Below are 144,179 nucleotides of genomic sequence, written 5' to 3'. Positions count from 1 at the left end.
AGGTTGAATTTTTGAAAACTCTAACAATGTGCATTGTTTTACAAGATACCCTGAACAGGAAAAGAAAAAAATAAAACTTTTAAAAGTAGTGTATCAGTTAAGACAGGCCAGGTTTGACTGGAGAAGTAAACACCAAAATTTCAGAGACTGAAAACATTTATTATTCTCCTAAAAAATGGTTGTAATGATAATTTTGTTATATTTTTATCACAAATCTTTTAAATTATTTTTAAAAGAATGTTTATTTATGCTATATATTCAACTTGGGGTGGCAAGAAGGCTCTGCACATTAAAATAAAGGACAACAATTAGAACCTTGTTTCTTTTTTTTATTGGTTGCTCAAAACATTACAATGATCTTGACATATCACATATCATACATTTGATTCAAATGGGGTATGAATTATTATTTTTACCATGTGTACAGATTGCAGGATCACATTGGTCATACATCCACATTTATACATACTGCCATACTAGTGTCTGTTGTATTTTGCTGCCTTTCCTATTCCCTTCCTATCCCCCCTCCCCTCCCCTCCCCTCCCCTCCCATCATCTCTCTCTACCCCATCCACTGTAACTCATTTCTCTCTTTTTCCCCCTTTCCCCTCACATCCTCTTATATGTAATTTTGTATAACAATGAGAGTCTCCTCCCATCTTCTGTGCAATTCCTTCTCTTTCCTATTCCCTCCCACCTCTTGTCCCTGCTTAATGGTAATCTTCTTCTCATGCTCTTCCTTCCTGCTTTGTTTTGAGTCACCATCCTTATATCATAGAAGACATTTGGCATTTGTTTTTTAGGGATTGGATAATTCACTTAGCATAATCTGCTCTAATGCCATCCGTTTCCCTGCAAATGCCATGATTTTGTTATTTTTTAGTGCTGAGTAATATTCCATTGTGTAAAAATGCCACATTTTTTTTTTATCCATTCATCTATTGATGGGCATCTAGGTTGGTTCCACAGTTTAGCTATTGTGAATTGTGCTGCTATGAACATTGATGTACCTGTATTCCTGTAGTATGCTCTTTTTAGATCTTTGGGGAATAGTCAGAGAAGGGGAATAGCTGGGTCGAATGATGGTTCTATTCCCAGCTTTCCAAGGAATCTCCATACTGCTTTCCAAATTGGCCGCACCAATTTGCAGTCCCACCAGCAATGTACAAGTGTACCCTTTTCCCCACATCCCCGCCAGCACTTTTTGTTGTTTGACTTCATAATGGCTGCCATCCTTACTGGAGTGAGATGGTATCTTAGAGTGGATTTAATTTGCATTTCTCTGATTGCTAGAGATGATGAGCATTTTTTTGTGTGTGTATTTGTTTATTGATTGTATATCCTTCTCTGAGAAGTGTCTGTTCAGGTCCTTGGCCCATTTGTTGATGGGTTATTTGTTTTCTTATTGTTTAATTTTTTGAGTTCTTTGTATACTCTGGAGATTAGATCTCTATCTGAAGTAGTGAGGGGTAAAAACTTGTTCCCAGGACGTAGGCTCCCTATTTACCTCTCTTATTTTTCCTCTTGCTGAGAAAAAACTTTTTCCATATAGTTTGAGTACATCCCATTTGTTGATTCTTGATTTTAACTCTTGTGCTATAGGTGTCCTATTAAGGAATTTGGAGCCCAACCCCACGAGATGGAGATTAGAGCCAACTTTTTCTTCTATCAGATGCAGAGTTTCTGGTTTGATCTCTAGCTCCTTAATCCATTTTGAGTTAACTTTTGTGCATGGCGAAAGAAAGGGATTCAGTTTCATTTTGTTGCATATGGATTTCCAGTTCTCCCAGCACCATTTGTTGAAGATGCTATCCTTTCTCCATTGCATGCTTTTAGCACCTTTTCTAATATAAGTTAGTTGTAATTTTGTGGATTGGTCTCTGTGTCCTCTATTCTGTACCTTTGGTCTACCCGTATGTTTTGGTACCATTGCCATGCTGTTTTTGTTATTATTGCTCTGTAGTATAGTTTAAAATCTGGTATCACTATACCGCCTGTTTCACTCTTCCTGCTTAGAATTGCTTTTGCTATTGTGGGTCTTTTATTTTTCCAGATGAATTTCATGATTGCTTTTTCTATTTCTGCAAGAAATGCCATTGGGATTTTGATTGGCATTGCATTAAACCTATAGAGTACTTTTGGTAATATCATCATTTTAATGATGTTAGTTCTGCCTTCCATGAACAGGGTGTATCTTTCCATCTTCTAAGATCTTCTTCTATTTCTCTCTTTAAGGTTCTGTAGTTTTCATTGTATAGGTCTTTCACCTCTTTTGTTAGGTTGATTCCCAAGTATTTTTTTTTGAGGATATTGTGAATGGGGTAGTTGTCTTCATTTCCATTTCAAAGGATTTGTCACTGATATACAGGAATGCCTCTGATTTATGCGTGTTGATTTTACATCCTGCCACTTTGCTGAATTCATTTACTAGCTCTAGAAGTTTCTTGGTAGAACCTTTTGAGTCTTCTAGGTATAGGATCATGTCATTTGCAAATAGTGCTAATTTAAGTTCTTCTTTTCCTATCTTTATGCCTTTGCCTTTAATTTCTTTCATCTGTCTAATTGCTCTGGCCAGTGTTTTGAGAACTATGTTGAATAGAAGTGGTGAGAGAGGGCATCCCTGTCTTGTTCCAGATTTTAGAGGGAATGACTTCAATTTTTCTCCATTTAGAATGATACTAGCCTGAGGCATAGCATAGATAGCTTTTACAATTTTGAAGTAAGTTCCTATCATCCCTAGTTTTTCTAGTGTTTTGAACATAAAGGGATGCTGTACTTTGTTGAATGCTTTTTCTGCATCTATTGAGATGATCATACAGTACTTATCTTAAGTCTATGGATGTGGTGAATAACATTTATTGATTTCCATATATTGAACCAGCCTTGCATCCCAGGGATGAATCCTACTTGATCATGGTGCACGATCTTTTTGATATGTTTTTGTATCCAATTTGCCAGAATTTTATTGAGGATTTTTGCATCTAAGTTCATTAGAGATATTGGTCTGTAATTTTCTTTCTTTGAAGTGTCTTTGTCTGGTTTCGGAATCAGGGTGATGTTGGCCTCGTGGAATGAATTTGGAAGAGCTCTCTCTTTTTCTATTTCCTGAAATAGCTTGAAAAATATTGGTATTAGTTCTTCTTTAAAGGTTTTGTAAAACTCTGCTGTATACCCATCCAGTCCTGGGCTTTTCTTGGTTGGTAGCCTTTTGATGGATTCTTCTATTTCCTCCATTGATATTGGTCTGTTTAAGTTGTTTGTATCCTCCTGACTCAATCTGGGCAAATCATATGACTTAAGAAATTTATCGATGTCTTCACTATTTTCTATTATATTGGAATATAAGGTTTCAAAATAATTTCTAATTATCTTCTGTATTTCTGTAGTGTTGGTTGTCATATTGCCTTTTTCATTAGGTATGCTAGTAATTTGAGTTCTCTCTCTTCTCTTTGTTAGCATGGCTAAGGGTCTGTTGATCTTATTTATTTTTTCAAAGAACCAACTTTTAGTTTTGTAATTTTTTCAATTGTTTCTTTTGTTTCAATTTCATTGATTTCAGCTCTGATTTTAATTATTTCTTGCCTTCTACTACATTTGCTGTTGTTTTGCTCTTCTTTTTCTAGGGTTTTGAGATGGAGTGTGAGATCATTTATTTGTTGGTTTTTTCTTTTTTGAGGAATGAACTTCAAGCAATGAATTTTCCTCTTAGAACTGCTTTCATTGTGTCCCATAGATTCTGATATGTTGTGTCTGTGTTTCATTTATCTCTAAGAATTTTTTGATTTCCTCCTTTATGTCTTCTGTAACCCAATGATCATTCAGTAATATATTGTTCATTCTCCAAGTGATGTAGGATTTTTCCTTCCTTCTTTTATCATTGATTTACAGTTTCCTTCCATTATAATCAGATAAGATGCATGGTATAATCTCCACTCCTTTATAATTTCTAAGAGTTGCCTTGTGGCATAATATATGGTCTATTTTTGAGAAGGATCCATGTGCTGCTGAGAAAAAAGTATATCCGCTTGATGATGGTTGATATAGTCTATATATGTCGGTTAAGTCTACTTTATTAATTGTGTTATTGAGTTCTATAGTTTCTTTATTCAACTTTTATTTGGAAGATCTGTCCAATGGTGAGAACGGTGTGTTGAAGTCACCCCACCCATAATTATTGTGTTGTGGTCTATTTGACTCTTGAACTTTAGGAGAGTTTGTTTTATGAACATAGCTGCATCATTGTTTGGTATTGATAATTGTTATGTCTTGTTGGTGAATGGTTCCCTTTAATAGTATATAGTGTCCTTCTTTATCCCTTTTGATTAACTTAGGCTTGAAGTCGATTTTATTCGATATGAGGATGGCCACCCCTGCTTGTTTCCGAGGACCATGTGAGTGGTATGATTTTTCCCAACCTTTCACCTTCAGCCTGTGTATGTCTTTTCCTATCAGATGATTCTCCTGAAGGCAGCATATTGTTGGATCTGTTTTTTTAATCCAGGTTACCAGCCTATGTCACTTTATTAGTGAGTTTAAGCCATTAACTTTAGGGTTACTGTTGATATATAGTTTGTACTTCAGTCTTGTTTATTTATTTATTTTTAATTTTGTTTGTTTTTCCCTCTTTGATTAGTTCCCCCCCCTTTACTGAGGTACTTACCACTGTTGGTTTTGGTTGTTGTTTTGCATTTTCTCTTCGTGTATTGTTTTGCCCTAAATGCTTTCCAGTGCTGGTTTTCTGGCTGCAAATCTTTTAACTTTTGTTTATCATGAAAGATTTTTATTTTGTTGTCAAATTTGAAGCTTAATTTTGCTGGATGCAATATTTTTGGTTGGCACCCATGATCTTTCAGCGTTTGAAATACATTGTTCCAGGATCTTCTCGATTTCAGAGTCTGTGATGAAAAATCAGCCGTTAACCTAATTGGTTTACCCCTGAATGTAATCTGCCTCCTTTATTTTGTAGCTTTTAATATTCTCTCTTTGTTCTGTATGTTGGATATCTTCATAATAATGTGTCTTGGAGTTGGTCTCTTGTGGTTCTGTATGTTCGGTGTCCTGTAGGCTTCTAGGATTTGGACATCCATTTCATTTTTCATGTCTGGAAAGTTTTCTAAAATTATTTCATTCAACAGATTGCTGATTCCTTTGGTTTAGACCTCTATACCTTCCTCTATCCCAATGACTCTTAAGATTTGTTTTTTTTATGATATCCTATATCTCTTGGATGTTTTGCTCATGGTTTCTTACCAGCCTTTCTGAGTTGACTAGACTCTTTTCGAGATGATATATTTTGTCTTCATTGTCTGATGTTCTGACTTCTACTTGATCTACTCTACTAGTAATACTCTCATTTGAGTTTTTCATTTGGTTTATAGTTTCCTTCATTTCTAGGATTATTGTTTAATTTTTTTATAACCTCTATCTCCCAGTAGAGTAGTTCTTTTGCTTCTTGAATATGTTTATGTAATTCATTTTCAATGTGTTCTTTCATTGTTTGCATTTGCTGTCTAATAACCTCTTTAAGATTCCATTCCATCTGAGTCAGGTATGCCTTGAGTTCTTTATCTGACCATTTTTCTGATGCCTCTAGGTTCTCCTGTAGATTTAGGCTGTCCTGCATTGTTTGTAATCCTTTTTTTCCTTGTTTTTTCATGATGCTCATGTTACTTTCCAGCTCTGTTTGACTGCTGTGTTACTATTTACTCCTATAAATTTGTTTTGGGTTTGTATATCTCCAGGATCTCTCTTTTGTGATGGGAGACTATGTCTGGAGATGTTGGGTTTTATTGTACTTTAAAGCAAATTCATTCGCTTCATAAAAGGCATACGGATTCTGATGGCATATAGCGATCAGCAGTTTGGTCTTAGGACTTTACGTTTAGGTTGGATGTGATGGTATGGGGGTTGGTATATATTAGCAACCTTGGAAGATTGCTCTAATGTAGGGGGATATTAACAGGAGAACGGACCGGAGTATTTGGGGGTAGCTAGGGACTTGGGAGCATTATAGACCACCTCGGAACATTCACCTATATGCATTTAATAAATTACACATAATAGAAGTCGTAATTCTTGGGAGGTAAGGTAGGAGAAGGAGAAGGAAGAAGTCATTAAAGAGAAAGAGAGAAAGAAAAATAGGTAGAATAAAAGAAAATGGAAAAAATTGGAAAGAAAAGAAAAAAAAGATAAATGCAGTCTTAGAGTTCGATTATCTTCTCTTCTAGTAGGTGAAGCTGTGCCCTCTGGGCCAAGCTTCTGCCCTCAATATGCAGGAAACAATTCCTGTGAGGCGGCTCCTCCTCCCCAGCTGGGCGGTTCACCAATCCTGGTCACCCAGGGCCACTCCTGGTCTCCAATCCCCTGCTTCTTCGGCCCGCCAGGCCCCACTCACCAGTGGCATTCTCCACAGAACTAGCTACACTCCGAGCCTGCAGTCCCCTGGGTGCCCTGTTCTCCCCAACGACTGGGCACTCTCTCTGTTTGCCATTCACCCAGACCCCAAGGTTGTGGAGCTCGGGGGCTGGGGGCTGTCAGCTTGTTTTGCCTGATTCCCTCCGGTAGCCAGGCCCTGGGAGCTGGCGGAAGAAGGCCTCCATTGTCAGCACTGGTGGGAGGGGGAGTTGGAGGTCAGGTGTCCCTCCTGATTCCCTCGGCTCCTACAATCACGCTCACGGAGAGCTGGGGAGAGATTTTTGAGATTTACCTGATGTATGGGGAGGGAGAGCTGAGGGTCACACACCTGTGGTCACTGATTTCACTGCAGAGCCATCCATCCACCGAATTCTGATGCCGTCAGTTCTCTGCCATGGTGGACGCTGGTCTCCTTGCCGGCGTGTCCGATGAGAAGGGTGGGTCTGGTCTGTCTCTCCCAAGTCCCACTTCAGCCCTCGGTCCGTTGGCCCATGGAGGCTCGGTTGGCACCACCTCAAAAGATCCGAAGTTTTGTTTCTCTACTCCGCTTGAGGGTCTCTGTAGCACTGAGTCGTGGCGGGTTGGCGGCGGGTCATCAATCAACCAGCCAGTATCTCCGTGCTCAGGGTGGTCTGGATTCACCCACGCCTGAGCACGCTGGGGCCTCTGAGAAGCTCAAACTGCTCACTTATGTTCCACCTCAGCCCAACATTGCTGGACGTTCCTGAGCAGGCATCATCCCTTATTCTGAAGTCTCTCTCTGCCAGCTTAGCTGAGGAGGTCACAGGAGTGTTCCCTCCGCACCCTCTCAGAACCTTGTTTCTTAAAGTCATAACTGCTGATTTCAAATTACTGAGGTGTGGCACATTCCACTCGCTGTTAAGCAACTGTCCTTCCAGGATTCCACTGGCTGCTAATTCATAAGGCTCAGCAATGCTGGGTGGTGCACACCTGCAATCCCAGCAGTTTATGAGACTAAGGCAGGAGGATCGAAAGTTCAAAACCAGCCTCAGCAACTTAGCAAAACACTAAGCAACTCAGCAAGACCCCATCTTTAAATAAACTACTTAAAAAGTGGCGGGGGAGGGCTGGGGATGTGGAAAAGTGGTAAAGTGCCCCTGTGTTCAATATCTGCTATGAATGAATAGATAGATAGATAGATAGATAAAATAAGGCTCAGCTGCACCTCTTTAAGAGTTAAGTTCCTTGGGCTGGGGCTGTAGCTCAATGGCAGACTCTGGAGGCTCTGGATTTAACCCCTACTTCTTCCCGAAAAAATGTTAAGTCCCGTGCTCCTGGCACAATCCTTGTCTCCTTCCCCCACTGCAATATTATATATTTCTGTGTTTAAACAGGAGATTCAAACCACAAATGAAAGTATAATGGTTGGAACTGTTGATTCTTGGAATCATAAAGGCTAAAATGCAAGACAAAGGAAGGTGGATGAATGTGTGAGGAGGACGGAGGATGGTGTTCATGTGACAGATGCATGAGGAGTATTTGTGTTTATGTTAAAGCAGAGAATCCACTTAGCTGCCCACACCTGTTCTCACTGGTTGGCACAAGGGGCATGTAAAATATGAGAGGATAGGTAAATACCATAAGGTGGGGTCTGGAAGACTTGGAAGCCTATGGGTGACAAGGATTTGTCAGGAATTCGGACGAAGGGGGAAGTTTCTCCTGGCTCCCAGGCCAAGAAGAGAATGCCACAACACAGTGGCCTCCATGGAGAGTGCTCTCTCATCCTGGGCCAGATCATGCTTCAGGAATAGAGGGGAAATTGGAGAGCACAGGAGGATGGGCTGTGTTTCTGGAAGGTCTCAAGGGAGGATCACGGGAACAAAAACAAACTGGAAAAGGCTCCTGACTCCTTCCGAGAAAATTCAGAGATGACAGGGACCAAAGGACAGAAAACGAGTTGGCGGCATATCTGAGGTGACCTCAGCTCTCCTCACTCTGAGTGTGCATATTTGAGCGAGTGTGTCAGGCATGCACCGTGTGGATCTGCATGCACCACTGAGGCACAAAGAGCTTGTTTCTCTCATAGATTTTGTCCCAGGTTCACAACTGCCCTGGGATCTCCCAGATCCCCTCCCTGCCCTGTTTCACCACCACCATCTCTTCCTTCCCAATACCCCATGGTTGAGCGTCCCTTGTCTACCCACCAGCCCCCGCTGTCCTGCCTCCAGGCCTTCTATCTGGCACATTCCTCTACCTGGTGTACCTGCTTCCCCCAGCCAAGAGCCAGTCATCCTTCATGGGTGGACACAAATATCACCTGCCATTATCTCTTCCTCATCCTCCCAGGATAAATAAATAATTCTCTCCTGTGTTCTCTAGTCCTTGAGGTCACAGTAAGAGAACCTCACATTGTGACGATTGTTTATACATTTCAAGGAATGAGGTATTTGAGAATATACATATCCCTTTATAGCTTTTGTTTAATCAATTTTTTTAAAGGACCTACTGGGAAAGTATGGCCCTCTGGTTATGTGATAAATAATATTTCCAAGGGAAGCAGGAGCTAAGAGAGTGTTCTTCTTGTGTTTGAGGGTCCCTTTCCCATACAATGATCTGGGACAACAATACCTCAATCCACAGCTGCATCTGCATCTCCCCTGAGTTCATCACCATGGTCACTACAGTCGTCTTCAAAGGCGTACCCTGACAGCATTCCTGTCTCAGTTATCATAAGGCCAGCAGGTCATGGGCAGAAGTGAGAGGGAAGAGCCAGTGGCTTGTGGCAGCTGTGGAGAGCAACCTGGGCTGAGACCGGGGAGAGAACTTGAATCCCACTCTGACCCCACCCACTGAGCCTTCTCCCCATTAAATGGACACATGAACAAGATGTCCTACCCTCCACAGCCACCAGTGGGGAGGATAAGCCCCTATTGACCATAAATCACATGATCCTCAGGCTGTGGTAAAGTAGAGGACTGCTGAACCAAGCACAGAGCCTGACGCTGCTGCTTCAGGGCAGGGGCACAGGATGACTGCAAACAGATTTCCTTAGGTACAAAGAAGCAGAGAAGATTCTGCCCTGATTCACTAACATCTCTACCCAAGAGGACCATGTGGAAGGTGGGCTACAGGACAACAGAAACACAAGGGGTGGGCAGTACACAGACTTGGGAGGAACAGTACTTGGTGGCTCCCATGCATACATCTGGGGACAGGAGCCTTGGGTAATCCCTGGGAGGAGGCAGCTGGGAAGGGCTTGGCACTCCTAACTCATGAGTCTGGGTGAACCAGGCAGGTAACCTGGAGAACAGAAGGAATAGAAGGCTGCAGTAGAGACATAGGAAGGATGGCCAGGTGAGAAGGAGATGGAGAGCATATCTGGGCACTCCTGCCCCTTGCCTGGTGCAGATTCCTGGCTGCCAAGCTCAAACCAGATCCCACATGGGGATGAATGAGCTCCAGAGTTGACTGAAAGAGTATGGGTTGTAGATTGTACTTTCAGAAATAGAAGTCATGACATTTTGACTGATGAGTGTTGTACTCTTTTCTTTTCTTTTTTTTTTTTTAACGTTTTCCTGCATCAATTCCACTTCTGTCAGTTAATGCTCTCTGGTGGAATAAAAGGGGCAAATGACAAGATTATGTAAGTGCCCTGCCCTTAGCCAAACTTATGACTCAACAGGGCCCTCTCTTCCTTCTTGTGTTTGAGGGTCCTTTTCCCATACAATCATTTGGGACAAAACAATACCTCAATCCACAGCTGCATCTACATCTCCCCTCAGTTCTTCACTATGGTCTCTGCAGTTGTCCTCAAAGGCATACCCTGGCAGCATCCCTGTCTCAGTCATCATGATTCTACAGGCTCCTGAGGTCCAGGCCATGAGATGGGGCCCTGTGTGTAGTTCCTGTGTCTGAACCTCTGAATGGCAGTGTGAGAGATCTCACACCAGGACCCACTCATCAAGAAGCGGGAGTCTTCTCAGACTCAGGTGATCGCTTCATTCATGCCTACACTGGCCTGAAATGTGTATTTGAAGCTATTTAAATGGTGTTTAAATGGTGGTTGCCTGATTGGATCTCGAGATAACAATGAAATTGACCAAAGGAAATTTTGAAAGGTTAATTATAGCCAGGCGCTGCTGCACATGCCTGTGATTCCAGCTTCTTGGAGGCTGAGGTAGGAGTATTGCAAGTTGGAGGATGGCCTGGATGATTTAGCAACATCCTGTCTCAAAATAACAATTTTTAAATGAGCAGGGGACGTGGCTCAGTAGCAGAGCGCCCCTGCTGGATTCAATCCTCAGTACCTCAAAAGAAAAAGAAAAAGATTGTTTCTGCAAGCCTCCAGGTGGCAGCAGAGCTAGGCATTTTCTTCCTGACTGTCCGAACTTTTCCCAAAGGAGAAGTTGCTTTTGCTTTTAGAGAGTCTTTCCTGAAAGTTTTCGGGCCAGGGGCACAGAATCTACTGAAAACTATCGCTGATGGCAGGCTAGCTAACAATTGCCTTCAACCACGTTGATTTCAGACGGGACTTTATTAGGAGCCCGAAATTTGTTGGTATTTTAATAATAAAAAGGATGAGTCGGAAGGTGGGGATGCAAATGGTTAAACACTCGGGCCCAAGAAGTCCGGAGAGGAGACAGGAAAAGACGAGGTGAGGAAGGCGACATATCAGAATGGTTAAGCAGCGCAGGGATTTGGGGCAGTCAGTGGAAAGCGGCCAGTCCCGGGGGCCAGTCAGCCGGGCGGCTGCTGATGTTTTGTAAAAGGCAGATTTTTCTGCTGCTCCGACTTGGGTCGCCACCTGCCCTGGCCGGAGGCCCCAACTTTATCCTTGGCTTTGGGTTCGTCTTCTCCGGGAACAGCCAGGGCGGCGGGACGAGTGCGAAAGAAGGGCGGAAGCCGGCGGCGAGGAGGCAGCGGGAGGCGCTGGGGACGCGTCCGGGTCCCGCGCCGTCGCAGGAAGGGGACCCAGGCGGGGTCCTGCACCGGGCGGTGATCCAGCCGACGCCTCTGTAAGGGCACGGTGGCCAGGGGCACCCGAGGGAAAACGCGGGTGCGGGGATGCCAAGGCAACTTAGTGGGGTGGCTTAGAAAGTCGGGGCGGGGCAACAGCCGGAACCAATCAGCAGGAGGAAGGACGCGGCGGAGCGGAGTCCCCGGGGGGCGGGGCGGGGGGTTCCGGCTTTAAAGCCTCTGAGCCCCGCCACTGGTCTCCCAGTTCTCCTGAGCGCCGGACCCACGGCCGGATCTGTCCGCGCGGCGCTCTTTCTTGGTGTCCTGGCTCAGCTCCCGCCCCACTTTCTTTGGGCGTCGCCGGCCGGTGAGTTGCGGGATCGAACTTACGGGACACCTCCGTCCCCTTCTCAGTCCCCAGACTTCCCCTGCACGTTCCGTCCCACCGGTCCACGTCCCCGCAGCAGGTTATGCACCCTGCGCCTGGGAAGGAGCCGCGGGAGCTGAAAAGAGACGAAAAAATAAGGGTAGGAGGATGCGAGGGAGCGAGATGACAGGGGAGAGCTAGATGGCTTGGTAATGGTCCCTAGTGCCACCCCCGTCTTCAGAAAGCGGGAATCAGAGCCTCTTTCTCCGAGAGCCCAGGAGCAAGAATGAGTCACTGTGAAAGGGTGTGCGTTTTCCCGCTGCGGGTGGCATTTACTGGCTGTGTTGTGCGTTTCCAGTGAGGAATTGCTGTGAACTCCTCCTGGCCCCTTTGCCTAGCACAGATGTCTCTATCACAAGTCGTCCTAAGTCGTAATGACAGGTCCAGTCCCTTCCAAGTTCATGTGATATCTACTTTTTAGAATTTTCTTTTAAAGGTAAAGAAAGGTGGGGGAGGTGCCTCATGAAAATCAAAGGGAGATCAGTAGAGGAAAGAGACCAGGGGGAGGGAGGGGAGGAGAGAAAGGAAATACTGGGGAATTATATTGGTCAAATTCCGTTGCTATATTGTGCGTGTACGAATGTGACAACAAATGTCACCCGTGATGACAACTATAATACACCAATAAAACTATGAAATGAAATTGAAATTTAAAATATCATCAGTGGGCACTCTCTCACTCTCTTTGGTATTTGGAGACCATATGCTGCAGGCACAGGTTTCTTTGAGCCTAGTTCAGTCACTCTAGTCCAAGCACACTCTGGAGATCATGATGGGCACCTTCTGGGTTCACTTCGCCTTCCTTTCTGAGTTCCTGATCTCCAGTCTGCTCACTGCTGCACAGCACCTAGCAGTGGCTCCTATGCTGGCAATCCAGTTCCCACCGAACTATCAGCCTGTGGGCTGAGATATTTTCATTGCTTTGCAATCAATTGCTTCCCTACCAACTCTGGGTCCATTGAGTTCAGCCTCCCTCTCTGTTCCACAGGTTCTCACAGACATGTATATTTTAATCTGCCGCTGTGCCCCCCTCCTCCCCTCAGCAACCACAGTTGCTGCTGCCAGCCAAACTGGCACAATTCTAAACATATTATTTCTTTTATTATATTCAAAGTTTCTGACTTTCTATGTCTCTGCAGTTTCTTTTACAGTTTCCCTAGTTACCTACCCATCTCTCTAAGGAGCACTCTTCCCGTGTTTTAAGTCTGCTGCTAAGGAACTATGGGAAATTGTGCCCTTCCTCTATTCTGCCATCCTCTCTCTCAAAATTCTTTCTTCCAGCTTCTTGAGATAAACAGAATGTTACAGTTTTCTATAGTCTCTCTACTGTGCCAGAACACACTGTTATCTGTTAGTTCCCTTCTATCAACATTTTCTCATCCCTCCATCCCTCTTACTGTCCACACCATCTAATTTCAACTTCTGAGATCAACTTTTGTGGATTTCACATGCAAGTGAGATCATTTGGTGCTTGTCTTTCTGTGCCTGGCTTACTTCCCTTAACATGATGATCTCCATTTCCATCAATTGTGTTGGAGAGAAATGATTTTGTTCTTTTTATGGATAAATAGTATTCCAGTGTGTGTCTTTATCTGTTCATCACTTGATAAAGTGTTCACATTGTCTTTATCTGTTCATCACTTGATGGACACCTAGGTTGTTTCTGTTTCTTTGCCTTTGTGAACAGTGCTAAAATGAACATGGGAGTGCAGATGTCTTTGACAGACTGTATTTATATACTTTGGCTATTACCCAGTAGAGGAATTCCTGGATCATATGCAAGTTCAATTTTTCAATTTTTGAGGACCTCAATACTGTTTTTCCTAGTATCCCTATTATTACCACCTAGAGGTACTAGAATCATTGACTCCATTCAGCAAAGAATCTAAGAACAAGACACCAAGATAGAAAGTAAGAAGTAGGTTTATTGCAAATGTGAAAAAGATAGAGAAAAGACTTCTCTGAGAAAAAGGGCCTCAGACCCGGGAATCTGGTGGGGGAGTTTGGGCCTGTTCTTTTGATGGTCTCTGGAATTCCTCCTTTCCTTATCTGCTCCCCTGTTCATGCTCTCCTCACTATTATTGAATGGTGCCCCCTCTGTCCATGCATTTGTTATAGTTTTCCTATTGGATCTCTTGCTTGGGAGCACTAGTATGGAAGTGTCTGTCTGACTGGGTCTCCTGTTTGTGTCCACAAGCACTTAGGTCAAGCAGGAAGTTGACCTCATCAGAAGACCCTCCCCATGCTCCTTTGTTCTGACCCTGCCCAACCTCCTCACTTGCCATCTTGCCCTGGTTGCCTAAGCCACCCCTACCTCTCCCCCACTATGAATCTACATCCAGCTAACAATATGCAGGATTCTCTTGCAGGCACTTATTTCCTTTTGTATTACTGTTAACAACCATTCTTACTGGAGTGAGATAATGTCTTCTTGTGGTTGTGATTTGCATTTCAGTGATGACTGGTGATACTGAGTACTTTTTTGTATGCCTATTGGCCATTTTACTTGTCTCTTTTGAGAAATGTCTTTTCAGATTTTTCTCCATTTTCTAATCAGCCTATTTGTTTTCTAAGTATTAAGTTCTTTGAGTTCCATATGCATTCTGGATATCAACCTATTATCTGATGTACAATATGCAAATATTTTCTGACATTCTGTAGATTCTCTCCACTCCCCAAATTGTTGCCTTTGATGTGCAGAGGATTTTTTAATTTTACTCTTCTATTTGTCTGTTTTTGATTTTGTGTTCTGTGCTTTTAGAGACTTGTCCAAAATATCTTTTCCCATTCCAATGTCCTGAAACATTTTCACTACATATTCTTGTAGTACCTTCATAGCTTCAAAACTTACATTTAAGTCTTCAGTTTTTTGGTTTATTTGTTTGTTTTTTCAAGTACTGGGGGTTGATTCCATGGTCTCCTGCATGGTAAACAAGCATTTTACCCCTGAGCTTCACCCCCAGCCCATTTAATACACTTTAAGTTGATTTTTCTAAGTGAAGAGCTACAGGGGTCTAGTTTTATTCTTTTTCTTGTGGATTCCCTCCCCTGTTTTTCCAACACCATATATAGAAAATACTGTCAATTTTCTACTGCACATTCTTATCACCTTTTTCAATAATAGGCTGCTGTAGGTGTGTGGGTCAAATTCTATGCTCTCTGTTCTGTTCCATTGCTCCATGCTTCTGTTTGTAACCCAGCACCATGCTGTTTGATTACTCCAGCTTGGTTGTGTATTTTGAAGTCAGTTCATGTAACTCCTCTTGCTTTGTTCTTTTCCTGCAAGATAGCTTTGACTCTTCAGCAATTTTGTGGTTCCCTGGAAATTATAGAACTGTCTTTTCTATTTCTGTGAAGAACGCCCTTGATGTTTTGATAGGGATTACATTGAATCTGCGGATCTTGTTGGGTGGAATAGACATTTGAACAATGTTGGATCTTCCAAAACATAAACATGGTGATCTTCTCCTATGATTTGTGTGTGTGTGTGTGTGTGTGTGTGTAGTTTTTAATTTCTTTCCTCAGTACTTTATAGCTTTCACTGTAGAGATATTTTACCTCTTTGTTTAAATTCATTCCAAGCTATTGTATATTTTGCAGTTACTGTAAATAGTATTGTTTGCTTGATTTCTATTTCAGATTATTTGCTATTGGTATATAACAACTCTAATAATTTTATTTTTTTGTATTCTGCAACTTTGCTAAATTCATCTATCACCACTAATAGTATTTGGTGAAGTCTTTGGAGTTTTCTATATGTAAGGTCAGCTCATCTGCAAACAGTGAGTATTTCATTTCTTTTCTTTTTTTTTTTTTTTGAGTTTAGATACTCTATTCTTTCACTTGCCTGATTGCTGTACCTAGCACTTCCAGAAGTTCATTAATTAAAAGTGGTAAAAGTGAGCATCCTTCTCTTGTTTCAGATTGGAGAGAGAAAACGTTCAGTGCTTACCCACTTGTTATGATTTTAGGTGATGGCTTATTTCATATGTCCTTTATTCTGATGAGATATATTCCTTTTGCCTAGGTGGTTTGGCATTTTTATTATGAAGAGATATAGATTTTATCAAATGCCTTTTCTTCATCTTCATTCTATTAATGTGGGGTATTACATTTATTGAAGCTAGTGTTGAACCATGGTTGCATCCCTGAGATGAATACTCTTTTCAGTAGGCAGTTGAATTCAGTGTGCTAATACTTTGTTCAGGATTTTTTCATCTTTGTTCAACAAGAATATTGGCTGTGTTCTTGTCAGGTTTGGGTATCATGGTAATTCTGGCTTTATCAAATGTATTTGGAAGAATTTCTTTCTCTTCTATTATTTGGAATAACTTAAGGAGAACTAGAAACTGTTCTTATTTAAATGCTTGGTATAGCTCAGCAGTACAGCTCTATGATCAGGGGATTTTCTTGATGGGAGGCTTTTACAACTGATTCAATCTTGTTACTTCTTATTGGTCTGCTCAGCTTTTTTATTTCTTTTGATTCAATCTTGGTAAGGTATGTATAAGTGTTCAGGAATTTGTCCACTTCTTTTAGGTTGCCAGATTTTTACAAATAATAACAAACATGGATATCTTTGTTCCTAATAATCTGTAATGAACCTTTGTGTTTCTGTGATATCAGTTGCAAAGTCTTCCTTTTCTTGTGTGAATTTATTTGAGTCTTCTCTCTCCTTTACCTAGTTAGGCTAGCTAAGGGTTTATCACTTCTGTTTATCTCTTGAAGGACCAGCTCCTTATTTCATTCATCTTTTTTGCTGTTTTTTAGCCACTAATTTATTTATTTATGCTATGCTCTGATATTATTTCTCCCTTTTCTCTAATTTTGGTTCTGTTTTGGGGTACTTGATATTTTTTATTAATTTTTTCAAGTTGTAGTTGGACACAACATATTTAATTTTATGTGGTGCTAAGGATCGAACCCAGTACCTCCCACATATGAGGCAAGCACTTTACCACTGAGCCCCAGCCCCAGCCTAGTACCGGATATTTTCTAATACACTTGATAAACAAAAGTCTGCCAGGCTTTCTTACAAAGCACAGCAGACTAGGCATATTTCTGCCTTTCCTATTACATCTAACCTGGCATAAACACTTTCGGATCCTCTAAAGCAGATAGTTTTGATCCCTCCTCTACTACCGTTCTTTGAACTTATGGATTTTTCCATTTCATTCATGGTAGGATATCACCTTCTATCCTAAAAGAAGGCAAGTCCCTGGCACACAAGTGCTGTCTCTGAACAGTCAAGCTACAAGCTATGAACCATAATTATAAACTCTCCCTCATGCAGCTGTGATCCCATGATCACTGGGCGCTCCATGACTCAGCATACACACTGCCCCCTCCCTGCAGTCCAGGGCACTGCTTCTCCACATCCTCTGCCAGGCAGGCCCTTCCCTCACAGCAGGCCTGGCACTGCCCTTGCAAGGTCCTGTGCTGCTGGGTGTACGCATTGTTCAGTGGGAGAGGGGAAGTGGGCCATGTCCTGGGAATGAGGTTGCTTGCCAAGTAGTGTCCCCATCTGCCTGAAACAAGGAAACATGCCCACCATAAACAGGTGGAGCACACAGCTTGGGAAGGGTCATTCTTGCTCTGCCAGCTCAGCCCTTCAGAGGGATGGGGAGAGGGTGCCTAAAGGATCCTTGCTCACCAGCCCAACCCTTACTCGCCCTTTTCCCTCACAGGCACTCACTCTCTCTGCTATGACTTCACCATCAATCCTAAGGCAGCACCTGGACAGCAATGGTGTACAGTCCAAGGCCAGGTGGACCACAAGAATTTTCTCTCCTATGACTGTGGCCTGGACAAGGTCAAATCCTTGAGTGCCCTGGGAGGGAAAGTGAGTGCCACAGTCACCTGGGAAGAGCAAAAAGCCACACTGAGAGAAATGGTGGATATGCTCAAACAGAAACTGGCTGACACTAAAGCAGAAAATGACTTGGCCAAAGGTAAGTAAGGATGTTCCAGGGACATGAGAGAGCTGATACTGGGTTTAGAGATATCATTGTGTCCATGAAAAAAAAATGTGTGTTGGTTGTTCCAAAAAGCCCAGACAGGGCTGGTTTGGAGAGAGAACACAGCCAGATTAGAAGGAGACCAGGGAAGGTGTGACTGGGTGGGACAAAGGATTTGTTAAGCAAGGAGGCTGATCTCTTTCTGATGGGGGCAGTTCTCCACACTCTGGAGGGCAGGATGTGTTGTAGGCTTAAATCCAGTGGATGCACCGGTGGCTCTTGGCAGTTTGGCTTCAATGGCCGGATGTGGCTTCGCTTTGACTCAGACAACAAAAGTGGACAGTGCTTCATCCTGGGTCCAACTGGATGAAAGAAAAGTGGGAAAATGACAGAGAAATGACCAAGTTCTTACACAAGACCTCAATGGGTGACTGTAGAACCTGGCTTCAGAACTTGAAGGAATGGGAGGCAGAGCTGGAGCCAACAGGTAACTGGCAGGAGGGGGAGGAAGTGGGAGCTGCTTTCACATGAGATGCTGCTACGTGTGTGTGTGTGTGTGTGTGTGTGTATGTGAGACCCATCATCCACCTTGACTCAGACCTGGGTTAACAGCCAAAGGTATAGTCTTCCCATCTTTTCCCTTCTCACCTCCTAATGCCTCTTCCTCAATGCACATGCTTTGGTCTGGCATTTGCTCGTCTCTTTTTGGAAATTCTTGTGAATCACTTCACATGTCAGCTCCTGAGACCCTTCTCCACCACCATCCTCATGGGTCACCTCATATTCTGCCACCAGGAAGGATGATTTTTATTGTCACCCAGGCTTCTCCCTTTATCTATATGAGATTCTTAAGGTCAGGACCCTTCTCCGGTCTCCCTTAGTCTTCATGACCTGTCACAGCAGCTGCCACATAGCAGAGGTCTAGGAACTATGTGCCTGCCTCAATGATGTGGGGCAGCAGGAGCTGAGCAGGCATCTCCACAGATTTTGCTCTGAACAAGGGCTAACTGTCTTGTGTTTCCACTTCAGGACCTTCAATCGCCAACCCAGACAGAGTCTTCCAGGAGTCTGCAGCCAGCGCGCTGATTCCCTGGGCCCTGCTCTGGATCCTCACCTGCTTCATCCACCTAGGCCTCCAGATCTTCCTGACAGGTGCTGTGGGCAGAATGGACAGAGAAACATGGGGCAGCTGTGTGAGCAATGAGGACAGGAAAGTAAATTCCAAGGCCCCAGTCTGCACTTTGACTGGTCCTTCTCATTCTGAGACAGAAGAATCAGGCCTCCTGTCACTGGTAGAAATAGCTTGGCCATTCTGAGCCCTGAGTCCTGAGAAATCCTCTCTGTCAGGGTCCATGGGAAAGAGGAGGGGCCATACCAAGGCAGCCTGTGGATTCTAAAGGGTTTTAGCTTATTCAGGTCTGACTCAGACTAGATTTCTACAAAAAAAAAAAGGGGGCCCAGTGGTGCATGGTGAAGAGATAACAGAAACACAGGAAGGCAAATATCCCATCCTGGGTGATGGCAGCATAGTAGCTCCATTCATTATGTACAGAAGAAGGAACTCCATACCCACAGTCAAAAAGAGAGGTCGTACGGCTAATGCCAGGATAGGGAGCAGAGAAGGCCTTTCCGAAGGCTGGAGTTTAGGGCTGCCTTCCCACAGGAGGCTCACTTCTAGCAGCTGAAGGGAAAACTGGGAATAGAGTCTGTCCAGGATGAAGGCAGAGGATGCCAGCTCTCTGGGGACTCTTAGGACTCCAGGATTGATCCTTGGGCAGTGGCCCTGGAACCCAGCCTCCTGCAGACTCCAGATCCTGAGCCAGCTCAGCAGCCTCTGCCTTGAGCAGAGCCTCTGCAGAGACTGGTGGGGCTGAGCAGCTGCTGGAGTCTGATGCTCCAGCTGACTTAACCAGAGTGGAGGGAGTAGGCAGGGCCAGTCACTTTTAGAGCTGTGCTGCTCCCAGGTAAGGAGAGGTTGAGGGGGAAGGGGGAAGAAAGATATGTGTCTGTAACCCCACCCAAGTTCTGGGAACCAGGTTCCAAGAACCCCTCTTTCCACAGGGTTCTCCCCATCCCCAGGTCCTATGGCCCCTCCTATCTGGAGGAGGAGCAGGCGCCCAGTCAGGGAGCAGATCCAGTCATTACAACTGCAGTCCTGAGACACCAAGGCCTACTGCAGGGCTGGGGCTGATTCTGGCCTGTAAGAAAGAAGGGAGGAGGGTGGTAGAGGCTGCAGGACCCTTGGGTTATGGGTGGAGGAGAACACATGACCCAAGGTAAGCACCCAGGAGAACTGAGGTAGGATTTCTTCAGAGAGTTGAAGTAACATGTTTCTTGTCTAAAGGTTGAAGATGCTCCCAAGAAGCTTCTGAAAATGTGATTCAGTTAAATAACTGTCCTTACTGGTCTTCTGCCAGTCTACTACCTGCTCTTCCTCCATAGAGCAGATGAAGATTGAAGTACAAACCCACAGGCCTCAAACATGTCAGACTTTCCTATGTAGCCTAGAGCTCCTCTGCTTATTCAGATCTAGTGAGATTTAGAAGAAAGTTGTGAATGTCCCTTCTAGGAACACCACGAGCCATAATCAACTTCTTCAAGAGTTGGACTGTTCTGATTGCTGCTTTCACTTTCCCATCCATTATAGCAGCCACACATACCTTTCCTTTGCCACCAACTGGCCCCTGCTACCCCAGGATCTGATGACCCCCATGAAGATACAGTGACTTCAGCTTCAACTTTGAGCCCCTTATTCTGTTTTGTGATAGTCCAATTCTGCACTCTTTGTTAACATGTTAGGCCAAGTCCTTTGCTAACCTATGGAATTGTACACTTAGCCTCTGGCTGCTGGAACAGGAAATCTCAACAAGGTGTTTCCATCCTGGTCCTGTGTAATCAAATACTTCTCTGCACCTTGAGTTGACCTTTGTATAGACTGGATCTAGAATGTCCCCCAAAGATCTATATGATCTATGTGTTGACTCTGGTTCTATTGAGAGGTGAAGAAAACTTTAGGAGGTGAAGAGTTGGGTCACTCTTTGAAGGGCTCTTTATGTCCCAGGCCCCTTCCTCCCTCTCTCCCTCTCTTTTAAAAAAGAATAAATTACTTATCATTGCTACCACAATGTGAGCGGTATCTTCTGCCACTGCTCCTACTGCCAGGATATTCTGCCTTATCTCAGGCCAAAAAGCAATGCGGTCAGCCAAACTTGGACTAAAACTTCTGAAACAGTGAACCGAGAACTGATATTTCCTCCTCTAGGTGGCTGTTTTGTCAGATGTTTTGTCACAATGATGAAAATCTGAATAACACTGCCTTGAGATGGTGCAATATGTCTCTAAAATACCATGGCAGCCTTCACTATTAACTTCAGGGACTCTGCCTGTTTTGTTATATTTAAATAAACATCTCTGTTTTTAAAAAATCTTATTGGTTTGGAGTTTTTTTATGCAATCAATCAATGTGGTGGTTAATTTTATGTGACAACATAAAATTATGTGACAACCCACTGCCTCAGGGATACCCAGATAGCTGGTAAAAAACAAAAAACATTATTTCTGAAGGTGTATTTGGCAAAGATTTGCTCTGAAAGCAGTAGCCTGAGAAAACAAATCTCCTTCCCTAGTGTGAGCAGGGATCATCCAATCCTTTCAGGGCCCCCAGCAAAACCCAAAGCAAGATTCTTTGTGAGATTCCTCTGCGTGATCTGAGGTGTCCGTCTTCCCTGGTTCTGGGATATGACAAGCCATCACTGATTCTCAACTTCATGACTCAGATCAGGACTTACACCATCAGCCCTCAGTCCCATGTCTTTGGTTCAATCTGAATTATACCCCTTACTTTCCTGATTCCCTAGCCTGCACACAAATACTGTAATTTCTTGGTTCCATAATCCATAGACCAATTTCTACAGTAAGTCTCTTGGTTCTGTTTCCCTGGAGAACCCTGACCAATAAAACTTACTAGAGAATGAGTGACATTTTGTGCTTCCTTCACATTGTAGAGTAAATAAAACCAGTGACTCTGCTACATTAGTTTATGTAAGTAGAATTTAAAGATCATTCCTAAACTAACAGGTAGTCTAGATGGCAATCTCAAATATTTTGCTGGCTCAAAACAAATGTGCTTAAGGGATGAAATTTTTCCTGGTTTTACCCCGGCACACTTGATAGTGATTTTGTTGTTGTTACTGTTATTCCTCAACCTGACCTCACCTTCAATTAGAAGTAAGTTGTATGCATGTGGGAATGGGTGTACATGGTGGAGAGAAAATTAAAAAACGGTTCTATTTATTCTCTTCCTTCCCCCAGTAGAAATAAATCAAATCTTTACATTCAAACAGCAGAACACTCTCTACTTTGAAAAGTTGTTACTTATTCAAGGATAGGATTAATATCCAAAATATATGAAGAATATGTACCAAAAGTTACTTCTTTCAACATATGGGCATATGCTATGAGCAATTCACAGCATATAATCCTGCACCAAGATTCTACAATATGACATAATCAGGAGCAAGATTAAAAGCACAATGGGCAATTATTACAACCATCAAATTGACAACTTCTTGAATATAACTGTATCAAGTGGGGAATAGGAAAAGGATCAACATAGCTATCATACTTGTTGGTCAGAGCACAAATTGAATCAATCCTTTGATATGTAACTGGATAATATTCTGTATGGTAGGGTTGGGGTTGTGGCTCAACAGTAGAGTGCTCACCTAGCACATGCAAGGCCCTGGGTTCGATCCTCAACACCACATAGAAATAAATAAAACAAAGGTTAAAAAAAAAGATTAAAAAAAATAACCTGTACGGTTAACAATGTGCTCATGCAACTTCACAACAATCCCAGCATTATTTTTGGGCTTCCAAATGTGTTCATATAGCATTTAGATATATAGTTGTTTATTGCAGTGTGGTATGTAACCAGAAAGAGTTCTGGTTATTTCATTTTTCATAGGGTGTGCTTACCAAGATAGTAAGCCTTACATCTCTGTAGAGGATGTTGGGACTAAGATATAATTTTGCACTTGTGTTCCAAGTTTTTATTCATTGCAACACACCTCTTCTTCATTCAGATCATTCTGGGTTTCTAATCTGGCTTAGGTCTTGGAATTGATTGAGGTAATATAGCTGTTTTTATTATTCCAGTTAGACCTTCCCCCTTGGTCTTAAACTCTTCTGTTTACTCGGATCCAATGAGGATTTAGCAAACCTCTCGTATCTTTCACTTCCAGGAACACCATGAACTCACATCCTCGGGCTGCAGGGGTCAGACTATTCTGTTTGCTGTTTTGACTCTCCTGCCCATTACAGTAGCCCCTTTGCTCTGCAGCTTGAGTGCCATCAAATGACTCCCATTGCCTTTTGGTGTCCCAATTTAGGGACTGCAGTTCCCTCTCTGAGGTCTGGTCTCAGGATTAGAGTAATGTCAGAGCCCTTCAAGGATTCCAGAGTTTCCCTTGGAAATTGTGTTGCACAGTAGTGGTGACAGTGGTAAGAATCAGTGGGGACTCTCAGGGTGCCACTGCCGCCACTGTCGCCCAGAGGTCCATTGCCAAGTTGCCTGCAGGGTTGGTTGTACACAGCCATCTCCATCTTGGGACAGTGGCCAGGGCCTTGTGGGCCAGGGTGCTTGCAGGTTTGCTGCTACCACCATCTCACAGTGCAGCCAGTTCTGCCTGAGAACACCACCCAGGGCCTGAGGTCCAGTGTCAGGGTGCCTAGGTTTTGGCTGCCCTATGGTTCTCCTTCTGGGAGTGCTGGTGGCCACCACTTCTTTGCAAGGTCACTCATTTGTGCACATGTCTCATGGTCTCTCTGCAAGGTGGAATGGCATTGAGATCCTGGGACTGCAACAAAGCTGAGCCTGGGGTATCTTACATCCTTATCTGGCAGATAGTGAGTGGGTCTGCATGGGTTGTTCATGGCCAGGCAATCCTGTGAACATTCAGACTGGGGGCATTTTGCCTGGGGGAAGCATTCATTGTAGATGCTAGAGAGTGCCGGGCTCCCCAGCTCCACTAGTTCTGAAATATGCGGGTGCAGGGAGCCACCTGCGAATTACTTCAGGGTCTTCATTTGGTGTCAAGCCATGGAGATTTAGGTTTTTCCTTGGAAACTATACCAACTCCCCCCACCATATCCCCCAGTGCATTAGATTGCCCAAGGCACATGACCTCTATCTCCTCTCAAGTAGGGAGACCCCTTTCATAGCTCTGGAGTTGGGCATAACCCGTTGGGAACTGGACAACCACCTCCTACCTTATTTGGCAAAGAACATTCCATGGAAAACCTTTGATGTTCCCTGATCTAAATAAAGCAAGCACAGGCTTCATCTTGCTCATGTTAGTGTGGAAGATTGATCCCTAAGATCAGCTAGCACACCCACCCCTGCTTTTCAAAATTACTTTCTCTGTCCTGTGGTTTTATCACTGCTTTCTCTTTCTTAGCTTTTATTCTGCATCCAGTCATTCCACCAAGAGCAACTGATTTCAATCAACTGGCCAGGATGTGGGCAGGACATGGGGACAGATGGGGCTGGCTACATGGGGTCAGAAGGTTGGAAGAGGGTGCGAGGGCACCTTGCTAGCAACTTGCCCAGCCAACCAGTCCAGGACCCACCGGACTGAAGCTATCATCAAACTCCAGACAACCCCACCTATCATAACCCTAAATGAGCTCAAGTCTAGCCTATTTTGGAGTCATTCTAACATGTAGTAAGGTGGGAGGCAGAGTTTGATCTCAGGTAAGGTGGAGGTCCTGACAAATGCCACAATACAACATTACATCTGAAACATGAATCAAACAAAGGCTAAGAGAGCTTTTAACATTTTTTGTGTGTGTGTGTGTGTGTGTGTAAAAAGTGGCAAAATGCTTCCATGTTTTATAATTTCACCTTTAAACAAATCAGGCTCTCCTATAACCTTCCAAAATGCATTTAAATTCCAAATCCAGTGGGAAGATTAACAGCAAATTGTAATTTACTGACAACAGGTTACTTGAAACAGCTATAAAACCACAAATGACACAAATAAGTACCAAGTAAATTTGTTATTTTTATACAAATCAGAGATTTGGCTACACATAATTTTAGTTTGGAGAACATCAACTTGGCAAAGCTTTGCATTTAACTAAGTTTAGCTTTTAAAGTGCAATTTAGAATTCAGAGTGTATGGTGGCAGTAATCACAGTAATCTGCATGGATTAACAAAATTAATAGCCTTAAATATCTTATACATTTAGGAAACAGGGTTAATGATAAGAAATTGACTTACTCAAAGCACACATATATAGCACATGTCTTCAGTTGAGAGCATGGCCCTTCAATGTCAGATACAATGTATAAAAGAGAGCATTTAGTGGTTATCTTGTCAGTAAACTTACACGCACTTTCATTTTATAAACTTTTTTTTAAAAAAATATTTATTTTTCAGTTGTATTTAGACACAATACTTTTATTATTTATTTATTTATTTATTTATTTATTTATTTATTTATATGTGGTGCTCAGGATCGAACCCAGGGCCTCACACATGCTAGGCAAGTGCTCTACTGCTAAGCCACAACCCCAGCCACTCATTTTATAAACTTTCACATAATACTTAGACAAGGCTTAGACAGCTATAGTTCTCAGATGCATACATTTACCTAGTCACATATATTTAGGGTGTCATCTATATTGCTAGGTTTAAATAACAGTTGTTTCACATAAATCAAAGGCATTCCTGTATATCAGTGACAAATCCTCTGAAATGGAAATGAGGACAACCACTCCATTCACAATATCTTCAAAAAAAATAAAATACTTGGGAATCAACTTAACAAAAGAGGTGAAAGACTTATATAATGAAAACTACAGAACCCTAAAGAGAGAAATAGAAGAAGATCTTAGAAGATGGAAAAATATACCCTGTTCATGGATAGGCAGAACTAACATCATCAACATGGCGATATTACCAAAAGTTCTCTATAGGTTTAATGCAATGCCAATTGAAATCCCAACGGCATTTCTTGTAGAAATAGAGAAAGCAATCATGAAATTCATATGGAAACATAAAAGACCCAGAATAGCAAAAACAATGCTAAGCAGGAAGTGTGAATCAGGCGGTATAGCGATACCAGACTTCAAACTATACTACAGAGCAATAGTAACAAAAACAGCATGGTACTGGTACCAAAACAGGCGGGTGGACCAATGGTACAGAATAGAGGACACAGAAACCAATCCACAAAACTACAACTATCTTATATTTGATAAAGGGGCTAAAAGCATACAATGGAGGAAGGATAGCATCTTCAACAAATGGTGCTGGGAAAACTGGAAATCCATATGCAACAAAATGAAACTGAATCCCTTTCTCTCGCCATGCACAAAAGTTAATTCAAAATGGATCAAGGAGCTTGATATCAAATCAGAGACACGCCGTCTGATAGAAGAAAAAGTTGGCTATGATCTACAGTCGGTGGGGTCGGGCTCCAAATTCCTCAATAGGACACCCATAGCACAAAAGTTAATAACTAGAATCAACAAATGGGACTTACTCAAACTAAAAAGTTTTTTCTCAGCAAAAGAAACAATAAGAGAGGTAAATAGGGAGCCTACATCCTGGGAACAAATCTTTACTCCTCACACTTCAGATAGAGCCCTAATATCCAGAGTATACAAAGAACTCCAAAAATTAGACAATAAGAGAACAAACAACCCAATCAACAAATGGGCCAAGGACCTGAACAGACACTTCTCAGAGGAGGACATACAGTCAATCAACAAGTACATGAAAAAATGCTCACCATCTCTAGCAGTCAGAGAAATGCAAATCAAAACCACCCTAAGATACCATCTCACTCCAGTAAGATTGGCAGCCATTATGAAGTCAAACAACAACAAGTGCTGGCGAGGATGTGGGGAAAAGGGTACACTTGTACATTGCTGGTGGGACTGCAAATTGGTGCAGCCAATTTGGAAAGCAGTATGGAGATTTCTTGGAAAGCTGGGAATGGAGCCACCATTTGACCCAGCTATTCCCCTTCTCAGTCTATTCCCTAAAGACCTAAAAAGAGCATGCTACAGGGACAGTGCTACATCGATGTTCATAGCAGCTCAATTCACAATAGCAAGACTGTGGAACCAACCTAGATGCCCTTCAATAGACGAATGGATAAAAAAAATGTGGCATTTATACACAATGGAGTATTACTCTGCATTAAAAAATGACAAAATCATAGAATTTACAGGGAAATGGATGGCATTAGAGCAGATTATGCTAAGTGAAGCTAGCCAATCCCTAAAAAACAAATGCCAAATGTCTTCTTTGATATAAGGAGAGTAACTAAGAACAGAGTAGGGACGAAGAGCAGGAGAAGAAGATTAACATTAAACAGGGATGAGAGGTGGGAGGGAAAGGGAGAGAGAAGGGAAATTGCATGGAAATGGAAGGAGACCCTCAGGGTTATACAAAAGTACATACAAGAGGAAGTGAGGGGAAAGGGAAAAATAATACAAGGGGGAGAAATGAATGACAGTAGAGGGGGTAGAGAGAGAAGAGGGGAGGGGAGGGGAGGGGAGGGGAGGGGGGATAGTAGAGGATAGGAAAGGCAGCAGAACACAACAGACACTAGTATGGCAATATGTAAATCAATGGATGTGTAACTGATGTGATTCTGCAATCTGTATATGGGGTAAAAATGGGAGTTCATAACCCACTTGAATCAAAGTGTGAAATATGATATGTCAAGAACTATGTAATGTTTTGAACAACCAACAATAAATTTTTTTTAAAATAAATAAGTAAATAACAGTTGTTTGTTTAATCAGTTACAAAGTAATCTTTTCAGACTTTCAAACAGATGCAAACGCTAAAACTTTAAGACTTATTTTCCACAAGTAATAAAGCCCAACAAATGAAGAAAATTATCTTGGTAGATAAATTATATCCAATTTAATCACACACAAAAAATATTTGAGATTTACCTTCCCCAACTTTTGTGCAACTTACTTAGACATTCACAACTTTACCTCCTGAGTTTTGTCCTCATTCATCTTGGACATTGGCACAATAATATTGCTTTACCAGACAAAACACTTTCTCATTCAGAAACATTTCTTTTACCTTCTAATTTTCCATATTAAAATATATTTCTATACCTGTAAAGTTCTTTTATCTTTTCTAGTTTTGAAACCTTTTTTAAATTCATATTCTGAAACAATCCCTATGAATGTTATCTGTGCATTTAATTTACACAATGAATTTCATCCCAGGAGAGGGTTGGACAATCCAGCATATACAAAAACTGTGATTTAATCTTTTTTCTCCTGTGTTGCTTTCAATGGCATTTTTGAGCCTCACCTGTCTCCATGAACACTATCACAATGCCATCAACTTTAAGTGAGTTCCCCACTGTCACTTGTACCCAGAGGCTCATTTTGGGCCTTTTCTTATACTAGCAGACTGGTATGCAATGCAAGAAGCCCTTTCCATTTTTCTCTTTAGGAGTTCTTGAAGATCCCTTTGCAGAGGCTGCCTATGAAACACGGGTTGTCCTTAGTTTCTTTTTCTTTTCTGGATGCAGTTATTTGTCCTGTCAGTCTTCCCAGGCTTTTAGTTTATGGGATAGTGTTGTAGCAAGAACCACTTGTCCCAGTGATGAATATCCCCTGGCCAAATGGAGTGTCCTGTCAGATCTTAACAGTGGAGACTATTTCTGTCCCCAGGTCATAAACTGACAGTTCTGGGACCTACTATCACATCCTTTGTAGCCAGCCACCTCCACCCCCCACACACACACCAGAACAAAGGGGCAGAAAGGCAGGACAGAGGCCAGGCTCTCTTAGGCTATTGTTCTAGAGCCCAGGCAGTTTTCTGTGATTTTCCCCCAGGTTTAGGGCTGGTGTCCTTGACTCACAGTGAGATGACCTGCAGCTGACAGGGGCCAGGACGAGGAACAGTGCTAGGAGTGCCAGCTCTGGGTTTAAAGACTGAAATCTTTTGACCCTTTCCTCTGGTGTCTCCTTGCACACCAGCAGCAACGCCTTTGGCACCTTCCGCTTACTTCCTGATGGTTGAGAATCCTGATCTTGCAACTTCCTAAGTGCCCGTCCATACAGGATCCTTCATATACTTTACCCTGACAGGCCTACTTCAACTTCCAAATTGTATAATAATCCAGAAAAACCATTCAAAGGTAAGATTGCGTTACAGTAAACTGTCCTTCTCTTAGACAGGTTTATACCTATGCATGGCACATTCAGCCAAGCTCTCTGGGCTCCAAAGACTACTAGTAAGATCAATGCATGAAGGCCCACGTCTTAAAGGGCCAATAACAAATACAAAAAAAAAAAAAAAAATGAAGACAGGATCACCAAAACCAGGGATGAGAGACAGGAACCTTTAAAACAGACAAACATGCATGTACAAATTTCTTCAATATGTTTCCCTAGAGATACCTATAGGATAGATGCAGTATTGGCTGAAGAACCCAGCATAATTCCATCTTAAGATTGGGAGCCATCTCGTCACAAGGTCATCAAAACACCATTTCTGTTTTAATGTAAAGTCCTAAGATTTCTATTTGGCCTGACCACACTTTGATGTTTTAAACTTGCTTGGAACTCCTGCCCATACTTTGAACTTACCTGTGCCTGACTTTCCCTGACCAGTTAACAACCCTCCCTGAAATCTCAGCTTCTCCTCATTAACTTTGATATTGGAATCTCAGTTTACTTCCTACCTTGAGCTATTAAGCCATGTAGATCATTAACCTGCTTTCTGCCCTTGTATCATGCTTGCCAGAACCCTGTCAACTGTAAGCTTCCAAGACACCCACTTTTCTAAATTTTTGTATTATAAAAACCTTCCTGCTCTTAGACCAGTCACTGTCCTCTGGCCCTGCATTTGGATGAGGTGGTCGCTGATCAGCTCTCTTGTGTACACAATATAAACTTGCTTTGATGATTTGATTTAAAATTGGAGTCAAGGGTCTTTTCTTTGTATCATAGGTTCAATATGGCCCTGTCTTAAGAGGAACAGTAACAGATACAAACAAAACAGATGACCATAGGGAATTCCCAAGCCCACAGCCAACAAGCAGATCAGACCCTAGAACAGATCAGAAGACAGTAAATATCCCGAGGTTCCAGAGTTCCACTTATCGGTGACTTCTACACCAATAGTGCCATAGATGTCCATACCAAAAGGGACCAGTAGTTCCCATGAAGAGGACTCCAATATCTGTAATAAAGGGTCTCAGCCTGCCCACTGGGGACTTACCAAACAATCACGGTGTTGCAACTTCACTTAGTTCTGTTTCCTTTTTCTTGAAATGGACCAAGATGGAGCAACCTGCACCATTCAGGTTCAGGGAGAGAAGGTGGGAGTTCCCTGAAACAAAAGGAGCTTCAGCAGCTGCTGAGATGGTCCCTCAGTCTCCTCCTATACTCACAGAAGAGCTCCTCTGGTTTGATTCGAGGCAAACGCACTTGACTCCTATCTCTCCTGCAGTTGGTTTTCAGCAAGTTCGCCAGCAACCTTGCATCCTCAGCATGGAAGTGGGGTTCCTTGCAGAGCCAGGCCTGCCCAAGGAAGCTATAGCAGGGGCTGTTCTTGGGTCCCATCTGGGAAGCCAAATTTGTTGCTGAAATCTCAGTCCTTTTCCCCCAATGCCAATCCAATAATAAGAACATGATTTGAGAAAAAAAGGAAAAAGGTTTATTGCTTTGCTCGAAAAGGAGAAACACTGGGGACTCCAGCTTCAGAGTTTGTGATTCTGCCCATCCACAGGAACAGGGGGCTTTTAAAGAGGCGAGTCAAAGGTGTTCTCTGTTGGAGTTGCAATTCACTTATTAATTTGGAAGATAGTCGTTTCTGAGATCTGCTGTGACCATCCCCAAATCTGGGGCCTATGGTGGGTGTATACTCAGGGACAGACAACTCTGCCTAGAATGGGGAAGTAAGGCAATCCTATTTTCTCTGAAATTAGGCAGGGGGAGATTAAGGAGAAGGAGGGAGAGAGGAAGAGAAAGAAATATGTCCCATTTTAAAAATCATTTGCAGTGGCAGAGCAGCAAGGGCTGTGTTCAAAGCACAAAGTGGGCCCCTGATACATCAGGACTAGAGGCCATTCCTGTTATGTTCTGGCTGAGAAGTTGTCTGCATTATGCCCATGTCCTGAGACTCTCTGTGAGGCTAATTTAAAAGGGATGGACTTCTTATTCTGGTGGAAGAAATGTCTAGGCAACATACCATTCAGGTGATGGCATGGATATTACTGGTGGCTTTTAGCCAAATTGATTGTGATAATTAGGAGTAGAAAGCAGAGCAGAAAGATTTTAGGAACTTGGACTTAAAAGTTGGGAGCAAAACTGGGGCTAAGGAAGTTGCAAACATTAAAGACAAAGCCGGCACTGCCACTAAAGAAATGCTAAAGACCTTGCCTGAGACAATGAGAAAGATGGCTTGAGGGCATCTCAAGAGCTGGCAAGACCACACCCATCTCAGGCTCCAGGGAATAAAAGTCAAAATTCTCTTGAATAGAGACCAGTGGGGCATCCTTCTTGGATAAGGGGGTTTTTTCAAGTTGCTCAGCCACCCAGATGCTCAGAAGATGCTTCAGCCAGGGTACTTGGAAGCTTGGCTCCTTCTTGAGATGGCTGCAGACCTTGGCATCAACCACTTGGTGCTGGTTCGGCAGGGATGCAGGATGCTGGGGCTCAGGGGACAGGAGGTTTCCACCAAGATTTCAAAGGAAGGCCTGAGAGGCCAGGAAAAGTGCAGCATAGTCAGTCTCTGCGGGCAGCCCCTGAGAGGGCTTGGAGACTTGAGTGGAAGCCAAAGCTGCCGTGGAGAACCCTGGGATTAAGAAATGACAGTAACAGGGGACATTTTCTAGGAAAGTTGCAGGAATTAAGCAGAGACGAGCCAACAGAAAGGCCACTTGGGCTGCGATCAACAAGGCCACAGCGTTGGAGCTACACAAGCCCTTTGGAGGGGACATCATGCCATGTGCCCCAGATGCTGGATACTGAATTACAGAACATATTTGCCCAGAATTTTGGTCTTGCTTTGGTCCCATTCCTTCTTTCTATGCCTGACTTTTGTAAATGAAAAATGTTTACTCAGTGCCTTTATATACTGAATATTTGTAAATCGCTTTTAATTTTATAGGCGCTCACAAAGTGAGATCACCTTGAGTCTCAGAGAAGACTTTGGACATGAATTTTGACCAAATATCAGAACTCTTGAGATTATGGGGACTCTTGGGAGTGGATTAAATGTATTTTGCATTACCGGATGAGTGTAAGCTTTTGGGGTCCAGGGATAGAATGTTATGGTGTAGATATGAGGTGTCCCCCAGAATCTCACAGATAAGACAATGCAAGAAAGTTCAGAGAAGAAATGATCTGGTTGTGAGAGCCTTAACCTAATCAGTGAATTAATCGCCTGAAGGAATTAAATGATTGGTAAATGGAGGAGGTGGGGCATTGGAGGCATAGCTTTGGGGTATATATTTGTATCTGGTGAGTGGAGTCTCTTTCTGCTTCCTGGTCATTATGTGAGCTGCTTCCTTCTGTCACATTCTTCTGCCATGATGTTTAGCCTCATCTCCAGGCTTGAACAATGGAGCCAGCCTTGTATGAGCCATCCTGAAACTATGAGCCCCCAAATAAAATTTTCCTCCTCTACAATTGTTCTGATTCGGTCTTTTAGTCAGAGCAATGAGAAAGCTGATTAAAACAATCCATAAATGGATTAATCCATTAAGGAGGTCAGAGTCCTTATGAACCAATCATCTCCCAAAGGCCCTGCTTCTGAACACTGCTGTTTGGGGAACAAGCCATTAACACATGACCTTTGGGGGAACATTCAGGATCCAAACCATAACAAACCACCTTCGCTATATCACATTTAGATGCAGAAACCACTGCTCTGCCTTTAGAAAAGATCCCTGCCATGTGCTCAGATGTCCATCAGGATTCCATTACAACCACCAGCACCTTCACCATCTCCACCACACAAGTGCACAGGAGTGGAACCCTCCCACGGAATTGCATCCATTCATTTTGGGTCCAGAGCAGAGAGTAGAAGAGACTAGAAATTGAACACCTTACAAAACAAAGTTAAGGACCCCAACTCACTACTCTATTCAAATTGTGGAGATAAGGACATGAATAACTTTGAGTGACTTGGACTGCAGAGGGAGCCTGCTCTTAGCTGAGGACTATGATCAGAGTGTGCCACTGGAGCTGAGGATTCTTCCACTGGCAAGGTAGTGACCTTCACATACCTGCAGCTTCCTTAGGTGCACAGAAGCAGCATGAAGGATTCAAATCACAGAGCATGAGTCGGGTTGGTTCTGAGTATCACTTTTAACCTGTGGGTTTTTTGTTTGTTTGTTTTATATATTTTATAGCTGTAGATGTACAGAATATCTTTATGTTTCTTTTTATGTGGTGCTGAGGATCGAACCCAGTATCTCAAACTTTCGAGGCAAGTGCTCTAACACTGAGTCACAATCTCAGCCCTAACCTGTAGTTTAAAAGTCTTCTCAAGGTGTCCACAAACTTTACAATAACCAGGTTACCCGATAGCATGAATGTTAACAATTAAGTGTCACTCATCCATCATACACATTGAGTCCAAATTTGTGGAGCTCTTTCTTTTTTAATAGTCACAGTGTTTCTACATGGGCAGTAACCCCTGAGACCAGCATCCCTGACTGTGCAAGAGTATTTGTGGGGAAGGGGACTGGTGCCTGTGCTTCTGCTCAGAGGAGACAGAGGGCAACAGGGAGGACAGCCCAATGCCACACCTGCTATTATTCTCAGGCCATTGGGTGCAGTTTACTCACACTTGTATGGAAATGATGTAGTAGCTACTTCTGGGGTATAAATTGGGTGTGGAAAGGGGGGATTTAATCTTTTATTCTATTCAACTTTATAAACACTGAACAAATTTTAATTATATATTAAAATACATATAATAAAATATATATTTGATAGATTGAACCCTGGTGATAAAACCTCATCCAGGACCTGAGAAGGATAGTCTACATGGGGAGGGATGGAGTTAAACATGTCCCAGGATTTTGGAGTTTGGACATGGGAGAGCAGACTTTAGCCCCAACCCCCAACCCCCTGATTGTGACAATGCCTTTCCCCTGCTGGCCTAACCTATAGCCACCTGGTTTTAGACTGGGTGTAGGAATTCATCTTCTGACTCTCATCACTGCTACCCTGACCACCTGCATTGCCCCAGCCTTCCCAGTGCACCCCCTACTCTAGATCTTCACTGAAAATCCTGTGGCTGTGCATGAAGGACTGGATTTGTAAGGCTGTCAGCAGGAGAAGGTGTCCTGTTGGGGACCATCATCCTGCCCACACTGTGAGCCAGACCTGACTTCACAGAGCTGGTCCCTGAGCACCTGCTGCTCCCAGGGCCCCAGAAACATGCTGGCTGTCCTAGCTCTCACCTGCTGCAGTGTCCAGCTGGTGAAGGAGGAAGACTGGTCCCTGGTGCTGGAGAAGCAGGAGCAGGACAAGGAGAAGCTGCAGGAGGAGGGGAGAGGAAGGGCTCTGCTCAGCTGGTCCTGCGCCCTGAGGCCTGACTGGCAGAGGGCAAGACTCTCCAACCCACACACTCTCCCAGCCTTGCTAATGTGGGTGTGAGGAGAGAAGTGCATTGATCATGTCTCCTGTTCAAGGATAACAAATTTCTAACCTTCACATTCTAACCTTTTCCATCTTCCATAAAATCTGGAAAAATAAAATCTGTATTTTTAAAGCTGAGAACCATAGTTCTAATCAACAGGTAGGAGAGCTTCCCTCTGAGAATAAGAAGATCAGGATACTCACCTGGCAGGATGGGATCATTTGGGTTTATTTGATATTGCTGGATAGGGTAGAGAGGTATATGGGACTAAACAATGTGTAGAAAGTTAGCAATGGAGATCACCTTGGTGATAAATACTGTGAGTTACCTAATTTAATGTGCGGAAGTGCTGAGACATATGCCTTGCTTACAGCAAATGCTCAGTAATTGTTTATCATCTTCATCATCACCATCATCATACCAGCAGGATTTTATTTCTATTCCAGGCTTCCCATTTTGCAGGTGAAAAGACTAAGACCTAGAGATAAAGGATGGGCTATCCCAAGGTCAAAAATCAGTTGAGGAACACTACTCAGAGTCTACAGGACCCTAATCCATGACTCCTTCTGAAACAAAAATCCCAGTGAGAAAAGCTTGGACCGAGTCCTATGCGGCCACCAGCTGAAGTTGAATCTCTCTCTCCAGTGTCCCCAGCCATGTGGTCAGTACTCCAAGGACTTCACCATGTCCGTGGCTCTATCCAGGACATGTCTCCCTCCCCACTACCCTGAGGTCTCAGGTGACACTCCCTACCTCCTCGCAGCCACTACTAAAGTGACAAGGGGTAAACGTATTGCCAGTGTGGACCTAGTGAGATGGATGACTTCCTAGGGTCTTGGAAAATGGAAAAGTGCACAGAGAAGTCTGGTGCAAAAGGGACAGAGTTACCTTTAAGGGCATGCTTTATGATGAAAGGCCAGGCACATGATGGAGCAGAGAAGTGGGCCACAGAAAGGAAAAAAACAACAGCTGTCAGAGATAATGACACCAGAGAGGGGGCAGGAGTCTAGAGCGAAGGAGACAGGGAGAGCAGAGCCACAAGACGACTCTCCAGCTTCACAAGGCCCAACTGTTCTTCCCCCAAATGCTCCTTTGAATGACCCCAGTGTCCTGACAAGAATCCCCCAGTCTCAGGTTTCTCTGTGGGGCTTTTCCATTTCTTCCCTGCCCCTGCATCCTCCCCATTCATCTCACTCATCTTTCTTTGGCTTGAAGACAAAGAAACACCTCCATATGTTTAAAGATGTTTTGATGCAGGTGAGAGGCTGTTTGCTAATGATACAAGGTGTGTCCGGGCAGCAAAGGATATAAAGGCCATTGAGCACATGCAGGAATCTCATTGGCTTGTCAGCCAGTGTCTCTACTCCTCCCCTTACCTACCTACCTCTCACCTCAGCCCTTGACTTCACTCTGCCCTGTAGAGATGGCATTCTCCCTTCTCCATACCCAACACCTTCCCACAGAAACTAAGCTTATATATAATGTCAGTTCCAGGCACTTACAGAGTGGCATCAGCAATTCCATCCCAGTCAAAGGTTCCCTGGGCAGAGGCTCTAGTGAATGTAGTGTGGATGCCAAACCCAATGGCTGAGGTCAAAGCTGCAGGATCTGGAAGTGATGGGCGGTGGGGGATAATGTGAAGTATTTTCAGTACACCATGCATTTCAGAGCACAGGCTGAGGAGTTCAACCACATAGGTTCATATCCCAGAGTCCACCACTGCCAAGTCATTTAAGCTTATTACATCCTTGTTTCCTCCTCATCAAAAGGGGAACGCTAATGGTACTTTACCATCTGTTGTTCTGCAGGTTGAGTTATTAACACCAGGACAGCCAGAATAGTATAAGCACACATCAGTGCACTATAGTTATGACCTATCACCAATTATCCTTGATGGCAACCTAATGCTGGGTTCACAATATCTGACTACTCCAATAATTCAAGAAAATGACAAAGAAAGCACACAACCACACAGAACTACATTTTCAATAATCCAGGAGACAGCTCTGTGACCTTAAGTGTCCTTGGAAAGAGAGAGAGCCACAGGAATTCTTCATTCTTATGTAGGGGACACACAAGGGGAGGTTCCATGGAACATTCTATCCCCAAAAGGACAAAAGGGTAAGATTACAAAGGAACAGGTGGTGTGGCTCAACCCTTCTGGGTGCAGCCTACTCCTAGGGCTAGGCCTTGTTATCCCAGTGAAGGAAAAGCCCAAGTCAGGAGTCATGGCATTGCTGCACCAGACTACAGTGATCAGTCACATCCCCATGGTACATCAGGACTTAAAGATGCCTGCATTTGGACTGGCTCCCCACAATGACCCTTAACCCTTGTTATACTCTCAGCATGAATAATTCACCCCACAACAAACCTTGGCTCTCTGCCATCTGATTGCCCCCACAAGCTGAGGAAAACCAGCAGTACATGTGCCTTTCTCAGAAAGCCCTGTCATTGCCTCCTTCTGCTTTTAGCCTTTGTTCCAGATTCTCCCTGATCTATCTCCTGGGGTGGGATTTCCTGGGTGCTGAAGAGAGTTGCCCCGGTGAGTTCAGCAGATGTGGCACCTTAGTGATCTTCCAGAAGGACAAGGCATATTCTCTCCAAGGAGGAATGGATCTCAATCCCTGGAGGGGGCAGGAACTTTTCTAGACTTACTCCTTCCTTAAGCGCTCTGCCTCAGCATTAGAGATAAGGGCTGTTCCCCAGACACTCCACCTATTAATTTTTAGTGCTCTTTTCCCCCCAACAGATTATCACCGTTAGTGTTAATAATTCCTCTTCTGAAACATTGATTGCCTCTACTTCCTCATATTAAACATTGCCATTCCTCTGTGGTTTGAGTCTCCTGATTGGACATAGGCTGACACCACTGCTCTCCAAACCATTATTCTGTATTATTTTGGCACAACCAGTGAGTAATCCACCACATAGGTACCCCTTCCCAATGCATACTTCTCAGTCTTCCCTAAAACTGTCAGTAAGGCAAGCATAGTTGTGCACACTTGTAAGCTCAGTGATTTGGGAGGGTGAGGTAGGAGGATCACAAGTTCAAGACCAGCCTCAGCAACTTAGTGAGTTAAGGCAGTTAGCATGACCCTGTCTCAAAAATAAATAAATATTTTTATAGGACTAGCAGTGTAGCTCAGTGATAAAGTGCCCATGGGTTCAGTTCCCAGTATCAAAAAAGAAATTAATAAAAAGTAAAACCATGGAGTTGTAGCTCAGTGGTAGAGCACTTGCCTGGGATGCTGAAGGCAATTGGTTTGGTACTTAGCACCACATAAAAATAAATAAAATAAAGGTATTATGTCCATATACAACTCAAAAATCATATTAAAAAAAAAGTAAAATCGTGGACTGGGGCTGAAGCTTGGTGGCAAAGAGCTTGCCTAACATGTGCAAAGCCCTGTGTTTGATTATTAGCATCACATAAAAATGCAATAAAATAATTTTTAAAAGTAAAACCATGTAATTAGACATTAGCCAATATTTTTTATAAGATTAGTACACCACACATGAGATCACCTGAACAGATAAATGTTATTGCCCCAGGATGCTGATTCAGGAGCCTGAGGATCACTCTTCTTTTCTCTTGGAGTTTTCTAAATTGGTCTTGAAAAACTGATGCAAGATTCTTTGTTAAAAAAAAAAAAGAATTTTTTCTGTGTCTCATATCAAGAAGACTTGGTTAGTCCTTCTATAACTCTCCTCTAAACCAGCACTTCTCAACTACAGAGGATTTTGTCCATCAGTGGAACATTTGGCACTTTCTGAAGGCTAATTTGGCTATCACAACTGGTAGAGGATGATATTCATCCAGTGAACCAGGTTTGAAGCTCCAACCAATCTACATAGCACAGGGCAACTGACCATGGCTAAGAACTATCTGGCCAAAATGACAGTCATGATCAGATTAAGAATCTTCACAGAATTTGGTCTGGCCAGTGCCCATTTCCATTTGGTGAACACATTTCCATTACCCACACTCATAACACAATTTCAACAGTGGTCTGTCTTATTGTGTACTTGTTCATCATAGCCCAGGAATGGAACTTATTTGCACAGAAAATGGGAACTCACTAAGAACAGTGAGGACTCTCATTATCCTGGCTCTCCCCCCTGACCCAGAACTCCCATTTTCCTCTTACCAGATCTATTCTCTTCCTCTAACTCCAAGATTCACTCCTCTTGGCTGAAAACCATTATTCTTATCCAAAGTAAAGTTAATAAAAGCATTCAGTGCTTTAAGCTGTCAAACGTGAATGGCAATACAAGAGTGACCTAGTGGGAAGCAATGGATATTCAGAAAAAAAAATAGAAAGGACCAGACGCTAAATGGATGGTTTATAAGCAATTATTGTAATTTCTGACAATAAAATTAATTCATACTGATCACACACCATTTGAAAAGTAAGAAAATATAAATAACAAAATTAACTTACATGTACATTAACAATTTAAAGATAATTATTGTGGATGACATCAGGAAGGTAGCCAAGTAGGAGCACTTCAGCTTCATCCAGCCTCTCCCATACAAATTCACCCTGCAAATATCCACAGACAAGAACACTACCCTGGATATTTCCAAAACTTAGAAGTGAGCCAAGACAAATATTTGAATCAACAAAAGCAGGATTCACCTCTGAAAGAGAAACGAAGAAAACCACCCCATTCATAATAGCCTCAAAAACAAAACAAAACAAAAAACCTTGGGAATCAATTTAACAAAAGAAATGAAAGACTTCTACAGGGAAAACTACAGAACACTAAAGAAAGAAATTGAAGAAGACCTTAGAAGACGGAAAGATCAACCATGCTCTTAGATAGGCAGAATTAATAGCCATATTACCAAAAGCACTACACAGATTCAATATGATATAAATTAAAATCTCAATGTCTTGGGCTAGGGTTGAGGCTCAGTGGTAGAGCACAAGTCTAGCATGCATGAGGCACTGTGTTCAATCCTCAGCACCACATAAAAATAAATAAGTAATGTAAAGGTATTGTGTCCATCTACAAAAAAAATAATCCCATGTCATACCTCATAGGAATTTAAAAAAGGAATCATGAAATAAATTTGGAAAAATAAGAGACCCAGAATAACCAAACGAATTCTTAGCAAGAAGAGTGAAGCAGGAGGCATCACAACACCAGACCTTAAACTATACTACAAGCCACAGTACCAAAAACAGCATGGTATGGACACCAAAACAGACATGTTGACTGATGGTACAGAATACAGGACACAGAGACTAACCCACATAAATACAATTGACTAAGGTGCCCAAAACACACATTGAAGAAAAGATGGCCTTTTCAACAAATGGTGCTGGGGAAACTGGATATTCATATGCAGCAAAATGAAATTGAGCCCTTATCTCTCTCTATGCACAAAATTCAACTCAGAGTGATTAAGAACCTAGGAATTAGATCAGAGACCCTATGCCTATGAGAAGAAAGGTAGGTCCAAATCTTTATCATGTCAGATTAGGCCCCGACTTCCTTAATAAGACTCCCAAGCACAAGAAACAAAACTAAGAATCAATTAATGGGATGGATTCACTTAAAAGCTCCTTCTCAGCAAAAGAAAAAATCAATGAAGTAAGGTGGGAGTTCACAACCCACTTGAATCAAAGTGTGGAATATGATATGTCAAGAATTTTGTAATGTTTTGAACAACCCACAATAAAAAATTTAAAAAAAAAAAATCAATGAAGTAAAGAGAAAGCCTAGCATATGGGAGCAAATTTTTACCACACACACATCAGATAGAGCACTAATCTCCAGGATATATAAAGAACTCAAAAAACTTAACACACACACACAAAAAAGAACCCAATCAATAAATGGGTTAGGAGACTGAATGGACACTACTCAGAAGAAGATATACAACTGATTAACAAATATATGAAAAATGCTTAACATCGCTAGTAATTAGAGAAATGTAAATCAAAACTACAATCGCATCTCACTCCAATCACAATAGCAGTTATCAAGAATACAAACAACAATACATGTTGGTGAGGTTGTGGGGGAAAGGCACACTCATACATCGCTAGTCAGACTCCAAATTGGTGCAACCAATCTGGAAAATAGCATGAAGAGTCCTTTAAAAACTTGGAATGGAACCACCATTTGACTCAGCTATCCCACCCTTGGTCTATACCCAAAGGACTTAAAAATAGCATATTACAGTGATACAGCCACATCAATGTTTATAGCAGCACAATTCACAATAGTCAAACTGTGGAACCAATCTAGACTCCCTTCAATAGACAAATGGATAAAGAAACTGTGGTATATATACACAATGGAATATTGCTCATCAATAAAAGAGAATAAAATTATGGTATTGGGAGTAAATGGATTGATTTAGAGAATATCATGCTAAGCAAAGTAAGCCAATCCCCAAAAAACTAAAGGCCAAATGTTTTCTTTGATAAGTGGAAAAGAATCCACAATGGGGGACGGGGGGGCATGGGATGAGTGGAGGAATATAGGGCAGGGCATGGGAATAGGAAAGATGCTGGAATGAGACAGACATCACTACCCTAGGTACATGTAGGATGCACAAATGGTGGGACCCTACTTTGTGTACAATAAGAGGATAAAAAATTGTGATCCATTTGATTACAATGAATCAAAGAGCATTCTATTGATATCTATAACTGATTAGAAAAAATAAATAAAATAAACTATTGAATCCAAAACCTTAAAAACAGAAAGAAAAGAAAAGCAGGAATCAAACAGTAAGAGAAATAGTTTGCTTTTCCCATGTTGTCCTTTCCCCCAATAGACACGAAACCACACACAGCCCATATCCCTATATACAAGGGTTTCTACAGTAGAAAGTGTGAGGCGGAGGTGGACATTCAGCTTCACCACCATTCTGGAGCCCTTCACAAGAGGCAGACCTCTGTCTTGCCCTACAAAAAAAACAGAGGGCACTTGCACAAGTGGATCAACTGGAGCAACTATAAAGAAACCAAGAGAAGCTCACAGCAAAAGATGTGCAGATCTTGGTGGTTGCCCTATGCTGTGGCTCATGGAACACTATAAAATTCTGACCTGTGTAGGGCAGCTGTGGCAATCCTGGGCATGGAACTAATGGTCCAACAGCTGTAGCAGAGAGACCAATGCAGATAGTCTGATGGGACTTTATGAACAGGATAACTTGGAAAACTTCACAGGATAAAGTTAACTAGGAAGACTAGAATAAATATACATATTTCAAGCATTATAGTGTCCGTGACAAATGCACACAATATTATCTGTCGACTTTGTAAAAATTAAAGCCTCAATTAGAAATAAGAGAGAGCCAGGTCTGATAGCACATGCCTGTAATCCCAGCAGGCCTGGAGGCTGAAGCAGGAGGATTGCAAGTTCAAAGCCAGCTTCAGCAATTTAGTGAGGCCCTAAGTAAGCAACTTAGTGAGACTCTGTGGCTACATAAAATATAAAAAGGGCTGGGTATGTGGCTCAGTGGTTAAGCACCCCTGAGTTCAATCCCTGCTACCATCCACCTACCAATCCCCCTAAATTTATATATATATATATATATATATATATATTTTTTTTTTTTTTTTCCCCACAACACATGATTAAACCAGTCAGGATCACTCCAGGTGTATTGACCTGGCATGAAATAATCACACAAAGACAGAGAAAATACCTTTTTCTTAGGGTTCTGTGATGACTCCTCTGTCCCAGCTCCCACAAACGGAGCAAGGCAGGCAAGAAAGAGAAGGAGCACACCTCATACCTGGGTTTTATGGGGGAAGATTAGATCATAATGTCTGCAAAAGAACATTCCACCCACATAAGGCAGAGGGGTAATGTTACAAGGGGCAGCCCAATCCCAAAGCTGTGCTCCTCTGCTGAGTGGAAATGGGGATCCACCTGCCTCCTGGTCAGGGAAGCCAGTCTCCACATTTCCATCTCTCAGAGCTAGGGGGTGCTCAGCTCCTATGTGGCAGCTCCCAACATATATTCACATTTAACAATCAAACAATTAAAAATATAGCCTATAGACTGCATAAATTATCTCCCCCATGCAAGCCTGCATCCTCTGGTATTAGCCACACACTCAAGATAAAACATTTTATGGGATTATTTGTTATCCTCCCAGGAGTCTTAACACAATTTCAACACATGTATTGGGAATGTATTGTCCACTGGAAATTCTCTTACTTTTACATTCACAATGAATACTGTCACATTCTTGTTGAGAAAAGTTGTACCAGTTTGCACTACTTCTATAGTTGTTGTAGAGACAAACGAGGCAAAGCACCAAAGACAGCAGGAAACAGTTTTATTTGGCTGCATCCAGGTTCAGAGGGCACCGCTTTTGCTATAATCAATCAATCCCCTGAAACCTGAGTCCAGGCTGCCTCAGAATTTTACACCCAGCATGTAAGGGGAGGGGCTCAGAAGTTCACATAAAAGCAGCCTTCCCTTTGACTGCCTTGGGCAAACCAACCCCCAAGGACAACACCAGAGAAAGGGAGAGCTTCTTCTCCCCTTTCTTTCCTCCCCCTGCCAGCTTCCACCATGGAGCCCAATTGCAACTTATCTGAAAAATGTAGACATCTCTGTGAAGCCCAGCTCAAGGCCAGAGGCCTTGTTTGCACATTTCCACAAAGCACCACACTGGATATATTTGTGAAAAATTAGTAATGGGGTGTCCAACACCTGGAGTGCTTGTACCCTGCCCCCCCCTCCCCTGTGCTGCCAGTGGCCAAGCAAAACAGGGCAACAGGAAAATGGGAAGTCCACCCACACTGAACTCCCCTGCAGAGACTCTTTTGCTGACAGTCCTAAAATCAGCCACTGGGAAGATTTCTGAAGAAGCTCAGCCAAGATCCCTCTGTGGAGAAAGGGGGATGCCACCACATAGTAACTTCTCTTGTCAATGCTCCACTTACACAATTACAAGTTTTTACAAAATGTTGCCCTTGATGAAATGATACACTTTTAAACTGTATCAATTTGCACAGCAATTCATTCTAGGAAATTGTATAGAGGTTTATACATGTATGGTTATTGCAACTTTCTCATTTGTTAAAGTAACTAACGGGAGACCATCTTTATACACAGCTGGTTGCATATAAATCTGACAGTCATTCCATAGATTGCTATGCAGAGCTAAAAAGAAAATCACCTGTATAATGCGCTAGTCTAGGAGGACCTTCAAGAAGATTTTAAGATGTAAACTGAACACTTTATTTCATTTATATTTTCTATTTGTTAGAATTTGTATTAAATTTAAGGCAGCTGCGAGAGATTAGATCATAATGTCTGCAAGAAATGGAAGTGAAGAAAACAACTAAGATAATGAATAATATGATCAGATATGTTGATCGAGGTATCCATCACAGACACACGACATTGAAAACCATGATGGCATTTGCATTGGGAATGGAAAGATAATGCACTTGCCCTTAAAGTAACAAGTGTAGATATAAATAATTGCATTTTATGAAGCATGGTGAACTGATATCCAGCCTGCTACAATGAGGTAATAAAATTACTCTTCCCAAGAACTGTTCCTTATATTCTCCACCTTTCTTTAATGAAGCTGTACATCCTTGTCCTTGGAGCAATGTGGAAATCACAGTACAGTGTACATGCCTCTTGCATGTGTGCTGTCCTAAACCATCAGTTGAGTCTTCAGACCAACAAGGGCTGTGGCTCAGAGCTAAGAAACAAAGCCACAAGACAGCACCAGCATACAGATCAAAAGCCCTGTTCCTACTGAAGCAGGTTTAATCACAGGTAACATCTCTACCTGAATGTCCCTTCTTAAAGAATCATTTGTCTGCAAGAGGGGAGGCAATGAGACCTAACAGGAAGTGTCAGTGTGTGTATCATGATAAATCCCCCACACACACTCAGCCCGTCACAGCTATATCATGAAAATGCAGGTCAGGAGCCAACACCCTCACTGGCCACTGGAGAGGCCAGCTCAGGTCCAACAGGTATAAAGACACGGGAGAAGACACCAAAGCCAAAGATCAGGAGAGTGAGGACTATGCAGTGCCAATGCAGAGCAACATCCAGTAAAGGAGAGAAGGCCTGAAGGGATGAGACTGAGCAGGAAAAAGGAACCTGCTAGTAGAGGTCAAGCACAGAAGAATGGAGGAAAAGGCTCAAGAGGAGAAGCCCAGAGACTGCCACCTCAATTCTGGAGACCTTGACCTCTGGTCAATGTTCCAGACCCTTCTCTGCCTCAGGGCAGGCTGCCTCCTTCAGGGAATATTTTTTAGTCTCTCTTACTCAACCTTATAGAGACTATGTGCTGACATATCCAGAAACAAAAATTAATCCTACAAGGCTCACGAGAAACAAATCAGCAGGCCACAAGTAAACACCATAAAAAGTACTCTGCATTGCATTATTGTTCTAAGCCTTTTCAGGGGACTTTGTCTTTATGAGAACAGTATTTGTGTATCAATACAAAAATACAAATTTCTGTAGTTTATTTTTCATGAAAAAGAAAAGTCATAAACTGAGAGAGCAGGTTACATGGGTTCATATTTGCTTTGAAGATAATCATTAATACATCGAAACAGGTCTCCTTTTCCTAGTGAGGACAGTGTTTCCATAACCTAGTCCAAGTTTGCCTGTCTGTTTGTGGGAAAAAGAAATATATTTGAAGGCCACAAGTATTAATCATCAACTTCGGTGATGATGCAGTGTCAATCAACCAAATGTATAGTCAGAACAAGAACACAGTCCCAGCATGCACGGTGGGGCGAGGGAGCTCATAACGATGCCCTCCTCCTTGTCCACCACTTCTGCTCCCTTCCATAGCTCCTGGAGGTGCTCCTTAGGTGCAGACATGGTACCTAATTTGTGAAGAGGCAGCTGAGGAGACTCTGGCAGTCACCATGGCGGTTGAAAAGCCCAAGGAAGGAGTCAAGACTGAGAACAACCATCATACTAACTTAGAGGTGGCAGGGCAGGATGGTTTTGTGGTGCAGTTTAAGACTAAGAGACTCTTAATAACCTAATGAAAGCCTATTGTGAATGGCAGGGTGTGTCAATGAGGCAGATCAGATTCCAATTTGATGGGCAGCCAATTAAAGTAGCACACACACCTGCACAGCTGGAAAGGGAGGATGAAGATGCAATTGATGTGTTCCAGCAGCAGGCAGGAGGTGTCTACTAAAAAGGGAACCTGCTACTTTACTCCAGAGCTCTGTTCTTACAGACCAAGAACACATTCTCAATTGCAAAACTGCAAATTAGTTCCAGCTCATCCTGACTACTACAGTACAGTCGTCTCTATTCTTTCATTTTCTGCTTCTCCATTCCTTTATTGTACATAATGTAACTAGTGTATGTGCACAAGCAAATTGCATTTTTAAGAAACTAAATGGCCAATGAAATGTTTTGATTGGCATCCAATGGAGATGGATGGGGAAATACTGGTTCTGTGAAAATATCCTCTTTCTCTGTTAATGGCGTGCTCATTCAACTCTTATCTTTATACTCCAATAAGTTATTTTGCTCTCACTGTTTTAACAAAAAGCAAATAAACAAAAGTCCCAGAGAACATAAAAACATGTGCATACCTTGTTCAATTGGAGAATTTTAATGTTTTTCATTTATCATTATAAAACCAAAGACAATTCTTAACTTTTTGGTACATAGCTGTTACATGTAAGGCAATCTGTCTTTAAGAAGGAGTAAATTACTCTTTAAAAAAAATTACCGGAACCGCCACCCGTGCCCGCAGGGTGAGCAGACCAGTGATCAACCTGCAGATCAGGCCCAGGGGTCCGCAGGCGTGGTAGGAGGGGCAGGGCAGATCCGCCGCCAGCGCCTTCAAGGTAGGCAGACCTACAACAGACCGGCGGATCAGGCCCAGGAGCCTGCCGGCGGGGTACAAACACCACCCTAATTGGAGTAGGGACAGAGCAGAGTCGCCTCCCTTGCCAGGAACAGACCCAGCATCCTGCAGGCGGGGTAGTCACGACACCCCAATTGGAGTAGGGGCAAAGCAGAGCCTCCACTCGTGCCCGAAAGGTGGGCAGATCTGCGACCGACCAGCAGGACAGGCCCAGTGGCCTGCTGGTACGACAGACACGACACCCCAATTGGAGTAGGGGCAGAACAGAGCCGCCACCAGCTCCCAGAACAGGCCCAGTGACCTGCCGGCGTGGTAGCCACGACACCCCAATTGGAATAAGGAGAGAGCAGAGCCGCCGCCCGCACCTGCAGGAAAGATACGCAAGCAGTATGAAAAGACAAGGAAAGAAAGGACCACAAGCAATGCAGGTCAACGCAACTTTAGAAGAGGTAACAGCTGCAGCAGATGGAATGTCAGATAAAGAATTCAGGATATACATGCTTCAGATGATCTGGAGTATCAAGGAAGACATTAAACAGCAAAATCAGACAATGAAAGATCACTTCGACAACGAATTACGCAAACAAATCCAGGAAGCAAAGGATCAACTATACAGGGAGATAGAGGTTATAAAAAACAAGCAATCAGAAATCCTAGAAATGCAGGAAGCAATAAACCAACTTAAAAACTCAATGGAGAATACTACCAACAGAGTAGAACACTTAGAAGATAGAACATCAGACAATGAAGACAAAGTATTTCAACTGGAAAAGAACATAGACAGCTCAGCAAGACTGTTAAGAAACCATGAGCAGAACATCCAAGAAATATGGGATAACATTAAGAGACCAAACTTAAGAGTCATTGGGATACAGGAAGGTACAGAGCTCCAAACCAAAGGAATGAGCAGTCTATTCCATGAAATAATACAAGAAAACTTCCCAGACTTGAAGAATGAGACAGAATCCCAAATCCTAGAAGCCTACAGGACGCCGAATGTGCAAAATCATAAGAGATCCACACCTAGACACATTATAATGAAGATGCCCAACATACAGAATAAGGAGAGAATTTTAAAAGCTACAAGAGAAAGGAAGCAGATTACATTTAGGGGCAAGCCAATCAGGATAACAGCTGATCTTTCAACACAGACTCTGAAAGCTAGAAGATCCTGGAATAACATATTTCAAACACTGAAAGATAATGGGTTCCAACCAAGAATTGTGTATCCAGCGAAATTAAGCTTCAGGATGGAGAATGAAATTAAAACCTTCCACGATAAACAAAAGTTTAAAGAATTCGCAGCTAGAAAACCATCTCTTCAAAACATCCTAGCCAAAGTATTACAGGAAGAGGAAATGGAAAATAACAATGAAAACCAACAGTGGGAGGTAGGACAGTAAAGGGGGGGGGAAACAATCAAAGAGGAAAACAAACAATGTTTAGTAACAGAAATAAACAAATATGGCTGGAAGAACAACCCATATCTCAATAATAACCCTAAATGTTAATGGCTTAAACTCACCAATTAAGAGACACAGGCTAGTAGAATGGATCACAAAACAAGACCCAACAATATGCTGCCTACAGGAGACGCATTTGATAGGAAAAGACATACATAGGCTGAAGGTGAAAGGTTGGGAAAAATCATATCACTCATATGGACTTCGGAAACAAGCAGGCGTGTCCATACTCATATCAAATAAAATAGATTTCAAGCCAAAGTTAATCAAAAGAGATAAAGAGGGACACTACATACTGCTTAAGGGAACCATACACCAACAAGACATAACAATCATAAATATTTATGCCCCAAACAATGGTGCAGCTATGTTCGTCAAACAAACTCTTCTCAAGTTCAAGAGTCTAATAGACCACCACACCATAATCATGGGAGACTTCAACACACCTCTCTCGCCACTGGACAGATCTTCCAAACAAAAGTTGAATAAGGAAACTATAGAACTCAATAACACTATTAATAACCTAGACCTAATTGACATATATAGAGTATACCACCCAACATCAAGCAGTTACACTTTTTTCTCAGCAGCACATGGATCCTTCTCAAAAATAGATCATATATTATGTCACAGGGCAACTCTTAGACAATATAAAGGAGTAGAGATATTACCATGCATCTTATCTGATCATAATGGAATGAAACTGAAAATCAACGATAAAAGAAGGAAGGAAAAAGCATACATCAATTGGAGAATGAACAATAGGTTACTGAATGATCAATGGGTTATAGAAGACATCAAGGAGGAAATTAAAAAATTCTTACAGATAAATGAAAACACAGACACAACATATCGGAATCTATGGGACACATTGAAAGCAGTTCTAAGAGGAAAATTCATTGCTTGGAGTTCATTCCTTAAAAAAAGAAAAAACCAACAAATAAATGATCTCATACTTCATCTCAAAATCCTTGAAAAAGAAGAGCAAAACAACAGCAAAAGAAGTAGAAGGCAAGAAATAATTAAAATCAGAGCTGAAATTAATGAAATCGAAACAAAAGAAACAATTGAAAAAATTGACAAAACTAAAAGTTGGTTCTTTGAAAAAATAAACAAAATCGACAGACCCTTAGCGATGCTAGTGAAGAGAAGAAGAGAGAGAACTCAAATTACTAGCATACGGGATGAAAAAGGCAATATCACAACAGACACTTCAGAAATACAGAAGATAATCAAAAACTATTTTGAATCCTTATACTCCAATAAATTAGAAGATAGTGAAGGCATAGATAAATTTCTTAAGTCATATGATCTGCCCAGATTGAGTCAGGAGGATATAGAAAACCTAAACAGACCAATATCAATTGAGGAGATAGAAGAAACCATCAAAAGACTACCAACTAAGAAAAGCCCAGGTCCCGATGGGTATACAGCAGAATTTTACAAAACCTTTAAAGAAGAACTAATACCAATACTTTTCAAGCTACTTCAGGAAATAGAAAAGGAGGGAGAACTTCCAAATTCATTCTATGAGGCCAACATCACCCTGATACCTAAACCAGACAAAGACACTTCAAAGAAAGAAAACTACAGACCAATATCTCTAATGAACCTAGATGCAAAAATCCTCAATAAAATTCTGGCGAATCGGATACAAAAACATATAAAAAAAATTGTACACCATGATCAAGTAGGATTCATCCCTGGGATGCAAGGCTGGTTCAATATACGGAAATCAATAAATGTTATTCACCACATCAATAGACTTAAAAATAAGAACCATATGATCATCTCGATAGATGCGGAAAAAGCATTTGACAAAGTACAGCATCCCTTTATGTTCAAAACTCTAGAAAAACTAGGGATAACAGGAACATACCTCAATACTGTAAAAGCAATCTATGCTAAGCCTCAGGCTAGCATTATTCTGAATGGAGAAAAACTGAAGGCATTCCCTCTAAAATCTGGAACAAGACAGGGATGCCCTCTCTCTCCACTTCTCTTCAACATAGTTCTCGAAACACTGGCCAGAGCAATTAGACAGACGAAAGAAATTAAAGGCATAAAAATAGGAAAAGAAGAAATTAAATTATCACTATTTGCAGATGATATGATTCTATATCTAGCAGACCCAAAAGGCTCTACAAAGAAACTATTAGAGCTAATAAATGAATTCAGCAAAGTGGCAGGATTTAAAATCAACACGCATAAATCAAAGGCATTCCTGTATATCAGCGACAAATCCTCTGAAATGGAAATGAGGACAACCACTCCATTCAAAATATCTTCAAAAAAAATAAAATACTTGGGAATCAACCTAACAAAAGAGGTGAAAGACTTATACAATGAAAACTACAGAACCCTAAAGAGAGAAATAGAAGAAGATCTTAGAAGATGGAAAAATATACCCTGTTCATGGATAGGCAGAACTAACATCATCAAAATGGCGATATTACCAAAAGTTCTCTATAGGTTTAATGCAATGCCAATCAAAATCCCAATGGCATTTCTTGTAGAAATAGAGAAAGCAATCATGAAATTCATATGGAAAAATAAAAGACCCAGAATAGCAAAAACAATGCTAAGCAAGAAGTGTGAATCAGGCGGTATAGCGATACCAGACTTCAAACTATACTACAGAGCAATAGTAACAAAAACAGCATGGTACTGGTACCAAAACAGGCGTGTGGACCAATGGTACAGAATAGAGGACACAGAAACCAATCCACAAAACTACAACTATCTTATATTTGATAAAGGGGCTAAAAGCATGCAATGGAGGAAGGATAGCATCTTCAACAAATGGTGCTGGGAAAACTGGAAATCCATATGCAACAAAATGAAACTGAATCCCTTTCTCTCGCCATGCACAAAAGTGAATTCAAAATGGATCAAGGAACTTGATATCAAATCAGAGACGCGCCGTCTGATAGAAGAAAAAGTTGGCTACGATCTACAGTCGGTGGGGTCGGGCTCCAAATTCCTCAATAGGACACCCATAGCACAAAAGTTAATAACTAGAATCAACAAATGGGACTTACTCAAACTAAGAAGTTTTTTCTCAGCAAAAGAAACAATAAGAGAGGTAAATAGGGAGCCTACATCCTGGGAACAAATCTTTACTCCTCACACTTCAGATAGAGCCCTAATATCCAGAGTATACAAAGAACTCAAAAAATTAGACAATAAGAGAACAAACAACCCAATCAACAAATGGGCCAAGGACCTGAACAGACACTTCACAGAGGAGGACATACAGTCAATCAACAAGTACATGAAAAAATGCTCAACATCTCTAGCTGTCAGAGAAATGCAAATCAAAACCACCCTAAGATACCATCTCACTCCAGTAAGATTGGCAGCCATTAGGAAGTCAAACAACAACAAGTGCTGGCGAGGATGTGGGGAAAAGGGTACACTTGTACATTGCTGGTGGGACTGCAGATTGGTGCAGCCAATTTGGAAAGCAGTATGGAGATTTCTTGGAAAGCTGGGAATGGAGCCACCATTTGACCCAGCTATTCCCCTTCTTGGTCTATTCCCTAAAGACCTAAAAAGAGCATGCTACAGGGACACTGCTACATCGATGTTCATAGCAGCACAGTTCACAATAGCAAGACTGTGGAACCAACCTAGATGCCCTTCAATAGACGAATGGATAAAAAAAATGTGGCATTTATACACAATGGAGTATTACTCTGCATTAAAAATTGACAAAATCATAGAATTTACAGGGAAATGGATGGCATTAGAGCAGATTATGCTAAGTGAAGCTAGCCAATCCCTAAAAAACAAATGCCAAATGTCTTCTTTGATATAAGGAAAGTAACTAAGAACAGAGTAGGGACGAAGAACAGGAGAAGAAGATTAACATTTAACAGGGATGAGAGGTGGGAGGGAAAGGGAGAGAGAAGGTAAATTGCACGGTAATGGAAGGAGACCCTCAGGGTTATACAGTGGAGGGGGTAGAGAGAGAGGAGGGGAGGGGAGGGGAGAGGTGGGGAGGGGGGAGGGTGGATGATGGGAAAGGCAGCGGAGCACAACAGACACTAGTATGGCAATTTGTAAATCAATGGATGTGTAACTGATGTGAATCTGCAATCTGTGTATGGGGTGAAGGTGGGAGTTCATAACCCACTAGAATCAAAGTGTGGAATATGATATGTCAAGAAATTTGTAATGTTTTGAACAACCCACAATAAAAAATTAAAAAAAAAAAAAAAAAAAAAAAAAAAATTACCATCCAGACAGTGGCACAAGTCTGTATGTAATCCCAGCGGCAATGGAGGATGAGACAGGAGGATAGCTAGTTCAAAGCCAGCTTCAGCAATGGCGAGATGGCGAGATGCTAAGCAACCCTGTCTCTAAATAAAATACAAAACAGGGCTGGGGCTGTGACTCAGTGGTGGAGCGCCCCTGAGTTCACTCCCTGGTACCCACATCCCTTCCCCCCTAAAAAATTTCTAGTTTTCCCTTCAAGTCAAGCATCTTGTTTAAATAAACCTCTTGTTGCAAGCACACACACACACACACACACACACACACACACTGTGCCAGCCCGGAATCTTGAAGGAGTCGCTGACTGCTATACCAAACAGCATGGAGGGCGCAGGACCTGGCTAAGTGCACTTCTCTGCCTCAGCTCCTGGTCCAGGTTCCGGGCTCCTTGAGGGAGCCTGCTCCTCGCCCACCTCCCCACCGAGAACAGTGACAGTTGCCTGGCAGGACGTTACCACTAGACACAAAACTGCCATGCTTTTTTTGAACACACATTTAAGAAGAAGAGAAAAAACAGCAAAACCCGACTGGGAAAAAAGACTTGCAAAACATGTTTTAGATAAAACCAATTTTTATGAAAAAGAAAAGGGTGGAGGCTAGAAACTTGGGTGGAGGAGAAGCCAAGGGAAAGCAGCCTCAGCTGGGTAAATGAAAAGTTAACATCAAAACGCTGGGACTATGCGCTGGCAAGCTCAGGCCCTGCCAGGTGCCCAGGGCAGCACCCTGCTGCCTTCTTCCACGGTGCGACCCCCATCCTGTCCCATCATTTACTAATCACTAAGCAAGTCTATGTCCACTGCTCTGGGAAAGCATATCCTTTGATAGCTATTGGCAACCAACTGAATTGTTACAGTTGGGCTAAAGTCCTTCCTTCTATGGAACTACCTGGTGTACTATATAGGTATCTGCTCCATTTTTGGAGTTTTCATATGTCCAAGTTGGGATGTCCATTTCTCTTACTGCTCATGTCAGTTACAGTTATAGCTAATAAGAATTTCTAATTTTATTTTGTTCCCCCCACCGACACCCTGCATCTGGGCTGAGAATCAAACCCAAGGATAAGCAGGCAGTGTGGCATTCTGTTCTTGAGCTCCCCACCCCCAAGCCCAGAAGTTCTAATTTTCTAAACCTGCAGTGCTGAGATCAAGTTGGAGAGCAGCAGTTAATGAAAACTGCTATCTGGGAGGCTTTATTTGCCTAGAAGTCCATTATTTTTAAACCTCAGGCAGTTTATTATATTATAAAACGTCATTTATTTATTCCATTAGAATATGCTAACTGGGAAAAAAGAGTATATAACAGAATATAATCCCTTATCATATAAACAAATATTGAGAGATAATTTAAGAACCATACAGAATTTGATGTGCATGAGTGTCTCTTCTGTGAAGTTGCTTATCTTTGAGAATTACAACTTGTTCAATTGAAGAACAAGTATGTAATATAACAGCAACTAATATTGACTGCAGTCACTGTGTACATACTGCCACAAGCTTAATTCATTTCCAGGGGGTCTCTCCACTAAGGTCTGCGAGAGCCTAGAATCTTGGCAGGCTGGAAACATGGAATTTTGTCATTCATGCAACTTTAGAATGCTGGACACACTTCCCATTGCATAAGAAGCCACAGCAAAAGTAAAGATGTTTACTTTTGTTATGTGTTTTTGTTTTATTCTTGTGACCCATTAAGCACAACAAAACTACAAAATTGCTCTCCCAAGATGTGCGCATCCAGGAAGCTGAAGATAGAATCAATCAACATTTTTTCTACTGATTTTTCATGGAAGATAAACGTCCTACCACTTTCACCTCCAAGCCTAAGCAGTCAGACTTTTCTCACCCTAGCAAAAAAACAGGCTAGTCAATCTTCCTTCCTCCACCTCATTCTTTGACTGGAGCTCCTTCTGTTGTTCCATCTTGATTTTAGCAATCAAAGTCATTGGCCATTTTTGATTTCAAATGCTTCAATAAGGAAATTTTAACATGTTTCACTCAGGCAACCATCTAAAGATAAATTAAAATTATAGAATTTCACAAAAAAAAGATAATAATACAGCTTCACAAAAAAATGGTAATAATAGAGCTTAATATTCCTCATCTTAAAGGATGGTGCCTGAAGCATTTCAGATTTGGGGTTTGTTTAGACTTCTTATAGAAAATGGGAGCTTGGGGCTGGGACCCAAGTCTAAACACCAAGTGCATGTGTTTCATATTCACCTTATATGCATGGCCTAAGCATGGCTTTATAAAATATTTTAAGGAGTCGTCGTTTTGGCTGCAACCCATCACAGGAGGCCCGGTGTGAAATTTTCCACTTGTGGCATCAGGTCAGTGCTCAAGCACTCCCCCCTGCTGACCAGAAAATGCCGAGTAAGTAACTTCTTCCAGTCCTCACTTCATCCAGAAAGGACATTGAGACTGTCAGCTCAGGCATTCACCTTACAGATTATTGAGGCAAACTACCTCATTTGAAAGACCAAGAAATCAAGACCCAAAGAGGTCAAGGCACTAAGACATGGGCCAGATCCGGCCAGGCTGCGTGGCTGGCAGTCGGGCAGTGCTCACTCGCCTCCCTTCGCAGGCCAGTGGCAGAAGGAGAAGGCTACAGAGGCAGTGGCTGGGGATCAGACAGGGCAGCGGATCTGAACTGGAGTGCATCTGCTCCCTGTCCAGGTCACTAGGGGCGGCCTAGTCATCTTCATCAATGAGGAGGCCCAGAGCACCACTGGCTGCACCTGGTCACTGGTGAGGCCATGGTCACTGGACACCAGTGGTAGAGCACAGATTGCCTACTGGCTGGGAGGGAGCATAGACTTTTTTTCCTGGGGTGGGGGGAGGTCAGTCCCGGAATTGAACTCAGGAGCACTAGACACAGCCACATCCCCAGCCCTAGTTTGTATTTTATTAGAGATAGGGTCTCATTGAGTTGCTTAGGGCCTCACTTTAGCTGAGGCTGGCTTTGAACTCCTCATCCTCCTATCTCCCCCTCCCCAGCCCCTGGGATTATAGGCTGCACCACTGTGCCTGGCTGAGGAAGCATATACTTTCAAAGGTGCAAGAACCTATCTAATGAGAGCTAACCCAGACTTGCTCTCTGAAGGAGAAAGAAATGCAAGCAAATGAGCAGAAGCCCTCAAGGTCTCTTGAGGTCTAGGCTCCCAACTGGGGCACTGTCACTTCTACCACTTTCCCTTGGCCGAAGGTAGTCATGAGGCCAGCTCAGATTCACAGACTGGAGACATAGATTGCTTTTTTTGATGGAAGAGGTTGCAAAATCACATTGGAAAAAGTTGTAGATTCAAGGAGGAAATAAAAACTGGGGCATTATTTTTGGAATCCATATAGCATATGTTGAAAAGATTAGTGAACCCAGCTGAAGTGTGATTCCTCTATCTCAGATACCAGGATTACACTTGGTCACAGGCACAGCATTGATCATATACTCCTTTGATTATATAAAAAATTAAGTGGACACGTGTAAAGATTCTTTTATTAAAAACTAAAATAATTTAAAAAAAAACAAAACCAGGGTTTGAATCCAGGGGCCCAAAACCACGGAGCTGCATCTGCAGCCATTTTTTTAAATTACTCATTTTGAGACAGGGTCTCTCTGTGTTGCTTGGGGCCTCAAGAGGTTATTGAGGCTGACATTGAACTCACAATCCTCCTACCTCAGCCTCCCGAAGCATCTGCCACTATGCCTAACTGAAACATAATTCTTACTCCTGTAAAATAAGGTGATTGGTGATTGACTGAATGATTTTTAGGCACGTGTAGTCTTTTTGGTAGTTTTTGTTTGTTTGGTTTTGGTGTTGGGGATTGAACCCAGAGGCACTTTACCACTGAGCTACATCTCTTATTTTATTTATTTGTGCATTTTAAGACAGATTCTCACAAGTTGCTTAGGGTCTTGCTTAAGTTCCTGAGGCTGAACTTGTGATCCTCCTGACTCAGCCTTCCCAGTCACTGGGATTATAGGCGAGTACCACTGCAACCCAGCTATTTATTGATTTTTGATTCTCTATTCAGCTGGTCTGAGATTCTGTCAGGTAGTCAAGGCCCACAATGGGCCTGAGGGCTTCTATTTGGGGGGTGGAGAAGCTGAGTTTCAGTTTGTTACTGAAGCTTTTAAGATGACCTCCCTGTTCTGGTGTTAAGAAAAAAAAATATCTACATGTTCAGGACAGAACCATTAAAGGCCTAACTGAATAGCACATGAACAAGGCTCAAGGTGCTGGAGAGACCAAGGATCTCTGAAATGGCAGAAGGACTACAAGTCACCTCATTCACATAGATTCACTTACTGCTCAGTGTGAGGCAAATTAATGTTGGGAATTTAAGAACTTCCTGGGAACCCCTCACCCTATACTTCCTATCTACAGGTGAGTGAATCTGTGGATGCTGAACCCACAGATATGCAGGACTGACTATATGCTCATCTAACAGCTTTGTGTTTGAACTGGAGTTTTCTTTTTCAGAATATTTTAAATATTTTTTTCATTAGAAATGACATTTGTAAACTATTTAAAGATATAAAACATTAATGATCTATGCAAATACTAAAGGATAATGATTTAATTAATGTATGTAATGCTATTTGTTAAGTACTAAGTCAAATCTAAAATGCCAAGATCAAGATTAGGCTGGGCCCAGTGAGGCACAGCCATAATCCCAGCAGCTCAGGAGGCTGAGATAGGAGAATCAGGAGTTCAAAGCCAGCCTCAGCAACAGCAAGATGCTAAGCAACTCAGTGAGACCCTATTTCTAAATAAATACAAAATAGGACTGGGGATATGACTCAGTGGTCAAGTGCCCCTAAGATCAATCCCTAGTAGCACCCCCACCAAAAAAAAAAGAAAGATTTTTAGATTAATATTTTGGTTTTTGCTCATAAAATTTTTGCATTGGTACCAACAATAGGTATTTTCATGTAAATATTTAATTTCTTACTTGTTGCTGTTAGTCATTTTGAAAGCTTAAAATGTGTGAGGAACCAGAGCAAAATTTCATCATCATTAAACCACAAACTTGACTAAAAGGCAAAAAAAGTAGGAAAAACTGTACTGGAAGATCTACAAATTCCCACAACCACCTAGAAATAATTTTAGGAAAAGCATTTTACTATAAGCTCACAGAGAGAGACTCTTGAAAAAGAAGAATTAGTATTACTTTCTTGCCTTTCACCTTTTGGTCAGACTTGGTCAGTGAGAGGAGCAAGACAAGTCAATCTACATAATTTAAACTGTCTGCTTGTGCCATACAGGTCAGGTTTTTTGCTTGTTTTTGGTTTTGTGTACATCAAACCTCTGCCCTTACTCTCTTAGTCAGCTTTCTATCTTTCTATCACTGAGACAAAATATTAAGAGAATTAATATATAAGGCTCCCAGTTTAGGAGGTTTCATTGATTTTGGGGCCTGTGGGCAAGGCAGCGTACCATGGTAGGAGTACAGAACGCTCAGTAGCTTCCCCGAGGCATCCCCCCATCTTAAAGTTTCCCCCAAGTCCTAACAGTGCCACACTAGGGCCAAGTCTTTAACCCAGGGGCTTTGGGGTACATTCTACATTTAAACTATAGTACTGGTGCATGCTAGGCCAGTGCTGTGCCACTGAACTTTATCTCCAGTCCCCATGTCAACTGGAAATAGTCTCACTTCTGAATCAAACAATATTTTTTATTATACTGCTTAAATACGATGGTAAGAATTCTTTTTGAAAACTTTTGGGTATGTGTCTTATTTCATTATAAAAATTTAATTGTGTACCAAATGAATATAACATTTTTCAGAATAACATTAATCAGAAATAAAAACATAAGATGAATAACTACAGCACATAACTTAAAAATATAGAATATTTTTCTTCATAGAAATTTCTCGTACATAGGTAACTAGAAGTGTAACTGAAGTTGTGAGATATGTGCATTTCAGTTTATTGAAAAAAAATCTAAATTGTCTTTCAAGGTACATTTATTAATGGCATTTGCTTCTGTATTATATGAGTTTGTGTTCTTCCAGCACAGACTTTGCCAGCACTTAATAGGGCCCAATTTCGGCATATTTTGCCAATCTAGTGATTCTTAATGTTTTCTCCTTGTGGTCCTAATTTGTCTTGCCCAGATTAATGAAATAAATTGTCTTTTAATAGAACAAAAAATGACCCAAAGAAAATTAAGTGACCTGTCAAGATGATATGCATTGGTTTTACCAATAGATCTTCTGCTGCAGTTTACTTCTTGGTATGATGAGCCAGGCACTACACTTAGACTACTGTATGCACTATTTTAATTGAAATGTGCAACAGTATTTCAAGGTAGACTCTCCTTACACCTATTTTATAAATAGGGAAATAAAATATCTGGGAGAGAGATTGAGGAAACATGGGCACCCACATCACTCACAGACACAGGTCTTGAAATCCAGGCTGAGTCTGGAACCCATGTTTCAAATCACTACTGATCTTACTGTATTTTTGGGAACTGTGTATGGAGATATACAGGTAAAGCTGTATGGATATACTGTACCTAGGTATATATTATGAATCAATAAGCAAGATATAACATTATTTTTGTAGATTTTCAAACAATAACTAAAATGGCATTTCAGCTGCAGAGTACACAGGGGGAACAGAAGCAGGACACTCATTGTTTCTTCTTTCTACTGTACCTTCTCTACCACAGGAACCATAAGAGCTAGATGCTACATTTCCCAGACTCCTTTGCAACCTAACTCCTGGAGGTGCCTTTAGATTCTGTCAATCAAATGTGGCAGAACTGGAGCAGAGGCCAGACATCTGTTGTTCCTGCTGCCACAATGGTTTCTTTGCTGTCCGATTAACAGAGGTCCTGGGCTGTGGTCACTGGCTTGAAAGGATTGAGAGCAGGGCCTGTGGCATCCATTCTGAGGGTACAGATACTTACAGGCTCAGTGTGATTCCAGAGCCAGCAATAGAGCTGTGGCTATTGTGGTGAGATACTGATTATGGTGGTTTCCTAGCCTAACATGATGGCTTCCTAGTTGTGATAGATTGCTATGGTTATGATGTCAGCGGTCTTTTGATCAGCAAACGGGCACCTCCCTTAGTGACTCATGCAGGTTTGGATAGCTTTCTGGGGCAAAGCAAGAAGATATTGAAGTTCACGACTTGCCAAAAGCAGGGACCAAAATAAATTCCTTGCTGAAGAACTGGATCCTCAGAGGAAGGGTGAACTGGAGGAAAACCAGTCTTCAGACAGACTGCAGTCCAGCTGCAAGGTTTCTGCATGGCCCCAAATATCTTAACTCCTGAAATGGAAATAAGTAATTCTGGACTTATGGTCATGAAGCAAATTAGAGTGGTTCTGGAGGAAGGAAATACATAAACTTCAAATTCTTTCAATGGCAACTTTTAATACAGCATATACCTCACTGAGACCATGATAATCAAGCATATATAACAATATGAACGAGAACCAGCAGAAACTTACAATAGCAATAGAAAATATACAGAAACTATAGATCAGAATTCTAACAAAAGTCTAGTGCATGTCACAAATGTAATTTAAAACTTTCTAGTAACAACATTAAAATGGTAAAAATAATTTGTAAATATTTTTCTTTAACTCAAAATATTTTAACTGATATTTTTATTTAATCCTGATGATTTCAACACATACTCACCACAGGCCACATCATCATGTCCTCTCACAGCCCAAGCCACCTTCTTCCCATCAAAGTGCTACCAAACAAATGATGAATCCAGGATCTGTGAAAAAAATAGGCATTGCTTGCAGTGCACTTGGACTCAACCATAGAACACTAATGACAGGGACACTGCATGTTATAACCAGGAAGATGCATCTTTTGACCAAGAGTGGAGACCAAAACTATTGTAAGAAAGAATTCCTGCAAAATAAGAGCAGAGAAAGGTAGAGTTCAAATAGTACTTGGTAAGGAAGTTCTACAAGCTGAAATCATACAGAAGGCAAGCATATTCCTTTGAGATAAGGATTACTGATATAAAGAGATACGAAATATTCTGACCGTAACAAAAATGGATAGCATCCTTTGAAAGGAGCAAACTTTTAATATCGTGGGAAAATAAAGAAAAAATATCTTCTGCATAAAAAAATTAGAAAAAGGAAAATAAAAGTAATTATCTGCTTATGTCAAGCTCAAATTCAATATTTCTCACGTGCCTAACAAAGCAAAATATTCTCATGAGAAATGCATGTTGTTGGCTTCTCGTTTTATGTTCACACACCCTTTTTTAGATAAATAAATATTAATTCACTCTATTTTTAATTTGCATCCAGTAGTGCAAGCATCAGAGGCTTCAATGTTATTCATCTTTGTTGCTTGTTTGTTTGTTAATTTGTTGGGGAGGAGGGACCTTAGACAAAATGATTTGCAAAAGGAGATCTGAAATACACCACAGAGAATCTCTACATCTGTACAACTACATGCTGGGATCCTAATTAGAATATGATGTACTCCATGTTTGTATAAATATGTCAAACCACACTCTACTGACATGTATAACTAAAAAGAACAAACAAAGAAAATAAATAAATAAGAAGAAGATTGGAAATAAGTTTGCTTCTAGTGGGAACATTTCCTGTCCAGTGTTGCTAGGTCACATTGTGTCTGTCAACCAGAGCTAAACAGTTGCCTATGTTGTTTCTAGGCAGAAAAATACTCCCATGGTGGTAAATATTGAGGCATCCCATGAGGTGGCTCAAGTAATAAGTATTTCCTTGCTCATTTGCACTCTTTTATTTATTTATTTATTTTTTTCTGGTACTGGGGATTGAACTCAGGGTCACTTGATCACTGAGCTACATCCCTAGCCCTATTTTGTATTTATTTAGAGACAGTTTCTCACTGAGTTGCTTAGTGACTCTGTTTATGAGGCTGGCTTTGGACTCTAGATCCCCCTGTCTCAGCCTCCCTTATTCCTGGGAACACCAACCTGCCCAGTCCATTTGTACTCTGAAAAGTATAATTCTCCTGACTTTTTACATGTTTTCTTTGGTGCTATTCTGTATGTAAAATCCAGAATTGATGATTTCTTTTCAAAGAAAATATGTTACTATAATTCACACAAATCTAAGTCTAATCTTAAAAATATTTACATACATTTATGATTTATGCCTTAAACTTTTGTTAGGGGGATCCAAGATGGCAGGCTGGAGAGAGGCTGCATTCTGTATTGCTCCATGATCAGGGATTCTAGTAGTGGGAATACTGTTTCTCTGTGAGTTACTAGAGGACCCCGACAGCTGCTCCCATACAGGAACCCTGGCCACTGTGCCCATGCAGGTCTCCAGTCCTCAGCACCCACACAGGAACCGTGGCCACCCACCTGCACAGGAATCCTGACCTCCTATCCATGCAGGATACCAGGGAGCTGCCCACACGCAGAACCTCTGGCCACCATTCTCATGTGCACCCTCATCTGCCAACGTAGAGCTCCCCGATTGCCTCCATCTTGGGACACTGTAACCACTGCCATAGTTCCCTACACGTGGTAGCCACCACCTGATGACACAGGACAGGTTCTGGAGACAGCCACCAGCCACAGCACTGCATGCGACTCAGCTGCATCTCTGAACACTCCACCCAGTGCCACCACCCAGCCCAACTTGACCTGACACCCCATCTCTAAAAGCAACCACCTCTATCTTTGAACACCTTTGTAGCCATCTTTAGTTGCGGCAATTCCCAGCTTGGGACACTGGCTGGGGCCCTGAAGCAACAACAAGGACCTATACTTCCCAACACCCACCTCTCCCCCGCAGCCACTAAAGCGGCACAGTGCTTGTGGCAATGCAGCTGGTTCATACCTCGCAAAGCCTGACCCCGGACTGCCCAATAGAAAATAGCTCTCCATAACAGGTGCATATCCCCCAGAGCACAGCCTACAAGACCTCCAGAGAAAGAGGTTCCTAATTGGGAAGTAGAAAGGGAGAGGGTGAATGAGATACAGTTGTGTCCGCCGAAAACTAAAAAATAAATATTAAAATTCTCTCTAAAAAACTATACAGATTTAATGCAATTTCAATCAAAATCCCAATGGCATTCCTCATAGAAATAGAAAAAGCAATCATGAAAATCATCTGAAAACATAAGACACCCAGAATAGCTAAAGTGATGTTTAGCAGGAAAAGTGAAGCAAGTGGCATCACTATACCAGATCTTAAAATATACTACAGAGCATAGTAAAAACAGCATGGTATTGGCACCAAAACAGACTGGTAGACCAACAGTACAGAATACAGGACACAGAGACTAACCCACAAAATTACAATTATCTTATATTAGACAAAAGTGCCAAAAACATACATTGGAGAAAAGATAGACTCTTCAACAAATGGTGCTGGGAAAACTGGAAATCCATATGCTGCAAAATTAAATTAAACCTCTATATCTCACTATGCACAAAACTCAATTCAAAGTGGATCAAGGACCTAGGAATTAAACCGGAAACCCTGTGTCTAATAGAAGAAAAAATAGGCCCTAATATCCACCATGTGGGATTAGGCCCCAACTTTCTTAATAAAACTTCTTTGGTGCAAGAATTAAAATCAAAAATCAATAAATGGGATGGACTCAAATTAAAAAGTTTCTTCTTGGCAAAAGAAACAATCCATCAGGTCAATACAGAGCCTACATTCTGGGAATAAATATTTACCCTTCACACATCAGATGGAGCACTAATCTCTAGGGTATATAAAGAACTCAAAAAGCTAAACACCAAAAAACAAAAAACACAATAAATGGGCCAAGAACCTGAACAGACACTTCTCAGAAGATGATATACATCAATCAACAAATATATGAAAAAATGTTCATCATCGCTAGCAATTAGAGAAATGCAAATCAAAACTATTCTAAGATTTTATCTCACTCCTGTCAGAATGGCAGTTATTATGAATACAAACAATAATAGGTGTTGGTGAGGATGTGGAGGGGAAAGGTATACTCATACACTGCTTGGTGGGGCTGCAAATTGGTGCAGCCAATATGGAAAACAGTGTAGAGATTTCTTGACAAATTGGGAATGGAACCACCATTTGACCCAGCTATTCCTCTCCTCGGTCTATATCCAAAGGGCTTAAAAACAACATACTACAGGAACACAGCCACATCAAATTCACAATAGCTACATTGTGGAACTAAGATGCCTTCAACAGATGAATGAATAAAGAAACTGTGGTATATATACAGAATGGAATATTACTCAGCATTAAAAGAGAATTAAATCATGGCATTTGAAAGTAAATGGATGGAGATGGAGAATATCATGCTAAGTGAAGTAAGACAATCCCAAAAAACCAAAGGCTGAATGTTTTCTCTGATACGTGGATGCTGATCCACAATGGTGATGGGTGGGGAAAGAAAGGGAGGAATGGAGGAACTTTAAATAGGGCAAAGGGAAGGGAGGGGAAGGAAAGGGTATGGGATAGGAAAGGTGGTGGAATGAGATGGACATCAGTACGCTAAGTACATGTATGAAGTCCAAATGGTGTGTACAGAGACAAAAAAATTATGCTCTATAAGTGTACTATGTATAACACATTATAATAATAAAAATTTTGAAAAAAAACTCAGCCATAAAATATCTCATAATATCTGATTATGAAGCTGAAAGTATGACTAGTGTTAAAGGCTATGATTAACATGTGCTTCCAGTGACTGAAAAGGAGTGTATGTTTTATTAAAATAACTATCATAATTACAGTAAATGTTTTTTTTGAAATCTATAAAATCCTGAAGGTCAAAGTGTACTTAATGTAGTTCGAGAATTCACTTTGTCTAAAAGCTAAATTGTTTTTACTGAAAAAAAAGAATTATTTTTCCCCATGCAAACCTGAAGATGGTGCTGCATGGAAATATGATTTTCAGAATTGACAGGTTGGTACGATGACTCATGCAGAAGTAATACCATGCATCTCTTTTTACTTCTGTAGCCTGGGAATATGCCTCATAAATTGAAAAATGCCTACATATTTCTAACATACTTCCAAAGATAAGGAGGAGTGTTAGATCAATGAATTTGGTTTTTATAAAAGGGAGGTGAAGGCAAGATTAGTAGTAGCTGAATAAAAGTGAAACATTAAATTTGTCGTATCTATGACTGCAACCATGAAAAGAAGAGAAACAAATTAAACCTCCCCATATCCATGAGACCATGATTGGCAACGAAGTAGACTGTAGAACTCAGCAGAGGCAACAAACCAGCATAGCCTTCTGGCTCCCTTCCCGGATGGCCCTGAGAAACAAGTAAGAAGCAAGCACAGTAACAGATTCCTGGACAGCCACCCTGGTCACATGGGGACAAAGGAATATTATTTCTAAAGCATTGAAGGAAAGAACTTTATATCCAGTCAAATTCTCATTTAAATGGGAAGGAGTTGGTATTCATTTTTTATTGCAGTCATGACAAATTATCCCAAACCTAGCTGCTTTTCAACACATTTATTATCTTACAATTCATTAGGTCAGAAATCTGAGTTGGCTCAACTGATGTCTCCACTTTGGATTTCAGAAGGTCAAAATCAAGATGCTGAAGAGCTAAACTGTGATGCGGAAGCTTTGAAAAAGCTGTGCTTCCAAGGGCATTCCGATTGTTGGCAGAATCCACTTCCTTGCTGGCTGTGAGCAGGGCACTCCTTCACTTTAAGAGGCCTCTCTCTGGTCCACACACCTCAGATCCAGCAACAGCACATCTAATCCTTCTCTTGCTTACAGTCAAACTTCTCCTTCTGCTTCCTCCTTCTTGCCTCCAGCCTGAGAAAGTCCTCTGATTTTAAAGGCTCATCTGATGGCCCTGGGCCCACTCAGGTAACCTGGAAAGGTTTTTCTATTGGAGGGCAACTGCTTTATAATTTCAGCTACAAAACCTTCTCAGAGCTGGGTCTAGATTAGTGTTTGAATAACCAAGGACAGAAACTTAAGAAGAAAACTTTAGAATTTCTCTGCTAAGTATGTTAAAAATATATTGAAGATAGAAAGCCTACAGGATATTTGTCCCTTAAAGACTAAAGTTGACAATAGAGAAAGGGGAATCAAGAGAATGGGACAAGGGAAGGCTATAAGGTATGAAATTGTGTTATGTCCATGTATAAATGGACCACACTGAATCCCACTTATATAGAGAATTATAATATTCTAATTAAAATAATAACAATAACAGAAGGGAGATAAATCAAGTAGAGCAAGTGAGTCAGGAGGAAGTTCCTGGCCTCCAAACTCAAACCAGATCCCAAATGGAGATGGAATCAGCTCCAGAGTTGGCTAAAAGAGTGTGAGTTGTAGATTGTATTTTCAGAAATAGAAATCATGACATTTTGACTGATGAGTGTTGCACTCCTTTTTTAAATGTTTTCCTGCATCAATTTCCACTTCTGTCAGTTAGTGCTCTCTGGTGGAATGAAGGTCAAGGAAGAGATTATGCAAGTGCCCTGCACTTAGACAAGCTGATCCCTCACCAGGGCTTTCCTAACTCAGTAGTTACTTTCCCCCTCTTTGATGCCACAGGCCTGAGGCCCAGGCCATGAGATGGGGCCCTGTGTCTGAACCTCTGGATGGCAGAATAAGAGATCTCAGGCCAGGGGCCACTCATCAAGAAGCCAGAGTGGTCTTAGAGTCAGGTGATCATTTCACTCATCCCCCCACTGGCCTGAAATGTGTATTTGAAGTTATTTAAATGGTGCTTACCTAGTACTTGAATGGATGTTTAAATGATTGGATCTCCAGATAACAATAAAAGTGACCAAAGGAAACCTTAAGAGGTTAATCATAGCCAGGGGCTACTGCACATGCCTGTGATCCCAGCTTCTTGGAGGTGAAGCAGAAGCATTGCAAGTTCGAGGCCGGCCTAGGCGATTTAGGGACATTTATGCTGTCCAAAATTTAAAATTTTTAGAGGAGCAGAGGATTTAGCTCCATGGTGGAGTGTGCCTGGATTCAATCCTCACTACCTCTAAAGAAAAAGGGGGAAAAATGATTCTTTCTGCCTCAAGAATGGCAGCAGAGCTGCGCATTTCCTGTTTGGCTGTCAGAACTTTTCATAAAGGAGAAGTTGCTTTTTACTTCTGCTTTCAGAGTTTTTCCTGAAGGTTTAGGTTCCAGGGCACAGAATCTACCCAGAACTCTCCTTGATGACAGTCTAGCTGACTTGGACCACGTTGATTTTAGATGGGAGTTTACTGGGTGACCGAAATTCTTTGGTCTTTTCAGAGTCCAAAGGTGGGAAAGAGGATGAAACTGGAGGCCCCAACTTTATCCTTTGATTTGGGTTCACCTTCTCTGGGTCTCAGCCAGGGTGGCGCAGGGAGTGAGGCTGGGAGGGCAGATGCCAGTGGCTAGGCCTCCAGAGTCGCTGGGGAGTGTCTGGCCCGCGTGCTCCCAGGAACTGGGACCCAGGCGAGGGCAGCAGAGGGGAAGTAGGGCACTGGGCACCAGGGTGGAGGGGCCTTGGGCTTTAAAGGCCTGGCACCGGGAGGCAGGTCTCCAGGGCTCCGGAGCTGGGACCCCTGGCAGGTGGGGTCTACCCCATGCTCATGCCTGGCTCTGCTCTTGCCTTCAGTCCCCAAGCTTCCCCTGCGGGTTCCGCCCCACTGGTCTGCGTCCCTGCGGAGGGTTCAGCACCTTGCTCCAGTGGTGGGAGCCTCAGGACCCAGGTAGCTCAGGGAGCAGGAAAGAGAGGGAAAAGTTAGGGCAGGGGCTGGGATTATAGCGCAGGGGTAGAGCCATTGCCTCGCACTGGGTGGAGCCTCAGCAGCACATAAAACTCAATAAAGATATTGTGTCCATCTTTTAAAAGTAAAATAAAATGAAAATAAGGGCAGGAGGATTCGAAGAAGCAAGAAGGCTTGGTAAGGGTCCCCAGTGCCACTTTCGTTTTCAGAAGTGGGGGAAGAGCCTCTCTCTCCAGAGACCCAAGAGCATGACAGAAAATGCTTTAAGTTTTCCCGCTGCGGTGGCATTTAATTCTGCACTCCAGTGGCGGTGTTGTGCCTTTCCAGGGAGGAATTGCCATGAACTCCACGTGGCCCCTTTGCCCAGCACGGATGTCTCTATCAAAGGTTGTTCTGAGTCATGGTGGCAGGTCCAGTTGCTTCCAAGTTCATGTGATATCAACTTTTTAGAATTTTCTTTTCAAGGAAAAGAAAGGCGGGTGTCTCATGAAAAATCAAAGGGAGATCAGTAGAGTAGAGGAAAAAGACCCACCAGGGGGAGGGAGGAGAGGAGAGAAAGGAAATACAGGGGAATTATATTGGCCAAATTCTGTTGCTATATTGTGCTTGAACGACTATGTAACAACAAATACGAACATTACCACAACTATAATGCACCAAGAATAAGACGGAATTAAATTAAAATTTAAAATATCAAAACGAAATTTCTTACATTTGAAATATCCCTTTTTCAATCACTAGGAAATTGTTAACTAAATTTTGGTAAATCCTTCTACTAGAAAACTATTCAATTGTTACAAAGAAAGTATTCTGAGATGCATCTGTATTTTTGAAAAATAAAAATAGTTAAATGCAAAAAAAAAGAATTTTTAAAAAATATTTTTGGGGATTTTAAAAATTAGTGCGTTATAATTATACACAATAGGACTCAGTGATAGGGCTGCACTCACCAGACCCTGGGTTAAAGGAATACCTTAGAAGATGAGTAGGCAGAATTAATATTGTCAAAATAACCATTTTGTCAAAAATGGTTTACAGATTTGATGTGATCACCATTAAAATGAGAATGACAACCTTCACAAAACTAGCAGCGGGGAAAAAGTCATTAAATTCATCTGGAAGAATACAAGAACCAGAGTAGCCAAAGCAATCATGAGTAAGAACAGCAATGCGGGAGGCATGTGACCTGATCTCAAATTATACTACAGAGGTATAGGGGGGGAAAAAACACATGGTATTGGGGGGAGGGAATATGAAGATCAATAGAATAGAATAGAAACCACAAAGACAAACCCACTTAGATTCAGTTATCTAATCTTTGACAAAGGTGCAAGAAAGATATGTTGGAGAAAAGTCAGCCTTTTTATTGGTGCTGGGAAAACTGGATATCCATATGTAGGAAATGAAACTAGCCTGTCTGTCAACCTGCACAAAAGACATATCAAAATGGTTGAAAGTCTAAGGATTTAGATCAGAACCCTTGAAAGTGCTAGAAGAAAGCATAGGTCAACACTCAGAGCATATAGATACAGGAACCAACATCCTTCACAAGATGCCCAAAGTACAAGAAATAAAACCAAGATTAAATAAGTGGGATGCCATCCAAATAAAAAGCTTCTACACAGCAAGGGAAATAATTAAGAACATGAAGAGAGAGCATACATTAAGGGGGAAAAATCTGTCAGCTTTCCTCTGACAAGGGATTAATATCCAGAATACATAAAGAACTCAAAAAAATTCTCACCAAAAGGGCGAAAAAAAAAAAAAAACACCCAAATAAAACAATCAACAAGTGGACAAAAGAACTAAACAAACATTTTTCAAGAGAAGAAACACAAATGGCCAAGAAACATATGAAAACATGTTTACATCCTTAGCATGAGATTTCATCTCAACCCAGTTAGAATGACAATCATGAAAACTACAAATACCAAAAATTTCTGATGAGCAAGAGAAGGAAAGGAACAATCAAGCATTGTTCATGGGGCTGCAAATTGCTATAACCACTTTTGAGAGCAGTATGGAGATTCCTCAGAAGACTTGGAATCAAACCACCATATGACCCAGCTATTACACTCCTTGGTATTTATCCAAAAGAACTAAAATCAGGATACTATAATGATGTGTGCATACTCATGTTTAGAACAGCACAATTCACAATAGTTCAGTTATGGAACCACCCAGGGACTCATCGACATTGAATGGATAAAGAAAATGTGCAAAACTTACATAGTGAGGTTTAATTCAATCACAAAGAAGAATGGAATTATATCATTTGCTGGTAAATAAATGGATGGACCTGGAGAACATCATGCTAAGTGAAATAAGACAGACTCTGAAAGCCAAAGGTTGAATGTTTTCCCTCTCATAGTTAGAGAGGGAAAAAAGAAAAAGAATTTAAAGATAAAGGGGGGAATCTCATAAAAATAGAGGGAAAGGGCAAACAATGGAGTAAAGGAAAGGGCTGGAGAGGGAGGAATGAAGGGAGGGGATAGGGAAGTACTGGGTAACAAAATCTACCAGATTGTGCTATGTGCATGGATGATATGGCACACATCCCATTCTTATATGTAAGTATAATGAAGCACTGCAAATATTTTACATGAGGATGTGCAGGGCTGGTGGGGGAAAACGGTAACCTATTGATAGGAATGTGTAGTGGCAGATCAGGAGCCACTCATCAAGAAGCCAGTGGTACAGAACCCCTGGATTCAATCCCTAGTACCTCAAAACAGAAAGAAAGATCTTTTCTGCAAGCCTCAAGGGCGGAGTAGAGAAAGCATTTCCTGTCTGAATGTCACAACTCCTAAAAGAGAAGTTGCTTTCGCTTTTGCTTTCAGAGAGTTTTTCCTGAAGGTTTTGGGATCAAGGGGCTCAGAGTCTACTGAAAACTATCACTGATGGTAGGCTACCTAACAACTGCCTTCAACAATGTTGATTTCAGACCGGACTCTAGGGGGGTAACGAAATTCTTAGGTCTTTTAGAATAAAAGGGATGACTCCGGGGGCTGGAATTCAAGGAGCTAAACACCCAGGCCCAAGAAGTCCCTAGAGGAGGCAGGAAAAAGGATAAGACCCCAGGCCCCAACTTTACCCTTTGCTTTAGGTCCACCTTCTCCGGGTAATAGCCAGGGCCGCGCGAGAATGAGAGGAGGAGGTCGGAAGCCAGTGGCTGGGAGGCAACCAGAGTCCCTGGGCGCCCGCTCCGCACCATCGCAGAAAGCGAAATGAGGGCCAATTCCTACCACCACAGCGATCCCGATGACGTTGATGACACCCTGGGCCAAGCAGCTTCGGAAAGACCGAGGGGCGGAGCTGCGATCAGACGCAGGGGACAGGGAGGGGAGTGGTACAGGGGGCGGGGCCTCAGGCTTCAAAGGCTCTTTTCCCTGAGGAGGTCTCCGGATGATCTCCAGCACAGTGACCCTGGCCAGTGCAGGCCTACTTACTCTCATTCTTAGCATCCATTCTAACCTTTCTTTCTTTGAGCGGTGCCAGCTGTAGAGTTGGAAAGTCGAACTTATGGGGACACTTTCGTCCCCTCCACACTCCCCATACTTCCCCTGCAGGTTAGGTGCCCCAGTTCACCTCCTCGCAGCAGGTTCTCAACCCTGCATCTGCACTGGGACCCAGGTAGCCCAGGGAGCAGAAAAGAAAGGAAAAAGGGCAGGAGGATGGGAGGGGGCGAGATGGCAGGAGAGATACAGATGGCTTGTTGTAAATCCCCAGTGCCACTTCCATACAAGAAGTGGGACTCGTGCAGGGTCCAGCCACAGAGGTGATCCGAACTATGATTCTGTAAGGACACGGAGACCAGGCGGGGGAATACTAGGGGGCGAAACTATGGCCAGATGCCGGAGGCAGGGTGCTACCTGCGGGGGTGAGGGCGGGTGTCGGGACTCGACCATTGAAGGCTCTGATCGCTGCCCAGGTACAGCAGCGCTCCAGAGCTCCTGAAGGATGGCAGGTGCAGAACCCGCTATTCTCATTCATACCATCCAGGCTCTGTTCCCGCCTTAAGTTCTTTGCTCTGTGCGGGCCGGTGAGTTGAGGGATCCAACATACGGGGACACCTCCATCCTCTCCTCACTCCCCAGACTTTCCCTGAGGGCTTTGTCCCTCTGGTCCACAGCAGGTTCTCCCTCTGAGCCTGCGGTTGGAGCCCTGGGACCAAGGTAGCCCAGGGAGCGGAAAAGAGAGGAAAAAGTTAGGGCAGGCAGATGGGAGGGAGCGAGATAGCTTGGTATAGGTCCCCAGTGTCACCAAGGAAGCGGAACATGCACCAGATCCATCCACAGCAGCGATTCTGAAACAGTACTGTGTCCTGGCAGCTGGAGGGCGCGGGGGAGGGGAAGAAGAGTGGAGTTACGTCCAACGCAGGAGGCGGGCATTGCTGGGGGGCGGGCCCTGGGACTTTAAAAGCTCTCACCGCGGCCAAGGTCCCACGGTGATCAAGAGCTCCCTAACTATGGCAGGTGTAGTCTGCGCTACTCTGATTCTTATCATCGAGGCTCTACTCCAGCCTGACTTTCTTTGGGCGGTGCCAGACGGTGAGTTGCGGGATCGAACTTGTGGGGACACCGCCGTCCCCACTTTATTCCCCAGGCTTCTCCTGCGGGCTCTGGGTCACACTTCATCGCAGCAGGTTCTCGATCTTGCAGCTGCGGTGGGAGCGGCGGGACCGCGGTAGCCCAGGGAGCGGAAAAGAGACAAAAAAGTAAGGGCAGGAGGATGCGAGGGAGCGAGATGGCAGAAGACAGCGAGATGGCTTAGTGTAGGTCCCCAGTGCCACCATCGTAATCTGAACGATGTTCCCGTGATTCCGCTGGGACACCGGGCCCCAGGCAGCAGGAGGGCGTGCGCTTTGGAGGGCGGGGCAGGAAGGATGGTGACAAATAGGCGGAGCTACAGCCAAACGCGGGAATTGGGCGCTGCTGTGGGCGGGGCCTCGGACTTAAAAGGCTCAGACAGCTGCCCGGGTCCTGCCCTGCTCCTGGGCTTCTTAAGGATGGTAGGTGTAGTCTCAGCTACTCTCATTCTTAGCGTTCAGGCTCTGCTCCCGCCTTACTTTCTTTGGAGGGCGCCAGCGGGTGAGTTGAGGAATCGAACTTACGGGGACACCTCTGTCCCCTTCTCAGTCCCCAGACCTCCCCTGCGGGCTCTGCCCCTCAGGTGCGTGCCCTGCTTCAGGCGCTTGTCCCGGCACCTGCGGAGGGAGCCACAGACCGAGTTAGACCAGGGAGCCAAAGAGAGAGGAAAGGGTAAAGGCAGGAGGATGGGAGGGAGCGAGATGGCAGTAGAGAGCAAGAAGGCTTGGTACAGGTTCCAGATGCCACTTCTGACTTCACTCCTTGGAGGGGGAGGGGGGCTAGAGAGTCTCTAGAGGCCCAGGAGCACCAAAGAGCCACTGTGAAAGGGTGTGCGTTTTCCCGCTGCGGGTGGCATTCACTTCTGGACTCCAGGAGAGGTGTTGTGCGTTTCCAGGGAGGAATTGCCCTGAACTCCTTGAGGCCCCTTTGCCCAGCATAGAAGTCTCTATCACAAGTCGTCCTGAGTCATAGTGGCAGGTCCAGTCCCTTCCAAGTTCATGCGATATCTACTTTTTAGAATTTTCTTTTCAAGGGAAAGAAAGGTGGGGGGAGGTATCTCATGAAAATCAAAGGGAGATCAGTGGGAGTAGGTCCCCAGTGCTACCTCCATGCAGGAAGTGGAGATTCTGCCACCACAGAGATCTGAACAACAATTCAGCTGGGACACCAGGGCCCAGGCAGCAGGAGGGCGTGCGCTGTGGCGGGCGGGGGAGGACGATGGTGACAAATAGAGGGCGCTACAGCCAGATGCGGGAATTGGGTGCTTCTGGGGGCGGGGCCTCGGACTTGGGCTCTGACAGCTGCCAGATCCTGCAGTGCTCCTGGGAAGAAGGAGAGGAGAGAAAGTGGAAATACACGGGAATTATATTGGCCAAATTCTGTTGCTATATTGTGTGTTTACAAATATGTAACAACAAATGCGACCATTATGAACAACTATAATGCACCAATAAAAATAGGGAATTAAATTAAAATGATAAATATCACAAAAGGATTTCTTACATTTGAAATATTCCTATTCCAATCAGTAAGAAAACAGTTAACTAAAGTATGGTAAATTCTTCTACTAGAGAATTATTCATTTGTCATAAAGTACATCTGAGATGCATTTGTATGTTTGACAAATATCAAGAATAATGTGAAAAAATAGAATTTTCTTTAAATTGTGTGTGTGTGTGTGTGTGTGTGGTGCTGGGGATTGAACCCAGGGCCTTGTACATGCGAGGCAAGCACGCGACTAAGTAAGCTGTATCCCAAGCCCATATTTTTTGTTTTTTAATTAGTTCATTGTAATTATACATAATAGGAACAGGGATGTAGCTCAGTGGTAGGCTGCATACACCAGACCCGGGGTTGATGGAAGACCTTAGAAGATGAATAGGCAGAACTAATATTGTCAAAATGGCCAATTTTGCAAAAGTGATCTACACTTGATGAAATCCCCCATTGAAATATGAATGACAACCTTCATAAAACTAGGTTGGGGGACAGGCATAACATTCATCTGGAAGAGTAAAAGAACCAAAATAGATAAAGCAATCCTGAGTAGGATCCCTTTCCTCCCTTCCTCGCAGCCCTTCATCCTATTTCTCTACCCTTTTGGTCTCCTTTCTATTTTCATGATATTTGTTGTTGTTGTTGTTGTTTTCCCTTTTTCTCTATGGTCTCTACATATGAGAGAAAATGTATGAACCCTAACTTTCTGAGTCTGGTTTATTTCACTTAACATGGTCCTCTTCTGTTCCATCCATTTTTCTCAAACAATATGATTTTGTTCTTCCTTAGGGATGAATAAAAGTCCATGGTGTATATATTCATTTACTTTACTCATTTGTCTGTTGACAGAAAATTAGGCTGGGTCACTGATTTGGCTATGGTCAATTGTGCTGCTATAAACATGGATATTCCTTTATCTCTATTGAATATTCTTGCTTAATTCTTTTGGATAAATTTTTACGTTTTGTGTAAAACGTACTAAAAATATCTACAGCACAAATAATTGTGGAGAAGAGGCAGAGATAATAGAAAATACACTAGAAAGTTAAATGTCCACGAGACTCAAATTAATAGAAAAATATAATTTTTTAAAAGGGAGAAGGGAAGAAAGAAGAAATAAAGAGAAAAGAAGGAAGGAAAGAAAGAAAGAAGATTATTAAAAATCCTATAATAGCTACATATCATTCCTTCTGTTCATTTGGATTAGAAATAAAATATTCATTATTTTACTATATCTCTCATTTCTTTCTCAACCCTAATCTGCCGCAGTCTTGCTGGGCACAATCACGAGCCACTCAAGCAGGAACAAACATTAGTTCCAAACTCCACCACCACGCTCCACACGCTTCCCAGGAACCTCTCCCAAAAGTAATGCAGGCAGCTCCTCCAGGCACACACCACACCAACCGGAAATCCCTCCTCCATAACTTCCCCAACCAATGCGAATCCTCCAGGAATCCCCTGGAGAACTCCAAAGTAGCGCGAGAACTCCAAAGTAGCGCGAGAACTCCAAAGCACTGGGCACCCAAGGCAGCAAGAGCCGCCCCATTGCAGACAGTAAAGGTCAAATATACAATAAAATCAATCCAGCATCACAGCAATTATATATAGCTTAACTCCAATTATCATCTCAATGGTTCGCTGGCGTCACCTTTCAAACATTCCCTCTGGCAAATGCCAGGCATCATTCTGACCTGCATGGCTCTCAACACTGATCTATGCCTCCTTCCTCTTTAGCCTGGATTATTGCATTCCTGCTCAATGGACTTGTTCAATCCTCCCTATAGCAAAAAAAGAAAAGATAAAAGTTCAGAGAAGAGGAGAGAAGAAGAAAGGAGAAAGGGGGATTCAAAAAAAGAGAGAAAAAACTAATTAAAATTATAAAATAAATAAAACTAGATAAATGTATGAAAAAATAATGAGTAAAAACAAAAGATGGGCAGGGGATGTTGCTCAAGCAGTAGCGTGCTCACATGGCATGAGCGGGACGCTGGGTTGGATCCTCAGCACCACATACAAATAAAGATGTTGTGTCCGCTGAAAAAAAAAAGAATAAATATTTAAAAATTCTCTCTCTCTCTCTCTCTCTCTCTCTCTCTCTCTCTCTCTTTAAAAACAAGAGAACACAGACAAAACAAAAACAAAAGTCAACAATTCTTCCTTGCTCAGGTATTTGAACCTCTAACTTTGGATCCACCAGTTATGGGGTAGTCATGGCTGCCATGAGGGTGCTTCTTCTTAGCTTCAGCCAAAGAAGCCAAACTAGATTTGCATGATGCAGACAGAATCTCACCCACCTTCCCCACTGGATTGGCTAGGGCAAAGCTGCCTGCATCAGGGCTGTATTCACTCCAGAGGTCTCTGTATGTGCAGCTGGGGACAGCAATGCTGCCAGTACTAGGAACCTTCACATGCAGGACCTTTGTGTACCCATATTCCTCTGTGATACCCAGTGAGTGAGTCAGCAGGATGGGATGTTTCCTCTTTGAAAACTGAGCAATTACTTTTCTCCATATGAAAGCCAGATAAAGCCAGGCATGGTGGCACACACCATTAGACAGAAAGGGTACATTTTGAGCAGAAAGAACATGAGTACGGCACTGTAGTATGCTGGTTTTAGTCTTTTGGGTATAGACCGAGAAGTGGGATAGAGGGGTCAATTGGTGGTTCCATTCCAAGTTTTCTGAGGAATCTCCACCCTGCTTTCCAAAGTGGTTGCACCAATTAGCATATAGGTTTTGACCATTTGTATTGCTTCTTCTATGAAGTGTCTGTTCAGGTCCTTTGCCCACTTATTGCTTAGGATATTTAGTTTTTTGGTGTTAAGTTTTGTGAGCTCTTTGTATATCCTAGAGTAAATGCTCTATCTGAGAAGCAGGCAGCAAAGATTTTCTCCCATTTTTTAGGCTCTCTCTTCACATACTTGATTGTTTCCTTTGTTAAGAAGAAGCTTTTTAGTTTGATACCATCCCTTTTATTGATTCTTGATTTTACTTCCTGTGCTTTAGGAGTCTTCTTGAGGAATTTGGTTCCTAAATTGATCTGTTCAAATTTTCTGTACCCTCCTGACTCAATTTTAGTAGATCATATGTCTCTTAAATTTAAGACAGAAAATGTTGACAAACTGGTAAACTGTTTTCTTAAAGAAGCTTCCTCCAGTGCCAGAGATCTTGAATTACCTCCAGATCAATCATCCAAAAACATCTCTCCACATAATTGAAGAACTTGGCTTTCCCTTTGGGAAGTGAAGCACCTTTTTGATATTTTCTTTCATTTTTGCTTTTCTGTCTTCAACAGAAGTAGGTCCTTGGTTTTTCAGGAGTTTTTCCCTGTGTTTAGGAGGATTCTTGACCTCTTGATCTTGGTGTCAGTGGCTTTGCATCTTTCCTGTTCTTGTGTCACTGTTGTGCATTTTCAGCTGCTGGGTCTCAGAGATTTTCTCACTAGAGCTTTTGTTTAGGTTCCTTATTAACAAAATCATCATCTTCAGCAGCAGCAAGTTTTGCTGCTTTCTGTTGAACCCTGATACTGCTTCCAGGGTCCAGCTGAACCACACTTCATGTCAAGACCATAGGTGGTGTCATTTTCAAGTCCACAAGGGAAATTATTTACTGCACAGACATTTTTCAAAACTGCCACTATTGCCTTGAGGGGACTGCCTTCATAATTCATTCCCTTTACACCAGCACCTGAAATGACCATTCTAAAGAATTACTTGTGTTCATTTTCATCATTATCAACCTCAAAGTCATCATATTTGTCATCCTCTATTCTCAACAAGAAAAATAATTCTGGGGCGTTAGGACTTGTGTCTATATTAATTGAATCTTTCATTGTGATGTATTTAATGCAAATGGATCCCAATCATTAAGATGAAAGAATTTGAAAAGATTAGATTTAATGTGATCGAGGAGAGTGAGGCTGGGAGAAAATACAGACATGGGAAGAAACAGATGGCAACGAGGCAGGAAAAGGAGGAGGAGAAGTGGGTAGAAGAAGGGCAGAAGGAAGGAGCTCAGTAACCTCCAGCAAGCTCTGCTTCCCCTACAGAGACTGGGTATTCACAGTGAATTTTCATTTTTTAACATCTCCTTTTCTGTTTGAGCATTCTATTAAAAGGAAATTCTGTGTTGCATTACCTGCTAAACATGTCTTTGACAACATTTTTCTTCACTGAATATCAACTGACCGGTTCTCAGTCCACCATTGTAGATCTGGGGCCAGCCCATGCCACAGGAGAAAAGGCATATTCGCACATGCCTGACTCCTTCTTGCCTGTTACTCTGTGATTTATTCTCAATAGAATGTCTCCAGTATATTTTGCTGTAGATCTTCTTTTGCTACTACTACTATGCTGCTGGTAGAAGCCTGGAAGACTCTGGTCCATGATTATTAGCAAGAACTAGTTGGGAACAGGGAGGAGAGATTGGGGCTCCATTATGGGTACAAACAAGTGGAGATCTCTTCTGAAGAATGACCAGAGAGTATGGTTAGGCTGGAGAGGTTCCCTGGAATCTGATGATCAGCTCATAGGGCTCCAGCCTAGGACACCAGACTAGGTTCTGTGCTCCTGTGTGGCAGCTCCCCTCTGCTGCCTTGTTCCTGCATCTACTCCATGATGACCAGCCTGAACACCAAGACCATGATGAATTGACCTGTGATCCTCCTTTTCCACTCTATTGGAAATACTGTCTGTTCAGCTAGGTTTTAATTTTCAGGAGAACAGATACCATTGTGTATTTTTTGTGCCCAGAACTTGGTTGAGATCACTGAAAGTGCTTTCAGATTAATCCTCCTGGTTACATTCTGCCTGTGAGGGGTCCCTGATAGCACGAGAGCATCCTACAACCTCAGTTAAAGGTGACACCAAATAAAAGATCTAGATAGAGGAGGTTTAGGATGAAGACTCCTCCCTCTGCCAGCCTGGCCCTTCAGAGGGAGTCTGGGAGTCACAGAAGGATGGGGACTAATGGTCCTCTTCTCCCTGTCCTGAACCTCACTTCCATGTTTCTCTCACAGGTACCCACTCTCTTTGCCTCGACTTCACTGTCAAATCTCAGTCCAGACCTGGGGAGTCCTGGTGTGAAGTGCAGGGCTCAGTGGATAAGACCGCTTTCCTTCAGTATGACTGTGAGAGCAACAAGATCAAACCTTTGGGTCACCTGGGAAGGGAGGTGAATGCCACCAAAACATGGACACAATTGACAGAAATGCTGAGAGAACTGGGGCAAGATCTCAGGATGATTTTGCTTGACATAAACTTGGAACAAAAGATGGCCAGGGGTAAGTATGGAATGGGGTGAAGAGATAGAGCAGGAGAGAGGAAGGGGTGGAGTGCGCATGTGGAGGAGGCTCTGGATGTGTTTGTGTAAAAGAGCTGGACATTGGCCCAGCCTTAGAGGGATGTGGGGCTTAATGGGCAAGAAAGGGCAAATCTGGGAGAAAAGAATACAGGCCTCTAAATGTGCAGAGAAACGCTCAACCTATTGGGAGGTGACGGATCTATCAAGAGTGGGAGATGATGCTTTTGTTGTGTATTGCAGGTCATCTCACCCTGCAGGCCAAGATGTCTTGTCAGCTTGAAGGAAAAAATCACATTGGTTCATCCTGGAATTTCAGCATTGATGGACAGCCATCTCTCTGCTTAAATGTGATGCACATGGAGTGGACAGTGATTAATCCTAGAGCCCGGGGGATCAAGGAGAAGTGGGAGAATGACAAAGAACTGACAGAACATTTAAGGAAGGTCTCCATGGGAGATTGCAGTCACTGGCTCAGGGAATTCTCAGAGCACTTGGAGGAAATGCCAGGTAGGATGCTGAGTTTTCATGATATAGCTCAGCAGAGTGGGAAAGATGTGAGAGTTCTCTTTAAAGGTCTTATTCTGAGGGCTGGAGTTGTGGCACAGCGGTAGAGTGCTTGCCTGGCATGAGTGGGGCACTGGGTTCAATCCTCAGCACTACATAAATAAATAAAGGAAAGGTATTGTGTCAATCTATAGCTAAAAAAATTTAAAAATAAATAAATAAATGCCTAATGGCTTACCTGTAGGATATTAGCGTGTGTGTAATGGAAAATTTGTTGGGCTGAATGACTGACTGATTTCTTGATGGGCTTCCTGTCTGGATGGTCAGTGATAGCCATATGGATTTATCACCAGTCTCTCTTTCCCATCTCACCTCCTAAGTGCCCTTCATTATGTAGGAACTCCCATTCTCCATTAAATAATGATCCAGTCTTAATAGTCTGCTAACTAGTTCCCAAGTTATATATACTTCTGTAAGCTTTCAGGCCTTCTCTTCTCCCTGTGTTATAATTACCCTTCAACCAGCTTCAGTGTTAACTTCTTATGAAGCCTTCCCTACCCCCTCAGACAAAATTAAGCACCACCAGTTGTGTCAACCGCCAAAGTGTCATAAGTACAATAAATATGCCAAAATGGATGGACATTTGCTGTCCCCTTCAATAGTGATGTGAGCTCCATAAGGACACGGCACAACCTCTGTTCATCTCTGTACCCCCAGGACCTGGTAGAATAGTGGTCCCATAATGAGTCAGTGAATATATGAGTCCCATGGGCTGCGTGGGATCACAGGTGCTGAAGAATGGATATTTTCAAATCTGACAGCGATTTTGCTCTTTTATTTGTTTTAGCAACAACATCAAGAGTCCCAGTTACCGAGCAGTCTCCACGTAACCGATCTGTTTCCATGATCATCATAGGGGTCGCCAGTGGCCTAATCATAATTATCTTCATCATCATCTTCTTTTTCTGGAGGAAAAAAAAGACACAATTAAAGGTGAGGGATAGTCTGTCCTCTGTGGTTGTTTTTTCCTTTAGTGGGGAGCAGTGTCTGTCTTAGTCTGGTAGGGCCTTGGGACAGTGAGGGGAGGGCATACAGGAGTCTCTTCCTGAGTTGGGGCAGCTCTGAGATCTGGAAAACCTGTGTGAGTGTTGCCTCAGATCTTTGGTTGAGGAGTTATTGCTCTCTAGGATAATATAACATAGGTTAATAATTTTCCTTCATATTGTAGAAGCTGTTTCATCATCAACTATGAATTCTGTGGACCATGGGAAGGCAACATCATCAGACCAACTCGTGATGGCAAGAAGTGTCCTTTGATGACAGCCTTTATTCTGCCATTCTTTCCAACAAACTGTCCTCCATTTGGGTGGAATTGGAAAGACTGTGGATGTTTTCCTTATTTATAGAAGAAAATGAAATAGAAGTGTATAAATCCTGGTTTAATGAGGTTTATTTACATGTTTACACTTATTTTTATATATACTTAAGTTACTGATGGGCAGAAACCACAAGTCAACTGTGCTAACTCCCTAGATGTCATGACCCAAAGGATTAAGGCCATAGAGTGAAGTGACATGTGGATATATTAACATCTTGTTGTGACACTTGGAACAAAAGAAAGGATAAAGTGTGACATGTTTATAGCTGGAACAGTTACCCTATAAAAAATATGGTTAACTCCCATTGTGGAGAGCAGTGACAATGACTGGTAGACCAGTGTCTGAGATTGCAATCCCTGATGACTTCATGGCTGTGGCATACTTGGTGGCTAGGAAAGTTTTGGTGCAAAGCCATAGGATGCCTGGTTGCTGTGAAGACGTCCTCCCTGCTAGAGACTTATCAGCCTCAACCTTATTCTCAGGCACCTCAGCTCCTGGGAATGATGGAACTTCCTTCCTAAGATAAGGACAATGTTTCAACAGTTCTGGTGCTCCTGAATCTGCCTGTGAATTACTAGCTTTAAAGAATGGACTTTGTTGAGAGATGCACAATTCTACTAACATTGCACATTGCAAATGTAGAATGTAACTGAGGAAATAGTTTTATACTGTTGCTAACTCTGTAACTTTCATGAATATAAAGAATAATGCTTGCATAGTCTTTAATCCCTGATTTAGAGACATATATAATAAAGATTTCTGGTGTAATTTTTTAGACCTGCTTCTAAAGCCCTCCATCCAACCGCAGCCGTTTTATCTTCAAGATCCACGCATGTTAACTCTTTATTTCTTCCAATCTCTCATCGCCCCTTGCCAGAATCTTCTGCTAGTTTGGCCATGCTGGTCGTAGCTCCCATAGATAGGATCTATGACTGTCTTAGACCCAATTTTCCTAGATAGGAGGAAAATGCCAGACACAAAAGAATCGATACTTTATGATTTAATTTATCTACATTTTAAAAAGAGACAAAACTAATCTTTAGTAATAGAAGTCAAATTATGGGGGATTTGGGGGTTTCATGATGACAGTTTAGAGGAAGGCTGCATTCCTAGTGGCTCCATGGCTTGGGATTCAAGCAGCAGGAGTACTGCTTAACTGCAAGGTGGGTAAAAAAGCGATTTCACTGAAACTCAATATTGGACAGTCACAGAGGCTTAGAGACTCTGAAGTTTGGATAAGTAAAACAAAGAAGAAAGAGTACATTGAAACCGACCTCGTTTTGGCAGCAGTGGTAGCAGCACTGGTTCAGCACAGAGGGAGAAACAAAATTAACAGATTTAGTACAGAAAATCCTGAGTGTAGACAGCAGTGAGTTGAACCATGATTTCTAATTGCCTCATGTCTGAGTTTCTGCTGGGAACCTCCTATGTAACGGTTGAGGTCAAGGTGGCCCGGTTGCTATGGTGATGCCCAGCCAGAGGAAGCTCCCTGGCAGAGCTGTATCATTTCAAACCTTAAACTCAGACATCAACTTCATGGAATAGAGAATTCTGAGCATGATAACCTCTGTGGAGAGTGGTGACAAAGAATGGGAGAGCAGTGAATGAGACTGGGGGTCTCTGATGACCTCATGGCTGTGGCACATCTGGTGCCTGGGAATGTTCCTGGGTGGCTGCATAAGATGCCTAGCTGCTATGATAATGCCCTGCATGAAAAGGATCTTCATAAGAGGCTTAGCTTCAACCTTGATCTCAGGCACATAGCTCCCAGGGATAGAGGAATTCTCATGCTAGATGACCACAATGTTTCACCAGCTCTGCTACTTCTAAGCCTGCCTGCTTAATAGTAACTTTAAACAATGGACCTTCTTGAGCATTTCACAAAGCTGCTAACATTCCACATGGCAACTGTGGATTGCAACTATGGAAAATCTCCATAGATGTTTCTTTTTTCTGTAACTTTCCTGAAGACAAAGAATAATGGTAGCATAGTCCTTAACCTGATATGAGACATACATAAATAAAAATTGCTGGCCAATCTTGAGACCTGCTTCTCTATCAGAAAGCAGCACTCCACCTAATCCCAGCTGCATAATTCACAATCTGTGTGTGAATCTTCATTTTCTAATCTGTTATCACCCTTTGCTGGAACCATGAGTTTGGCCACACTGATTGCCACAAATCTCGATGTCTCACAATTTTCACTATGAACTTCACGTCTTTCTGCTTTGCTAAAACTTTCTCACAAATCACTTTGTGTGTGTGTGTGTGTGTGTGTGTGTGTTGTGCTGTGGAGCAAACCCAGAGCCTGTGCATGAGAGGCAAGCACTCTACCAAGTGCACTATGTCCCCAGCCCACAATAACTTTTTGATGAAAAAAACCTATATAATAAACATCCTGAGCTAGCTCTGGGTTATTCATCCTCCATCAGAGGTTGAATCCCCACCTGGCCTCAGGTTTTTTCTCTATGTGTGTCTGTTTGTCTTTTCTCAGTCCCCCATCACCTCTCACCAGTGTCTGAATTAATAGCCATGCATGTCCTTGCACCTGAGTTCAGAAAAGCTCCCTGAACTTAGCTGATCCAGAGGCTGCACTGAGCAATGGTATTTGAAAAGTGCCCTGTGCTTCCAAATGAGTCATGGGCACCTGAGGCAGAGCCATTTTGAAGTGGCCATTCTGTGTCTGCTTCTTAGGGAGCCAGGAAATCAGAGCAAAGACTGTCACACTGTCCCAGCAGGCACCTACACTACAGTCTAGGGTATACCTAGCAGAATGGAAGTGAAACAGGCACAGAAAAGATTGTACCCATGGGGATTCAAGTTCGAAAAGAGAAAGAGAGCCCAACCTGCTTCTCCTTTGAGTCTGGTGACTCATATGACCAGCCAGAGCAGGGCAGGAATCCCAACAGGCAGGTGTGAATATATTCATGGACTAATTCAGGAAGGCTGTATTCATGGGCAGCACAGTGTGGAGGATAGGCTCCCTTGTGCCATAAGTAGAATTCATGGGAGGTTCCTGAGATCCACACAAGAGATGGGCATCTGCCAGGCCTTAGGGGTGTGTTGATCTAATGCCTCCAGAGCAGAGCCCACCCAATAAAGTCTCTGAGGCCTGATTAGACCTCAGTCCCACCCACAAGCTGTCCCCTCATAGGATTCTGTGGCTGCCCCACCCTGAGAATGCATCCATCTGGTCTGTGCAGACAAATTCCCACTGACAGTAGGTAACATCCCATCCTACCACATCCTGGAGAAAAGAGAAGCTGAGAATTATTCCAACCAGCTTCAGTTTAGATCATTCCAACTGGCTTCTAGGTGGGCAGCACAGGAGGAAGAGATTAACAACCCCCAGACCTTGCTCTCCTGCTCAGTAAGTAGTTCAAGAAGAAATAGAAAGGGCAATAAAGCATAGACAGTGATCATCCATTCTTGTAGACTGTTTTGACCACCTCAGTGGAAACAAGCCCTTCATTTTACATTAAGAATATTTTTTCTTTTTTCTTTCTTTCGTGTGTGTGTCTGGTGTGCTGATCGGTTCATGGAGATAGATATAGATACAGATATTTCTTTTTCTCTCACTTTTAGCATTTTTTTAAAGTGTAGTTATTTCTCCTGGCCTTCAAGCTTAAGATTTGGGGTTTGAATATTTTGGTTTTGTTTTATATTGTTTTCTTTTCCTCTTGTTTCTCTCTTTCTCTCTCTCTTATCATGCCAGCAGCCAGAAGCCATTATTCTTTCATTCACTCTCCCTTTACATTGTTACTTCTATCTTTTCTTCCCCCTTGCTTATAACCATCACCTGTTCCATCTCTTCTGAATTCTTTCTGGTCACTTTTTGAAATCATTAACTCTTTCCTGTCTTTCTATCACATCTTCTTTCTCCTAACTTATTCTTCCATTGTTTAGCATGAATTGGTTTATATAACTCCTGCTCCCACCATTAATGCTGTTGTAGTTTTTACTGCTGTGGATGGCAGTTGACACCTGTTGTTTGGTTTAATGCCAGGTCCAGCTAATGTTACAAACTGTTTTTGCCATTGGTAATTTCTGACCCCAACATTTCTGGGGTTTTTGTTTTGTTTTGTTTTTCTAAAATTAACAGTGTAGATGTCATAGTAGGTAAATTCTAACAGAATATGATTTGAGTGAATTAATAAGAGTTCTATGCTCTTTCTTTACCACATTTATCTCAGGCCCAAATTTACGCATTTCTTTTTATTAGCTCTGAACCATCAGAGCTAAATATTTTATTCCATCATGAACAATAGCAAAAAAAAATGATACTTATTCTAAATGGATTTCATGAAAATCTAAAAGATGGGTTGTTTTTTAAATTCTGTAAAGTTGAGGCAGTATTGCAGAATTATAAAAGATCTCTGTTTTTTCTACATATGAAAGCATTATAGTTCTAAAATCTGTAAGAACTTTTGCCTAGGAATGTCTCTTTTGAATTCAATTTTAACAATATCACAATATTTTTCAGATTTTACATTGGAAGTAACATTTAGAAGTTCCAATAGTTCAGTGAAGTTGTTCAAGTGTGTCATTTATACTTTAGGGAGTAGTATTTGGGAGGGGCAGGAATTCACCTTTATCAATTACCAAAAAATCTAGATATGCTTCAAAGCTTAAAATTAGTTTACAAATAAATATTGCTACATTTTTACAGACCACAATTTTAATCAGTAGAGAAAAACTTTCAGAGTTCCAGGGCAGGGGCAGAGCCACCCCACACCCACACAGAAAGGCAACCTGTGCTGAGGTTCCTTATTCACCAAAGTGTGACTCTGCAGCCTAACATCAGGAAACATACAGGCTTGAGGCTTCCACTGATAAGAAACTGGAAAATCACTGCTTCTATCAAGAGGCAACAATAAGGGCCTGGTAAAATGTCACCAAGGTCCCTGTGGCCTGGCTGCACCAGAGGTTTCTCTACCAGGGGTGCTAACAGCTATCCTATTACTAAGTGACAGAGAGTCTTGCATAGGGTTGCCTATCTTTTGTTTCTCCTACTAACAGCCAACTTCCTATGATTATCTTCTCACAAGTCATATAATCTAATATATGCATATTCTCACATCCTACCTCATAAACATCTCCTCCAACCACCTAGTCTGCCTTTCACCATCAGAAACTGTAAATCATTATGCAAACCTATTGATCATATGGTTGAAGAAAACCAAACTCATCGTTTATGTTCATAGTGACAATACTGTAAACATAAAAATAGAAGCTAACTGATATATGGCTGCACATTTGATACATTGAATGCTATAGTATTAATCTCTCCCTTAAAAATGAAGTATGGGTAACCTGTACGCACACTATAAGGCAATAGGACAGAAGCTGTAATATCTCAGATCTACACTGCAAGAGAGGAAGACACATAGACATCATTAAAAAAAATCAAGGGAGGAAAGTGCCCCAAATAAACCAAGATACTACAACAATAGAATCCATAGATAGTGAAGTAGGTAAAATATCAGAGAAGGAATTCATAATATACATAATTAAAATGATTTGGGAAGAATGACCTAAGTGAGCAGATAAAGGTAAAAATCAATCACACCAACAAGGAGATAAGAGAACAAATTCAGGTGATCATTGATCACACCAACACAGAGATCAGAGAGAAAATACAGATTAAAAGAGATTACTTCAAGAAAGATATAGAGATACTGAAAAAAAACCACAAATCCTTGAAATGAAAGAAACAATAAGCAAAAAAAAAAAACAAAAAAACAAAAAAACCTCAATAAATAGTATCACCAACAGACTAGACCACTTGGAAAACAGAACCTCAGACAATGAAGACAAAATATACATTCTTGAAAATAAAGTTGACCTCACAGTAAAGATGGTAAGAAACCATGAACAGAACATCCAAGAATTATGGGATACCATCAAAAGACCAAATTTAAGATTTACTGGGATATTGGAGGGTTCAGAGATTCAAACCAAAGGAATGCACAATCTCTTCAATGAAATAATGTCCAAAAATTTCCCAAGCATGAAGAATGAATTGAAAAATCAAATACAAGAGGCCTATAGGACACCAAGTGTACAAAATTACAACAGATCTACACCAAGACACATTATAATGAAAATGCTTAGCATGCAGAATAAGGATAGAATTCCAAAGGCCACAAGAGAGAAAAATGAGATTACCTCTGAGAGAAAACCAATGCAAATCTCAGCAGATTTTTCAACCCAGACTCTCAAAGCTAGGAGATCCTAGAACAACATATACCAAGCCTTAAAAGATAATGGATACCAACCAACAATATTATATCCAGCAAAATTAACCTTCAAATTTGACAATGAAATAAAAACCTTCCATGATAAACAAAAGCTAAAAGAATTTACAGCAAGAAAGCCTGAACTACAGAACATTCTTGGCAAAATATTCCACGAGGAGAGAATGAAAAACAACAATGAAAATCTGCAAAGGGAAGAACTTCAGTAAAAGAAAAGCAAATTAAAGGAGAAACCAAGTCAAGCTAAATACTAAAAATAAACAAAAATGCCCGGTTATCCAAATCATATTTCAGTAATAACCCTAAATGTTAATGGCTTAAAGTTACCAATCAAAAGACATAGGCTGTTAGATTGGATTTAAAAAAAACAAAAGAACCAACGATATGCTGCCTTTAAGAGATTCATGTCATAGAAAAAGATGCCCACAGACTGAAAGTGAAATGTTAGGATAAAATATACCATTCACATGGCCTACATAAGTAAGCAGGGGTTTCCATCCTCATATCAAATAAAGTAGACATCAAGCAAAAGTTAATCCAAAGGGATAAATATGGACATTTCATACTGCTTAATGGAACCATACATCAACAAGACATAACAGTTATAAATATATATACCCCCAAAAGTGGAGCATCTACATTCATCAATCAAACTCTTCTCGAGTTCAAGAGTCAAATAGATCACAACACAATAATTCTGAGTGACTTTAACACCTTTTCACCACTAGATAGATCTACCAAACAAAAGCTTAAAAAAGAAACTATAGAACTCAATAATACAATCAATAACTTAGACTTAACTGAGCTTAATTATAATCCATCAATGAATGAATACACTTTCTTCTCAGTAGCACATGGATCCTTCCCTAAAATTGACCATATGTTATTATGCCACAAAACAAATTTTAGTAAATACTGAAAAGTAGAGATACTACCCTGCATTCTATCAGACAATAATGGAATGCAATTAGAAATTAATGAGAAAATAAAAAATAAATGCTACTCCAACACCTGGAGACTAAATAATATGCTACTAAATGAGCAATGATTAACAAAAGATATCAATGAGGAGATTAAAAAATTCTTAAAAGTAAATGAGAACATTGATACAACATATTGAAATCTCTGGGACACTGTGAAGGCTGTTTTAACAGGAAAGTTCATTGCATGAAGTTCATTCCTTCAAAGAAGAAAAAGTCAACAAATAAATGACCTAACATTACATCTCAAAGCCCTAGGAAGAGAAGAACAAATCAACCCCCAAAGCAGCAGAAGGTAGGAGATCATTAAAATTAGAGCTGAAATCAATGAAATTGAAACAAAACAACAATTGAAAAATTTGACAAAACAAAAAGTTGGTTCTTTCAAAAAATAAGTAAAATTGATAAACCCTTAGCCATGCTAACAAAGATAAGGAGAGAGAAAACAAAAATTATTAACATCCATGACGAAAAAGGAAATATTATGATGGACACAACAGAAATACAGAAGATAATTAGAAATTATTTTGAAAATTTGTACTCCAATAAAGTGGAAAATATCAAAGACATCAACAAATTTGTCAAGGCATATGATATGCCTAATCTAAATCAGAATAATATACACAATTTCAACAGATCAAATTCAAGCAAGGAAATAGAGGACTCCATCAGAATTCTACAAACCAAGAAAAGCCCAGGACCAGATGGATACACAACTGAGTTCTAAAAGACCTTTAAAAAGAACTGACACTCAAATGTCTCAAACTATTTCATGAAATAGAAAAATTGTCAAAATGACTATACTACCAAAAGCACTATATAGATTCAATGCAATTCCAATCAGAATCCCAGTGGCATTTCTTATAGAAATACAGAAAGCAATCATGAAATTCATCTGGAAACATAAGAGACCCAGAATAGCTAAAGCAATCCTTAGCAAGAAGAGTGAGGCTGGTGGCATCACTATTCTAGAACTAAAACTATACTACAGAGGAACAGTAACAAAAACAGCATAGCATTGGCACCAAAACAGTCTGGTAGACCAATGGTAGAGAATAGAAGACACAGAGACTAAGCCACAAAATTACAATCATCTTATCTTAGAAAAAGTGCCAAAAACATGCATTGGAGAAAAGATAGCCTCTTCAACAAATGGTGCTGGGAAAACTGGAAATCCATATGCTGCAAAATTAAATTAAATCTCTATATCTCACCATGCACAAAACTCAACTCAGAGTGGATCAAGGACCTAGCAATTAAACCAGAGACCCTGTGTCTAATAGAAAAAAAAAATAGGCCCTAATATCCACCATGTGGGATTAGGCCCCAACTTCCTTAATAAAACTTCTTTGGCGCAAGAATTAAAATCAAAAATCAATAAATGGGATGGACTCAAACTTAAAAGTTTCTTCTCAGCAAAACAAACAATTAGTGAAGTGAATAGAGAGCCTACAGAATGGGAGCAGATCTTTACCACAAGCACATCAGATAGAGCATTAATCTCTAGAATACATAAAGCATTCAAAAAACCTAACACCAAAAACAAATAACCCAGTAAATGGGCCAAGGAACTGAACAGACACTTCTCAGAAGAGGATATACAATCAATCAACAAACATATGAAAAAATGTTCATCATCTCTAGCAATTAGAAAATGCAAATAAAAACTACTTTAAGATTTCATCTCACTCCAGTCAGAATGGCAGTTATCAAGAATACAAACAGCAATAAGTGTTGGTAAGCATGTGGGCAAAAAAGCACACTCTTACATTGCTGGTGGGACTGCAAATTGGTACAGCCAATCTGGAAAGCAGTGTGGAGATTCCTTGGAAAACTGGGAATGGAGCCATCATCTGACCCAGCTATCCCACTCCTCAGTTCATACCCAATGGACTTAAAAATAGCATATTACAGGGACACAGCCATATGAGTTTTTATAGCAGTACAATTCACAATAGTTAAACTGTGGAACCAACCTAGATGCCCTTCAGTAGATGAATGGATAGGAAAACTTTGGTATATATATACACAATGGAAGATTATCTGCATTAAAAGAGAATAAAATCATGGCAATTGCAGGTAAATGGATGAAGTTGGAGAATATCATGCTAAGTTAAGCATGCCAATCCCAAAAAACCAAAAGCCAAATGGTTTCTTTGATATGAGGACACAGACATAATGGTGATTGGGGGTGAGCATGGGAAGAATGGAGATACTTTAGATAGGGCAAAGTGGAAGGTGGGGAAGGAAGGGGGCAAGAGGGTAGGAATGATGGTGGAATGAGTTAGACATCATTACCCTAAGTACATGCATAAGACATGAGTGGTGTGAAAATATTCTATCTACAATCAGAGTCTTGAAAAATTGTGTTCTGTATGTATGAAATAAATTGCATGCTGCCATGATGTATAACAAATCAGAATAAATTTTTAAAAACAAGTTAAAAAAGCAGAGAGAATAACTTTCAGTAGACTTTCAATTGATGCTTGATAAAGACATTCTCAATGCAGTTTTCAGATTTTGTGCTCAAGTGTTTAAAATTCAGTTACCTAAAGACAAGAATGTATGAATAATAGAAGTGGGTACTTAGGGGAGAAAGATATGAATGTAACATTTTAGAATTTGGACTATGCAAATACTAAAGGATAATGATTTAATTAATGTATGGAATGCTATTTGTTAAGTACTAAGTCAAATCTAAAATGTAAAGATCAAGATTTTCAGGTTAGGCCGGGCCTGATAGGGCATGCCTTTAATCCCTGTGGCTTAGGAGGTTGAGATAGGAGCATCAGGAGTTCAAAGGCAGCTTCAGCAACAGTGAGGTGCTAAGCAACTCAGTGAAACCCTGTCTCTAAATAAAATAAAATATAGGGCTGGGGATGGTCTCAGTGGCTGAGTGCCCCTGAGTTCAATTCCTTTTAGCAACCCCCCCCCCCCAGAAAATTTCAGATTAGTATTTTATGTTTTTGTTCATAAAATTTTTGCATTGGTATAACAATAGGTATTTGAAATGAAAATATTTAATTTCCTACTTGTTGCTGTTATTCATTATGAAAGTTTACAATGTGTGAGGAACCAGAGCAAAAGTTTATAATCTTTCAACCACAATATTGGCTAACAGGCCAAAAAGTAGGAAAAACGGTAGTGGAAGATTTACAAATTCCCACAACCACCTAGAAATAATTTTAGGAAAAGCATTTTACTATTAACTCATAGATAGGGACTCTTGAAAATGAAGAAGAATTAGTACCAGTTACTTTCTTGCCTTTCACCCTTTGGTCAGACTTGGTCAGTGAGAGGAGCAAGACAAGTCAATCTACATAATTGAAACTGTCTGCTTGTGCCATACAGGTCAGGTTTTCTGCTGGTTTGGGGGTTTTGTGCTGGGGATCAAAACTGTGCCCTGGCTCTGTTAGTCAGCTTCTCCTCTTCCCATCACTGTGACAAAATACTGAGAGAATTAATGTATAATATTAATATATGCTCCCAGTTTGGGAGGTTTTGGGGCCTGTGGGGCCTGTGGGGCAAGGAAGCATTCCATGGTGGGAGTACAGAACTCCCACTGACTCCCCCGTGGCATCCCCCGCCTTAAAGTTTCCCCCAAGTCCTAACAGTGGCACACTAGGGCCAAGCTTTTAACCCAGGGGCTTTGGGGTACATTCTAGATCCAAACTATAGTACTGGTGCATGCTAGGCCAGTGCTGTGCCACTGAGCTTCATCTCCAGTCCCCTGGTCAACTGGAAATAGTCTCACCTCTGAATCAAGAGGAAGCCCCTGGGGGGGGGGGCAATAGGAGGGGATGAAACTATACCCAGACCCCAGAGGCAGGGGGCTGTAGGGGGCCTGGCCTGGAGGAAAGGCTCTGACCTCCCCTTAGGTCCAAGTGCCTTAAGGATGACAGGGACAGTCCGCATTACACTCTCTTTTCATCCAGGCTCGGCTCCCTCCTTTCTTTCTTTGGGAGGCTCTGGCAGTAGAATTTGCAGGATCAAAATGACAGGAAGCCCACCTTCGTGCCCTCCTCAGTCTCCAGACTTCCCTTAGGGGCTCCTTCCCGCTGGTTCACTTCCCCGCAGCAGGTTCTTGACCTTGAGCCTGTGGTGGGAGCCAAGGGACCCAGGTAGCCCAGGGAGCAGAAAAGAGAAGAACAAGTTAGGGCAGGCGTGGGCGGGAGCGAGACTGCAGGAGGGAGAGATGGCTAGGTGTAGGTCCCCAGTGCCACCTCCACAGAGGAAGTGGGACACGGGAGGATCCCTCTACCTCAGCAATGGGAATGATGATTCTGCGGGGTCCTGGTGGCCCTGGCAGCTGGAGGACGTGGTCCCACCAGATGCAGGAGGAGCGCGCTGCGGCCTGCCGGCCCCCGGCTTTTAAAGGCTCTGACCACTGCCCAGGTCCTGCCTTGCTCCCCAGCGCCTTCAGGATGGCAGGTGCAGTCCCCACTACTCTTTCTTATCATCCAGGCTGAGCTCCTGCCTTACTTTCTTCGTTTTGGGCTGGCCTGTGAGTTGTGGAATCCAACTTATGGGGACATCCCTGTCCCCTCCTCAGTACCCAGACTGCGGGCTCTGTCCCACACGGGCACTTCCTGCATCAGGTTCTTGACCCTGCGCCTGCAGAGGGGACACCGGACAGAACTAGACCAGGGAGCCGAAAAGAGATGAAAAGATTAGGGGCAGTGGGGTAGGAGGAAGTGAGCTAGCAGAAGAGAGCAAGATGGCTTGGTGCAGGTTTCCAGTGCCACTTCTGTCCTCACTGGGGGGGGGGGGGGGGGTTACTGAGCCTTCCTTTCCCAGGGCCAAGGAGCATGAAAGAACCACAGTGAAAGGGTGTGGGTTTTCCAGCTGTGGAGGGCATTCACTTCTGCACACTAGGGGCTGTGTTGGGGCCCCTTTGCCTAGCACAGATGCCTCTATCATAGGTTGTCCTGGTAGTGGCAGGTCCAGTGGCCTCCAAGTTCATGTGTTATTTACTCTTTAGAATTTTCTTTTCAAGGAAAGAAAGGCGGGGGGGAGGTGTCTCATGAAAATCAAAGGGGGATCAGTATTGTAGAGGAAAGAGACCAGGGGAAGGGAGGAGAGGAGAGAAAGAGGAAATACTGGAGATTTATATTGGCTATATTCTGTTGCTATATTTTGCGTGAACGAATATGTAACAACAAATATGAATATTATGACAACTACAATGCACAATACAACTATGGAATTAAATTAAAATTTAAAATATCAAAAAGAATTTTCTTACATTTGAAATATCCCCATTTCAATCAGTAGGAAATTACTTAAGTATGGTAAATCCATCTGCTAGAGAAATATTCAGTTGTTATAAAGAAAGAACATCTGAAATGCATCTGTATTTTTGATAAATAACAAGAGCAAGATGAAAAAAAATAGAACTTTCTTTAAAGATTTTTTTGTTTTTTATATACTGCTTTATACTAATACACAATAGGAACAGGGATGGGGCTGCGTGCACCAGACCCTATGTTAAAGAGAGACATTAGAAAATAAATAGGCAGAATTAATATTGTCAAAATGGCCATATTTTCAAAAGTGATCTACAGATTTGATGACATCTCCATTGAAATAGAAATGGCAACCTTCACAAAACTAGAGGGGGGAAACAGACATAAAATTCATCTGGAAGAATAGAAGAACTAGAATAGCTAAACCAATCCTGAGTAGGAAGATGGAGGCATATGACAGTCCTTGGTCGCAACTTATACTACAGAGCTATAGAAGAAAGAAAAACTGCATGGTATCTGGAAGAAAAAAAAAAAGATATGAGGACCAACAGAATAGAATAGAAAACAAAGAGGAAAATTCACATTGATATGATCATTTGATTATTGACAAAGGTGCCACATATATATTTTGGAGTGGTTAAGAGAGAAGGGGGAAGAAATATGCTGTCTGAAACCCCACCCAAAACCCAAGAACAAGGTTCTAGGCCCCTCTCTTTGGACAAGATTCTCCCACCCCCAGGTCCTATGGCCCCTCCTATCTGGAGGAGGAACAGGCTCCCAATCAGGGAGCAAATCCAGTCATTGCAGCTGCAGTCCTGAGACACCAAGGCCTACAGCAGGGCTGGGGCTGATTCTGGCCTGAGAGAAAGAAGGGAGGACCTGGTTGGTAGAGGAGGGATACACATGACCCAAGGTGAGCATGGCTCTGAGATTGGGAGTGACTGGTGAGGGGTCACCAGAACTGATGGTAGGATTTCTTGAGAGAGTTGAAGGAACATCGGTTTCTTTTCCCAAGTTTAAAGATGCTCCCAAGAAGCTTTTGGAATTGTGATTCAGTTAAAGAACTGTGCTTTCTGGTCTTCTGCCAGTCTATTCCCTGCTATTCCTCCATAGAGCAAACGGAGATTGAACTACAAATCCAAAGGCCTCCGGAGAGTCAGTCACAGGTTCTGACTTAGCCTAGAACTCTCCCACTCACATCCCGCAGGGGCGATCCATTGGGCACCCATGGGAGGGATGGGCTCTTTGTGAAATAAAAGCTATGAGAGTGTATGTGAAGAAATAAAGACAAAAAGGCAAGAATTATATATTTGAAAGCAGGGGCATGACTGGTTGAGCCAACCAGATGGGCCTGACTTGTAACAAAGAATAAGCCTGCACTTGGTATATTTAGAGCAGTACAAATCAAAGTTAGTTGTAGGACTTGTTTGTCCTCTAGGTAATAGCCTTATTACCTTAAATTAACTTGTGTTTTATATTAGAATTGGTACTCATATAAGGCACTGACAAATAATAGTTGTAAAGTTTGTAAGGAAAATACAATACAAAATTAACAAGAGTAAAAACATTTAATTTTTTATTACTTATGAATTAAGGAACATAATTTTGAATATTCATTTAGTTATATATCATATTTTATTTATTGTTTGAATACAATAATTTGTATAACAAAAGTTTATCTTTTAAACTTAACTTTAAGTGAACTTGAATGATTATCTTAACCTGGATTGACATGAGAGGCAGAGTTTAAGAGAGGTGACCTCTACAAAGAATACAAAAGATTCAAACCGACACTTTTTATAATAAGAAATACATAAGTACAATGAGCAGAGGAGAAATATCTTCCACCTATTAATAATAAAATAACAGGAAACAAATGAATGAATATCTTTTTACCTACCAAATTAGGAAAGGTTTTCATTATCATAAAATCTAGTGTTGATCCACGTATGGGGATACTTGGATCAACACTAGATACTGCTGGGTAGAATGTGAATTTGTAGTATCTTTCAGGACAGTAATTTTAAAATCAGTGAATTGATCCTTGATGGGATTACCTGAGTGGTGACTGGAGGAGGTGGGGCATTGAGGGCATGCCTTGGGGTATGTATCTGCATCTGGTGAATGGAGTGTCTCTCTCTCTCTCTCTCTCTCTCTCTCTCTCTCTCTCTCTCTCTCTTTCTCTCTCTCTCCCTCGCTTCTTTCTGATCATCATTTGAGCTACTTTCCTCTGCCACATTCTTCTGCCAGATGTTCAGCCTCACTCAAGCCCCAATGAATGCAGCCAGTCTTCTATGAACCAAGACCTCTGAAACCCTGTGAGCCCTCAAACAAACTTTTCCTCCTCTACAATTGTTCTGGTTGAGTCTTTTAGTCACAGCAGCGAGAAAGCTGACTAAAACAATCCATAAATGGATTAATCCATTTAGGAGGTCAGAATCCTTATGAACCAATTATCTCCCAAAAACCCTGGGTCTGAACATTGCTGCTTTGAAGACCACATGAACTTTTGGGGGCATTTAAGATCCAAACCATAGGAGACCACCTTCTTTTTATAACATTTAGATGTAGGAACCACTGCTTTGCCTTTAGAAAAAATCTTTGCCATGTGCTCAGATGTCCATCAGGATTCCATTACCAACCACTAGCACCTTCACACCTTCACCACACAAGTGCACAGGGGTGGACACCCTCCCATGGCATTGCACCTGTTTATTTCACGTGCAGAGCAGAGAGTAGAAGGGACTAGAAATTGAACATGTTAGAAAACAAAGTTAGAGGAAACACTGGGCCCCATCTCACTACTCCATTCAAATTGTGGAGATAAGGACATGCATAACTTTGAGTGACATGGACTTCAGAGGGAGCCTGCTCTTAGCTGAGTACTATGATCAGAGTGTGCCACTGGGGCTGAGAATTGTTCCATTGGCAAGGTAGTCACCTGCACATACCTGCAGCTTCCTTAGGTGCACAGAAGCTGCATGAAGGACTCACATCTGGCTGGTTCTGAGAAGCACTTTTAACCTGTGGTTTAAAAGTCCCCTGAAGGTGTCCACAAATATTTTAGTAACCAGGTTACACTATAGTGTGGATATTAACAATATCAGACATCCACCATACACATTGCTTCCACATTTATGGAGCTCTTTCTTTCTTGATCTTCACAGTGTTTCTACAAAGACACTATAAGCCCTGCTGCCAGCCTCCGCAACTGTGCAAGAGGAGTTGTGGGGAAGGGGACTGGTGCCTGTGCTTCTGCACAGAGGAGATGAGGGCAGCAGGGAGGACAGCCCAATGCCACACCTGCTATCATTCTCAGGCCATTGGGTGCAGTTAACTCACATTTGACTGGAAATGATGTAGAAGCTGCTTCTGGGGTATGATAGGGTGGGAAGGGTTATTTTTATTTTATCCAATTTTATAAAAACTGAATAAATTTTAATTATATATGTTTATATATATTTGACAGATTGAAGCCTGGTGATAAGACCTTATCCAGGACCTGAGAGGGAAAGTCTCCATGGGGAAGGACAGAGCTCAGAATCTGCCCAGGATTTGGGATTATAGACAGGGGAAAGCTATCTTGATACCTGCCCCTCCCCCAGTGCCTTCCACCTACTGGCCTAACCTATAGCCACCTGGTTTTAGACAGGGTGTAGGAATTCATCTTCTGACTCTCATCACTGCTACCCTGACCACCTGCATTGCCCCAGGCTTCCCAGTGCACCCCCTACTCTAGGTCTTCACTGAATATCCTGTGGCTGTGCATGAAGGACTGGATTTGTAAGGCTGTCAGCAGGAGAAGGTGTCCTGTTGGGGGCCATCATCCTGCCCACACTGTGAGCCAGACCTGACTTCACAGAGCTGGTCCCTGAGCACCTGCTGCTCCCAGGGCCCCAGAAACATGCTGGCCGTCCTAGCTCTCACCTGCTGCAGTGTCCAGCTGGTGAAGGAGGAAGACTGGTCCCTGGTGCTGGAGAAGCAGGAGCAGGACAAGGAGAAGCTGCAGGAGGAGGGGAGAGGAAGGGCTCTGCTCAGCTGGTCCTGCGCCCTGAGGCCTGACTGGCAGAGGGCAAGACTCTCCAACCCACACACTCTCCCAGCCTTGCTAATGTGGGTGTGAGGAGAGAAGTGCATTGATCATGTCTCCTGTTCAAGCAAAACAAATTGTTAACTTTTACATTCTATTCTTTCCTATCTTCCTTAAAATCTGGAAAAACAAAATCTACTTTGTTTTTTAAAACTGAGCATCATAGTTCTAATCAATGGTTAGGAGAGCTTCCCTCTGAGAATAAAATGATCAGGATTCTCAACTGGAAGGATGAGACCATCTGGGTTTTATTTGATATTGCTGGGAAAGGAAGAGAAGTATGTGGGATAGAACACTGCATATAATGTTAGTGGAAGAGGGCACCTTGGTGTACTTAAATACTGTGAGTTGCCTGATTTCATGTGTATAAAGTGCTGAGGCACATGCCTTCTATACAGTAAGTGCTCAGTAAGTGTTTATCATCATCGTCATCATCTCATCAGCAGCATTTTATTTCTACTCCAGCCATTCCATTTTGCAGGTGAGAAGACTCAGACCCAGGGACCCAAGGACAAAAAAATTAGTTAGGGACAGTGTTGAGACTACTAAGAGTCTACAGGATCTAATCCATGGCTCTTTTGGAAACAAAATCCTCAGGTGCAAAAAACTTGGACAGAGTCCTGTCCAACCCCCAGCTGAAATCCAAATCTCACTCTCCCCCCGCCCCCCTGCCAGTGTCCCAGCCATGTGGTCATACACCAGAGATTTCACTGTATCCCTGGCTCTTTCTAGTAGCCTCCCTCCCCACCACCTTCAGCTCACTCAGGATGAAGCTTCAGGTGACACTAACCACATGTTCACAGCAACTACTGAAGAGACAAGGGGTGAAACTATGACCAGTGTGGACCCAGTGACAGATGACTTCCTAAGGTCTTGGAATGTGGACAAGACCAAGTGCAAAGAGAAGCCTGGTGCAAAGGGGCAGAGTTATCTTTAGGGACATGCTTTATGATGAAAGGCCAGGCACATGACGGAGCAGAGACATTGGCAGCAGAAATGGAAGAAAACAGCAGCCCTGCAGAGATAATGACACAAGAGAGGCGACAGAGAGAAGGATATAGGGAGAGCGGAGCTCCAAGACAACTCTCCAGCTTCACAAGGCCCAGATGTTCTTCCTCCAAACTTCCCCTTTGAATGACCCCAGTGTCCTGACAAAAATCCCCTTTTCAGGTTTCTCTGTGGGGCTTTTACATTTCTTCCCGGAAACTCGATTCTCCCCATTCATCTCACTCCTCTTTCTTTGGCTTGAAGAAAAACAAACTCAACTCTAGTTGTTTTGAGTGGCAAGAGGCTGTTTGCTAATGACACAAGCTGTGTCCTGCCAGCCAAGGATATAAAGGCCATTGAGGACATGCAGAAATCCCATTTACCTGACAGCCTGTGTCTCTACCCACTCCTTTCACCTACCTCTCACCTCAGATATTGACTTCACACAGCCCTTTTAGAGATGGCATTCTCCCCTCTGTATACCCACCACCTTCACACAGAGACCAAGCTTATATAATCTCAGTTCCAGGCACTTACAGAGTGGCATCAGCAATTCCATCTCAGTACAGAAGTCCCTGGGCAGAGGCTCTAATAAATGTGGTGTGGGTGCCAATCCCAATGCCTGAGGTCAAAGCTGCAGGATCTGGAAGTGGGGGCAGGGAGGGCAGGAGGAGTATTTTCAATACACCATGACCAATTTAAGTGCATCTTTAAAATGGGAACACTAATGGTACCTTCCCATCTGTTGTTCTGCAGATTGAATTAAGTAACACCAGGACAGCCAGGAAAATATAAGCACAGATTCTTGCACTATATTACTGACCCTTGACCCTTGTCATACTCTCAGCATGAATAGTCCACCCCACAACAAAACTTGGCTCTCTGCCATCTGACATTGTCACACAAGCTGAGGAAAACCAGCAGTACATGTGCCATTCTCAGAAAGTCCCCGAAAGACACTGCCTACTTCTTTATGATGAAAGAAGTGGTTAGCCTTTATTAGGGATTTTCCCTGAGGTGTCTCCTGGGGTGGAGTTTCCTGTGTGCTGAAGAGAGTTGCCCCCAGTGAGTTCAGCAGATGTGACCTTTAGCAACCTTCATTGCAACCCAGAGGAACAAGGCATGTTCTGTCCAAGGAGGAATAGATCTGAAGCCTGGAGGTGGGCAGGAGGCTCTTCCAGATATTCTTTCCTTAAGGGCTCTGCCTCAGCCTTGGAGATAAGGGCTGCTCCCCAGACACGCCCACCTATGAATCTTTAGAGCTCTTTCTCTCTCAGTAGATAATCACTGTTAGAGTCAATAATTCCTCATATTAAACATTGCCTCTATAAATTACGCTGTGGTTTGAGTCTCATGACTGGACCTAGGCTGACACCACTGCTCTCCAAATCATTATTCTGTATTATTTTGGCATGGCCAGTGCGTAACTCACAAATGCCCCTTCCCAATGCATACTTCTCAGTCTTCCATCAGGCAGGCATGGTATCTCAGGCTGAGGCAGGAGGATCACAAGATCAAGACCAACCTCAGCAATTTTTTAAGTAGTGTATCTTTTTTTCTTATAATATTTTTGTTTTGTTTATTTATTTGTTATTTTTAATTATACATAACAATGGAATATATTTTGACATATACGTACATGGAGTATCACTTCAAATTCTTATGGTTGTATGTGGTGTGGACTTACACTGGTCATGTATTCATATATGAATATAGGAAAGTTATGTCTGATTTATTCTACTCTCTTTCCCAGTCACATCATCTGCCATTCACCCATTTACCCCTGTCCAATCCAGTGACCCTCCACTCCTCCCTCCCCCTATTGTGAGTCAGCATTCCAGCCTCAGCATTTAGTGAGGCTAAGCAAGTTAGCAAGACCCTATCTCAAAAATACATAAATAATTTTTAAAGGACTGGCAGTATAGCTCAGTGGTAAAGTGCCCAGTATATAAAAAAATCCTTTTCTTAATAAAAAGTAAGATCGTGTAAGTAGATATTACCTAATATTTTTCAAAAGATTAGTCCACCTTTCATGTTAGTATGAAACACATGAGATCATCTGAACAGGTAAATGTTGTTGCCCCTGTACACCCACACAGGAAGCCTATTGGACCCCAAGGAGCAATCTTGCTTCCTCTTGCAGTTCTCTCAATTGGTTTTGAAAAACTGGTCAAGAATCTTTTCATAGGAAAAAAAGAGAGAGAGAATTTTTCCAAGTCTCATATCAGAAGACTTGGGTAGCCCTTACATAAATCTCCACTAAAATACTGGGCATGGTGGCTCATGTCTATATTACCAGCATGAGCCTAGGCAAACTTTTAAATCAACAAAAGCTGGATTCAAAGGGTTTGATTTTATCATTCTGTCACTCACCTATCTGGCATGACACCACACACAGCCCATCACCTACAAACAGGATTTCTACAGTGGAAAATGTGACGTGGGAGTGGACGCTTGGCTTCAGCGCCATTCTGGGACCCTTCACAAGAAGCAGGCCCCTGTCTTACCCCACCAAAAAACATTGGGAGCGCTTGAAGAACTGGATCAACTGTAGCAACTGTAAACACAGAAAGGGGAGAGCAGACAGCAAAGATGTGCAGATCTTGGTGACTGCCCTCTGCTTTGGTCCAGGAACTGTAAAATTCGGACCTGTGCCAGGCAGTTGTGGCAATCCTGGGCATACAGCGGCACCTAGTGGTGGCACAGCTGCCTCTTGGAAAACCTCACAGGACAAAGTTAACTAGAAAGACTGAAATAAATATACATACTTCAAACATTATATTGCACATGAAAAAAATACACACAACATTATCACTTTTTTGTAGTAGGGATCGAACTCAGGAGCACTCAAACACTGAGCCACATCCCCAACCCTATTTTGTATTTTACTTATACAGACAGGGTCTCACGGAGCTGCTTAGTGCCTTGCTGTTGCTGAGGCTGGCTTTAAATCCTGCAATCCTCCTGTCTGTCTCAGCCTCTTGAAGCTGAGGCAGGAGGATTGCAAGTTCAAAGCCAGCTTCAGCATTTAGTGAGACCCTATGTAAGCAATTTAGGCATTCCCCATCTCTAAATAAAATATAAAAAGTTCCGGGGATGTGACTCAGTGGTTAAGTGCCCCCTTGGTTCAATCCCTGGTGTGTGTGTGTGTGTATGTATGTATGTATGTATATATATATATATATATATATATATATATAATCACATTTCACAGAAAATTCAAATATAGTCTATAGACTGCATAGATTGTCTCCCCCATGCAAGTCTGCATCCTCTGGTATCGCGGGGTGCCAGACCCTGACAGGGTAATTCCTGCTCAAGAAGTGTGACCCATCTGAGAAATAGAAACTCTGAAATAATGAGAAATACAGACAGAGCCAGAAATTACATAAGCGGAGCGCCTGATAGGTCTTCCAGTCCTGCTAGGAACAGGAACAGAACGACTAAAAATGGCTCTGATTCTTTATTTAAGGGGGAGTAGATGAAGGACAGGGATAAGGTTTCAGTGAGAGGAGTCTTGGGTACTTGCTTCTGGGTGTGTCAGGGGTCTTGCAGTAAACAGGTTGATTGGCATTTTGGCAAGCCATCTCCTAGAGACTGTTAGCTCTGGTGGGTCACCCCATCTCTGATGTTGTGCTAACCTTTTGATGGAGCTGGGTAGGAAGCCACATAAACCAAGCATTCTCAAACCAGCAGGGTTGCCACTGAGAGTTCCCAGTACCTGGCTTTCCTGACCAATGGCTTCCACATGGATTTGGTTGGTGCACAGTTAGTTCGCAGATGGCACTCTGATATTAGCCACATACTCAAGATAAAAAGTTTTAGCCCACGGGGTGGCGCCCGCACACCTGTAATCCCAGTGTCTGGAGAGGCTGAGACATGAGGATCAGAGTTCAAAGCCAGCCTCAGCAACTTAGCAAGGGTGTAAGCAACTCAGTGAGATCCTGTTTCTAAATAAAATATAAAATAGGGCTGGGGATATGGCTCAGTGGCCCAGTGCCCTGAGTTCAATCCCTGGTACTGTGCACCCTCAAAAAAAAAAAGATAAAAAGTTTTACAGGATTATTTGTTATTCTCTCAGGGAGTATTAACACAATTTCAACACATAGAAATGTATTCTCCATTGGAAATTGTTAGAGTCTGTACACAAGTCAGGATGGCACCTGGCATTTTGCCAGAGGGAGTAATTTATGAAGTAACCTCAGCGAACCATTAAGTATGGAGATTTCTTATTGGTTGACTGCTGTATCTATTTTATGTTAATTAAAATAAGCTATGTGAAATGTATATATACCAATCCTGTCCTACAATAAACGGCTCCCACTCCTGCTGTATCAATGTACACAAGTTGCTCCTCACCCCCCCCCCCGTTATTTTGATGCAGCCGGACTACAGCAGGAAATTTTCTTTCTTTTACACTTACTATGAATATTGTGATATTCTTGTTGAGAGGAGATGTACCAGTTTGCACTCCTATCACAGTAACAGTTTCACTTCCCTTTCCAACGCTGGGTCTTAACAATTACAAGTTTTTACAAAATGTTGCCCTCGATGAAATGATGCACTTTTAAATTGGATGGATCTGCACAGCAATTCATTCTAGGAAATTGTATAGAGGTTTATACAAGTATGGTTATTGCAACGTTCTCTTTTATTAAGTAACTAAACGGAGACCGTCTTTATTTTCCTCAATAGACAGCTGGCTGCACATAAATCTGACAGTCACTCCATAGATTGCCATACAGAGTTAAAAAGAAAAGTGGTTCAATGCGCTGGTCTGGGAAAATCTTCAAGGTGTGTATTATTTTAAGATACAAGCTGAGAGCAACAGAACATATACGGGCTCATATTTGCTTTGAAAATAAGTATTAACACATAGACACAGCTCTCCTTTTCCTAAGGATGAAGTGTTCCCATAACCTATTCCAAGTTTGTCGGTTTTTAGGGGAAAAAAAATTATTTGAAAAGCCAAAAGTATCAACTCCCGTGATTCCGCAGAGTGCCTACAATCAATCAACCCTATTGTCAGATCACAACAAGAACAGGGTCCCAGCCCAGAAACTTGAAGGAGTCGCTGGCTTTGGTAGCAAACAGCACAGTGTGGAGTGCGCTGGATGTGACTAAGCATCCCCTCCCGGGTTCCCAAGGGCACCACTCCTCACCCACCTCCCCACTGGGTACAGCAACAGCTGCCTGACTGGACGTTACCACTAGACACAAAACTGCTCTGCTTTTTTAAACACGCGCTTAAGAAGAAGGGGGGAAAACCCCAGCAAATCATGATTGGGGGTGAAACTTGCAATACTTGTTTTGGATAAAACAATTTTTACGGAAAAGAAAAGAACAGAGGGAGAAGCCAAGGGAAAGCGGCCTTAGTTGAGTAAATGTAAAGTCTGAAAGTTGACATCAAAGCACTGAAACTATGTGCTGGCACCTATGCCCCGCTGCCTTGACCCTCTGCCTTGCCCTAACCCCTGCCCCTCCCGTGTCGCGCCCCGCACCCCGTGCCCTCATTTACTGATCACTGAGCAAGTCTATTGTCAACTCTTTGGGAAAGCAGGCTTCCTTTGACAGCTATCCACAACCAAGTATATTGTTACAGTTGTGTTTAAATGCTTCCTTCTGTGGAACTACCTTATGAGCTATATAGGTATCTGCTCGATTTTAGGAATTTTCACATGCCCAAGTTGGGCTGACCATTTTTCCTTATGCTCATGTCAACTAGGGTTACAGCTATGGGAATTTCTAAGTTCTTCCCCACCCCCACCCCCTACCCCACCGGTGATGAGAACCAAACCCTGGGCGCTCCCACAAGGAGGCGACTTGCGACCCTGCTCACTCTGCGCTCTCTCTGCTCCATTCACTCGCTTGCTCCCGCCTCCCTTCACAGTCAGAGTTGCTGCATTTGAAGGCGGACGCCTTCAAGAGGGTGCACCTGCTATTAATTTATTTTTGATTCTGTATTTGGTTGGTTTATGATTGTGTCGGTTAAGTCTCACAACAAGCCAGAGTGCTTCTATTTTGGGGAGTGGAGAAGGTGAATTTCAGTTTGTTTCTAAGAAGGCTTTTAAGAGGACCTCCCTGTTCTGGTGACAAGAAAAAAAAAATCTGTATGTGTTCAGTACAGACAGAACCATTAAAGGCCTAAGTGCACAGCACATGAAGAAGACTCAAGATTCTGGAGAGACTGAGGATCTCTAAAATGGCAAAAGATCTATACATTACTTCATTCACATGGATTCAGCTTACTGCTCAGTGTGAGGCAAATTAAAGTTGTGATTGTAAGAATGTCCTGAGAAGTGCTCCCCACATACTTCCTATGATTGAATCAGTGAATGTTGAGCCCACAGATATGTAGGACTGACTATGTGCTCATTTAACAGCTTTGTTATTTGCACTGTAGTTTTTCAGAATATTTTAAATATCTTTTTCGTTAGAAATGACATATGTAAACTATTTAAAGATATAAAATATCAGTGATATGTGCAAATGACAAAGGATAATGGTTTAATTATTGTTATAGGATGCTATTTATTAAGTACTAAGTCAAATCTAAAATGCAAAGATCAAGTTCCAGCAGAGAGCATAGTGAGAAATGGGACCCCGGACCCGCGGGCTGCCAGGTCTCCTGCTCCAATCCTGTCCGTCCCAGCTGAAGCCGCCACAGCCGAGGACGTGGCGCCTTGGGGTGGCTGCCGGGATGGCGCTGCGAGAAGAATGGTGGAGGCCCGCTGGAGCTTGGAGGTCCCAAGCAGAGGGGACGCCCAAAAGCGTGGCCACGGTTTGGCCAGCGGAGCCTCACAGATTAGCGCCCTCCGTGAGCGCCCTGGCCGGCTCCTGGAGACCGCGCCTTGTCCCGCCAACCTGGAGCCCTCCGGGCAGGTGAGCGAAGCCCCCGCTGACAACGACGGGTGGAAGGGTTATGGCCTCGGGCGGCTGGTGTTGGTTCTACCAAGGAGAAATGGTAGAGTCACCTTAGAGTCACCAGCTGCATCTGCCCAGTTGGAACCGGCCGCAACCCTCTGGGAAGATTTCCTGCCCCTTTGTAGAAGGCCCCTGTGTATAATAGGCAAAAGCTGCTCTCCACCTGCCCCGCAAACTTAAAACTTGTGCTATGTCTGGACCTTCTAAATGGGAAGAGGATGCCCGACGTGTGGACGTGTGATAGAGTTAGAAAATAACGTCTCCTAAATGCCCATTTGTTTGAAACAATCAGAAATGCTTTCTGGAAGTGACTTTGAAATGGATTTGTTAGACCACCTCTAGGAGCGACACTTGTCCACGTTTGTTCAGTGGGTTGTTGGACATGGAGAAAACTGACCATGAGAAGGAGGTCCTGTCACACAGGTTTTACCTAAAAGACATTTTTCATATAATAACCGTTGTTTTCTGTGTGCATTTTATTCCTCATTAGTCTATTTATAGTTGAAAATGCTAAGTACTTTTTTTAAAAAAAATATCTAGGTTTTCTAGATGTTCTAAAGTGCCTGATAAATGTTAAAAGTAGAAGTGGTAAAAATACATATTTTGTAAATTTCCTTTTGTTAAATTCTTATGAAATGTTTTTCTTTTTTTTTTTTTTGCGGGGTGGGGGTGGTGGTGGGTGGGAATGCAATAGCCAAACCCCTGTTGAGTAGTACAGAATTGTATACTGCTTCTGGGGAGTACTGTGCTGTCTGCTTACTCTGAGCTAAGAGTTGTACCTATGTCTATGGGTTCTGTTTTACTTTGCTGTGTACATACTATATATAAAAGACAAATGAGTCCTAATCTACATCTAGTCTTTCTAGATGTTAAAGAGGTTGCCAGTGTATGACAAAAGTAGAATTAGTAAACCAGTTTTGTGTTAATATTCTTAGGAAGGATTCTCTTCCACGAAATGGAACAATATAGCTCACCGAGTCAGTAAAAGGCCAGAATGCTCATAGTTTGAAGACATTTTCAAATTAGAACCATTATTACATGTGTGCAGTCCTTATTTGAAACATCTAGTCTTGTCTAGATGTTTAGAAGGGTGCTATATATGTTAAATGTATAGGTAGTAAAATACCACTTTGTAAATATATTTTTGCTAAAATTCATATGAAATTGTCTTTTGGGGAATGGAACTATTAAACCACATCTATGAGCAGCATAGTATTGTCTGTACTTGCTCAGTGGTGTGGAGGAGGTGGGAAGGAAGCAATTGCAAAAGGTAATATGTTAGTGCATTCATACTTGGACATTTTCAGACATCAGTTTTCTGTATCTTCTGTGCATTTTGTTTTGCTATGTATATAGTGTATATAATGGACAAATGAGTCCCAATTTTGCAACATCTACTCTCTGGATGTTACGGAGGTTGCCAGTGTATGACCAAGTAGTTAGTAAAATTAGAACGTTTTGTACATTTTTAGTTGAAATTCATAGAAAAGCTTATCCTCTGTAAATGACTTTTGGATATGAATTTGTTCATCCATCTCTAAGTGTTACATATTCCTGTCCTTGTTCACTGGACTGAAAATAGAAGGAAGTGGGGAGGGAAAGGTTCAAGGATAAAATGATCATATTAGAAGAAAAAAATTTATAAATGCTGTTATATTCAACATGTTTATTTTAGCATATGTTCAAATTATTTATAACCATACTTTTTTTGCTACACGATTCTTGCAGATTCTGTAAGAGATTACAAAGTTCTGCACTTTTATTTTGATTGTATCAGAATTTTGAATTTCCAAGAGTGTTTACATTATGTGTTTCACAACTTTATTGTTTGATGTATGAAGTTTCAAAATTGTTACAAAAAATTAAAAAATAAAGTTAGCCTACTTAAAAAAAAAGAAGAAGATACCTCAGATTATAACCATTGCTACGTGTCCAATTTTATTTACCAGTGCTGTGTGCATAGCGGACAGGTTTCTTATGTGGAATAGCTAGTCCTTCGGTATATTTAGAAGTGCTTGATATATTTAAAAGTAGAAGTAGTAGAACTGAAACTTTTTGAAAATACTTTTTAAAAACTGATGAGAAATACTGTTTGGATTGTTAAACCACCTCTTAACAGAACACTGTCTATACTTGTTCATTGGATTGAGGGAGGCAGGAGGGAAGAAGTTACAGAAAGTGTTTTCTTAGAATGCTAGAAAATTTCAGCTTACCCACTGCCCTGTAACATGCATTTCATTTAACTTTGCTGTACTGTATATATATTGTATATAAATTAAACAAAGGAGTCTTAATTTTATAATATCTAGTCTTTAGATATTAAATGAGGTTGCCAATGTATGAGAAAAATAGAGTTAGTGAACTCACACATTTTGTACACTTTGTGTTCAAATTCATAGAAAGGCAGTCTTCTGAAAAGGACTTTTAGAAGTGAAATTGAAACACATCATATCATGTGACACTCAGGTGTGACACATGTGACAGAGGAGAAAGAAGTGGAAGAAATGAAGGATTCTAGGTCAGAATGATCCTACTTAGAAGACACTTTCAGGTATAACCATTGTCGCGTGTGTGTAGCTTACTCAACACTACTATGTACATAGTGGACAAACTTAAGTCCTTATTTGAAACATCTAGTCTTTCTAGATGTTTAGAAGTGCACAAAGTATGTTAAAAGTAAAGGTAGTAAATAAAACATTTTGTAGATACCTTTTTGTTAAAATTCATGAGGAAATAACCGCCTTTTGGAATGATCAAAACACTTCTCTGAGCAGTGCATAATATATCTGTGCTGGTTCAGGGAGGAAGAAGGAAAAGAAAATATAAAGGGTTTTATATTTTCTGTGAAGCAAAATTAACCATTGCCTCTTTATATTTGCAAGTTTTGTTTCACTATTCTGTGCAAATAGTGTATATAAAGGACAAATGAGTCCTAATTTACATCTAGTCTATCTAGATGTTAAAGAGGTTGCCAGTGTATGACATAAGTAGAGTTAGTAAGTAACACATTGAGTACATGTTGTGTTAAATTCATAGGAAAGACTCTTCTTAAAACCGCTTAGGAAGTAAATTGTTAAAGTCATCTCTAAGCATTACAGATGCATATATCTGACCCATGGGGTGATAAAACTAAAAGGAGAAGGGTTCTAGGCCAGAATGTTACTGTTTGGGAGACACTTTCAAATTCTAGCCTTTAAAAAAGGGGAGGAGTTTTGCTTTCAAGTGTAGTCTTAGTTAAGTAACTGTTGCAATTTATTCAGTGCTACAGTATGTATAGTTGGCAACTTAAGTCCTTGTTGGAAACATCTAGTGTTTCTAGATGTTTAAAAGTGCACAACACATGGTAAAAGTAGAGAGCTAAGTAATGCCCTTTAAGTAGGTTTTGTTACTACATAGGAATGGTTGCCATTTAGAGGAATGGAATTGCTGAACATGATGTCTTGGAGGGTAGGGGGAAGGTTCACTGGGTGGGGGGTGGGGGAAGAAGAAAATATGCATAGAGAAGCAATCTGTGCCCCTTAGATTAGTTCAGACTGTCTAGCCATTTTATATGTGCATTTTAGTTAATCTTGCTGGGTATTAAAGGATAAGTCCTAATGCCCAAAGTTTGTTAGAAGTAGCAAAATTATCCCTATATAAATATACTTTTGTTAGTTCTTAGGAAGAACTGTCTTCTGGGAATGACCCTTGTTAATCCACCTCTTGGGGCTAGGAATAGTCCTGAATTTAGTCATTGGAATGGTGAAGGGACAAAAGGAAGGGTGAGGGGAAGTGCTCTTTGTTGGTGTCGCCATATCTGGAAGATCTGTATGTGCATTTTTGGTAAGTTGTGTTTATTTTGCACAAAGTTCATATTTCAACTCACAATATCTAGGCTTTCTAGCTGTCCTGAGGTGACAGTGAATCCTAAAAAGTAGTGCTAGTGAATTAGCCAATTTGTAAATATATTTTTGTTATAATTGATACAAGAGATGCATCTTGGACATAGAATTGCTTTATCTCTGGGCATTGTGTATCAGGACTTGTTCATGAGGCTGGCAGCAGAGGGACACAGGGAAACACACGGGAAAAGATGGGAGCAAGTGCTCAAAGATTTACATTTTGATGTGAGCCATGGGTGTGTGTGCATCTTCTGACTGTACTATAAGAATACTTTAATTCAAAGGGAACATGCATTCTGCTAATATTTGAATAGTAGAAATTTGGTAATAAAACAAGCTTGGTTTATTCTGTTGCTGTCTCATTTTAAATTGAGCATCAAGGGAATGAATTATTTTAGTTGTAATTGCCAAAATGTCTATCTAGAGGCCTGTTGCCATTTCTGTCTTCAGTGAATTTTTGTCCTCAAGAAAGGATAACACATTGAGTTAGTGTCGTGTATTCTTGGTTTTCAAAAAAAAATACTCATCAAAAAAAGGATATCAAAATACTTGGTTATCAAAAAAAAAGTAGCTTTGGGATTTTAAATTTGTGAATACTCATGATGTGTGGAAAAGCATGACACCATGATCTCAATCACACAAAATGGGATATTGCGCATATACAACCTATAGCAACACGTCCAACTAAGCTGCTTCTGACTGGTTGACTTTGTTCTTTGCTTGTGTTTTTATTTTTCCTGTAATGCAGAATTAACTTTTAAAAAATAAAAATTATTTTAAAAACCTGTAAAAATAAATGAAATGCAAAGATCAAGATTTTTCAATTTAATATTTTCTGTTTTTAAAGTTTTTTGCATTGGTACTACCAATAGATATTCTAAATGTAAAATTTAATTTCTTATTTGTTACTTTTAGTCTTTTTGAAAGTTTACAGTGTGTGAGGAACCAGAGCAAAATTTCATTATCTTTAAACCACAATGCTGGCTAATAGGCAAAGATGTAGGAAATACAGTAATCAAAGATTTACAAATTCCCACAACCACCTAGAAATGATTTTAGGAAAAGCATTTTACTATAAGCTCATAGATAGGGACTCTTGAAAAAGAAGAATTAGTACCAGTTACTTTCTTGCCTTTCACCCTTTGGTCACACTTGGTCAGTGAGAGAAGCAAGACAAGTCAATCTACATAATTGAAACTGTCTGCTTGTGCATTGCAGCTCAGATTTTCTGTTTCTTTTTGGGTTTTGTGCTGGGGATCAAACCTGTGCCCTGGCTCTGTTAGTCAGCTTTCCATCTTTCCATCACTGAGACAAAATATTAAGACAATTAATATATAAGGCTCCCAGTTTGGGAGATTTCATTGCACCCCTGTGTAATCCCCTCCAACACCTCACTCCCAACACACACACACACACACACACACACACACACACACACACACATGTCTTAGAGTTTCCACCAAGTCCCAATACTGCTAAACTAGGGCCAAGTCTTTAACCCAGGGGCTTTGGGGGTTAATTATAGATCCAAACAATAGTACTGGTACATGCTAGGCCAGTGCTGGGCCACTGAGCTTTATTCCCAGTCCTCAGGTCAACTGGAAATAGTCTCAATTCTGAATCAAATAAGATTTTGATTACATATGATAATCAAAATTTGTTTTTTTAACTTTTTGATGTATGTTTTAATTCATTATGAAAATTTAATTATTTACCAAATGAATATAACATTTATCAGACATAAAGGAAAACGAAGATGAATAACCACTGCATATGATATTGACCTTAAATATATAGAATATTTTTCTCTATAGAAATTTCTCTAGCACAGGTAACTAGGAGTATAATTGAAGATGTAAGGTATGTGCATTTCCCCTTTATTGAAAAAATCTAAATTGTTTTCCAAGGTCCATTAATTAGTGGCATTTGCCTCTGTATTTTATGAGTCTGTGTTGTTCCAGCACAGACTTTGTCAGTACTTAATACTGTCCAGTTTTTGCCAATCTAGTGGGTCTCAATGTTTTCTCCTTGTGGTTTTAATTTGTCTTGCCCAGATTACTAAGATAAAATGTATTTTAATAGAAAAAAAAGACCCAAAGAAAATTAAGTGACTTGTCAAGATGATATGCATTAGTTTTACCACCTAGATCTTCTGCTACTCATAACAAAAAAATCTACAGTTTACTTCCTGGAATCATGAGCCAGGCACTACACTTACACTACTGCATCCATTATTTTAATCGAGCTGCACAACAATACTTCAAAGTAGACTTGTTCTTCCACGTATTTGAGAAATAGGGAAACAAATATCTGGGAGCAAGGTTCAGGAAATATGGATACCCACATCACATACAAACATTAATTTGTCATATCTATGAGTGCACTTATGAAGAAGTAGGGGAAGATATTAAACCTCCCCACCTCCAAGAGACCATGACCAGCAGCCAAGTAGACTCAGAAGAGGTGACAAACCCACAGCCTCTGGCTCCCTTCCCAGATGGCCCCGAAAAACAAGTAAGAAGAAGCAGAGCAATAGAGTCCTGTCACATGAGGACAAAGGAATATTATTTCTAAAGTATTGAAGAAAAGAATTTTATATCTAGTCAAATTCTCACTTAAAATGTGAAGGAGTTGCTATTTGTTTTATATTCAATAATGACAAATTACCCCAAACCTAGCTGCTTAAATCAACCCATTTATTATCTTACAGTCTACAGGTCAGAAATCTGAGTTGGTTCAATGGATGTCTCCACTTTGGATTTCACAAGGTCAAATCAAAATGTTGAACAGCTAAACTCTTACATATATAGTATTCTAATTAAAACAATAACAACAACAGTAGGGAGATTAGTCGAGTAGAGCAAGTGGATCAGGAGGAAGTTCCTGGCTGCCAAACTCAAAGCAGATCCCATATGGAGATGGAATCAGCTTCAGAGTTGGCTGAAAGAGTGTGAGTTGGAGATTGGACTTTCAGAAATAGAAGTCATGACATTTTGACTGAGGGGTGTTGCATTCCTGTTTTTAAACACTTTCCTGCATCAGTTTCCACTTCTGTCAGTTAGTGCTCTCTGGTGGAATGAAGGTGAAGGAAGAGATTATGCAAGTGCCCTGCACTTAGACAAGCCTATCCCTCACCAGGGCTTTCCTAACTCAGTAGTTACTTTCCCCTTCTTTGATGCCACAGACCTGAGGCCCAGGCCATGGGATGGGGCCCTGTGTCTGAACCTCTGAATGACAGAATAAGAGATCTCAGACCAGGGGCCACTCATCAAGAAGCCAGAGTCCTCTTAGATTAGTTTTCCCTTCTCTGATGCCACAGGCCTGATACCCAGGCCATGAGATGGGGCCCTGTGTGTAGTTCCTGTGTCTGAACCTGTGAATGGCTGTGTAAGAGATCTCAGATCAGGGGCCACTCATCAAGAAGCTGAAGTCTCCTCAGGCTCAGGTGATCAGTTCACTAATTCCCACTCAGGGCTGAAGTGTGTATTTGAAGTTATTTAAATGGGGCTTACCTGGTGGTTGGATGGATGTTCAGATGATTGGATCCTGAGGAGATAACAATGAATGTGACCACAGGAAACTTTAAGACATTAATCCTCATCAAGTGCTTCTGCACTTGCCTGTGTTCCCACCTCCCTGGAGGCTGAAGCAGGAGGCCTGGATGATTTAGCGACCTGCTATCCAAAAGAAAAATTTCCAAAGGAGCAGAAGATGTAGCTCCGTGGAAGAGCACCCCTGGACTCAATCTTCAGTACCTCAAAAGAAAAGGATGATAGAGGGGCTGGGGTTGTAGTTCAGCTGTGGAGTGCTAGCCCAGCACTTGGAAGGCCCTGGGTTCGATCCTCAGCACCATATAAAAATAAGTAAGTAAAATAAAGGTATTAGGAAAAAAAAAAAAAAAGATTCTTTCTGTCTCATGCAGGCGGTAGAGCTGCTGGGCACTTCCTGTCTGACTGTGGGAGCTTTTCCTAAAGGAGAAGTTGCTTTCACTTTTGCTTTCAGAGAGTTTTTCCCGAAGGTTTTAGGCTCCAGAGGCACAAAATCTACTCAAAACTATCCTTGATGGCAGGCTACCCAACAACTGCCTTCAACCACATTGATTTCAGACGGTCCGAAATTCTTTGGTCTTTTCAGAATGGAAGGGATGAGACCCAAGGTGGGAATGCAGATGGTTAAACACCTGGGCCCAAGAAGTCCCCGGAGGAGGCAGGGAAGACGCTGAGGCTGGTGTCTCCAACTTGATCCTTTGCTTTGGGTCCACCTTATCCAGGTAACAGCCTGGGCCTCACAGCGAGTGCGGCAGGGAGGGCGGAAGCCGGTGGCAAGGAGGGGGGGGGGACGAGCTGGGGATTCGTCCTGCCCCGCCCCGTCGCATAGATCCTGGCGGCGTCCAGCACCGGCAGCAGGTGTCTCCGCCCGGGACAGCAGAGGGAAAGGAGGGCGCCCGGCGCGGGAGGGGAGGGGCCTCAGGCTTTAAGTCTTGGCGCCCGGAGGCGGGTCTCCAGGGCCCAGAGCTCCAGGCCATGGAGGGTGCGGTCCGCGCGGCGCTCGTTCTCTGCGTCCTCGCTCAGTTCCTGCCCAACTTTCTTCTGGCGTCGCGGGCAGGTGAGTTGCATATCGAACTTCCTCAGTCCCCAGACTTTCCCTGCGGGCTCTGTCCCGCCGGTCCACGTCCCCGCGGCAGGTTCTGGACTCTGCGCCTGTGGTGGGAGCCGCGGGAGCTGGAGGATGCGCGGGAGCGAGGTGACAGGGGAGGAGGAGTGACAGCGCCGGCGTCTCTTCCGCCCTCAGAAGTGGGGGCGGAGCCTCTCTCTCCGTGGGCCCTGGATCCCCCTGGGAAAGAGCCACTGTGAAAGGCTGTGCGTTTTCCCGCTGCGGGTGGCATTTCTGCACTCCAGGGGCTGCATTGTGCGTTTCCAGAGAGGAATTGCCCTGAAGGAGGCCCCTTTGCCCAGCACAGATGTCTCTATCACAGGTCGTCCTGAGTCATAGTGGCAGGTCCAGTCCCTTCCAAGTTCATGTGATAATGTACTTTTTAGAATTTTCCTATTCAAGGAAAAGAAGGCGGCGGGGGGTGGGAGACAGGTGTCTCATGAAAATCAAAGGGAGATCAGTAGAGAAGAGGAAAGAGACCAGGGGAGGGAGGAGAGGAGAGAAAGGAAACACTGGGGAATTATATTGGCCAAATTCTGTTGCTGTATTGTGCGTGTACGAAAATGCCACCCGTAATGACAACTATAATGCACCGACAAAAATATGGAATTAATTAAAATTATAAATATCAAAAAATAATTTTCTTACATTTGAAATATCCTGATTTCAATCACTAGGCAAATAGTTAACAAAAGTATGATAAATCCTTCTACTAGAGAATTATTCAGTTGTTATCAAGAATGTACATCTGAAATGCGTCTGTATTTTTGATAAAGAAAAAGGGCCAAGTGCAAAAAAATTTTTTTTCTTTGTTTTTTTTTTCTTTTTTAATTGGTGTATTATAATTCCACACAATAGGAACAGGGATGGAGTTCAGTGGTAGGGCTGCATGCACCTGACCTTGTGTTCAAGGAATACCGTAGAAGAAGGATAGACAGAATTAATATTGTTAAGATGGCCATTTAATCAAAAGGGATCTACAGATTTGATGCAATCCCCATTGAAATGTGGATGACAACCTTCACAAAACTACAGGGGGGAAAAAGCAGTCATAAAATTCATCTGGAAGTATAAAGGAACCAGAATAGCCAAAACAATCAGAAATCTTGAAACTGCTAGAGGAAAACAGAGGGTCAACACTCCAGCACATAGGTGCAGGCACCAACTTCCTTCAGAAGACACCCAATGTACAGGAAATAAGACCAAGAATGAATAAGTGTGATGCCATCAATAAAAGCTTCTGCACAACAAGGACAACAATTAAGAACATGAAGAGAGAGCCGACGTGATGGGAGCAAACCTTTGCCAGCTGTTCCTCTGACGAGACTATTATCCAGAATATATAAAGAAGTCAAAAGAAATTATCACCAAAAATAAGTAAATAAATAACCCAATCAACAAATGGGCCAAAGAACAGACATTTCTCAAAGGAAACACAAATGGCCAACAAATATATGAAAAATGTTTAACATTATTAGCAATCAAGAAAGTGCAAAATAAAAGTGCATTGAGACTTTATCTCACCTCAGTTAGAATAATAATCACCAAAATTACAAATGTCAACAATTTCTGATGAGGATGTGGGGGAAGGTACTTTCATCCATTGTTCATGGGACTGCAAATTGGTATAACCACTTTGGAAAGATATATGGCGATTCCTCAAAAGACTAGGAATGGAACTGACCCAGCTATTCCACTACTTGGTATTTATCCAAAAGTGCTGAGAGCCATAGCCAAGTAGGAATGAGGCATGGCAGTTTCCTTATCAGCCTACCCAATGTTGCTTAGAGGGAGGACTCTCCATTGTGGAAATGGGCTTGCCTTGGACCCAGGTCATTTGCAGTGACATTGCATGAATGTTTGAGAGTTTTGGTTTGAAAGGTGACCCTGCTCAGGGATTAGGGTGGCTCCGGGTTTAGGGTGGATCCGGGTTTAGGGTAGATCCTGCTGGGAATAGGGCATATCCTGCTGCCTCAGGCGCCCGCTCCTTGAGTTCCCCTGGAGTTCTCGCAGAGTTCTGAGAGTATTTGGTACGCAGAGCCCGGTGGAGGGGGTGTATTTTCCCCAGAACATGCATGTGGAGTGCTGGTGAGAGTTCGGGAATAAAGAGTTGCTGTTTGAATCTACAAGGCTTTTGTGGTGGCTCGGTTATTTTGTGCCCAGCCAGACTGCGGCACAAAAGAACCCAAAACAAGGTACTATGATGATATGTGCATACCAGTGTTTATAGCAGTGCAATTCATAATAATTAAGTTGTGGAACCAATCTAGGTGCTCATCAACATTGAGTGGATAAAGAAAATGTGCTCTATTTACACAATGGAGTTTAATTGGGGCATAAAGAAGAATGAAATTACATCATTTGCTGCTAAATGGATGGAACTGGAGAACATTAGGCTAAGTGAAATAAGACAGACTGAGAAAGTCAAAGGTTGATTATTTTCTGCCTAGAAAATAGCTAAAAAAGAAATAGAATTTAAAAATAAAGGAAGGATCTCATGAAAATAGAGGGAAATAGAAAACAATAGAGTAAAGGAAGGGGCTGGAGAGGGAGGAATGAAGGGAGAGTATTGGTAAGTACTGGGCAACAAAATCTACCAGATTGGACTATGTGTATGTTTGAATATGATGTACATCTCACTACTATGTAAAATTATAATGAATTGCAAATACTTCACAAATATTTGTTTATTTTCTCTTTTTTAATTGCTGCCTTATAATTATACACAGTAGGACTGGGAGCAAGCTGGGTGGTAGAGTGCTTGCCCAGCATTTTCAAAGCCCTGGGTTTGAGCCCCAGCATGGCTAAAAAAATTAAATAAAATTTAAAAATAATAGTGAAATTCATTATGACATATTCATTGAACGTGCATATGTATAACATAATTTGAACAATTTCATTTCCTAGTACCTCTCCTTTCCTTCCTTCCTCCTACCCCTTGATCCTATTTATCTACCCTACTAGTGGTCTCCCTTCTATTTTCATATTTTCCCCCCTTGGCCTCCACATATGAGAAAAAATATATGACCCTTAACTTTCTGAGTCTGGTTTATTTCACTTAACGTGATCCTTTCCAGCTTCATCCATTTTTCTGCAAACAATATAATTTTGTTCTTCTTTAGGGCTGAATAAAACTCCATTGTGTGAATATACATTTACTTTACCTATTTGTCGACAGACAACTAGGCTGGGTCTATAACTTGGTTATGGTCAATTGTGCAGCTATAAACATGGCTATACCTTTATCTATATAGTATGCTGACTTCAATTGTTTTGGATAAATATCAAATAGTAGGATAACTGGATCATATGGTAGTTTCATTCCTAATTTCCCAAATATCTTATTTTTAAAAGTAATTGTACAATTAACCCAATCGATAAGAGGGCAAATAAACTAAACATATTTCTCTAAAGAAGTACAGATGGGCAACAAATACATGAAAAACTACACTAAAATTTAATCTCCAACTACAATGGCAAGTATCAAGGCTACAAATTACAATTAAAGCCAGTAAGGATATGCAGGGACAGGAGAGGGGGAAACATGCAAAATTTGTAGAAATGTAGGTCAAGTGTTGGGGTGTGGCTCAATGGTAAAGCACTTGCCTAGCATGTGTGAGGCACTGGGTTCGAGTCTCAGCACCACATATAAATTAATGAAATAAAGGTCCATCAACAACTAAAAAATTTTTAAAAAAATAAGAAGAAAAAAGAAAGAAATGTAGGTCAATATGGCTGCTTATGTGCTACAAGAACAGAATTGAGTGATTGTAACAAAGACTATAAAGCCTAAAATATATTACAGAAAATTCCAGGGCCCAGGCTGGGAATAACAGGAGAGGATAGAGTTGACCCACGTGCGTCCTTCAAGGTTTTATGTTGGCACAAATCTCCATATTTTCTCTAGGATGAGATCTTACTTTAAAAGCAGTGTCTGGGGAATGGGAGAGACAGTGTCAGAAGATTGTACTTGGCTTTCCCTACTAGGGTAGCTCCAACGCCAACCAGTGACTCACTAAGCCCATGATTGTTCATTTCTATTACAAATTCAGGGAATTTGAAATGACTCCTATTTCAGCAGGAAGTAGGATAGGTCAATTCATTCCTGGCCCCATATGTACCTTTATCAATACCACGGGGCCCTGGTGATGCTTCAGATGCCTGGATATGAGGTCAGCGCACACCATCTCCAGGATGAATGTCTGCATGTTTTCTCTTTCTCTGTGCACAGAGACCCACATGAATGGGGGATGGCTCTGTGGCATAATCTGAAAGGGGACACTGAACTGACTCTGAGATTGAAGGGTCTCTCCTGATAGGATCCTGGTCTCTCCTCCTAGGAATGAGTTCATGCTCTGAGACATGACCGAGGTCTGGAAACTGAGCAAACAACCAGACTTTTGGTGGGTGTCAGCTTTCAGCCTTCTAAACATCCATCCTTGGATTTTGCTTTACTTCTTGAAATCAGGCAGAATCTGAGTTGCCTGCCCAACCCCAGGCTTAGCTCCCTGAGGATCAGGCCCCTTTCTGACTGTATGCATCATGGCACACATTTTCCTTCTACCTTTTCATGGCCTCTATTTGGGGTCTATCAGTATTTTTCTTCCCCTTTACTTTTAGAATCCCAGTTCTGAACTGTAACTTCCACCATAGACCCCAGCCTTTAGCAATCATCATCAGTGACCTTCTAGACAGTGCTGGTGCCCTTGTGAGCAGACTTGTTTTATGTTATTAACTGATACATAAAAAACATCACAATTACACATATTAAGGGGTGCCATGTGAAGTTTTGATACATGTGTACATTATATACTGTTCAAAGCAGTTTGAACATATATCTCTGCAAATTTCAAAATCCTTTCTTTTTTATTTTTATTGGAGCATTATAGTTATTCATGATAGCTGGATCATCCCAACACAACCACACATGCATGGAATCTGACCCACTCCATTCCAGTACCTGTTCTTCTTCCCCTTCCATTGAACTTCCCCTCACTCATTATTTAGCCATCCTTGATTGAAGCTGTCCACACACACATAAAGGGGAAGTTCTCTATGGTATATTTACATATGCACATAACATCATTTTGTTAAATTCATTCTGCATTTCCTACCTTGTCTGTCCTTCCCCCTCCCTATCTCCTTCTACTCCACTGATCTTCCCTGTATCGTTATGATATCTGATTGTCCCAAACACCTCTTTCCCTTATTTCTCTGTAGCTTCCAAATATAATGGAAAACAAATATTTGACCCTTGAGTCTGGCTTATTTCACTTAGCAGGATGTTTTCCACTTTCATGCATTTACTGGAAAATACTATGATTTCGTTATTCTTTATGGCTGGGTAAAACTTCATTGTGTCTATATACCACATTTTCTTGATTCATTCATCTCTTGATGGGTATCTGGACTGATTTCATAATTTGGCTATTGTAAATTGTGCTGCTATAAACATTAAAGTGGTTGTGTCACTACAGTATGCTGATTTTAGTTCTTTTAAATAAAGATGAAGGAGTGGGATAGCTGAGTTGTATGGAGGTTCTATTTCTAGTTTTTGGAGGAATCTCTGTACTGCTCTTTGGAGAGGTTGTACTAATCTGCAGTCCCAACAACAATGTGTGAGTGTATCTTTCTCTCCACATCCTCACTAGTATTTGTTATTATTATCTGTATTTTTGATAATTGCCCTTCTGAGTGGAATGAGATGAAATCTTGGTGTAATTTTGCATTTCTCCAATGTAATTCTCTGATACTAGAAATATTGAACATTTTATTCAAATATTTTTTGGCATTTGTGTTTCTTTTTGTGAGAAATATCTGTTTAGTTCTTTTGCCCATTTACAGATTGAGTTATTTGAGTTTGGGGTGATAAGTTTTTTGAGGTGTTTATATATTCTGGATGTTAATCTTCTGTCAAAGAAACTGTGGCAAAGAATTTCTTTCATTGTGCAGACTTTTTGTTTATGCTCCTGTGTCCCTTGCTGTGTAGATGCTTTTTAATTGATGGCATCCTACTTACTTGATTAATTTCTCTGTGTGTTGTCAGGTTTTGATATCATGGCAATACTGATCTTATCAAATGTAGTTAGAATAATTTCTTTGTCTTCTATTTTTGGGAATAAATTAAGGAAAACTAGAAACTGTTCTTCTTTAAATATTTGGCAGAATTTAGCAATAAAGCTCTCTTGTATTGGGATTTTCTTTGCTGGAAGGCTATTACTACTGATTCAATCTTGTTATGTCTTATTGGTCTGCTCAGTTTTTTGTTTTTTTTTAATTCTTCATGATTCAACTTGGGTAAGGTATATATGTGTAAGTGATCTGGAATTTGTTTATTTATTCTAGGTTCCAAATTTTTGCAAATAATAGCAAACATGAATATCTTTGTTCCTAATAATCTCAAATGACCCTTTGTATTTCTATGGAGTCAATGTCTCCCTTTTCTTGTCTGAATTTGAGTCTTCTCTCTCCTTTGCCTACTTAGTCCAGATAAGGGTTTATCACTTCTGTTTAGTTCTTGGAAGAAGCAGCTCCTTATTTCATTAATTGTTTGTGCTGACTTTTCATGTCTAATTCATTTATTTGTGCTCTGCTCTGATCTTATTATTTCTTCCTTTCTACTAATTTTGGTTCTGGATTAGCGTACCAGATATTTTCTTTTTTATTGGGTACCAGGGATTGAATTCAGGGGCACTCGACCACTGAGCCACATACCCAGCTCTATTTTGAATTTTATTTAGAGTCAGGGACTCACTGAGTTGCTTAGTTCCTCACAGTTACTGAGGCTGGCTTTAATCTTGCAATTCTCCTGACTTAGCCTCCCTAAACCACTGGGATTATGGGTGTGCACCACCATGTCTGGCTCAGGTACCAGACACTTTCAAATACACTTGATAAACAAGAATCTGCCAGGCTTTCTTATAAAGCACAGTGGACTAGGCATTTTTCTGGCTATTGTATGACATGCAACATGGCATATACCCTTTTATGATCCTCAAAGTGTGTACTTTTGATTTCTTCCTCTACTACTTTTCTTTGAACTTACAGATTTCCCATTTTACTCAGGGTAGGATATCACTTTCCAACCTAAAAGAACGCAATTCCCTGAGGCACTAGTGCCATCTCCTAACACTCAAGCTAAAAGCTATGAACCATAATTATGAACTCTCCGTCATGCAGCTGTGATCCCATCCTCACTGCCCCACCATGACCCAGCATGCGCACTCCCTTCTCCTGCTTCTGATCATCCTCTGCCAGGCAGGCCTTCCCCTCACAGCAGGCCTGGCACCGCCATTGCAAGGTGATGTGCTGCTGGGTGTAGGCATTGTTCAAAGGGCAGAGGGGAAGTGGGCCATGTCCTGGGACATGAGGTTGCTGTCCCCTCCTCCTCAAAGAAGGGGAACATGCCCACCTGAAACAGGTAGAGCAGAGAGCTTGGGAAGGGTCATTCTTGCTCTGCCAGCTCAGCCCTTCAGAGGGATGGGGAGAGGGTGCCTAAAGGATCCTTTCTCACCAGCCCAACCCTTATTCGCCCTTTTCCCTCACAGGCACTCACTCTCTCTGCTATGACTTCACCATCAATCCTAAGGCAGCACCTGGACAGCAATGGTGTACAGTCCAAGCCCAGGTGGACCAGAAGAATTTTCTCTCCTATGACTGTGGCCTGGACAAGGTCAAATCCTTGAGTGCCCTGGGAGGGAAAGTGAGCGCCACAATCACTTGGGAAGAGCAAAACACCATGCTGAGAGAAATGGGGGATATGCTAAAACAGAAACTGGCTGACATTAAAGCAGAAAATGGCATGGGCAGGGGTAAGTGAGGATGGTCCAGGGACATGAGAGACCTGATATTGGGTTGAGGGAAATTGATTGTGTGCATGTTTTTTAAAAAATTAGATGTTGGTCCCTCCATAAAGCCCAGACAGGGCTGGACTGGCAGACAGAACACAGCCAGATTAGGAAACCGGGGAAGTTGGTATTGTGTGGGACAAAAGATTTGTTAAGAAAAGAGGCTGATTTCTCTCTGATGGGGGCAGGTCTGCACACCCTGGAGGGCAGGATGTGTTGTCAGCATAAATCCGACAGCTCCTGGCAGTTTGGCTTCAATGGACGAATGTGGCTCCACTTTGACTCAGACAACAGAAGGTGGAGAGAGATGCATTCTGGGTCCAACTGGATGAAAGAAATGTGGGAAAATGACAAGGAGGTGACAGAATTCTTACACAGGTCCTCAATAGGTGACTGTAGAACCTGGCTTCAGAAGTTCTTGGTGCAATGGAAGCCAGAGCTGGAGCCAACAGGTAACTGGCAGGCGGGGGAGGAAGTGGGAGCTGCCTTCACATGAGATGCTGCTGTGTGTGTGTGTGTGTGTGTGTGTGTGAGAGAGAGAGAGAGAGAGAGAGAGAGAGACACCTAGGTTAACAATCAAAGGTATAGTCTTCCCATCTTTTTCCTTCTCACCTCCTAATGCCTCTTCCTAAATGCACATGCTTTGGTCTGGCATTTGCTCATCTCTTTTTGGAAATTCTTATCAATCATTTCACATGACAGTTCCTGAGACTCTTCTCCACCATCATCCTCATGGGTCACCTCGTATTCTGCCACCAGGAAGGATGAGTTGTATGTCACCCAGGCTTCTCCCTTTATCTATATGAGCTCCTTAAGGACATGGCCCTTCTCCTGTCTCCCTCCTCCTCATGACCTGTCACAGTAGCTGCCACATCACAGAGGTCTAGGAACTATGTGCCTGCCTGAGTGACGTGGGGCAGCAGGAGCTGAGCAGGCATCTCCACAGATTTTGCTCTGAACAAGGGCTAACGCTCTTGTGTTTCCACTTCAGGACCTTCAAGTGCCATCATAGACAGAGTCTTCCAGGAGTCCGCAGCCAGCACACTTGTTCCCTTGGCCCTGCTCTGGATCCTCACCTGCTTCATCCACCTAGGCCTCCAGATCTTCCTGACAGGTGCTGTGGGCAGAATGGAGAGAGAGACATGGGGCAGCTGTGTGAGCAATGAGGACAGGAAAGTGAACTCCCAAGGTCCCAGTCTGCACTCTGACTGGTCCTTCTCATTCTGAGATGAGACGGAAGAATCAGGCCTCCCTCCTCTCACTGGTAGCAATAGCTTGGCCTTGCTCAGCCCTGAGTTCTGAGAAATTCTCCCTGTCAGGGCAGAGACTAGAGGGGCTGAGCAGCTGCTGGAGTCTGATGCTCCAGCTGACTTAACCAGAGTGGAGGGAGTAGGCAGGGCCAGTCACTTTGAGAGCTGTGCTGCTCCCAGGTAAGGAGAGGCTGAGGGAGAAGGGGGAAGAAAGATATTGTCTGCAACCAAGGCCCAGGAACCAGGTTCCAGGCTCCTTTCTTTGTTCAGGACTCTCTTCACCCCCAGGTCCTATGGCCCCTCCTATCTGGAGGAGGAGCAGGCTCCCAGTCAGGGAGCAGATCCAGTCATTGCAGCTGCAGTCCTGAGACACCAAGGCCTACAGCAGGGCTGGGGCTGACTCTGGCCTGTGAGAAAGAAGGGAGGAGGGTGGTAGAGGCTGCAGGACCCTTGGGTCATAGAGGAGGGAAACATGACCCAAGGTGAGCATGGCTATGAATTGGGGAGTGACTGATGAGGGGTCATGCAGAAGAACTGAAGTAGGATTTCTTCAGAGAGTTGAAATAACGTGTTTCTTTTCTGAAGGTTAAAGATGCTCCCAAGAAGCTTCTGGAAATGTGATTCAGTGAAATGACAATCCTTACTGATCTTCTGCCAATCTACTTCCTGCTCTTCCTCCTTAGAGCAAACAAAGACTGAACTGCAAATCCAGAGGCCTCCAGCATGTCAGTCAGACTTAGTCACTCAGCCTAGAGCTCCTCTGCTTTTTCAGATCTAGTGAGGATTTAAAAGGTGTATCTGTATGTCACTTGTAGGTACACCATGAGCCCATACCCTACTTCTACAAGAGGTGGACTGTTCTAATTGCTGCTTTCACTCTCCCATCCATCATAGCAGCCACCCGCATCTTTCCTTTGCCACCCATTGGCCCCTACCACCCCAAGATCTGATGACCCCCATGAAGATCCATTAACTTCAATTTCAACTTTGAGCTCTTTGTTCTGTTTTGTGACAGTCCAATCCTGCACTTTTTCTTAACCATTTCCTGTGCTAACCTCAGTAATCATACACTGAGCCTCTGACTGCTAGAACAAGAAACCTCAACAAAAAGTTTTAATCTTAGTTGTGTTATCAACTACTTCTCTGTACCTTGAGCTGATGTTTATTATAGTTTGGATCTGGAATGTTCCACAAAGATCCATGTGTTGACTACGGTGCTATTGAGAGGTGAGGAAAACTTCAGGAGTAGAGTTGTTGAGTCCTGTTTTGAAAGGTTCTTTATGTCCCAGGCACCTTCCTGCCTCCACATCTCCCTCCCCCTTTTCCTCTATTTAAACTATAAATTATTTTTTATTGCTACAATAAGTTAAACCATCTCTTCTCCAAAGCTCCTGCTGCTGTGATATTCTGCCTTACCTCAGAGCCAAAAGCAATATAGTCAACCAAACTTGGACTAAAACTTCTGAAACACTGAGCCAGAAATCAATTTTTCTTCCTTTAGTTTACTGTCTTCAAATGTTTTTCCACAGTTCGTGCTGGGGATGTGGCTCAAGCGGTAGCGCGCTCGCCTGGCATGCGTGCGGCCCGGGTTCGATCCTCAGCACCACACACAAAGATGTTGTGACCACTGAAAACTAAAAAATAAATGTTAAAATTCTCTCTCTCTCTTTTAAAAAAATGTTTTTCCACAGTGATGAAAAGACAATACAACATTGATGGTGCAATATTGTCTGTAAAATACAATGACAGACATCATTTATAACTTCAGGAATTCTTTGTATGTTTTGTTTTAGTTAAATAAACATGTCAACAAATTTAAATGAGTTTGGAATTCTTATATAATCAAGGTGGTGGTTGATTTTATGTGTCAACCCACTGCCTGAGGTCTACCCTGATAGCTAGTAAAACATTGTTTCTGGGCTGGGTGCAGTGGTGTATGCCTGTAATTTCACCTGCTCAGGAGGCTGGGACTGGAGGATCACAAGTTCAAAGCCAGCCTCCGCAATGGTGAGACAATTAGCAACTCAGTGAGACCCTCTCTAAATAAAACACAAAATAGGGCTGGGGATGTGGCTCAGGGGTTGAGCACCCCTGAATTCAATCCCTAGTACAAAAAAAAAAAAAAAAAACCCATAACAACATTTCAAGGTCTTTCTCTGAGGGTGTTTCTTGCAAAGATTTACTTTTAAATCAGTAAGTAGGCTCTGCAAAGAAGTTTTTATCCCTTGTGTGAGTAGGCATCATCCAATCTTTTCAGGGCCCCAACAAAACAAAAGGTTAGAAGAAGGACAAATTCCTCTGTTTGATCTGAGGTGTCCATCTTCCCTCGTCTGGGATATTACAGGCCATCATTGTTTCTCAGGCTCAATGACTCAGTCTGGCCTTAAACCAACAACCCTCAGCCCCAGGTCCTTAGTTCAAACCGAATTATACCTTTGATTTCCTGATTCTCCAGCCTCAGACAAACACTGGACTCTCTTGGCTCCATAACCAATAAGCCAATTTTTACAATAAGTCACTTGGTTGTTTTTCCCTGGAGAACCCTGAACAATAAAAATTAATGGAGAGTGACTGATATTTTGTGCTTCCTTCATATTGTAGAGTAACTAAAACCCATGATTTTGCCAAATTTGTTTTTGTAAGTAGAATTTAAGGATTACTCTTAAACTAACAGGTAGTCTAGATGGCAATCACAAACATTTTGCTGGCTCAAAACAAATCATCTTGTGCTTAAGGAATAAAATATTTTTCTGTTTTTTCCCCAGTGCTCTTCACCCTTGATAGTGTTTTTTTTTTTTTTTCTTGTTGTTGCTGTTATTCCTCAACCTGACCTCACCTTTAATTAGAAGTAAGTTGTATGCATGTGGGTATGGGTGTGCATAGTGGAGAGAACATTTAAAACAATTCTATTTATTTTATTTTTCCCCCAGTATAAATAATAAAAAAAACCCTTATATTCAAACAAAAATAAGAAATACATTGCACTGCAGAGCACTCTTTACTTGAAATGTTGTTTTATTTATTCAAGGATAGGATTAATATCCAAAGTATAAGAAGAATTTCTACCAAAGTTACTTCTTCTGACATATGGGCATATGCTATGAGCAATTCACAGCATATAATCCTGCCCCAAGATTCTACAATCTGAAATAACCAGGAGCACAGATTAAAAGCACAATGGGCAATTATTACAACCATCAAATTGACAGCCACTTAAATATACCTGTACCAAGTGGTGAATAGGAAAAGGATTAACATAGCTATCATATTTGTTGGTCAGAGCACAAATTGAATCAATCCTTTGATATGTAACTTGATAATAATCTGTACAGTTAACAATGTGCTCATGCAACTTCACAACAATCCTGGCATTATTTCTGAGCTTTTGAATGTGTTCATATAGCATTTAGATATATAGTTGTTTATTGTAGTGTGGTAGTGTAGCCAGAAAGAGTTCTGGTTATTTCATTTTTCCTAGGTTGTGGTTACCAAGGTAATAGGCCTTACGTCTCTGTAGAGGATGTTGGGACTAACATTAAAAGTATAATTTTGCACTTGTGTTCCAAGTTTTTACTCATTGCAACACACCTCCTCTTCATTCAGATTATTCTGGGTTTCTAATCTGGCTTAGGCCTTGGAATTGATTGAGGTAATACAGCTGTTTTTATTATTCCAGTTAGACCTTCCCCCTTGGTCTTAAACTCTTCTGTTTACTCAGATCCAGTGAGGATTTAGTAAACCCCTCATATCTTTCACTTCCAGGAACACCATGAACTCACATTCTTAGGCTGCAGGAGTCAGACTATTCTGTTTGCTGTTTTGACTCTCCTGCCCATTACAGTAGTCCCTTTGCTCTGCAGCTTGAGTGCCATCAAATGATTCCCATTGACTTTTGGTGTCCCAATTCAGGGACTGCAGTTCCCTCTCTGAGGTCTGGTCTCAGGATTAGAGTAATGTCAGAGCCCTTCAAGGATTCCAGAGTTTCCCTTGGAAATTGTGTTGCACAGTAGTGGTGACAGTGGTAAGAATCAGTGGGGACTCTCAGGGTGCCACTGCCACCACTGTCGCCCAGAGGTCCATTGCCAAGTTGCCTGCAGGGTTGGTTGCACACAGCCCTCTCCATCTTGGGACAGTGGCCAGGGCCTTGTGGGCCAGGGTGCTTGCAGGTTTGCTGCTACCACCATCTCAGTGCAGCCAATTCTGCCTGAGAACACCACCCAGGGCCTGAGGTCTAGTGTCAGGGTGCCTAGGTTTTGGCTGCCCTATGGTCCTCCTGCTGAGAGTGCTGGTGGCCACCATTTTGCCGCTTCTTTGCAAGGTCACTCATTTGTGCACATGTCTCATGGTCTCTCTGCAAGGTGGAATGCCATTGAGATCCTGGGACTGCAACATGGCTGAGACTGGGGCATCTTACGTCCTTATCTGTCAGATAGTGAGTGGGTCTGCATGGGTTGTTCATGGCCAGGCAATCCTGTGAACATTCAGACTGGGGGCATTTTGCCTGGGGGAAGCATTGGTTAGAGATGCTGGAGAGAGCTAGGCTCACTGGTTCCATTAGTCCTGATGTGTGTTGGTGCGGGGAGCTACCCGCAAATTACTTGAGGGTCTTTATTTGTTGTCGAGCCATGGAGATTTATGTTTTCCCTTGGGAACTATACTGACTCCCCCACCACCACCCCCTGTATTAGATTGCCCAAACCCATGACCTCTATCTCTGCTCTACTAGGGAGACCCCTCATAGCTCTGGAGTTGGGCATAACCTATTGGGAACTTGACAGCCCACCTCCTACCTTTTTTGGCAAAGAACATTCCATGGAAAACCTTTGATGTTCCCTGATATAAATAAAGCAAGTGCAGGCTCCATGTTGCTCATGTTAGTGTGAAAGATTGATCCCTAAGATCGGCTAGCACACCCCGCCCCCGCTTTTCAAAATTACTTTCTCCGTCTTGTGGTTTTATCACTTTCTTTTTCTTAGCTTTTATTCTGCATCCAGCCATTCCACCAAGAGCAACTCATTTCAATCAACTGGGCGGGATGTGGGCAGGACATGGGGATAGATGGGGCTGGCTACATCAGGTCAGAAGGTTAGAAGAGGGTGTGAGGGCACCTTGCTATCACCTTGCCCAGCCAACCAGTCCAGCACCTACCAGATTGGAGCTATCTTCAAATTCCAGACAACCCCACCTATCATAACTCTAAATGTTCTCAAGTCTAGTCTATTTTGGAGCCATTCTAACATGTAGTAAGGTGGGAGGCAGAATTTGATCTCAGGTAAGGTGGGGCCTCTGACACATAACACAATACAACAGTACATCTGAAACATCAATCAAACAAAGGCTAAGAGAGCTTTTAACTTTCTTTTGTGGAAAAAGTGGCAAAATGCTTCCATGTTTTAAAATTTCACCTTTAAAAAGATCAGGCTCTCCTTATTAGCTCCCCAAAGTGCATTTAAATTCCAATTGCTGTGTGAAGATTTACTTTATGCAACTTATATGTAACTTATTGACAACAGGTTACTTGAACCAGCTATAAAACCTCAAATGACATGAACAAATACCAACCAAATTTGTTATTTTTATACAAATCAGAGATTTTGCTACACATAATTTTAGTTTGGAGAACACCAACTTGGCAAAGCTTTCTATTTAACTAAGTGTAACATTTAAAGTGCAATTTGGAGTCCAGAGTATATGGTAACAGTAATCACAGGTCTGCATGGATTAACAAAATCAAGAGACTTAAATCTTTTATAGATATAAACGTATAAAATCTTTTGTATTTAGGAAAATATAAATGTAAAATCTTTTACATTTAGGAAACGGGGTGAATGATAAGAAATTGACTTACTCAAAGCAAACATATGTAAGACAGGCCTTCAATTGAGAGCATGGCCTTTCAACGTAAATTACAATGTATAAAAGAGAGCACTTAGTGGTTATCTTGCCAGTAAATTTATACACACTTTCATTTTATAAACTTTTATGTAACACATAGACAAGGCTTAGACAGCTATAGTTTACAGACCCATTTATATACACAGTCACATAAATTCAGAGTGTCCTGTATATTGTTAGGTTTAAGCAACAGTTGTTTGTTTAACCAGTTACAAAGTAATAATTTCAGACTTTCAAACAGGTGCAAACCCTAATTACTTTAACACTTAGTTTCCACAAGTCATAAAACCAAAGAAAAAGAAGAAAATTATCTTGATAGATAAATTTTAGCCAATTTAATCACATACAAAAAATTTTTGAGATTTACCTTCCCCAAACTTTCTGCAACTTACTTAGACATTCACAACATTACCTCCTTAGTTTTGTCATCTTTAATCTCGGACATTAGCACAAGAATATTGCTTTACAAGACAAAATATTTGTCACTAAGCAACATAACATTTCTTTTATTCTAATTTTCCATATTAAAATATATTTCTATACCTGTAATGTTATTTTATCTTTCCTAGTTTTGGAGCATTTCTTAAATTCATATTCTAAAACAATCCTTATTATGTTTTCTGTGCATTTAATTTACACAACAAATTTCATCCCAGGAGAGGGTTGGACAATCCAGCATATACAAAAACTGTGATTTAATCTTTTTTCTCCTGTGTTGCTTTCAATGGCATTTTTGAGCCTGACCTGTCTCCATGAACACTGTCACAATGCCACCAACTTTAAGTGAGTTCCCCACTGTCACTTGTACCCAGAGGCTCCTTTTGGGCCTTTTCTTATACTAGCAGACTGATGTGCAATGCAAGAAGCCCTTTCCATTTTTCTCTTTAGGAGTTCTTGAAGATCCCTTTGCAGAGGCTGCCTATGAAACACGGGTTGTCCTTAGTTTCTGTCTTTTTCTTTTCTGGGTGCAGTTATTTGTCCTGCCAGACTCCCCAGACTTTTAGTTTATGGGATAGTGTTGTAGCAAGAACACAGCTTTGTCCCAGTGATGAATATCCTCTGGCCACATGGAATGTCCTGTCAGATCTTAACAGTGGAGACTAGTCCTGTCCCCAGGTCATAAACTGACAGAGCTGGGACCTACTATCACATCCTTTGTAGCCAGCGACCTCCACCCCCAACACACCAGAACAAAAGGGGCAGAAAGGCAGGACAGAGGCCAGGCTCTCTTTGGCTATTGTTCTAGAGCCCAGGCAGTTTTCTGTGATTTTCCCCCAGGTTTAGGGCTGGTGTCCGTGACCCACTGTGAGATGACCTGCAGCTGACAGGGGCCAGGATGAAGAACAGTGCTAGGAGTGCCAGCTCTGGGTTTAAAGACTGAAATCTTTTGACCCTTTCCTCTGGTGTCTTGCTATCCTTGCACACCAGCAGCAACGCCTTTGGCACCTTCCGCTTACTTCCTGATGACTGAGAACTTGATCTTGCAACTTCATAAGTGCCCTTCCATACAGGATCCTTCACATACTTTACCCCTGACAGGCCTACTTCAACTTCCAAATTGTATAATAATCCAGAAAAACCATTCAAAGATAAGATTGTGTTACAGTAAACTGTCCTTCTCTTAGACAGGTTTATACCTGTGCATGGAGAAAGGAAAGTAAGCACGACACTCGGAGCAATCAAGGGATCTTTATTGCAGTGGTGTCTGATTGACCTGGAGAAAAAGAGGAGGGAGAGAGAGGGCCCAGCAGGAGAAGGTTTTTATAGCCCTTTGCTGTGCTTCTTTAATTTAATAGAGTCTCTGGGTCTTCCAGCTGCCTTGTTGGCGTACAGTGATTGGGTCACACTGTAGTTGCTAAAGGTGTCATCTTCTGCCTTCAAGCAGATTGGGCATGGGCTAGGTGTGGGTTTCAAATCAAAAAACAGCAAGATTAAGTAAAGGAAAAGGCGCCAAATAACCATACCAAAAGGAAGGCCTAATGAAGGGTGGGGATTGGGTACTCGATTTACCCTGCAGCTAATATTCCTCCCTTTTTGTTTTTCTAAATGGTGTGGGAACAACATAGTTCCCCTGCCTACTTCCTGCTGAGAAGGGGCAGCAGCGTGGGGCCTACCTGGGAGAGATGGGAATGTTCGGGGATAGGCTTGGGAATACCAGGGCAGATAGAGATAACATCCAGTGGCTATAGACAGTTATCTTGAAAGGGGCCAAGTCCATAAAGTCCATAAAGGTTCCTTGAAGCCATAGATTGTCAATGGCTTCAAACCATTCCTGAGTAGTGGAGATCCTTGGTATCAGCCACTGGTCCTGTCGTAGGGACTCAAGGAAATATTGGAAGTGTTTCCACATAGTGTCACCAGCACCTGAGAGGGCCAGAATGAGCAAAAACAGAATAAGGATTAAAGCAAAGGTCAGTTTGGGGCAGAAGTTCCACAATAGGGGACTAGCGGAAAAAAGGGCAAGGGCCATGAGGAGGCTTCAGAGGGTGTAAAGGCTCAAAAAACTGGGATGACAAGCCAAGAGGATCTCTGGGTGTATTGTCTCTTGCTGTCGGCTGGTCCTTGTCTTTGCATTGTCAACATCGGGCGAGGGTTTCGTTGGAGGCGGTGCAGTCGTCTAGGTTGTGAAGAAGTTGGTAGTCACTGAGAAGAAGCTAGTTAAAAGTTTGGTTAGAAAATTTGCTCATTTGATTTTGGAGAAACATTATTATGCATGGAAGGAAAGTGCAGAAATGCAGTAGGCCTACTAGTGGACCTATGAGTGGGAGGAGCCAAGCGAATTAGAAATTTTGGAAAAATCCCAGAAGATCAATTTGGGGAGTAGTTTTAGCCAGTTGGGTTGCAAGATCAGTGAATTTATTAACATTTTATTCTATTAGGCCTGATTCTTTCACATAATAGCAACATTCTTACCTCAGAAAAAGACAAGTACCTCCCTTTTCAGCTGTCAATAAGTCTAGAGCTAAAAAAAAGAAAAAGAAGTCTAGAGCTCATGGATTTTGGAAAACCACCAGAGCCAGTGAGGTAACCTGTCTCTGGAGGGGGGAGAGTGACTCTGCTGTAGCATTAAAAGCTGTTTGAAGCTTTTGGTGAAGGTCATCTTTACTCCAGATAAAGTGTCCTATAACTCCTCTTGAGACTCCAGCTGCTGCTGTAGATGCGGCTAGGGATATTCCTATCAAAATGGGCAGAAAGACTACATGCTTGCTGCATGGGGAATTAGGGTGAGGGAGTAAAAGCTCAAACTCTACAGAGCTGTATAAAGTAAGTTGGGGGGTTATTAGGACAATGAAATAGGGAGTGGTTATATTGTCAGAGATGTGGGTCATTAAGGTTCCATTACACCAAAGAAAGTCTCCAGGGTTTGTATATTTATTTGTGGAAGCAGTCATGTAAAGTGAGCACCTGTCGTGTTGGGTGTGTGACAAAGGGCTAATGCAGAACCATCAGGGCAAGAAAGAGGAATTGGTGTTACTGGGAGCAGGTTCCCATAAAGGAATGTTTGAGGCAGGTTGCATTTTAACGCCAGTGGAGGAGAGATCATATGAGGAGAAGTTGAGGGGGACTGCAGCCAGGAGGGGCCTTTCCAGGGAGGCACAAAGAAGACAGCTCTTGGGATCTAACGAGGGGACTGTCGTGTTTAGGTATGTTAATGTGTCTTGGATGATTTTGATCCAAGTATGGATCTGGGAACTGGGTTTGGAAGGGTCTGAAGAGGAGGAGCTTCAGAGTTCTTCTATCTGTCTAGTTAGGACCTTTTCAGAGTGCAGTATGTCTGGAGTTAGGATCGTGGACCTGGATGGGGTCTGTGTTGTTATGCGTCTCCCTACCCATACATACGCAGAAGTTTTGACTTGACTCTAGCAGCCCATTGTGGATGAGCTGGATCATAGATTTTGAGGGAATATGTGTAATCATTCCATCCCTTCCTCTTTGACTGGAGCATGCTGGTGTCTTGGTGTCTATTGGAGTAATGCATCTTACATGACCAGTAAGGGCAACTTTTGTAAGTGTCCGGCCATCGTTTGCAATAGTGCTGGGGTTTGATCATATAGAAAGCAGAGATAGGGCCCCAGGGAATTGGTGGCCTTTTTGAAAAATCTCGAGTTGTCAAGAGGAATGGAAATAGGAGTAGTTGAATTGAGTGGCATATCAAAAGTGAAAATTAGTTCAGTTTTAGGCATGGATCCATCCTTCCATTGATCAATCAATGTGAATCTCCATATGTAGGAGCCAAAGGAATTACGGAAGAGGGAGATGTAGGCTAAGAGAAGGCACAGGAGATTGACCCAGATATAGAAGTTATTCATTGCTTTGGGGGGACCTGGTGAAGCAGAGTTTCAGTGGGTTGGTGGGAGAGGGACTGCAAGCATATGTTGATGAAGAAGAAGAAGAAGTATCAGCAGGATCAGGATCAGGAGCTGATTCAGGTTTTAACCTGGAAATGTGAATCCAGGGAGTTAGCTTTGTCGGAACTCTTGAAGCCTCGGGGCTGTAGTGGTACATAGAATAATTTGTAGGAGATCTTCCCATTTTGGTAAAGCGAGGGGAAGGAGTTTGGCCCAATTTAGGTGAGTCTCTAAGGTAAATTTGGTCAAAATTTCTTTTATTGTCTGGTTGGTATACTTCACCTTTCTGGATAATTGTGAATGATAAGGAATGTGTAGGTGCCTAAGAAATGAATTCAATTCTGTTGTCGGACTGAAGAGAGGTGGGTATTCCAAATCTGGGCATGATTTCAGAAACTAGGATAGAGGCAACTGTGGCAGACCATTTATTGGCAGTTGGGAAGGCTTCAACCCATCCTGAGAAAGTATCTACTGGAACTAGTAGGTATTTAAGTTTACAGATGGGTGGCATGTTGGTGAAGTCTAGTTGCCAATCAGCTGCTGGAATGTGTCCCCACGCTTAGTGTGTTTTAAGGTTCCAGGCTTTAAAGCGGTTTGAGGATTTGTTCTTTTACAGATGGAGCAGTTAGAAGTGAGCTGTTGTAGAAACTGGATATCTCAGGGTTGAGTGTGAGCTCATAAAGGTTTTTAGTCTTTCTGGATTAGAATGAAAGAAGGAATGCAGATATGAGAGCAGGGATTGGTTTGACATTGAGGATTTGGGTTGTGAGATAACTAATACCAAGGTACAATATGGGGCAAGGGCTGCTGGTTGGACTTCCTGATCATTCCTTGAATTGCCTCTTTTGACAGGTGAAGAGTCCTGTTGGTGTGAGCAACAATATGTGATTCTGATTTTAATGGGAAGGAGTGAGGCTTTAAGGAGATCAGTGATGAGCTTAGCATTAGAGACTGTGAAGCCCCTAGTTGTAAAAAGTCCTCTTTCTTTCCATATGGCAGCATGGGAGAGGATTATATAATAAACATATTTAGAGTCTGTGTATAAATTTAGGGAATGGTTGGCTGCCAGGTGAAATGTTCTAGTGATGGCTATTAGTTCAGCTTGTTGGTTGGCGATGTGCGTAGGCAGAGATCAGTTTCTTAGCCTCCTGCAGACAAACGCGTGCTGCAGCTAGAGCACGTAAGTGCTGAGAGCCATTTCCAAGTAGGAATGACGCATGGCAATTTCCTTGTCAGCCTACCCAATGTTGCTTAGAGGGAGGACTCTCCATTGTGGAAATGGGCTTGCCTTGGACCCAGGTCATTTGCAGTGACATTGCATGAATGTTTCATAGTTTTGGTTTGAAAGGTGACCTTGCTCAGGGATTAGGGCAGCTCCGGGTTTAGTGTGGATCCTGCTGGATTAGGGTGGCTCCAGGTTTAGGGTGGATCCTGCTGGGAATAGGGCGTATCCTGCTGCCTCAGGCGCCCGCTCCTTCAGTTCCCGTGGAGTTCTCGCGGGGTTCTGCGAGTATTTGGTATGCAGAGCCCAGTGGAGGGAGTGTATTTTTCCCAGAACATGAGTGTAGAGTGCCGGTGAGAGTTTGGGAATAAAGAGTTGCTGTTTGAATCTACAAGGCTTTTGTGGTGGCTCGATTATTTTGTGCCCAGCTAGACTGCGGCATTTGGCGGCCCGTGCGGGGAACATCTGAAGCTTGGAGGTAAGTGAAATTGCTCACCCCTGAGGGAAGGAGAGGGAATGGGTGACCATTTCAAAAAACAATGTGTTCTTGTTTTGATTTATTTTGTTTTTGTTTCAAGCTGCCTATCCCTAGAACTTTCTCAGGCAAACTGGGAAAAATGGTTGGCTCAAGGTTTGAAGTTTGTCAGCCCTGAGGAAGAGAAAATTGATACAACGATTTTTTATTCCGTTTTTGTTTCATTTGGTTTCGGTTTTGTTTTGTGTTATCTTATTGGGTTGCGTTATCTTTATAGTAGATTAGAAGTTAGTAAAAAACAAACTGAAAGAGTGTTAAGTAAATTGTTAGAGGTTCAGACCATGGAGAAAGACATTTTAGATCAAGCAAAAGAGAAGGTCTCTTGAGCTAGTCAGACAGAGGAAGAAAATTTAAAGGAAAAGGGGCTATTAGGAAAAAGGCTACAACAGGAGGCTGCTACTAACTCCATTCTATCACCAGAGGGCGTAATTCAACCAACAGCTCCACCTATGGAGACAGCTGAGTGGCCCTCAACCCCCGTAGTTGATAAATGGGATCCTAAGACAGGACCTCAAAGATTAGCATGCCCTGTACTTGAGCAGGCAGGAGGGCAGTGAATTCACCATGCTTTAGTTTTCAAAACAGTGAAGCAGTTAAAGGTGGCTGTAACAACCTATGGTCCTCAAGCACCCTTCACGGTAAGCATGGTCGAATCCATTACCAACTTGGACATGATGCCAGCAGATTGGGCTAGCATGTGTAAATCTGTGCTAAATGGAGGACAATATTTGTTATGGAAGGTTGCCAATGAGTAATTTTGCACAGAGACAGCTAGGCGAAATGCAGCAGCCGGTTATTCTCAAAGAAATCTAGATATGTTGTTAGGAAAAGGACCTTATAGGGGTCAACGGCAACAAATTGAATATCATCCTGCTATATATGCACAAATTGCTGCAGATGCAGTTAGGGCATGGAAGACTTTACAAGGACATGGAGATTTACAAGGTCAGCTATCTAAGGTAATACAGAGAGCTAATGAAACTTACGCTGAATTTGTAGATAGGCTTATTCAAACAGCTGCCAGAATTTTGGGGGATACAGAACAAGCAATGCCATTAATAAAACAACTGGCTTATGACCAAGCAAATCGTTGCTGTAGAGAGGTTATTAGACCATGGAAACATGAAGATTTCAACACATATATTAAATTATGTAGAGACATTAATGAACAAGGGCAAGTCTTGGCAGCTGCAGTACAACAGGCTTTAGATGCCAGGCCAAAAACATGCTACAATTGTGAACAAACAGGACATTTTAAAAGGAATTGCCCCATAGGAAAAGGGTTTAACAAAACTAGGTATCAAAGGAATAGAATACCGGGTATTTCCCCACAATGCCGAAGAGGGAGTCATTGGGCTAATGAATGCCATTCTCAAACCACCATAGAGGGTACTCCCTTATCAAAAAACGGACAAAGACCAGGTATTTACCCACGATATCTTGGAGAAAGGCATCAGGCTCCATTGCCAAAAAACGGACTGGGGGGCCCAATGCTCCAGGGCCCACAACCACAAATATACAGGGCACTGGAGGAACCCAGCAACACCATCAGGGTAGTGCCCAGGACACATTGTCCATTAAATCCCTCATCAGACAAACCAGAGGGAGCGCAGGGTTGGACATCTGTGCCTCTGCCAGGGCAGTACTAACTCCAGAGATGGGAGTTCAAATCATTCCCACAGGAGTAAAAGGACCTCTTCCCCAAGGAACAGTAGGCTTATTATTGGGACACAGTTCTTCTACACTAAAAGGACTTATGATAAGTCCTGAGGTAATTGATCCCGATTACGTAAGTGAAATAAAAATTATAGCTAGTTCTCCAAGAGGTATATCAGTAATTTCACCTGGAGATAGAATAGCACAGTTGTTAATAATACCCAGCCTACATGATAAATTTTCCAGTTGTAGTGTAGAAAGAGGTTCCAGGGGATTAGGCTCCACAGGTGTAGATTGGGCTATGCTGTCTTTAAATTTAGATTCTCGCCCAATGCTAAAACTAAATATTCAAGGACATGAATTTAATGGACTACTGGACACAGGTGCTGACCTTAGCATCATATCTCATCAAGAATGGCCAAAACATTGGCCATTACAACAAGCCACTCATACGCTTGGAGGCCTAGGAGTGGTGACTAATCCCCATAGAAGTGCAATTGTATTCGATTGGAAGGATCCTGAAGGATGTGAAGGAAATATACAGCCATATGTATTGGATCATCTTCCTATAAATTTATGGGGACGAGATGTCCTAGATCAATTAGGTTTGACATTAACAAATAACATCAATCCTAATGCGCCCACTACTAGGGCTAGACAAGGTTTTAGGAAAGAAAAAAGATTAGGAGAACAAGAACAAGGTATAGCAGCACCAATTCAAATAGATCAAGGAATAAATAGACATGGACTGGGTTTTCAGAAGGGGCCACTGAGACAATCAAAATTACTTGGAAATCAGAAAGACCAGTATGGGTTCCTCAGTGGCCCCTGACTAAAGAAAAGATACAAGTAGCCCATGACCTGGTCAAACAACAATTAGCAGAGGGACATATACAACCTTCCATATCTCCCCATAATACTCCCATTTTTGTCATCAAAAAGAAATCTGGTAAATGGAGATTATTGCAAGATTTAAGAGCCATTAATAATGAGATGGTTATTATGGGACCTGCTCAATCAGGGATTCCTCAATTGTCTGCTTTGCCAAAAACCTGGTCTGTTTTAGATATAGATATTAAAGATTGTTTTTTTTCAATTCCAATTCACCCTGAGGATAGTCCACGTTGTGCATTTACTATCCCTGCACTGAATCATGAAGGTCCTGATCAGAGATATGAATGGAAAGTACTCCCTCAAGGGATGGCTAACAGCCCAACTATGTGTCAAATTTATGTTAACAAAGCAATCCAGCCACTTAGAAATCAAAATCCTGAACTACAAATATTTCACTATATGGATGATGTATTATTAGCACATAAAGATAAAAACACATTGCTGGAATGTTATGCCACACTTACAAACTTATTAAAAAATTATAATCTAGAGATAGCAATAGATAAAGTACAATTAAATTTTCCAATTAATTATTTAGGAGTTCTATTATCCTCAACCATGGTCCGTCCACCAAAAATTCAAATACGAGTTGATCAACTCAAATCACTTAACGACTTTCAAAAGTTATTGGGACACATAAATTGGATAAGGCCTTATCTAGGCATACCAACAGGAGAGTTGGGACCTTTATTTGATATCCTAAAAGGTCCATCAGATCCAATTTCACCCCGCATGTTAACTCCTAAAGCAAGAAAGGCATTAAAAATTATTGAAACATATATGGAAAATATGCAATTGGATAGAATTGATATAAGTTTGCCTTTATTATTTATTGTACTACCAACAAAAAATATTCCTACAGGAGTATTTTGGCAAGAAGGTCCATTATTGTGGATACATTTATCTTATTCTCCTAACACTATTCTTACTAGGTATCCTGAGGCTTTAGGACAATTAATACTCAAAGGAATAAAAGCAGCGAAGGGAGTGTTTGGAATTTCTCCCAATAAAATTATTACTCCATATACTATGGATCAAATTGATGAGTTAGCTAATGAGTTAAATACTTGGGCAATAATCATGTGTAAATCTAATGTTTCAATTGATAACCACTTACCATCTAATCCTTTGTGTCTTTTTGGTCTAAGCATCCTGTAGTTTTTCCAAAAATGACAAGAAAAACCCCTATCGTGAATGCTCCAAATATATTCACTGATGGGTCAAATAATGGTACAGCAGCAATAGTTACCCCTGGTCAAACTTTTACATTTTTAGTACCCAAACAATCAGCTCAAAAGGTAGAGCTTAATGCAGTTTTACAAGCTTTTGTGATGTTTAAAGATTCTGTATTTAATTTATTTTCTGACAGTCAGTATATAGTTAATGCTATAGTATCCCTTGAAGATGCGGGTAGGATTTCCCCTTCCTCTACTCTTTTCCCTTTGTTTTCCACTATACAAAGTCTAATCTGGGACAGAAAAGATCCATTCTTTATAGGACATATCAGGGCACATACAGGATTGCCTGGAGCCCTTAGTTTGGGCAATGATTTAGCAGATAAAACTACACATGACATACATATTTTCTCTACACTAGAAGAAGCTATAAATTTTCATAAAAGGTTCCATGTCAATGCTAATACTTTACAAAAGTGTTTTAAAATAACTAAGGAACAAGCCAGACATATAATAAAACAATGTCAAAATTGTGTGACCGTTTTACCACAAGTTAATCTTGGAGTCAATCCTAGAGGACTGATACCTAACCATATTTGGCAGATGGACGTCACACACTTCCCAGAATTTGGAAAATTAAAATATTTGCATGTTACAGTTGATACTTCTTCCGGATTTTTGATGGGCTCCCTTCATGCCGGAGAAAAAACTAAAGATGTTATAGCTCATTGCTTACAAAATTTTGCCACTGTGGGCGTTCCTAAACAGTTAAAAACAACCATGTTGGTTATACTTCTACCTCTTTTAAACAATTTTGCTCATCATTTGGCATTACTCATATAACAGGAATCCCATACAATCCACAGGGACAAGGCATAGTTGAAAGAGCTCATCAAACTATTAAAACATACTTAATAAAGCAAAAAGAGGGAATTGGAAAGGGGTATATATCCCCCAAAGATAAACTTAAAATAACCCTTTTTACTCTAAACTTTTAAAATTTGGATTCATCAGGGCTTAGTGCTGCAGAAAGACATATGTATCTAAAAAATGTACATAAGCCTAAGGTACTTTGGAAAGATATTCTAACAGGACAATGGAAAGGTCCTGACCCAGTGATTGTCTGGAGTCTGGGTTCTGTTTATGTGTTTCCACAGGGAAAACAGCAGCCAATTTGGATTCCAGAGAGACTAAACAAGGAATTTCTACAGACCAAAAAGAAGATGATTTGACTCAAATCCATAACAGCTGATATCCAGAGCTCCAGCTTGGCTATTCTTACATCTGCGACAGTGATTAACCAGGATGCTTTTTTCAATATCTATTTTATTATTGCCTTTTCCCACATCATAAAGTTCTATTTTATTTTTTGAGCTCATACAAACCTGGGTTAATGTTTTTCTGATCAGTTTTATTTTTTGACTGTGGAGTTTTTAAACATTGCAATGGAGATTTCACCTGTGTATAGCTACAAGGCCTTTACTATTGTCTAATGTGTTGTACGTTTGTGTGCACTCTTGTGTTTTGTGTTGTATGTCTGTATGTGAGTATGTCCATATTTCATATATGAGGAGCGCTCATGAAAAAAATGGATCCGAATTTTTTTTTATTCACGTGATTTAAATGGTTTAATTTAAATTAGGTAAACAGCTGTTAAGGATTGTTTTTAAAGGAGGTTAACAGATCTGTTTGTTTACTTTCACCTTTCCTTTTCATTATATTTATTAATTCTGTTCAGGATAATGTAAATTGTTCAGAAAATTGTTTTCTTAGTACCTGTTGGAATGTTACATAATTTCTTTTTAGCATCATTGCCAGAATTCCTATCTTCATCCCAGTGCCAGTGAAGACAAAGATAAAACCAAACTACAGCTTCTGTGATAGCTATCACAGTAAACTGTATAAATTGATGCATCAATGAATACTAACTCAACAACTAATGGTCAATCAAGGAGTCGATTTACTTTGGGAGGAAATGGACATATTGATAGATTCCTCCGCTTTGAACTGCTTGCAGAACTTGCCTGGACTATGTATCACTTGTATGCATTGTGAACTATCTGTTGGTGCAGCGAATTGTGGTAGTGCTGGGATATCTTTGCTGATGGTGTCACCGGTGATACAATTTTTCCAAAGAGCCGTCAATTGGCTTGGTGTCGTGGCATTTCTGTATCCTCCTCCCTTCTGCTAGTGATGGTCTAAAATTTGGGGGCCAACAGAAGTGAGGCAAAGAACCTCACCCCCCCCACTGGTGCATAGGCCTATCCACAAGTATGGCTGTATGCTGGACCGGTAGTCAGTGATGGGTATGATCCAATTGCAGTGGTACCAACCTAAGACAGGAGGCTGACGCCTAGAGGTCAGTTCATCTGATGACGGGTAAGGACCATATGTTGAATTGGACAACCTAACAGGCACTGTCCCTAAGCCACGTTGCTTGTTGTTTAATTAATCAGAAGGGAGGAGATGCTGAGAGCCATAGCCAAGTAGGAATGATGCATGGCAATTTCCTTGTCAGCCTACCCCATGTTGCTTAGAGGGAGGACTCTCCATTGTGGAAATGGGCTTGCCTTGGACCCAGGTCATTTGCAGTGACATTGCATGAATGTTTGAGAGTTTGGGTTTGAAAGGTGACCTTGCTCAGGGATTAAGGCGGCTCTAGGTTTAGGGTGGATCCTGCTGGATTAGGGTGGCTCCAGGTTTAGGGTGGATCCTGCTGCCTCAGGCGCCCGCCCCTTGAGTTCCTGTGGAGTTCTCACGGGGTTCTGAGAGTATTTGGTATTCATAGCCCAGTGGAGGGAGTTTATTTTTCCCAGAACGTGCGTGTAGAGTGCCGGTGAGAGTTCGGGAATAAAGAGTTGCTGTTTGAATCTACAAGGCTTTTGTGGTGGCTCGATTATTTTTTGCCCAGCCAGACTGCAGCACGTAAGCATGGTGCCCGTCCCCTGACAGTTGGATGCAGTTGTTTAGAGAGATAAGCAACAGGAGCAAAGGTTAGGCCCTTATTTTGACCTAATACTCCGAGGGCTAAGCTTGTTTTTTGTTGTTAAATATTTTTTTTAGTTGTAGATGGATACAATATCTTTATTTTCATTTATTCATTTTTATGTGATGCCAAGGATTGAATCCAGGTCCTCAGGACTGCAAGGCAAGCACTCTACCACTGAGCTACAATCCCAGCCATAAGCTTGTTTTTTCGTGGATATAAAGAATGAAAGTTTGGGGCTGGGATTGTGGCTCAGTGGAAGAGCGCTCACCTAGCATGCGCAGGACCCGGGTTCAATCCTCGGCACCACATAAAAATAAAGACATTGTGTTGTGTTCATCTACACCTAAAAAAATAAATTTTTTTTTAAAAGAATGAAAGTTTGTTGGATGTCTGGGAGATGTAGGACTGGTGCTTGGAGGAGGGCTTGTTGTATGGACAGAAAATGAGATTTAGGTGATGAGGAGAAGGGCTCCTGTTTATCTCCCTTGGCCATTTTGTATAGTGTTTAGCCAGGAGTGAGAAGTTGGGAATCCAAGTCCTAAAATATCCTGCTAAACCTAGGAAGGATAGGATCTCCTCTTTGGTTTTGGGGATGGGGTAGTGATGAATTAGAGCCTTTCAATGTAGAGTGATTGCCTTGGAATCTTGGGATAGTTGGATTCCAAAGTGGGTGACCTGAGGTCGTGATAATTGCACCTTTTGGGGAGACACTCAGTAACTCTTTTCAGCCAGAAAGTTAAGAAGTGTGTTGGTATCAGTCTTGGAAATATTGAGGGAGGGACTGCAGAGGAGTAAATCATCTACATATTAGAGGAGAGTTGAAAGAGGGCGGTTGAGGCCCTTTAGATTGGCTTACAATGTTTGACCAAAAACGTGTGGGCTATCTTTAAAGCCTTGAGGGAGGACAGTCCATGTTAATTGTTGGGATTGTTGAGTATCTGGATCTGTCCAGGTAAAGGCAAAGAGGTCTTGGGAATGCAGGGCTAAAGGAATGGTGAAAAAGACATCCTTTAAGTCTATAACAGAAAAATAGGAAGTTGAGGCCAGAATAAGGAACAGGAGAGTATATGGGTTTAGGACTAGTGGGTGAATGGGTTTGACTGCTTTGTTCATGAAACAGAGATCCTGTACCAAACGGTAGGTCCCATTGGGTTTTTTGACTGTGAGAATGGGAGTATTAGATGGTGAATGTGTGGGTCTAAGAAAACCCTTTTTGAGAGGGCTTGAAATGATGGGTTGTGGTCCCCTCTGACTAGACATCGGGAGGGAATATTGAGGTTTGTTTGGAATGTGACAGATGTTCTTTTAAGTGGATCTCAACCAGGGGCAATTGAGCCAAGGATGGAGTCTTGGTATCCCAAACTAATGGGATTACTTGATCTACCGGAAGTGGGAGGGAATGATTTGGCATAGCCTGTAGGGCAGCCATGGCTATAACTGAGGGGAGGGAGGATGGTGAAGCAGTGGAAAGGAAATCATGGCCTTAAAATTAGGTAGAATATCTCTGCTCAAAAGGGGAATGAGGCACTGGGGCGTCACCAGGAAGGAATGTGAGAACTCGTGGCCTGAATGTAAGCAAAGTAGGGGTGGGGTGGATCTGGGATGTATTATTTGTCTGCCTACCCCAACAATAGGGGACCGAGAGAGAAATAAGACTGTCAGACTGAGAATATTGCTCCAGTGTCTAATAAAAAGAGGATTTTGTGAACATCGACTATCATTTGGACCCTGGGTTCCTACATGGTGATTGGACTTGTTGGGACAGGAGTCTTGAGGCCCCATCAATCATCGGTGTCCAGCACTATGAGATTATAGGGGCTAGGGTCTGGTCGCCTACCCCTTTGGGTAGGGGACAGTCCGAAGCCCATTGGCCCACTGTGGAACGTTATGGGCAAGGTTTGGTGGGTGGCCTTAGATTGGGGCAGGGGCAGGCCTTGGCCCAATGTCCCTCTTGTCTGCACCTAAAGCAGGTCCTGGAGGGTCCTTCCTTTTGGGGACAGCCATATAACATAGCAGATAAACTTTGGGAAGGCCCACGGAGGGTCTGAGCCAACATCTGGCACTTCAGACGTTTAGCCTTTTCATCTCAGTTATGATAGACCTTAAAAGCAGTAGCCAGGGGCAGGGGTTGTGTCTCAGTGGCAGAGCACTTGACTCGCACATGTGAGGCCCTGGGTTGCATCCTCAAAACCACATAAATATAGATTAAACAAAATAAAGATAAATTTAAAAAAAAAACAGTAGCAATGATATCAGTCTGGGAAGTGAGGGGGCCATGTTCTAACTTTTTAAGTTTGATCTGAATATCAGGAAGGCTTTGAGCAAAGAAATAGGTCATCAATAACTGTCGGCCATCTGGGATTTCTGGGTCTAAATTAGTGTTTTGTAGGAGAGTCTTGGTTAGTCGGTCCAGAAAGGCTAATGGGTTTTCATTTTTATCTTGGATGATCAAAGTTAACTGCTTTCTGGGCCACCCATTTTAGGCCCGCTAGAATACAAATGTTGAAATGATCTCAGTTTGTAATACCGTTGTTGGTGTTGTAATCCCAGAGGGGATCTTGGTCTGGGACTGTGTGGGGCCCAATGGGATGTGCCTGATTGGTCTGATAGATCGTGTCTGCATGAGTGCGAGCCTGTTCCCAAACCCCTCTAGGAGCAGAGACAGGGGTGACAGTTCAGGGACTGGGGTAGAAGATTGAGGGTCAGGACCTATTTGAGCTCAGCGATAGGGTGGAGGTTCATCAGCAGGGTCAAGAGTAGTGGATGAGTCCAGAGGAGGAGAAGGTTGGAAATAGGTGGTTGGGGGTGTTGGTTTGCAATCTAGAAGAATTTGTAGAGGTCTGCAACAGGTGCAGAGAAGAGAGCAGGATTGGATCGAAGCAAGGAAAATGTTTGAAGATAGGAGATCTTTACCCATTTTTTTCGAATGCTCACTGTAATTGTAGAGACCCCTTAGAATGGAGGGATCCAGAGACCAAAAAGGGGGTCATTTATTTTGGTTGTCTAGGGGATAAGTGGGCCAATCCTGGGTGCTATATTTGATCAATTTGGGGGAGTTGATATCCAGTGTCAAGGAGAGGGTCTTAAAAGGCATTGTAAGGGAGAGTCAACCAGCACAGAGGATTACCCATGTCGCAAATGTAGTATAAGGAGCTGATTTACTGGCATCCTATAAGGGGCATCCCCGCTAGAGTCAAAATCAGGCAGTGCCCAGTGGTAGGTTCGAGCTACAGAGATTGGTTGTCATCAATTTCTGACACTTGAGGCTCCCTTCCTGGATGGGGCCAGAGCTATGGGAGACCTTGGCCAAGGCTTTTCAGGACCCCTCCTGGAGGGGCCAGAAACTCCCAGGGCCAAAGAGAGTAGAGTGGAAGGGGAAGGTAAGCATATCTCTAGCAGATGAGTCTTAAAGGTGAGAGGACTTTATGAGGGC

At 42.1% G+C, this 144,179-nt stretch overlaps 2 protein-coding genes, 1 long non-coding RNA gene and 2 pseudogenes across 3 annotated transcripts; 4 read left to right on the top strand and 1 right to left on the bottom strand.

Annotated features, from left to right (window-relative positions):
* Positions 1–17,565: 17,565 nt before the first annotated feature.
* LOC124081213 (UL16-binding protein 1-like) lies at positions 17,566–21,139 on the top strand (annotated as a pseudogene).
* A 24,119-nt stretch (positions 21,140–45,258) lies between these two features.
* Positions 45,259–45,539, top strand: LOC124081175 (small ubiquitin-related modifier 2-like; annotated as a pseudogene).
* Positions 45,540–57,615: 12,076 nt separating this feature from the next.
* On the bottom strand, positions 57,616–111,785 carry LOC124081177 (uncharacterized). Its single transcript, XR_006847977.2, has 5 exons — positions 110,703–111,785; positions 79,410–79,502; positions 69,739–72,555; positions 59,620–59,704; positions 57,616–59,244 (listed from the first exon to the last, which is right to left on the bottom strand). It is a non-coding gene; the product is annotated as an uncharacterized LOC124081177 (long non-coding RNA).
* On the top strand, positions 71,079–80,691 carry LOC124081172 (retinoic acid early transcript 1E). Its single transcript, XM_046427348.2, has 5 exons — positions 71,079–71,194; positions 77,750–78,013; positions 78,274–78,540; positions 79,385–79,530; positions 79,766–80,691. The coding sequence occupies exons 1-5, from the start codon at positions 71,113–71,115 to the stop codon at positions 79,787–79,789; spliced, it is 783 nt and encodes a 260-aa protein (XP_046283304.1). The 5' UTR covers positions 71,079–71,112; the 3' UTR covers positions 79,790–80,691.
* Positions 111,786–112,343: 558 nt separating the features above from the next.
* On the top strand, positions 112,344–123,851 carry LOC124081212 (UL16-binding protein 1). The gene is made up of 6 exons (XM_046427418.1): positions 112,344–112,437; positions 112,659–112,886; positions 120,482–120,745; positions 120,970–121,233; positions 121,773–121,895; positions 122,617–123,851. Exons 1-6 carry the CDS (start codon positions 112,344–112,346, stop codon positions 122,619–122,621), a joined length of 978 nt encoding a protein of 325 aa, XP_046283374.1. The 3' UTR covers positions 122,622–123,851.
* The last annotated feature ends 20,328 nt before the right edge of the window (positions 123,852–144,179 follow it).

This window comes from Marmota monax, unplaced genomic scaffold, assembly GCF_021218885.2.
Source record: "Marmota monax isolate L192 unplaced genomic scaffold, Marmota_monax_Labrador192_F-V1.1 WCK01_AAM20220418_F8-fsc00114, whole genome shotgun sequence".
In the NCBI taxonomy this organism is placed as follows: Eukaryota; Metazoa; Chordata; class Mammalia; order Rodentia; family Sciuridae; genus Marmota; species Marmota monax.
This window is presented reverse-complemented; position numbering and strand designations above follow the sequence as displayed.

Bases quoted from the DNA above. Each gene is read 5' to 3' on its own strand.
- LOC124081212 (XM_046427418.1), top strand. From the start codon at position 112,344: ATGGCAGGCTACCCAACAACTGCCTTCAACCACATTGATTTCAGACGG. The intron at 120,746-120,969 runs GTAAGTGAGGAT...TGATGGGGGCAG, and splicing joins AGAAAATGGCATGGGCAGGG to GTCTGCACACCCTGGAGGGC. The intron at 121,234-121,772 runs GTAACTGGCAGG...TTTCCACTTCAG, and splicing joins GCCAGAGCTGGAGCCAACAG to GACCTTCAAGTGCCATCATA.
- LOC124081172 (XM_046427348.2), top strand. From the start codon at position 71,113: ATGGCAGGTGTAGTCTGCGCTACTCTGATTCTTATCATCGAGGCTCTA. The intron at 71,195-77,749 runs GTGAGTTGCGGG...TTTCTCTCACAG, and splicing joins TCTTTGGGCGGTGCCAGACG to GTACCCACTCTCTTTGCCTC. The intron at 78,014-78,273 runs GTAAGTATGGAA...TGTGTATTGCAG, and splicing joins GGAACAAAAGATGGCCAGGG to GTCATCTCACCCTGCAGGCC.